This window comes from Myxine glutinosa, chromosome 13, assembly GCF_964187855.1.
Source record: "Myxine glutinosa chromosome 13, kmMyxGlut1.1, whole genome shotgun sequence".
Taxonomy (NCBI): domain Eukaryota; kingdom Metazoa; phylum Chordata; class Myxini; order Myxiniformes; family Myxinidae; genus Myxine; species Myxine glutinosa.
The window spans coordinates 29,831,382-29,944,687 of NC_136273.1; the positions used below are offsets into that span (position 1 = coordinate 29,831,382).

At 46.1% G+C, this 113,306-nt stretch overlaps 1 protein-coding gene across 2 annotated transcripts; it reads left to right on the forward strand.

Moving 5' to 3' along the window:
- The first annotated feature begins 910 nt into the window (after nucleotides 1-910).
- Nucleotides 911-85,961, forward strand: LOC137438777 (globoside alpha-1,3-N-acetylgalactosaminyltransferase 1-like). 2 transcript variants are annotated; one of them, XM_078767233.1, is made up of 10 exons: nucleotides 911-1,025; nucleotides 1,122-1,185; nucleotides 2,186-2,294; nucleotides 42,460-42,495; nucleotides 63,850-63,882; nucleotides 69,977-70,009; nucleotides 75,816-75,851; nucleotides 76,145-76,279; nucleotides 80,918-81,203; nucleotides 85,471-85,961. In XM_078767233.1, exons 3-10 carry the CDS (start codon nucleotides 2,221-2,223, stop codon nucleotides 85,885-85,887), a joined length of 1,050 nt encoding a protein of 349 aa, XP_078623359.1. In that variant the 5' UTR covers nucleotides 911-1,025; nucleotides 1,122-1,185; nucleotides 2,186-2,220; the 3' UTR covers nucleotides 85,888-85,961. The 2 variants fall into 2 exon arrangements, with proteins under 2 accessions (XP_078623359.1, XP_078623358.1); XM_078767232.1 differs by having other exon boundaries at nucleotides 921-1,025; nucleotides 1,103-1,185.
- Nucleotides 85,962-113,306: the final 27,345 nt, after the last annotated feature.

The following is a 113,306-nucleotide window of genomic DNA, read 5'->3' on the forward strand; positions in this document are numbered from 1 at the left end:
TGAGGCTCAAAAAGACCCTGAAGACCCAAAATGCCCCGAAAACCCAAAACACGCCGACGACCCAAAACACCCCGAAGACCCAAAAATACCAAAATACCCTTAAAGACCCAGAGGAACCAAAAGATCCTTCAGACCCAAAAGTTCCTGAAAACACTGAAGACCCAAAATACCCCAAAGACCAAAAATACCCTTAAAGGCCCAGAGGATCCAAAAGACCCTGAAGACTCAAAAGACCCAAAAGACAACGAAATAGTCAAAGATGCATATCCCTCTGAAACGACGTGGTGAAGCGCGTGGAGCGCACGGAGTCACGCTAGTATATATACATATATGTTTAGCCTCGTCGCCATGTAATTAATCTGGGATGTGTTCAGGTACCAATCTCATGTTACAGTTACATGGTCTCATGTCTCATGTTACTCCCTAATTCAGTAATTGCCCCTCTGCTCAGACATCGGTACCTCGTTCGTTTGAGCTCAAGGCCCTGGGCTGCCGGTCTAACGTTTCTAGTTCTCGTGGCTTACGCACTCGACAGCTTTTAATACAGTGTACATCGAAAACGCGGACGAAAGGACATTTAAAAAAATTAAAGACAAGTATCGCAGGTCTCAGTAGAGTGACACTCTATCCTATGGAGGTATGAATGAAGACGACAGTGCAGGAGGGACACACACAACCACTGAAATGAGAATACATCGAACCCTCATTGTGGAAATGAAACATGCCGAAGGACGACAATCGAGCCGGAAGGAACTGCGTATTGAGCCGGAAGCACACAAATAAACATAAATAGGCGATAAAACGCTATTTTGGAGCATCGTGTGGCTGAAATATTATTTTCCCACACACTCACCTAATTTTCCGGGTGTTTATCGTAAGTATTTATCGACGATTTCCTGGTTCAGAGTCCAGACTGAGGCAATTTTCGCGCGGTTCGGCGTCTTCAGAGAAATGCGCGATTACCACAGCTGGATCGAATATCCGTGGACACCACAGCGAGAAAGATTACATTTCATCAAATAAAGGTTGGTGTATAACATAGCCATTGTTTGAATCTCTATTTGATGAGGAAACTGATGCAATGTCTCACATGATACCTCAGTGTTGCTTTCACGGTTAAGGTGGATACCTGGAGATCGCAAGGTCCTGATTTCAAGCCCCTGTGACACGTTGAATTAACACCAGGTGGGTTCACTCAGTCTGTCATTCTTCATAGTCAAAAAAAATAACAAACAAGTACAGATACATTCGAAGTACACCGCCCCATGCCAAATAATTAAATACGCTCAACGCGGCATTGCCGGGCGCCATTTAATTGTATAAAAAATATTTGTGTGGAGCTCAAACTCAAGACACTGAGATCTTAAGCAAGTCACCTCGATCATTAAGCCAACACCAGGCTCACGATTACCAGGATAATGCGGAACAAATTACTTCACAGCCAACACCAAAATGGTCAAAATTGGGTTTTGGGTGTTAACTCCACATGTTGCACCACATACAGTGCATTCAGAAAGTATTCAGACCCCTTCACTTTTTCACATTTTGTTATGTTGCAGCCTTATGCTGAAATCGTTTAAATTCACTTTTTCCCTCATCAATCTACACTCAATACCCCATAATGACAAAGAGAAAACAGGATTTTAGAAAGTTTTGCAAATTTATTAAAAAGAAAAAACTGAAATATCACATTAACATAAGTATTCATACCCTTTGCTTAAGTATTCATTTGGACTCCAATCATGGTGTAGAAACATCTCAAAGATGATCAAGAGAAATGGGAGGCACCTGAGCTAAATTTCAAGTGTCATTGCAAAGGGTATGAATACTTATGTCAATTTGATATTTCAGTTTTTTCTTTTTAATAAATTTGCAAAACTTTCTAAAATCCTGTTTTCTCTTTGTCATTATGGGGTATTGAGTGTAGATTGATGAGGGAAAAAATGAATTTAAACGATTTCAGCATAAGGCTGCAACATAACAAAATGTGAAAAAGTGAAGGGGTCTGAATACTTTCTGAATGCACTGTACATGTTCACGCCAATTGCCGACATATGATCTTCAGTTTGACCACGCCTACATCAAGAAGGGTTTGTCTTTCACTGGCGTGACACAATATTTACAGACACACGACACCCCCTGTGTCTGCTGTTCATTACAGTTCCTTATGGCATTTTCCTTACAGGTAGCGATTCGTATCGACGAGGCGTGTGAAGAGCGATGGAGAACAAGAAATGTTTCTTGATTGTGGTTCTTATCACCTTGGTTCTGCTTCTGGCACATTTATTCCCAAAGTATGTCGTTTTTTTTTTCGAATGTCAATTCTTTTGTATATTATCTAGAAGGTTGATGAATTGCGAAAGATGATGGGAATAGAGCCTGTGATTGATGCTGTGAAGAGGAACAGGTTGAGATGGTTTGGTCATGTATTGAGGAAGGATGAAAGTGACTGGTTGAGAAGAGTGATGGAAATGAATGTAGAAGGAAGTAGAAGACGGGGAAGACCGAGAAAGACTTGGCTAAAGATGGTGGAAGAAGAAATGCGGGCAAGGGCGTTAACAAGGAGAGATGCAGAAAATAGGGCAAAATGGAGAAGATTGTCATGGGGACCGCAAGGCTAACCCCCGCTCTAGCAGGGAAAATGGCCTTAAAATGCATGTTGTTGTTGTTGTTGTTGTATTTTCTAGAAGGTGGGTTATCGATACTATAAGAGAGCCGTTTGTGTGTGAATGTGTGGGTCGCCATTTTTCTCAGAGATGGCTGAACAGATATTCATCAAACTTTCAGGGGTTCATTCGTGAATGCTGTCGAGTGTTTTAGGCAAAAAAAAGATTAAAAAGAAAAAGTAGAAGTTTTTGTGGATTTCTCTTTAATTTGTGATTTTTCTTTAATTTTGGTTTAGTTGAATTTTGTGCCTCAGCCTTTGTAGCTATGTGAAAGGTAATCCATAATAATAGATGTGAGTGTGGGTGTGTGTTGTTGGTTGTTACCTCCACATGCAGATTTCAGAAGGTGGAGCGTAGCCCCCCAGGTCTCAAAGTATCCACCTTCACGCACGTGTGTGTGTGTGTGTGTGTGTGTGTGTGTGTGTGTGTGTGTGTGAGATATATAAATATAAAACAAACAAGTACAGATACATTCAAAGTACACCGCCCCCATGCCAAATAATTAAATATCCTACAGCGCGGCATTGCCGGGGCGCCTCTGGCACCCGGCAATACCACAGTGCACCTCATAGAGGCTGCATTGGGAGGGAGAGGTGTACACTAATTAATTGATTAATTGTATAATTAAAATCAATAAAAGATTATCACAAAATATTTTCTTAATCAATTGGCTAATACCATCACAAAAACACTAGTGCTTCATCCGAAGATGTATCTTTTAGAAATTTAACTAAATAAGTCATTAATAAAAAACTAAATTATTAATTGATTAATCAATAAATAATTAATCGATTAATCAATAAATAATTAATCTATTAATCAATAAATCAAAAATATCCTTGATAGCCACATCACTTGGTCACTCATGTCCAAATATTAGCTTCCGAGCTCAAAAGGTGCCTGAGATATTGGCCAAATGAGAAAGAAAATAAATAAATGATTAATAATGAAAATAAATAAATAATAATCATTAAAAAATTAAATTATTAATCAATTCGGTCACATAACACATAAACCACCACCATTTCATCAGAATCTGCAACTGAATTTTTCTTTTTTTTTAGGAATTAATCGAATAATTAAATAATTAAATCGATTAATTGATTAATTGATTAATCAATAAATCAAAAATATCCTTGATAGCCACATCACTTGGTCACTGTCATGTCCAAATATTAGCTTCTGAGCTCAAAAGGTGCCTGAGATATTGGCCAAATGAGAAAGAAAATAAATAAATGATTAATAATGAAAATAAATAAATAATAATCTTAAAAAAATTAAATTATTAATCAATTCGGTAATAAAACGCGTAAACCACCACCATTTCATCAGAATCTGTAACTTAAAAAAAAAAAATTAGTCATTAATCGAATAATGAAATAATTAATCGATTAATTGATTAATTGATTAATCAATAAATCAAAAAATATCCTTGATAGCCACATCACTTGGTCACTCATGTCCAAATATTAGCCTCCGAGCTCAAAAGGTGCCTGAGATATTGGCCAAATGAGAAAGAAAATAAATAAATGATTAATAATGAAAATAAATAAATAATAATCATAAAAATATTAAATTGTTAATCAATTTGGTCAGAGAACACATAAACTACCACTATTTCATCAGAATCTGTAACTTAAAAAAAAATTTTTTTTTTGTCATTCATCGAATAATTAAATAATTCATCGATTAATTGATTAATTAATAAATCAAAAATATCCTTTGCAGCCAAATCACCTGGTCATTGGCATGTCCAAATATCAGCTTCCTAACTCAAAAGGTGCCTGAGTTAATGGTCAGAAGAGAAAGGAAATTTGATTAATTAAATAAGTACTTAATTAATCGCTAATAATTAAATAACTCCTCAATTTATTGATTAATCAAAAAAAAAAATACCGTTTTTGAGAAAGGACTTGCTCACTCTTGTGCCGAAATTTCAGCTTCCTAGCTCAAAGGATGGCTGAGATATCGTCCGGACAACCAAGAAAGAAAACAAGAAAGAAAACAAACAAGTACAAATACATTCAAAGTACACCGCCCCATGCCAAATAATTAAATATGCTGCAGCGCGGCATTGCCGGGGCGCCTCTGGCGCCCGGCAATACCGCAGTGCAGCTCATTGAGGCTGCATTGGGAGGGAGAGGTGTACACTAATTGATTGATTAATTGTATAATTAAAATCAATAAAAGATTATCACAAAATATTTTCATAATCAATTGGCTAATCGCATAACTAAACCACTAGTGCTTCATCCGAAGATGTATCTTTTAGAAATTTAATTAAATAAGTCATTTATAAAAAATTAAATAATTAATTGATTACTCAATAAATAATTAATCGATTAATCAATAAATAATTAATAGATGAAATGATTAATCAATAAATCAAAAATATCCTTGATAGCCACATCACTTGGTCACTCATGTCCAAATATTAGCTTCCCAGCTCAAAAGGTGCCTGAGATATTGGCCAAATGAGAAAGAAAATAAATAAATGATTAATAATGAAAATAAATAAATAATAATCATAAAAAAATTAAATTATTAATCAATTTGGTCAGAGAACACATAAACTACCACTATTTCATCAGAATCTGTAACTTTAAAAAAAAAATTTTTTTTGTCATTAATCGAATAATTAAATAATTAATCGATTAATTGATTAATTAATAAATCAAAAATATCCTTTGCAGCCAAATCACCTGGTCATTGGCATGTCCAAATATCAGCTTCCTAACTCAAAAGGTGCCTGAGTTAATAATGGTCAGAAGAGAAATGAAATTTAATTAATTAAATAAGTACTTAATTAAACGCTAATAATTAAATAACTCCTCAATTAATTGATTATTCAAAAAACAAAAAATACCGTATTTGACAAAGGACTTGCTCACTACTGTGCCGAAATTTCAGCTTCCTAGCTCAAAGGATGGCTGAGATATCGCCCGGACAACCAAGAAAACAAGAAAGAAAACAAACAAGAAAACAAACAAGTACACATACATTCAAAGTACACCGCCCCATGCCAAATAATTAAATATGCTGCAGCGCGGCATTGCCGGGGCGCCTCCGGCGCCCGGCAATACCGCAGTGCAGCTCATTGAGGCTGCATTGGGAGGGAGAGGTGTACACTAATTGATTGATTAATTGTATAATTAAAATCAATAAAAGATTATCACAAAATATTTTCATAATCAATTGGCTAATCGCATAACTAAACCAGTAGTGCTTCATCCGAAGATGTATCTTTTAGAAATTTAATTAAATAAGTCATTTATAAAAAATTAAATAATTAATTGATTACTCAATAAATAATTAATCGATTAATCAATAAATACTTAATAGATGAAATGATTAATCAATAAATCAAAAATATCCTTGATAGCCACATCACTTGGTCACTCATGTCCAAATATTAGCTTCCCAGCTCAAAAGGTGCCTGAGATATTGGCCAAATGAGAAAGAAAATAAATAAATGATTAATAATGAAAATAAATAAATAATAATCATAAAAAAATTAAATTATTAATCAATTTGGTCAGAGAACACATAAACTACCACTATTTCATCAGAATCTGTAACTTAAAAAAAAAAAATTTTTTTGTCATTAATCGAATAATTAAATAATTAATCGATTAATTGATTAATTAATAAATCAAAAATATCCTTTGCAGCCAAATCACCTGGTCATTGGCATGTCCAAATATCAGCTTCCTAACTCAAAAGGTGCCTGAGTTAATAATGGTCAGAAGATAAATGAAATTTAATTAATTAAATAAGTACTTAATTAAACGCTAATAATTAAATAACTCCTCAATTAATTGATTATTCAAAAAACAAAAAATACCGTATTTGACAAAGGACTTGCTCACTACTGTGCCGAAATTTCAGCTTCCTAGCTCAAAGGATGGCTGAGATATCGTCCGGACAACCAAGAAAACAAACAAGAAACCAGAGTGAAAACTGAGTACTCTCTTTCAGCGTGCGTCACTGCCGAGCCCCCTTCGGTGCCCGGCAATGACGATTTGCAATGCCTGGAGGTGGCATAGGAAAGGAGCGGTGTACAACAAGAAACCAGAGTGAAAACTGAGTACTCTCTTTCAGCGTGCGTCACTGCCGAGCCCCCTTCGGTGCCCGGCAATGACGATTTGCAATGCCTGGAGGTGGCATAGGAAAGGAGCGGTGTACAACAAGTACACATACATTCAAAGTACACCGCCCCATGCCAAATAATTAAATATGCTGCAGCGCGGCATTGCCGGGGCGCCTCTGGCGCCCGGCAATACCGCAGTGCAGCTCATTAAGGCTGCATTGGGAGGGAGGGGTGTACACTAATTGATTGATTAATTGTATAATTAAAATCAATAAAAGATTATCACAAAATATTTTCATAATCAATTGGCTAATCGCATAACTAAACCACTAGTGCTTCATCCGAAGATGTATCTTTTAGAAATTTAATTAAATAAGTCATTTATAAAAAATTAAATAATTAATTGATTACTCAATAAATAATTAATCGATTAATCAATAAATAATTAATAGATGAAATGATTAATCAATAAATCAAAAATATCCTTGATAGCCACATCACTTGGTCACTCATGTCCAAATATTAGCTTTCCAGCTCAAAAGGTGCCTGAGATATTGGCCAAATGAGAAAGAAAATAAATAAATGATTAATAATGAAAATAAATAAATAATAATCATAAAAAAATTAAATTATTAATCAATTTGGTCAGAGAACACATAAACTACCACTATTTCATCAGAATCTGTAACTTTAAAAAAAAATTTTTTTTTGTCATTAATCGAATAATTAAACAAGTACACATACATTCAAAGTACACCGCCCCCATGCCAAATAATGAAATATCCTACAGCGCGGCATTGCCGGGGCGCCTCCGGCGCCCGGCAATACCGCAGTGCAGCTCATTGAGGCTGCATTGGGAGGGAGAGGTGTACACTCATTGATTGATTAATTGTATAATTAAAATCAATAAAAGATTATCACAAAATATTTTCATAATCAATTGGCTAATCGCATAACTAAACCACTAGTGCTTCATCCGAAGATGTATCTTTTAGAAATTTAATTAAATAAGTCATTTATAAAAAATTAAATAATTAATTGATTACTCAATAAATAATTAATCGATTAATCAATAAATAATTAATAGATGAAATGATTAATCAATAAATCAAAAATATCCTTGATAGCCACATCACTTGGTCACTCATGTCCAAATATTAGCTTCCCAGCTCAAAAGGTGCCTGAGATATTGGCCAAATGAGAAAGAAAATAAATAAATGATTAATAATGAAAATAAATAAATAATAATCATAAAAAAATTAAATTATTAATCAATTTGGTCAGAGAACACATAAACTACCACGATTTCATCAGAATCTGTAACTTTAAAAAAAAAATTTTTTTTGTCATTAATCGAATAATTAAATAATCGATTCATTGATTAATTAATAAATCAAAAATATCCTTTGCAGCCAAATCACCTGGTCATTGGCATGTCCAAATATCAGCTTCCTAACTCAAAAGGTGCCTGAGTTAATGGTCAGAAGAGAAAGGAAATTTGATTAATTAAATAAGTACTTAATTAATCGCTAATAATTAAATAACTCCTCAATTTATTGATTAATCAAAAAAAAAAATACCGTTTTTGACAAAGGACTTGCTCACTCTTGTGCCGAAATTTCAGCTTCCTAGCTCAAAGGATGGCTGAGATATCGTCCGGACAACCAAGAAAGAAAACAAGAAAACAAACAAGAAAACAAACAAGTACACATACATTCAAAGTACACCGCCCCCATGCCAAATAATGAAATATCCTACAGCGCGGCATTGCCGGGGCGCCTCCGGCGCCCGGCAATACCGCAGTGCAGCTCATTGAGGCTGCATTGGGAGGGAGAGGTGTACACTCATTGATTGATTAATTGTATAATTAAAATCAATAAAAGATTATCACAAAATATTTTCATAATCAATTGGCTAATCGCATAACTAAACCACTAGTGCTTCATCCGAAGATGTATCTTTTAGAAATTTAATTAAATAAGTCATTTATAAAAAATTAAATAATTAATTGATTACTCAATAAATAATTAATCGATTAATCAATAAATAATTAATAGATGAAATGATTAATCAATAAATCAAAAATATCCTTGATAGCCACATCACTTGGTCACTCATGTCCAAATATTAGCTTCCCAGCTCAAAAGGTGCCTGAGATATTGGCCAAATGAGAAAGAAAATAAATAAATGATTAATAATGAAAATAAATAAATAATAATCATAAAAAAATTAAATTATTAATCAATTTGGTCAGAGAACACATAAACTACCACGATTTCATCAGAATCTGTAACTTTAAAAAAAAATTTTTTTTTGTCATTAATCGAATAATTAAATAATCGATTCATTGATTAATTAATAAATCAAAAATATCCTTTGCAGCCAAATCACCTGGTCATTGGCATGTCCAAATATCAGCTTCCTAACTCAAAAGGTGCCTGAGTTAATGGTCAGAAGAGAAAGGAAATTTGATTAATTAAATAAGTACTTAATTAATCGCTAATAATTAAATAACTCCTCAATTTATTGATTAATCAAAAAAAAAAATACCGTTTTTGACAAAGGACTTGCTCACTCTTGTGCCGAAATTTCAGCTTCCTAGCTCAAAGGATGGCTGAGATATCGTCCGGACAACCAAGAAAGAAAACAAGAAAACAAACAAGAAAACAAACAAGAAACCAGAGTGAAAACTGAGTACTCTCTTTCAGCGTGCGTCACTGCCGAGCCCCCTTCGGTGCCCGGCAATGACGATTTGCAATGCCTGGAGATGGCATAGGAAAGGAGCGGTGTACAACAAGTACACATACATTCAAAGTACACCGCCCCATGCCAAATAATTAAATATGCTGCAGCGCGGCATTGCCGGGGCGCCTCCGGCGCCCGGCAATACCGCAGTGCAGCTCATTGAGGCTGCATTGGGAGGGAGAGGTGTACACTAATTGATTGATTAATTGTATAATTAAAATCAATAAAAGATTATCACAAAATATTTTCATAATCAATTGGCTAATCGCATAACTAAACCAGTAGTGCTTCATCCGAAGATGTATCTTTTAGAAATTTAATTAAATAAGTCATTTATAAAAAATTAAATAATTAATTGATTACTCAATAAATAATTAATCGATTAATCAATAAATACTTAATAGATGAAATGATTAATCAATAAATCAAAAATATCCTTGATAGCCACATCACTTGGTCACTCATGTCCAAATATTAGCTTCCCAGCTCAAAAGGTGCCTGAGATATTGGCCAAATGAGAAAGAAAATAAATAAATGATTAATAATGAAAATAAATAAATAATAATCATAAAAAAATTAAATTATTAATCAATTTGGTCAGAGAACACATAAACTACCACTATTTCATCAGAATCTGTAACTTAAAAAAAAAAATTTTTTTTGTCATTAATCGAATAATTAAATAATTAATCGATTAATTGATTAATTAATAAATCAAAAATATCCTTTGCAGCCAAATCACCTGGTCATTGGCATGTCCAAATATCAGCTTCCTAACTCAAAAGGTGCCTGAGTTAATAATGGTCAGAAGATAAATGAAATTTAATTAATTAAATAAGTACTTAATTAAACGCTAATAATTAAATAACTCCTCAATTAATTGATTATTCAAAAAACAAAAAATACCGTATTTGACAAAGGACTTGCTCACTACTGTTCCGAAATTTCAGCTTCCTAGCTCAAAGGATGGCTGAGATATCGTCCGGACAACCAAGAAAACAAGAAAACAAACAAGAAACCAGAGTGAAAACTGAGTACTCTCTTTCAGCGTGCGTCACTGCCGAGCCCCCTTCGGTGCCCGGCAATGACGATTTGCAATGCCTGGAGGTGGCATAGGAAAGGAGCGGTGTACAACAAGAAAACAAGAAACCAGAGTGAAAACTGAGTACTCTCTTTCAGCGTGCGTCACTGCCGAGCCCCCTTTGGTGCCCGGCAATGACGATTTGCAATGCCTGGAGATGGCATAGGAAAGGAGCGGTGTACAATAAATAAATGATTAATAATGAAAATAAATAAATAATAATCATTAAAAAATTAAATTATTAATTAATTCGGTCAAAGAACACATAAACCACCAACATTTCATCAGAATCTGACTTAAAAAACATTGTCATTAATCAAATAATTAAATAATTAATCGATTAATTGATTAATTAATAAATCAAAAATAGCCTTTGCAGCCAAATCACCTGGTCATTGGCATGTCCAAATATCAGCTTCCTAACTCAAAAGGTGCCTGAGTTAATGGTCAGAAGAGAAAGGAAATTTGATTAATTAAATAAGTACTTAATTAATCGCTAATAATTAAATAACTCCTCAATTAATTGATTAATCAAAAAACAAAAAATACCGTTTTTGACAAAGGACTTGCTCACTATTGTGCCGAAATTTCAGCTTCCTAGCTCAAAGGATGGCTGAGATATCGTCCGGACAAACAAACAAACAAACAAACAAGAAAGCAAGAAAACAAACAACGAGAGTGAAAACTGAGTACTCCCTTTCAGCGTGTGTCACTGCCGAGCCCCCTTCGGTGCCCGGCAATGACGTTTTGCAATGCCTGGAGATGGCATAGGAAAGGTGCGGTGTACAACAAACAAGAAAGAAAACAAACAAACAGAGTGAAAACTGAGTACTCCCTTTCATCGTGCGTCACTGCCGAGCCCCCTTCGGTGCTCAGCAATGACGATTTGCAATGCCTGGAGATGGCATAGGAAAGGTGCGGTGTACAACAAACAAGAAAGAAAACAAACAAAGAGTGAAAACTGAGTACTCCCTTTCAGCGTGTGTCACTGCCGAGCCCCCTTCGGTGCCAGGCAATGACGTTTTGCAATGCCTGGAGATGGCATAGGAAAGGAGCGGCGTACAATATGGATGTTCATTCGCGGTTATGCTGATTGGCTGTGTGGTGTTAGGTGCAATGTGATTGCCTCCTGGCAAGATTGAATAATATGTTGTATCGGCTTATTAAAAGCTGACATTCAAAATCTGATTCCATATTTCACGATCGGAACTCATGGCCTCAATAATTATGCTGAAATCTAGAGTGAAATGGGAACAAAATTAGGAAAAAGCTAATCAGATAATTAAATAATAGGTTCCACAAGACGTGAGGTAAAATGACTCCGAAGTTCATTTTTTCACTCTTTCTAAGGTAATTATATGTTTGATTTGTTTCACACCGTCCAGGGACATCTGTTGTCGTCTCTTTGGCTTTTGGATTTACTTTTATTATACATTTTTAACGTATCGTAATACATACCGGTACAACATGGAATCAAAGTTTCTTTAATAACCGTGCATTAAGGTACGACGGGGAGTGGTGGGAGTGGAGAGAGGGGTGTGGAGAAAGACAGAGGGGTGTGGAGAGAGGGGTGTGGAAAAAGACAGAGGGGTGTGGAGAGAGGGGACAGAGGGGTGTGGAGAAAGGACAGGTGAGTGGGGAAGAGAGAGAGAGACTGTTTCTTCCTTTTATTACAAGAGCACAGAAAATCAGTTATGTTCAGTCATAAAGAAACAAAACACAATAAAAATGGTCTCAAGGAAAAGTTATTAATAATAATAATAATTCATTTATTTTGTATAGCGCTTTTCCAGAAGTCCAAAGGCGCTTAATTGTCAAATTGTTGTCAAATTGTTGTCAAATTATTGTCAAATCAATCATCATCAAGTGTGCATATGACATCATTAAAAACCCACTTTTCTTTAAAACATGTTAAATTCTTGTTCATTTTAAAAAACCGGTATTCTAGCTTTAGTCTTGCATTTACAAGAGCCTTAAGGGTGAGCAGTACATCATATGACGAGTCAGAAGCGTTTCCCATTTTTTTCTTCCTGGATTTATAAATTGCAAACTTGGCCTGGCCAATTAAAAAATTCATTAAAACCACATTTCTAAGGGAAGACGGTCCTAAAACACCATAAATAAAAACATTGTGATTGAAGAGGGAACCAAGCTTCACAAAGCGTTCCTGAAGGAATGTAAAAAGAGGTTGCAATCGTTCACACTCAAGGTATATATGCGGTAGGGTTTCAATGGATGCACAGAAAGGGCATAGATTAGAGTTAGCAGTAGAAAACCGGTTCAGTAAAAATTATAAGGTAAAATCCAGTGTACAAGTTTCCATTGAATATCTCCAACATACTTTGGAGTAGGCAAGAGATAAAAACTTCGCCAATTGCGGCAATTGGGGGGTATTGGGGGTAAAACATCCCGCCATCGAAGCCTCGGGTGCTCAGAAAATGTTTTTGCGTATAAAATTTTAACGTACGCGTTGTACAAAGTTTTCTTTGGAAAGGCGGGAAGGGATAATGCAGTATCATCAGGGCTGTTCAGGCCAGGGGACAGATTAAGTGGCGGGCTGAAGACTAGGAGTTTGGGGAAGTCACCCGCTGTTTCCTTGGGGGAAGGGCCAAGTTCCTCGCAGGTATTACGATACGTTGTGGATATCCCTTGAAGGAACCGAGAGATGATCCTGACAGATTTTATTCGGGTTTTTTTGTGCCACAGCGGCAGCACTCAGCCGGCAGCTCCCAGACTCTGTCATGAGGTCTTTCACTCGCAGCAGCTTGGCATCAACAAAACGTTGAACGAGTCCCCTATTATTCAAGCTGTTTTCCAGGAAGGGGTTGTAGCATAGGGGCTCATTCAACATTTCCATGTTGTATGTTGCCATTTCACGGGAAAAGGACAGGGCTTGCCAGGCGTTCATCACCCCTTGGTAAAAGGTGGGCAGCAAGGATGAATCGATTTGATGAGGGTTCATCAAGAAAAGTTCTCGGTCGTAACCCAGCTTGCATGTAAGCTGCAATATGCAGTTAGCCAGAGGCCTCCAGAGTAGGGCTTCATCTCCATATACAAGTTGGCGCACGATATGAAGCCGGAAGACCATAATCCGGCTGCGGATATCAATAAGACCTTGGCCACCTTCAGTGAGTGGTAAGTATGCCACGGGGGGTTGGAGCCAGTGTTTCCCGCTCCAGAAAAAGTCGACAATGCTCTTTTGCAGTGTAATAAGAAGGCTCCCGGGCAGTTGTAGGCATATCATCTTATGCCATAGCATAGAGGCGACAAGATTGTTAATGACGAGAGTTCTTCCACAGTACGAAAGTTGAGAAAGAAGTCCTTTCCAGCGGGCCAGTTTTGCCATTACCTTGTCCGGTAATCCCACCCAGTTCTGCTGCTCAAAGGTGTTGTCTCCTAGGAAAATACCGAGGTATTTAATGCCACTTTTCTGCCAGTTCACTCCTCCTGGTAGGACAATTGGCGGGCAATCTCCAGGTCCTATCCAAAGGGCTTCACTCTTCTTCCAGTTTACCTGGCCCGAACAAGCCTGACAATATGTCTTTAGTGCCTGAGCCACCGCAGTGACGTCAGCACTATTTTTTATATAAATACAGACATCATCTGCATAGGCAGAGACTTTTAGCGGTGTGGTAAGAATTGATCCAGTGAAGCCAGAAATGTGCGTACGTAATTGGAGCAGAAGAGGTTCGATGGCAAGAGAGTATAAAAGTCCAGATAGTGGGCAACCTTGCCGTACTCCCCGTTGTACAGCAATGGGGCTACACAATACTTGATTAATTTTAAGAACACTGGATATATTACAATACAAAAGTTTAACGTACGAGATAAAAATAGGTCCAAACCCAAAATTCTCTAAAACTCTAAAAAGGTACATGTGGTCAATACAGTCAAAGGCTTTTCCTTGGTCAATGAAAAACAGACCAACATTCATATTAAAATTGTTACAAAACCGAATGGTATCACGGATAAGAAAGATATTATTAAAAATAGTACGTCCAGGAATACAAAAGGATTGATGTTCTCCTATTAGTACATTCATAAAAGGTTTCATTCGATTAGACAAGGCTTTGGCTAAAATTTTATAATCCGTACATAAAACAGAAATAGGACGCCAGTTCTCTATAAGTTGAGTGTCCGCTTTCTTAGGAATTAAGGTGGTGACTGCTCTCCGGCAACTCCACGGCAGTTGTCCATCCTCTAAACATTCATTCAATACCCGCAGTAGGTGAGGTCCAATGGCGTCCCAAAAAAACTGGAAAATTCACTAGTCAGCCCATCCAGTCCAGGGGCTTTATCAGGTTCCAAGGCCTTCAAGGCAGCGGTGAGCTCAGGTAACCTAAGAGGATCCTCCAACTGCTGCTTCTGATCCTCCGCCAATGTTGGAAGGTTAGAAACAAGTTCCGATATTGCATCCTGGTTAATGTCATGCCGCATAAACCGTTGTTTAAAATGTTTCCGGGCACATTCCCTGATTCTGCCATCTTCATAAAGGAGTTCCCCATCATGGAGCAAGCGTGTAATCATTGACGAAGAGGCCCCCCTTTTAAGGCTGAAGAAGAATTTGGTTGGAGCATCAAGGTCGTGTATGTACCTCATCTTCAGGCGCAATAAAGCATTTTGTGCTCGCCTTTCGGATATGGAATTCAGTAAGGCCGTTTTTCCATGGATTTGTTGCCTCATTCCCTGGTAGCTCACACTTGCAGTTCCCTGAAGCTGTTCCTGTAATTCCAGGATTTCATCTTCAAGTAAGGTTGTGGTTTTTCTTTCCTCTTGAACACCATACGCACGACTTTGTTGGCAGAACAGTCTGATGTGCGTTTTGGCATTATCCCACCATTGTCTGAGGTTTGAGAAATTCCCTTGGGAGGCAACCAGAATATTCCAAATTTCCGGAAAAATGTCCTTAAAGGTACTATCATCAAGTAAGTTGTTATTAAATTTCCAAAAAGCACTCTTGTTTTTCGGGCAGGGGGCAGAAATTTTGAGAAATGTTGCGCTGTGGTCCGAGAATCCTGATGGGTAAATTTTGGATGACAGAACGAGGCGTTCAAGTGGAGGATTAATATAAAACTTGTCCAAGCGAGCAAGTACAATATTACCCTGAATGCATCGACACCATGTGTATTGCCTGATTGATGGGTGCTGTACCCGCCATATATCTGTCAAATTCATTTGTTTTAAAAATTTGGTGAGAGGGATTGTGGAGACAGGATGGGGCTCTGCACTGTTCCTGTCTAGTTGGGGTTGAAGGGTGCAATTAAAATCTCCACCAATACAAACATGATTGTCTTGGTTTTTTAGGGCGTTTTGGCTGTCGAGGGACGTTAGGTGTGTCCCAAGGTCATTAAAAAAAACTCGCCGAGCTACAGGCGTACTTGGGGCATAGATATTAAAAATAGTATAGAATTTTCCACAGTAGTGGAATTCTAGTGATGCTAGGGATCCCTTGTGTATTTCGTCGAATTTAAGCGATGAAGGCGAAAAGGAGGGGCTAATAATTATTGCGACACCGCCTTTGCGGGAGTCACCGTTACTAAAAAAGGACAGGCCGGGGAAGAGCCTACACCACTCTGCGACACAGCAGTCGTTGGCATGGGTCTCTTGTAAGAGGGCAATGTCAACTTTCTTCTGTAATAAAAAATCCCTTACTTGAACTTTACGGACAGAGCTACATCCTCCGTTAATATTCAAGCTACAAATGGAAAAACTCATTACAAATACAAGGAGGAGTGACCACCACTCAATTTTTTGATAGCAGTTCATTCTTAGCTTTTTGCAACCACTTCTTTAAACGGTGATGTTGGGAGGAATTGAAATTAAAAACGTGGGGCCATTTTACCATCAGTCTAGCGGAATGTATAAAATCAGGTAGCTCCGGAAAAAAGGTTTCTATAACAACATTCCTTTTTCGGAATGTGTCCTTAAGAAACCTTTTTATCTCGGAGGGAGGGATTGGAGGGGTTTCTTCTTCCTTAAGGCTACCACATTCACTAACAGAGTCATCCATATCAGATGGCTCAGATGGTGTGTCACACTGGTTTTCATCATTTATCTCCTCACCGTCATCACATCCCTCCACGTTATCGGATGGGGCATAGTCCATAGAGGGAGGGGACGGGGAGGGAGAGAAATGAGCCATCTTCAGGGGAGGGGGGGGGGGGGGGGGTACTAATTTTTGCGGTTCAACCATATCAGTTTCTAGGTCAGTAGACAAGGGCGAGGATTCATCCACATCTATGTCCTCCAATACCGAGAAACGATTTTCTGTGACGAGGGACAAATCTAGGCCAGAGAGGAGGGGCTGTCGGTTTTCAGTTGTAGGTTTTTAAAAGAGATGACCGTTTTCATCTGTTGTTTGCAGATGTCTTTTTCCTTTTGGGCAGACTAATTGAAACTCGTCCTGGTTAGTGGGAAGAGATTGCAAGGGTTTGGGGAGAGGGGGGGGGGGGGGGAGGGAGGACGTGATCATCGGGAGGGGATTCCCATCGGCTACCACAGCGAGAGAGGTAGGATCAGTTATAGCAGGCAACAAGCTGTGATTGGACGATGTCGCCTGGGGGGTGAGATCTATCGTTAACAGGAGGTGGCTGCAATTAGATCCTTCAGTAGAGGGAGGGGCCCCTGTTTCAAGGGGAGGGGAAGGGGGTACGGCGGGGGGGTTTGGATTGGGGGTAAGAGGGCTTGGGTCGGTGGTAGACAGATTGGGATCAGTGGTGGTAAGGCTTGGGTCGATGGTGGGAAGGTTCGGGTCGGTGGTGGGAGGGCTTGGTTCGGCAGCGGGAAGGCTTGGGTCGGTGGTGGGAAGGCTTGGGTCGGTGGTGGAAGGGTTTGGATCGGTGGTGGGAAGGTGGGGGGGTTGCTTATTCCCGGTTCGGAGGGGAGGTTGCACTTGTGGAGAATTCTCTTTTCGGGGGCAGTCATGCTTAACATGCCCAAATTGTCCGCAGCCAAAACATTTTAGAACGTTGGTGGACACGTACACTGTATATTCGTTCTGTTGATGTTTTAATTTTATTATAAGGTTTAAATCCTTCTGGGAATTTTTTAAAATCATAAACACTTGCCGCCGGAATGAAACCACGTGCGTTAAATCGTTGTTTCGTGACCCGAAGGGAATCATGGAGATACGAGACACGATGGTACCGTATCGGGACAATTCTTTAATTAGTACATCGTCGGATACAAATGGGGGGCAATTTGATATCACGACTTTTATCGCTGGGCTATCTAGTGGGGAAATCATTACAAATAAATCTGGATCGATTATCAAACCCTGTTCGACAATTTGTGGGACACAATCCACGTCGGACAAAAAAATAACGATCCGCTTGTTCATCTGCGAAGCGGCAACAACCTTGTCGATCCCGACAACACGACCGGTTGCGAGGACAACGTCCTCGACACTAACCTCACGTTCCGGAGGTACACAAAAGAACCCGTGCTTATGGGTCAGGCTCTGAAAGGCCGTAAATCGAGATAGTGCAGCTGCCATGCTGGAACAGCTGCACTTACAACCCCTCCCCAACTCGGGGAGGGTGAATATATAATACAATCTTCCCTACCCGAACTCCGGGAATGGGAAGCAATCAGACCTCTCCGATTTCCCTAACTTCGGAAAAGGGAGGCAACAAAACAAACTGAAGGAAGGATAAACGAAAGGAAAAAAAGGAAATAGATGTTTAAGATGAAGGAGCAAACACCGATCGGGTGACGCCCAAAAACGGCGAACCCTTACCAGCGATCACCCTGTGCTCTCCGGCTCTCTCTCCCGTCTCAACGTATATGGGAATCACCAGGAAGACTCCACGAACAGGCACAAGGACACAGAGGGGGGAAAACGGGGGGGGGGGGGGAATGGAGCAACAACACAGAGCACTCACAGGCCTCTACAAGCAGACGCCATGACAGTACAACCAGCATACAAACGGCCAGCAGGTGGTGACAGAGAGAGAGAGAGAGAGAGAGAGAGAGAGAGAGAGAGACTTTGAAGCTCTTTTATTATAAAGGTAAGAAACCCATACAAGTCATGCAAATAATAAAGTCACCACAATTCAAAACATGTGCAGCCAAACAACAACAATAAAAACACCAAACACTAAAATAAAAAACTTAACAAACCATGATCAAGTTTACAAAACCCACCCTTTGCACACCATTTTCCCACAAAGGTTTGTAAATCATCTTTCATTTGGAAAAAAGAAAATTCCATGCGTAACCTTGCCATGACTAGAGCCTTAAACACAATTACCACATCACATAAAATATCAGCATTTGCCAGGAGCTTTGCTTTTCTTGTTTTGTAGATTGCTAATTTTCCAATAGAAATTAAGAAATTAGCAAGAGCAGTCTCAGAGCGTTTTTTATAACTAAGTGGTGTTCCAAAGATAAAAACACGTGTAGAAAAAGAAAAGTTCATACGATTAAAAAAAGTTGATAAAAAACCAAAGAAGGGAAAGAGTCTTGCACAATCTACGTAAGCATGGAAAAGGTCTTCAGAAATCATACAAAAGGGGCATTCCACTGAATTATCCTCATTAAAACGATGTAATAAAACATTGGAGGGCAACACCATATGGGCGAGTCTCCAAGCAATATCACCAGTCCTTTTAACAATCGGTGAAACATACATTGCAGACCATTGCGGATGGGAGGGAGACCCAGAAGGCAGTTTCTCTTTCCATCGAGCCCCAAAAGAAAGAGGCTGTAACGAGGGAAACCGAACTGAGATACACAAACGATACAGTCTCTTTTTATCCTTGCTGGAAAGTGGTGATGAGGATAGCAAGATAGATGTTGTGGTGCTATCAGCTGGCAGGCTAGAGCTAGCACAGATCTGTGGTGGTGTACGGTGGTCACCAATGTTGGCGGTTGAGCTCAGGCCCAGGTGCCTAAAAACACACAGGATTTCCTGTAGGACCTTGGCTACGCTCCTCAAAGATCTGATGCCAGTTCTTACTTGAAGATGTCCTGCGGAGAACCAACTGTTCCTGTTACAGTCACGAAGGTCCCGAGTCGTTTTCACGCCAGCACTCACAAAACGTTGCACAAAGGCACGTGAGCGAGGAATAGCAGGAAAGAGGGCATTGTAGAAAAGGGGTTCCCGGAGGAACCTTTCACTGTTGTATGTCTCCATTTGGCGAGTTGTTGAAATGGACCGCCAGACGTTCAAGACATCTTGGTAAAAGTCAGGGAGCAGCGAAGCATCGACATGTTGCAGCTCCATGAAGAAGAGTTCACAATTGTACCCAAGCATGCCGGCTTGTTTTAGTATACAGTTTGCAGTCGATTTCCAGGGCAAGGCCTCCAGAAATATAAAACGACGAGCTGTGGAGACTCGGAAGGCCATCACCCGACAAAGAATGTCCACAAGCCCATGACCACCTTCTGCCAGTGGGAGGCAAATAGTCTCTGGCTTTAGCCAGTGTTTGCCATCCCAAAAGAAGTCAAGTAAACATTTTTGGATTGACGACACCAACGTTGCAGGTGGCTGCAAGGCAATCATTTTATGCCATAAGAGAGGGGCCACCAGGTTGTTAATGACCAGTGCACGACCTCGGAAAGACAAGGTCGACAAAATTCCTCTCCATCTGTTTAATTTGTTGCTGATTTTGTGGAGCAAACCATCCCAATTCCTTTTGACAAAGCCTGGGGTTCCAAGGTAAACACCGAGGTATTTCACACCTTCTTTTTCCCATGTCAAATTCATAGGGAGAATTGGAAGGGCAGAAGGTGGCGTACCGCCGACCCAAACTGCTTTGCATTTCGACCAATTAATTTGCGTTGTACATGCTTGAGAGTAAACCCGTAGGCACTCAAATAGCAGAGCAATGTCATTACTGCTGCGAACAGCAACACATACATCATCAGCATAGGCCGAAATTATAACGGGATTTTCTGAGGGAGTCACTGAAAATCCCATAAGAGAAGATCGTAAACGAATCAAAAGGGGCTCAATGCAAAGAGAGTACAATATTCCAGATAAGGGACAGCCTTGCCGAATTCCCCTCCCAATCCGCAAAGGTGAACAGAGACCATCATTGATTTTGATCAAGCTAAAAATGTGATTATACAATAAGGATACATATGAAATAAAGGATGCCCCAAAACCAAATTGCTTTAAAATGTGAAACAAATACTCATGATTAACAGAGTCAAAAGCCTTTTCTTGGTCAATAAAAAAGAGACCGGTATGTTGTTGTTGAAATGCACACACATCCCACAGGTCTCGTACCAAAAAAATGTTATCGTGCATAGATCTGTGCATAACACAGTACGATTGATCCTGATGTATAACTGTGCTTAGAACAGTCTTTACACGGTTAGCTAGCGTTTTGGCAAAAATCTTGTAATCTGTGCAGAGAAGAGAGATTGGACGCCAGTTCTGTATCAATTGCAGGTCGTTTTTCTTAGGGATAAGGCAAACAACTGCATGCCGACAACTAAGGGGTAACAATCCCTCACGCAGACTGTATAAAAACACTGAGTGCAAAGCAGGACCAAGCATGTCCCAAAAGGTTTTATAAAATTCAGCTGGTAGCCCATCAAAACCAGGAGCCTTATGATCAGCAAGGCCATCGAGCGCAGTTTTAAGTTCACCGAGAGTAATGTTCTCATCCAAGACATGCCGTTGATGCTCATCTATCTGCGGTAAATTGGTCATAATATTCTGCATTGCAGGCACATCATTGGGCTTAAAGGAAAACACATTCTCAAAATAAGACCGAACAAAGTGAACAATCTCCGTATTATCACTAAGAATATGCCCATCACTAGCCCGAAGACTAAGCATTTGCTGGCTCGCCTTCGTCGTCTTCTCAAACTTAAAGAAATCTTTACAACATGTGTCTGACGACAGTAAACTATTAACTCTCAGCCTGACTAAGGCACCAATACCATTTTCTTGAATTAATTCCTTAAGCAGAGTTTGTTTTTCAAAGAGGAGTTGACACCGTCTTTCATCACTGAGGACCTCAGCACCTTCCTGCAATCGTAGAATTTCTTGTTTCAAGGCATCAATACATAATTGTTTACTTTGAGAGCAATTGGTTTTGTATTGCTGACAGAAAACACGGATCTGCGCTTTAGCATAGTCCCACCACTGACAGAGATTTAGGAAACGATGTTGGAAATCCACAACCTTGTCCCAAAAAACCACAAAGGATGATTTAAAGAAAGGATCGCTCAGAAGTGAGGTGTTAAAAGACCAATACAGGGTGCGGCGTTTGAAGCGAGGAAAGGAAAAGCACAGTTTTACCAAAGAATGATCAGAGAAGCCTGAAGGGACAATAGCCGTATATGTCACAAGGTTGACAGCAGAGTTAGGAATATAAAATTTATCAAGACGAGCAAGTGAAAGATGATTTAGTAAAACCCGACACCAGCTAAATTGCTGCAGGTTTGGGTGTTGTTGCCGCCATACATCGTTGAGGTCATGCCGCGAAGTTATACTGGAAAGAGGCCTACTTGAAGCTGGATGTGGCTCTGCACTGTTCCTATCTAAAGTTGGGTTTAAAGTACAGTTAAAATCACCCCCCAAGCACAACAACGTATCAGAAGAGAGGTGTCTCAGGAAATTAAAGGACTGATTAAAAAAAGTTCCTCTATCTGTGCTATCACTTGGAGCATAGACGTTAACAAACATAAATCGTTGCTGATTGTATTCAAGCTCTACAGAGGCTAGATAGCCTGGTACGATTTCCTTAAAGATGGGGGGGGAGACAGACAAACGTGAACTGACAAAAAAAGCAATACCCGCACTCACAGAATCTGTATTACTAAAAAACCAAGTGCCAATCAGCTGTTGCTGCCAATCAGCCATGCAGTCTGCAGTGGCACGGGTTTCTTGCAATAAAAGTACATCAATCTTTTCCCTCCTGGCTAATTGCACAGTTTGGGACCGACGCAGCTGACTGCGCCCACCATTAATGTTCAAGCTTGCTATGTTCATAGAAACATAGGCAGCAACACAGCCATTACAGGTTTAATTCTTTCCTTGCTGTGACAAGGTACCTCTTCAGTCTTTTCAGTGATTGATCAGAAATATGAAGGGCCGCAGATTGTTGTACAACTTCCTGAGCCACACTAATGAAGGCGTGAGTATCAACGAAGAAATCGCAGATTTTCACGCGCTTTTTACGGTAAGTTTTTTGTAGGAAATCCACGATTTCAGCAGGAGGGACGGAGCCTCCAGAGACATGCTCCGATGAGAAGTCGGCCTCACCATCACTCAGTGAGGCAACGGAAGAACCCCCATCAGAGTCACAATCATTGCATTGAGAGTCCATTGCTGAGGCAACAGGCTCATCGACGTGAAAATCTGAGACTTCAGCACTATCGCCCTGCTGACCATGAGCTTGACAAGGCTCAGCTGCCTCAATGGAGGATTCCACAGACAGATCACTAGTTCCAACACACTCACCACTCCCCACAGAGGGAGGGGTGGCACAATCAACACAAGCTTCATCAGGGGACACACATGGAGGCTCAACCTCACATGGAGGTTTACCCTCAGAACACTGGAGAGACTCAGGTGCTGTCTGGCCAACACATACATTTTCAGCATTTATCACATTACCCTCAGAGTATTCTGAAGGCGGGGGAGGTTGAGCAATTTCCTCAACTGGAGGAAACTGCTGAGGAGGAGGTCGCGCTTCACCATAACCTTCACTAACCACTTGAGCGAAGGTTGGAGGACAGGCCAAGACCTTATTATCAGGCTCGTTGAGGTCGCTAGAAGGTGGGAGGGTTCTTTTCCTGGTTCTCTGTTTGTCTACAATGGGGTTTGCATCAGCACCACCCATACTGTTTACCTCATCGACAACGATCTCAGTAGAGCCCTGCTGTTCATCACCATTCAGGCTAGTGGCTCTATCTGCGGACTTTTTCGGGCACGAGTCTTTTAAATGACCATATTGACCACACTCAAAACAAACTAGAGACTCTGTGGAGACAAAGACCCGATAAGTGTGACCTTCGACCTTGAAGGGCAATACCGCATTTAAAGAGGTTACACCACGCGGTAAAATCATATAAACAAAACGACGAAAGGACATGACGTGTTTTAAACGGTTATTTTTCCCTCGTACAGGAACCAAAGTAACTGAAGAGACGACAGAACCAAGTTTGTTTAGTTCAGTAACCAGGTCTTTGTTCTTAAGGAACGGAGGAGCGTTAGAGAGAGAAATCCGAACTGCCGGCGTGTCGAGTGGACATACCTGAACAAACACGTCGGGAGCAAAGAATAGCCCGTGCTCGACTATTTGAGCAACCATGGGCACTGTGGAAACAAAGATTACCACACGTTTATTCATGCGAGAAGCCGCTTTTACATTATCCAAACCGATTAACTCTCCGACCGCAAGGATAATGGCCTCCACATCGATTCCCGACGGAGGTGAGCAAACTAACCCATGCTTCCGGGTTAGCGCTTCAAGAGACGTGTAACGAGAGCTATCCGCCATCGTTTGCACGTTTAAACAAAGGGTAAATGTATAAAGGTTAATGAAGCCAAAAAGCTCCAGTAAACAAACGAAAAATAAAAATATTTACGAAAAAAGAAACGGAAAAAGGATTATGATTTGTAACACGAGGCGAAAAAAACCCGAAGAGGGAACCGCCCTAAGGGGGAACCTTTACCGGTCTCACCACGTGTGCTCTCTCACTTTCTCACTCTCAAGAGGGGGGGGGGGGGGGTATGATAACGTGGAAGGGTGACACACAAAAGACGGAACAAAGGTGAGAAAAGGTAAGGGGAGGGTAAAGATACAAACCACGAGCACGGAGCTACAATGCCAAGACACGAACAGACGCCATGACACCGCACCCAACACACGAACGGCCAGCAGGGGGCGAGAGAGAGAGAGAGAGAGAGAGGGTGGGGGAGAGAGAGAGGGTGGGGGAGAGAGAGAGAGGGTGGGGGGGGGGGGGGAGAGAGAGAGAGGGTGGGGGAGAGAGAGAGAGGGTGGGGGGGGGGGGAGAGAGAGAGAGGGTGGGGGGGGGAGAGAGAGAGAGGGTGGGGGAGAGAGAGAGAGGGTGGGGGAGAGAGAGAGAGGGTGGGGGAGAGAGAGAGAGGGTGGGGGGGGGGGAGAGAGAGAGAGGGTGGGGGGGGGGAGAGAGAGAGAGGGTGGGGGAGAGAGAGAGAGGGTGGGGGAGAGAGAGAGAGGGTGGGGGAGAGAGAGAGAGGGTGGGGGAGAGAGAGAGAGGGTGGGGGAGAGAGGGAGAGGGTGGGGGAGAGAGAGAGAGGGCAGGGGAGAAAGAGAGAGAGAGAGACTTTGACTTTTGTATGTACCTTTATTTAAACAAGGTTAGAAAAAACCATTTAGACAACCAATGAACAACAATCATTAAAGGAAGGTAAAAGATGAAAAAAATAAAATAGTACAAGTGCAACTTTAAAATAAAAACGTGTGATCATTATAGACTACTTTACACAGTATGTTATTGTAACACCATTTTTGCTTTAAAATGTCTAAATTATTTAAGTTTTGGTGAAAATAAAACTCTGCACGTAGCCTGGCCATGGTAAGGGCCTTAAAAACTGTTAAAACTTTGTAGCCAGCCAGCATCAGGGCTGGCAAGAAGTTTAGCTTTCCTTGTTTTATAAAGTGCTAGCTTCCCTTGGGCTATTGAGTACCAGTTCACTGGTAATTCCCTGTGTGTCGCAAGAGGCGACTAAAAGGGTTGGTGGCAGGAAGGGCATCCGGCCATAAAACATTGCTTCAAAAAGGGGACCATGGTGCCTGAAAAAGGCCAACCCCTGCTCTGCGGGGAAAAATGGCCTCTAAAGGTGGTTCCTTGGGCTATAAAAAAATTGGTGAGTACAGATATGGCAGCATTTTTGGGATTTAACGGCAAACCAAAAATAAACATACGTAAAGAAAAAGACCCATTTATATAGCAGCACAATTGTGACAGCAAAGTAAAAAGTGGGGACAGCCTTGCACAGTCAACATAAGCGTGATGTAAATCTTCAGAGGCCGTACAAAAGGGGCATGAAACAGAATTTAAAACACTAAAACAGTGTAATAAAACATTGGTAGGTAAAATCATATGTACAATTCTCCAAGAGATATCACCAGTCCCTTTTACAATCGGCGGGGCATACATGGTGACCCATTGTGGGCAAGGGGGAGACCCCGGCGGTAGCATCCCTATCCATTGGGATCCAAACCTAACTTTGCACACATAAGGATGCCGAATGGTAAAACAGAGGTGGTACTTTTTTTGTAGCACTAGGAAGTGGAGAGGAAGAAAGGCACACAAATTCTGTTAATGCAGCTGATGATATTTGCACCTGATGAAGGGAGAGAACATGCATTGCAGGGTCATTGTTGTTGGCATCAAAATGGAGACCCAGTCCTCTAAATGTATGCAACACTTCTTGAATAAGCTGGGAGACAGCTCTTACAGAGTGCATTCCAACAGCTGTTGCAATATGCCCTGCTGAGTGCCAAGTTTCATTCTGGTTATTCCGCATGTCTCGTATGACATGCACACCAGAACTTGTGAAATATTGCACATCAGCACGTGATCGAGGTATGTTGGGAAAGAGTGCATTGTAAAAGATAGGCTCGTTGAGGAAGTTGTTGGTGTTGTAATGAACCATTTATCGGTGCATCACGAGAGGCTGCCAGGCTTGCAGCGGGTCTTGGTAAAACAGAGGGAATGGGGGAGATGTCAACATGTTGCAGGTCCATGAGAAAAAGTTCCTTGTTGAAATCAAGCATGCCAGCCCAGGCAACAATCAACAGGTAGTTGGCAGAGCCGCAACGGCAACTAAGTGAAAAAAAGAAAACGGTGAACAGTGGCGACTCGAAAAGCCATTAGTCGGCTGACAATGTCAATGAGACCATGGCCACCTTCTGCCAATGGAAGGTAAAGGACTTCAGGCTTGACCCAATGCTTGCCACCCCAGAATAAATCAAGCAGATGTTTCTGGATTGTCAGCAACAGTGCTTCAGGAGGGTGCAAAGCAAACATTTTGTGCCACAAGGAAGTCACTACATTATTAATTACTAAGGCACGACCTTTGTACGACAATGTAGATATTATTCCTCTCCACTTCTCTAGTCTGTTATAAATTTTATTAACTACATTAAACCAGTTCTTTGCCATGAAAACTGGGGTGCCAATGCACACACCTAGATAATGGATGCCTTCCTTCTCCCACTGCAACATCTGGGCAGAGAAGGCAAATCAATGGTGTGGGTATGGCCAATCTATAAAGCTTTACATTTATTCCAATTTATTGCATTTGTGCATGCCGAAGAAATTTTTTCCAAATTGTTTCGAAGCATAGTGACATCATCACTGCTACACACCACAACACACACATCATCAGCATATGCTGAGGTGACAATTGGCCTTTCGGTTGGGCATCACGTAGTGAATTAAAATGCATCAGACGTTTTCCACCTTTATTTACACATCGTAACCCCACAACTTCCAAGTTAAAAACAAATTCCACAAATTTCAGAAAACAGCTTTATAGATATTATAGTATAGATATAGATATTTATAGATAGATATAGTAACAAAGCTTTATAGATATTGTATATTTAAAGATATTAAGAGCGGGGGTTGACAAGGGGAGATGCATAAAATAGGGCAAGATGGAGAAGATTGTCATGGGGACCGCAAGGCTAACCCCCGCTCTAGCAGCGAAAATGGCCTTAAAATGCCTGTTGTTGTTGTTCTTGATCGGTACTTTAATTGTGTAAAATTATCCAAAGTACCAATCGGAACCGAGCATTGGTACTTCCATTGAGTAAAATGAACTAGGCCACAATATGAACTGAGGATCAGTACTTTGTGTAAAATTATCCAAAGTACCAATATGAACCGAGGATCAGTACAATCTGGGTCGATTACAAATATTACATTTACAAACGATTACATTACGATTACAAACGATTACAAACGATTACAAACGAATTAAAAATACAAAACGAGAATATCTGGGTTGGATAAGTGTCCACCCCCTTATAATACCAATTGTAAATTAGCTCAGGTGTAACCAATCATCTTCAAAATCACATACCAAGTTAATTGGCCTCCACATGTGTTAAATTGAAGTGATTCTGATTATTTCCGAATAAAATCAGCTGTTCCTGAAGGTTTCCTCTGCTGGGTAGCACTTTTTTTTTTTTTGTACACAAGATCGAGGCTCGTGTAAGAGCTAACATTGATCACAAAAAGACAAACTGACACATAAAACAAATGATAAAGGGAGCGGGAGACAAGATAGAGCAGGGACATCGGGAGATCTGTGTTAGGGAGAGCGCTTGGGGGGAGGAGGTATGGGAAGGAGAGGGATGGAGGGGGGAGAGGTAAAAAAAAAAAAACACATGGACACTGCTCAGTCTTCCAGGAAAGAAGTCGGTATTTCAAAAAAGTGGATCTGGGGTGAATTAACGGGGGTAGAAAAGATCAAGGTTTTGGATGGGGGAAGATAAGAGATGGTGGTGAACAGCTGTTTTAAAGACCTGGAGGGAGGAGTGGGATTGAAGAGAGTGAGGGAGTTTGTTCCAGAGGTGGGAGTAAAGAGGAATGAAAGAGTGAAGGTGAATAGAGAGTCTAGATTTTGGCAGTTTAGCCATAAGAGGGTTGCTGGCAGATCTTGTGCGACCTGTAGGAATATTTGGGGGACAAAGCACAGAGAGAGCTGGGGGAGCAAGGCCGGAGAGGAGTCTGTAAAAGACAGAAAGACCACCAAACTGCCTGTGGTGAGTGAGTGAAAGGCCCTCGGAGTTAGCTTCATCGCAGGAGATTCCAATGATTCCGAAAGCTTTGGTTTCAACAGCGTGAAGGCGAGCTAGGTGTGAGGCAGGAGCACCGGCCCAGAGGGGAGAATAGTATTCCATTGAGCTGCGGATGAAAGCCTTGTATGTAGTGAGGAGCTCAGGTGTACCAAGGAAGGACTTCGCACGACGGAGGATGCCCAGTCGGCGACTGGCTTTGGAGGCCAGCTTGGAAATGTGGTTTTCCCAGGAAAGATCATGGCAGATAGTGAGACCCAAAAGCTTGAACGACAGAACTTATTGGAGAGGATTGTTGAGAATGTACATGGGAAGGTTGTCCGGTCGGTCTTTTCGGAGAGACATAGTAAGAGTGTGAGATTTGTCAGGATTGAAAGTCATGTTCCACTTGTTTGACCAGTCTGTGATTTTGTAAAGGTCTGCAGAGAGTGAGGAGGCTGCAGACTGTCGATCTGAGGGATGAGGTATGGAGCAGCAGAGAGTGGAGTCATCAGCAAAGAAATAGAGAGGATTTTCCAGAGAGTCGGAGAGATCATTGATAAATAATAAAATAACCACATTTAGAGGCCATTTTTCCCCGCAAAGCGGGGGTTGGCCTTTTTCGGGGACCGTGGTTGTTGTTGTTTTTTGGGTCCCCTTTTTGAAGCAATGTTTTACGGCCGGATGCCCTTCCTGCCGCCAACCCTTTTTGTCGCCTTTTACGACAAGCAGGGAATTACCAGTGAACTGGTACTCAATTAGCCGACCTCAGAAGGACGACAGGCCGAGTCAACCCCCTCTGGCGTTAAATCAGCGATCAACCGGGATTCGAACCCAGGATCCTGGGATCCTAAGCTGGCACCCTAGCCGCTAGCCCAACACCAGGGTTTAGCTAGCCCAACACCCAACACCAACACCAGAGATCATTGATGAAGACCAGAAAAAGCACAGGGTCCAGAACACTGCCTTGGGGAACTCCAGCCTGAACAGGAAGGGGAGATGAGAGAAAACCATTCAGGGCCACACGTTGACTATGACCAGAGAGGAAGTCCGCAAGCCAGGCGTGGAGATTTCCATGGAAACTATAGGAGGAGAGTTTGGTGAGCAGAGCGGGGTGCCAGACCGTATCGAAGGCATGTGATATGTCGAGGGAGACACGTATGCAAAGGCTCAACCATGAGCAACCAAGGTCTGTTCCAGCTCATTTCGAAGCAAAGGCTCAACCATGAGCACCAAGGAGCTTCCAAAAGACCTCCGGGATAAAGTTGTGGAAAGGAACAGATTAGGGGATGGGTATAAAAAAAAATTCAAAGGCCTTGAATACCCCTTGGAGCACAGTCAAGACAATCATTAAGAAGTGGAAGGCGTATGGTACCACAAATAACATTCCTAGATCAGACCGTCCCTCCAAACTGGATGACCAAGCAAGGAGGAGACTGATCAGAGGCCACCAAGAGGCCAATGGCAACTTTGAAAGATTAGTGGTTGAATTCAATTAATTAGTGGTTGAATTCAATGATGCAAAATGCAAAGCCTCTGCTAATTTCAAGTCAATCGTATGAAAATTGATTATTTGGGAAATCTGACAAAGTTGTTGACCTTTAGCCTATGTTGACTTTGTAGCGGTTACCGCTGGATGCACACAATCGCCTTGCACCGGCCAGAACACGGCCAGACGCGCCTCTCCCGGGCATGCCCGGACTCACTGTTCCCGGGCACGCCCGAACCTCCCGGGCACGCCCGGTCTCGTCTTTCCCGGGCATGCCCGCTCTCGCATTTCCAGGGCTCGCCCGCTCTCGCCTTTCCAGGGCTCGCCCAGAGCGTCCGGGCATGCCCGCTATCGCCTTTCCAGGGCTCGCCGAGAGCGTCCGGGCATGCCCGCTATCGCCTTTCCAGGGCTCGCCCAGAGCGTCCAGGCATGCCCGCTATCGCCTTTCCAGGGCTCGCCCAGAGCGTCCGGGCATGCCCGCTATCGCCTTTCCAGTGCTCGTCCAGAGCGCCCGGGCACGCCCAGCCTCGACTTGCCAGGCCGCAGCCAAACACGCCCGGGCAGGTCCAGACTCGCCTTTCCAAGGCTCGCCCTTGATACCCGGGCATGCCCGGTATAGCTTTTGCCGGGCAAACTTCCCGACATAAATGTGTATATATATTGCTGCCCGATAAACGGGCTTTTCAGAGTATCCGAGTGTGATACATTTATTAAACCTGCTCGGACGAATTTCCATCTTTGGTCGCGTCAATTCTTTCAACTCGCGTTGGAGCCCAGCTCCTTCATTGGTGACCTACCGACATGGATACGGCAGTGACGCTTAAACTGCCTACCTTCTGGGAGGCTCACGGGGCTGTTTGTTTCGCTCAGGCGGACTCAGTTCGCCCTGCGAGGCATCACCGCGGACGACACCCGCTTCCACCATGTTGTGGCGGCGCTCGGTTCCGCCACCGCGGCCCGCGCCTTGAGCCTCCTCCAGCACCCGCCGGCTGCTGACAAATACGACGCGCTGAAGACACTCCTCCTCGATGCTTTCGCCCTCTCACCGGCAGCACGCGCACGGCGCCTGCTTGACCTGCCCGAGCTCGGCGACACACGCCCGTCCGAGCGCATGGACTATATGCTCTCGTTGCTCGGTGAGCACTCTCCGGATTTTCTGTTCCGCGAGCTGTTCCTTCGCCAGCTGCCTCACCCGGTACGCCTCGCCCTGGCTGGCACGTTGATCACGGATTCCCGCGCCCTCGCCAGGGAAGCCGATAAGATCGCCTCGGCGGGCCAGCACATCGGCGCGGTTACCTGGAGCCCACCGCCGTCCGAGGCGACGCCCACGACGCCCGAGCGCCCTGCGTGGTTGGAGGCCGAACTGCCGGTGCAACTGACGGCCACCACGCCGCACCGCCCGCTTCCGACACGACGGCCGGGGCCTCCACCTGACCGGGCATGGTGTTATTACCACGCCAGGTTCGGACACAAGGCTCGGACGTGCCGGCCCCCGTGCACTTTCGGCAGGTCGGGAAACGGCCGGGCCGGCGTTCATTCCCAGCCATGAGCGCCGGCCACTCGGGCAACTTGCTGTTTATTCGGGACAAAGCGTCTGGGCGGCGTTTCCTGTGCGACACCGGCGCCCAACTGAGCGTCATACCCGCCTCTGAGCAGGACAGGCTGGACGCAGTTTGCGGCCCCTCTTTGGTCGCTGCTAATGGCTCGGCCATACGCACTTTCGGCCCACGCGTCGTCACCCTCTGCTTCGGCAGCCAGCGCTTTCAATGGACTTTTGTTACCGCCAGCGTCCCCGTGGCTTTGCTGGGCGCCGACTTCCTCTGCGCGCACGGGCTGCTGGTCGACGTCAAACGACGTCGCCTTGTCCACGCCGAGACCTTCAGCTCCCTGGCGTGCACAATGAGCAGCTCCGCGTCGACCGAACTGGCGTGCGCCCTCCCGGCAACGAACGAGTTTGCTCGCCTGCTCGTGGAATTCCCGGCCCTCACGCGGCCGACGTTTTCGGCTGTTGCGGTGCGGCACGGGATCGAGCACCACATACCCACTACGGGCCCGCCGGTCTACGCCAGGGCCCGCCGCCTCGACCCAGCCAAGCTCGCCGTGGCGAAGGCCGAATTCGACGCGTTGGAGCACCTCGGCATCGTGCGGCGCTCCGATAGCACGTGGGCCTCGCCACTGCACATCGTGCCAAAGCCGGGGGGTGGATGGCGCCCGTGTGGCGACTACCGCCGTCTCAATGACGCTACCACCCCCGACAGGTACCCGATCCCGCATATTCAGGACTTTTCCGCCCGTTTGGCGGGACGGGTCATCTTTTCGAAAATTGACCTGATACGGGGCTACCACCAGGTACCTGTCCGGGCGGCCGACGTCCCGAAGACGGCCGTCATCACGCCGTTCGGCCTGTTCGAATTTTTGCGGATGCCGTTTAGCCTCAAGAACGCGGCCCAGGCGTTCCAGCGCTTGATGGACGGCGTGCTGCGCGACCTGCCGTTTCTTTTCGTCTATCTGGACGACATCCTCGTCACCAGCACGTCCCGCGCCGAGCACCTCCGCCACCTCCGAACACTGTTCGGTCGCCTCAGCGAGCACGGCTTAATTGTCAACCCGGTCAAATGCCACTTCGGCGCGACGACCGTTGACATTTTGGGCCACCGCATCACCAAGACCGGGGCCGTGTCGCTGCCGACCAAGGTCGAGGCCATCACCACGTTCCCGCGTCCCCGTTCCATCAAGGCCCTCCAAGAGTTCCTCGGCATGGTGAATTTTTATCACCGATTCGTGCCCCGCGCTGCTCAGCTCATGCGGCCCCTTTACGAGGCCCTCCGGGGCAAGCCGGCCAAGCATGACATTGTTTGGTCCGCGGCCATGGACGCGGCCTTCGCCAGCGCCAAACGGGCCCTCGCCGACGCAACGCTGCTGGCTCACCCGGTGCTCAACGCGCCCATCGCCCTCACTACGGACGCCTCCAACTACGCGGTGGGCGCCGTCCATGAGCAATGGGTGGACGGGGTTTGGCAGCCACTCGCTTTTTTCAGCCGGCAACTCCGGCCGAACGAGTTAAACTACAGCACGTTCGACCGCGAGCTGCTCGGGCTATTCCTGGCCGTTCGCCATTTCCTACACCTCCTGGAGGGCCGCCCGTTCACGGCTTTCGTCGACCACAAGCCATTGGTCTACGCAATGGCTAAGGTCACGGAGCCGTGGTCGGCCCGCCAGCAGCGCCACCTCTCCGCCGTGTCGGAGTTCACCACGGACATCCAGCACGTCGCCGGCAAAGACAACGCCGTGGCCGACTGCCTTTCGCGGGCCAGCGCGAACGCGGTCCACCTCGGCGTGGACTTCGCGCTCATGGCGGCCGACCAGACCATCGACGCCTCGGTGCAGGCACTCCGCGCGGCGGACACGGGCCTCCGCCTGGCCGACATCCCCTTCGCGGGCACCGTCCTGCTCTGCGACGTCTCCCAGGGCCAGCCTCGCCCCATCGTGCCCGTTTCCTGGCAGCGCCGCATCTTCGCCTCCATCCACGGCCTTTCTCACCCGGGCCGGAAAGCTTCTCAGAAGCTGGTGTCGGCGCGTTTCGTCTGGCACGGCCTTCGACGAAACATCCGCGACTGGGCCAACGCCTGCACGGCCTGCCAGCGAGCCAAGGTCCACCGCCACACCCAGGCCCCGCTGGCACCTTTCGCCGTGCCTGAACGGCGTTTCGACCACGTCCACGTGGACCTGGTGGGTCCCCTGCCCCCCTCTCGGGGGTTCACCCACCTGCTCACCATGGTGGACAGGACCACCAGGTGGCCGGAGGCCGTGCCCCTCACCTCCACCACCACCGCCGACATGGCGCAGGCGTTCATCGCCACCTGGGTCGCGCGCTTCGGCGCACCAGCGGACATCTCGTCCGACCGCGGCCCACAGTTCACGTCTGAGCTTTGGGGTGCGGTCGCCCATTCGTTGGGGGTCACGCTGCACCGCACCACGGCCTACCACCCCCGAGCCAATGGGTTGTGCGAGCGGTTTCACCGCTCCATGAAGGCCGCACTCATGGCCGGCCTTCAGGACGACGGTTGGGCCGACCGGCTGCCGTGGGTCCTTTTGGGCCTTCGCACGGCCCCCAAGGAAGACCTCCAGGCGTCCGCCGCCGAGCTCGTCTACGGCCAGCCACTCCGCGTCCCGGGCGAATTCGTGCCCGACGCTACCAGTCCCTGGTCCGCCGCTCGCCAGCGCTCGGACCTCCAGGAGGCCGCCCGACGATTTGCCCCCGTGCTGACGTCCCGCCACGGTGACCCCCAGTCCTACGTCCCCCCGGCGCTTCGCACAGCGGAGTACGTCTTTGTGCGTCATGAAGCGCACCGGGGGCCACTCCGGCCGCCGTACGACGGGCCCTTCCGGGTCCTGCGACGGGGCGACAAGTCTTTCATCGTCGACTTCAGCGGCCGGCCGGACCGGATTTCTGTGGACCGCCTCAAACCGGCGCACATGGACGTCGACCGACCACCACGGTTGGCCCTTCCTCCGCGGCGAGGCCGCCCCCCGTCCACAGTTCCCCCCGCTCGACCACCCACCACCACGTCGGACCCCTCCCCACGACCCTCCAGGGGTCACTTCGGCCGGGTCATCCGGACCCCCCTTAAATTGACCCTGCCGGTGCAGGTCGATTCTGGAGGGGCGTGTGTAGCGGTTACCGCTGGATGCACACAATCGCCTTGCACTGGCCAGAACACGGCCAGACGCGCCTCTCCCGGGCATGCCCGGACTCACTGTTCCCGGGCACGCCCGAACCTCCTGGGCACGCCCGGTCTCGTCTTTCCAGGGCTCGCCCAGAGCGTCCGGGCATGCCCGCTATCGCCTTTCCAGGGCTCGCCCAGAGCGTCCGGGCATGCCCGCTATCGCCTTTCCAGGGCTCGCCCAGAGCGTCCGGGCATGCCCGCTATCGCCTTTCCAGGGCTCGCCCAGAGCGTCCGGGCATGCCCGCTATCGCCTTTCCAGTGCTCGTCCAGAGCGCCCGGGCACGCCCAGCCTCGACTTGCCAGGCCGCAGCCAAACACGCCCGGGCAGGTCCAGACTCGCCTTTCCAAGGCTCGCCCTTGATACCCAGGCATGCCCGGTATAGCTTTTGCCGGGCAAACTTCCCGACATAAATGTGTATATATATTGCTGCCCGATAAATGGGCTTTTCAGAGTACCCGAGTGTGATACATTTATTAAACCTACTCGGACGAATTTCCATCTTTGGTCGCGTCAATTCTTTCAATTCGCGTTGGAGCCCAGCTCCTTCAACTTCTTGTTTATAATCAACTCTACTATTTCATGAAGTTTTGTAACGATTAGTTTAAAATTGTGAGCTGTAGGGAAGTATAGGTGAGCGGACAGACAAACACACACACAAACCGGAGTGATCAACATACTTGACAGAATAACAAACAGACAGAATCACAGACCAGAAAAACCAATATAATTGTGAATATTCCATTTAGCAAATAACAAGCGTCAGGGATGAAAACATAACCTCTGTCCACCTTCTATGGCAGAGGTAACTAGAACGGCACTCGGTAGAGCGCATATCTCCACAAGGCTGAACAGTTTAAGTATTCTATTCCACTGATAGGCCCAAAATCTAATGAATTCGTCGACACCCAACCTTTCCACCAAATTTCGTCCAAATCCATCCATAAATTTTTGAGATATCCTGCTTACGGACAGACAATCAAACAGACAGGGGTGAAAACGTAACCTCCATTCACTTTTGGTGCCAGAGATACAACAACAAACAACAACAACAGGCATTTAAAGTCCATTTCCCACACCTGCTAGAGCGGGGGTTAGTCTTGCGGTCCCCATGACAATCTTCTCCATTTTGCTCTATTTTCTGCATCTCCCCTTGTTAACCCCCTTTCCCGAATTTCTTCTTCCACCATTTTTAGCCATGTCTTTCTCGGTCTTCCCCGTCCTCTACTTCCTTCTACATTCATTTCCATCACTCTTCTCAACCAGTCACTTTCATCCTTCCTCAACACATGACCAAACCATCTCAACCTGTTCCTCTTCACAGCATCAATCACAGGCTCTATTCCCATCATCTTTCGCAATTCATCATTTGTCTTCCTCTCTCTCAACGATACTCCGCACATCCACCGAACCATTCGCATTTCCACCCTTTCCAGCCTTCGTTGCTGCTCTACCTTCATTACCCATGTCTCGCTCCCATAAATCATAACACTTCTCACACATGCAGCATACACCTTTCCCTTCAGCTTCAACGACACTCCCCTCATCAGCACGCCACTCAGTTCCCGAAACTTCTTCCATGCACATCTCACTCTAGCAACCGCTGCCGAGTCTGATCCACCTTCTCCATTCAGCATGTCTCCTAGGTAGCAAACCAAAGACTATTGTTGGTAGCAAACCAGAGACAAGGTAGAAAACTATTGCCAGAGATAACAACGAAAAATAAGCAATTGTCGTGTTCTGCCATAGGGAGCTCTGAAACATTCATGCGGAACCCTACAAAATCTCGTGAGGTCGACCATCCTTTCAGAGGTGCTTTCTTTTGAGGCCTCTAATGTATTATCACAGATTTTTCACGAGTTATTTTGATTTCAGAATATTGCTCGGTGTTTTGTTTCATATAATCATTCCCGCATGGCTTGTGTTTTATGGAGGTGAAGATGTATTTTCTCCAATGAACATTTATTAGGTTTCCTCTACATACAGTGCAGAGGAATACCTATTGTTTTTACTAGAATTTTTCTTCACCCCTACTTTTTTTTTCCGCCACTTTCTTCGTTCGAAAACTTTAAAATCAATGTTCTCAGCAACTGTTGGTCCGATTGGCACGAAATTTTCACCAAGTGATTGACTATACATGTAGAATTTGTTCTGCTAATTATGATGTCATAGGTCACGTGGTATGGGCGCCATCTTGGAAAAAACCCCTTCAACTTTGCCCCTCTATATCTCCGAAACGGCTCAATGGACAAAATTGAGTCATGGCTCGTTCTGAAGAACTCTGTATTGGGACCAAAAAATATGTTTATTTAGGATATTAAAAATGCTAACGTTACGAGGTTAGAATTCGACAAACAGAATCCTTGATGCCACGAATATGATATTTTTTTATGCATGACCGAAGTGAAATAAAATTTAGGGCCAAGAAAATTTTGACGTCAAGCATCACATGGTTCGCCCGCCATATTGTTTTTCGTGAAAAACACTAAAACCCCTTTTTCTCCGAAACGGCTAAACAAATTGAGACCAAAAACTTCACATGCGTGACCGCATACCCATGACGAACAAAAGGTTCAGCGATCATGACGTCATAGGTCACATGGTTTGGGAGCTATAGTTTTTTAAGCATAACCTTTAAAACCTACCTCCTCCCTCATTTTGATCATATTGAGTGGAAACTTCACACATGTTCCGCATGTCTGAGTGCTAAAAGGACCTTTTGGAATTTGCGATAGGTCACATGGTTTGGCAGTGATAAATAATTCAATGGATATCTTAAAAACCTTGTATCTACTGAACTGCTTCATTGATCGATGTGAAACTTTACAGTCATGTAGAAGGCGTCAAGTGGAATAAGTCTGTAAAATTTCAATATGATTGTTTGTTCGGTTTGGCAGCCATAGATAATTGAAAGGAAATATAATTTTATTTATTTATCTTGAACCGCTTGATTGATCAACATTTAACTTTAACTTCATGTAGTGTCATCAAGTGGAAGAAACAAGTGTTAAAAATTTCAGCATGATTGGTTGTACGGTCTGGAAGGTAGCAGTTGTTATTGTGTGAAGAAGAAGAAACTTTATTTTATCTTCTCCAGCCATGTGACTTTTCGGTGTAGGTTTACAATAAACAACACAACATGCATTTTAAGGCCATTTTCCCTGCTGGAGCGGGGGTTAGCCTTGCGGTCCCCATGACAATCTTCTCCATTTTGCCCTATTTTCTGCATCTCTCCTTGTTAACCCCCTTGCCCGCATTTCTTCTTCCACCATCTTCAGCCAAGTCTTTCTCGGTCTTCCCCGTCCTCTACTTCCTTCTACATTCATTTCCATCACTCTTCTCAACCAGTCACTTTCATCCTTCCTCAACACATGACCAAACCATCGCAACCTTCCTGTGCTGTCTTTCCCTCGCGGTCCCCCTGTGCTGTCTTTCCCTCGCAGTCCGCCTGTGCTGTCTTTCCCTCGCGGTCCCCCTGTGCTGTCTTTCCCTCGCGGTCCCCCTGTGCTGTCTTTCCCTCGCGGTCTGCCTGTGCTGTCTTTCCCTCGCGGTCCCCCTGTGCTGTCTTTCCCTCGCGGTCCCCCTGTGCTGTCTTTCCCTCGCGGTCCCCCTGTGCTGTCTTTCCCTCGCGGTCCCCCTGTGCTGTCTTTCCCTCACGGTCCGCCTGTGCTTTCTTTCCCTCACGGTCCCCTTGTGCTGTCTTTCCCTCGTGGTCCGCCTGTACTGTCTTTCCCTTGCGGTCCCCCTGTGCTGTCTTTCCCTCGTGATCCCCCTGTGCTGTCTTTCCCTCGCGGTCCCCCTGTACTGTCTTTCCCTCGTGGTCCCCCTGTGCTGTCTTTCCCTCGCGGTCCCCCTGTGCTGTCTTTCCCTCGCGGTCCGCCTGTGCTGTCTTTCCCTCGCGGTCCCCCTGTGCTGTCTTTCCCTCATGGTCCCCCTGTGCTGTCTTTCCCTCGTGGTCCCCCTGTGCTGTCTTTCCCTCGCGGTCCCCCTGTACTGTCTTTCCCTCGCGGTCCCCCTGTGCTGTCTTTCCCTCGCGGTCCCCCTGTGCTGTCTTTCCCTTGCAGCCCCCATGTGCTGTCTTTCCCTCGCGGTCCCCCTGTGCTGTCTTTCCCTCGCGGTCCCCCTCTGCTGTCTTTCCCTCGCGGTCCGCCTGTGCTGTCTTTCCCTCGCTGTCCCCCTGTGCTGTCTTTCCATCGCGGTCCCCCTGTACTGTCTTTCCTTCGTGGTCCCCCTGTACTGTCTTTCCCTCGCGGTCCCCCTGTACTGTCTTTCCCTCGCGGTCCCCCTGTGCTGTCTTTCCCTCGCGGTCCCCCTGTGCTGTCTTTCCCTCGCGGTCCCCCTGTGCTGTCTTTCCCTCGCGGTCCCCCTGTGCTGTCTTTCCCTCGCGGTCCCCCTGTACTGTCTTTCCCTCGCGGTCCCCCTGTGCTGTCTTTCCCTCGCGGTCCCACTGTGCTGTCTTTCCCTCGCGGTCCCCCTGTACTGTCTTTCCCTCACGGTCCCCCTGTGCTGTCTTTCCCTCGTGGTCCCCCTGTACTGTCTTTCCCTCGTGGTCCCCCTGTGCTGTCTTTCCCTCGCGGTCCCCCTGTGCTGTCTTTCCCTCGCGGTCCCCCTGTGCTGTCTTTCCCTCGTGGTCCCCCTGTGCTGTCTTTCCCTCGTGGTCCCCCTGTGCTGTCTTTCCCTCGTGGTCCCCCTGTGCTGTCTTTCCCTCGCGGTCCCCCTGGACTGTCTTTCCCTCACGGTCCCCCTGTGCTGTCTTTCCCTCGTGGTCCCCTTGTGCTGTCTTTCCCTCGTGGTCCCCCTGTACTGTCTTTCCCTCGCCGTCCCCCTGTGCTGTCTTTCCCTCGTGGTCCCCCTGTGCTGTCTTTCCCTCGTGGTCCCCCTGTACTGTCTTTCCCTCGTGGTCCCCCTGTACTGTCTTTCCCTCGTGGTCCCCCTGTGCTGTCTTTCCCTCGTGGTCCCCCTGTACTGGCTTTCCCTTGCGGTCCCCCTGTGCTGTCTTTCCCTCATGGTCCCCCTGTACTGTCTTTCCATCGTGGTCCCCCTGTACTGTCTTTCCCTCGCAGTCCCCCTGTACTGTCTTTCCCTCGCGGTCCCCCTGTACTGTCTTTCCCTCGTGGTCCCCCTGTGCTGTCTTTCCCTCGTGGTCCCACTGTACTGTCTTTCCCTCGCGGGCCCCCTGTATTGTCTTTCCCTCGCGGTCCCCCTGTGCTGTCTTTCCCTCGTGGTCCCCCTGTACTGTCTTTCCCTCATGGTCCCCCTGTACTGTCTTTCCCTCATGGTCCCCCTGTACTGTCTTTCCCTCGTGGTCCCCCTGTGCTGTCTTTCCCTCGCGGTTGTCAGCTCTTTCACGAGCCTTGATTCAGTATACAAAAAAAACCTGTTTCTCTTCACAGCATCAATCACAGGCTCTATTCCCATCATCTTTCACAATTCATCATTTGTCTTCCTCTCTCTCAACGATACTCCACACATCGACCGAACCATTCGCATTTCCACCCTTTCCAGCCTTCGTTGCTGCTCTACATTCATTACCCATGTCTCGCTCCCATAAATCATAACTTCTCACACATGCAGCATACACCTTTCCCTTCAGCTTCAACGACACTCCTCTCCTCGTCAGCACGCCACTCTGTTCCCAAAACTTCTTCCATGCACATCTCACTCTATCAACCGTTGCCGAGTCTGATCCACCTTCTCCATTCAGCATGTCTCCTAGGTAGCAAAATGTTTTCACACCTTCCAGCTTCACGCCGTCTCCAAGATCCAACTCAACATTTCCTCCATCTGCAGCTCCCTCTGTGCACGCCTTACATTTGAATGTAGCTGCCACACTGGTTAATGACCCTCTCAGACCACTGCATTTTTGATGATCCCACTCAGCGCACATTGTACATTGAATGAAGTTCACTCCGACACCCTTCCTGCACACAGCACATGGCCACTTCACAGTTCTTTGGGGTTGTATGAAAGCAAGGTTGTATCAATGTGGGGTTGTATCAAAGCGTATCCGATGAAAACGGGGTTGTATCAAAGCGAGAGTGTATCAAAGTGGGGTTGTATCAAAGCAAGGTTGTATCAAAGCGGGGTTGTATCAAAGCGTGTCCAAAGAAAGCGGGGTTATATCATAGCTTGTCCAATGAAAGCGGAAAGGCGAAAGAAACCGGTCATCACTGCCAGCAGTTATGTTAGCCTGCAAACTGTTAACAAGTCTCCTTTCACAACATATGTTGAGAAGTCCCTCACTCTTGATCTTGGACTTAGACAAGTATTTCACTGGATTTTCATTATCGCAGAGTTACATCCTGAATTTAAAATGGATTAATTCAAATTTTTTGTCACCGATCTACACAAAATATTCCATAATGGCATTGTGAAAACATGTTTTTATAATTGTTCACAAAAGAATAAAAAATGAAACACAGAAATATCTCATTTACATAAGTATTCAATCCCCTGAGTCGATACTTCGTAGAAGTGACTTTGGCAGTGGTTATAGCTTCGAGTCTTCTTGGGTATGTCGGTATCGGTTTTGCACATCTGGATTTGAGGAGTTCCTCCCATTGTTCCTTGCAGATTTGCTCAAGCTCTGTCAAGTTGGATGCTTGGGGTCATTGGCCTGTTGGAGCGTAAATCTTCGCCGCAGTCTAAGGTCTTTTGGAGGTTCTTCTCAAGGATTGGCTCCATTCATTTTTCCCTCTATCCTTACAAGTCTCCGGCCCCCGTCCCTGCTGCTGAAAAGCATAGCATCCCCATAGCAAGCTTCACGGTAGGGATGTTTGGTGTTCGATCGGTGATGAGCTGTGCTCGGTTTCCGCCAGACAAAGCACTTTGCATTCAGGCCAAAGAGTTCAATTTTCGTCTCATTAGACCACAGAATCTTTCGCCTCATGCTCTCTGAGTCTTTCACATGCCTTTTTGCAAAATCCACACGTGCGGTCATGTGCTTTTTCCTCAGGAATAGCTTCCGTCTGACAAATCTCCCATAAAGCCTAGATTTGTGAAGTGCTGCAGAGATCGTTGTCCTTCCAGCAGGCTCTCCCACCTCAGCCAAGGAACTCTGTAGTTCTGTCAGAATGGTCATTGAATTCTTAGTTACCTCCCTGATCAAGGTCCTTCTTGCCAGGTTGCGCAGTTTGGTCGGACGGCCAGCTCTAGAAAGAGTCTGGGTAGTTCCCTATGATCTCTATTTCCTAATGATGGAGCTCTCTGTGCTCTTCGGAACTTTCAACACTTTATAAATTGTTTTATACCCTTCCCCACATCTATGCCTCCTCACAATTATATCACGGAGTTCCACGGATAGTTCCTTGGACTTCATGGTAGAATTTCTGCTCTGACATGCACTGTCAACTGTGGCATCTTATTTTGAAAGGTGTGTTTCTTTCTAAATAGTGTCCAATCAATTTAATTCACCACAGGTGGACTCCAATCAAGTTGTGGAGACATCTCAAGGATGATCAAAGGAAATTGGATGCACTTGATCTCAATTTGGATTGGCATAGCAAAGGGGTTGAATACTTATTGACTCAAGACATTTAAACTTTTCACTTTTAATGAACTTGTAAAAATGTCCAAAAAAAATTCCATTTTTGACATTATGGGGTATTATTTGCAGATCAGTGACCAAAAAAATCTCAAATTAATCCATTTTAAATTCAGCCTGTAACACAACAAAATATGGAAAAAGTCAAAGGGTGTGAATACTTTCTGAAGCCACTGTACACAGTTGATTAAGGTGGGGAAAGATGTCAGCAAGTGTTATGGTGTAGATAGGGCAATGTGCGCAAGTGTTATGGTGTAGATAGGGCAAGATAACCAAGGGCAATGTGCACATATATTGAGGCTGTGGTGGGGGAAGGTGGGATTAACCAATGCTTTCCTTCAAGAAAAAAAGAAATAATCTGGGTTTTTTTCCCTCATTTCAGATACACATGCAAGGAAAATATTTTTCTGACACCTGGGTAAGTAAAATTTGTTCTCCTACTACTCTTTTCTTCCTACTCTAAAGCCCAACATTATTGCCACCTTCTTGTAGGGTCAGACAGGAAAAGTTTTTGGCCCAAGTCTTTCACGAACAAGGTGGCCAGGTTTGATGTTCGATTGAAGGTGATCTGGGCAGGAATTTGTAATTTATTCCAGGGTGCCACTGATAACTTAGCTACTCTTCAGGAAAGACACCGGAGGATCTTTACCATCCACCAACTAATGTGTTAGCAGTCAGGATACACAACTCGATGCACATCCGAGGGACCCAGAAAACATAGGATTAGCATATTTAATTAACTTTCTAGGTTGACTAGAAGCCGAGATAGCGCAAAATATGTATTTTATGGCGGCCATTTTGAAAATCCAAAATGGCGGCCATGCAGGTGTCTGTGCAAATGCCAACATTGATTTTCGGATTCTCCATGCTCTGATGATTCCAAAATTGTACAGATTTGCTAATCTCCCAAAATTTTGAACGAAATTATATTTGTTAACTTGGTGAACCTGACTACATCAACATTGTTCACTGTGACTGGGAATAACTGAGATTTAGATTTCCTGAAGTCAAAAATCATCTATTTAGTCTTTTGGGTGTTCAATTTAAAAGAGAATTTTCACGACACCATGTAACAAAATTTGGGATTGTGTTTCCATAATCCAGTTCACTATTTTTAAGAAAACCGACAATCACATTGTCATCTGCATATTTAAAGATGCTGACGTTGAGTGTGAAATAGAATAAAAAGCAGCGGGGAAAGAACACATCCTCGTGGGGCCCTTGTGTTCATCTGTTCTGATGGAGTATTCTTCACTTGTACCTGCTGAGTCCGATCCTGTAGGAAGTCGCTGATCCATAGCAGGAGAGATGGATTAACGTTCAGGTTTTTGCAGTTTATCGAATAACCTGTTTTGTTGAATGCAGATAGCAAGGTGTTGTTGCACTGCATTCTTCAGGCAAATGGATTCAGGACTAGGTCTTTCACAGATTTTCCTGGTTGATAGGCAAATTGAATTGTGTCTTTGTGATTCACTAGTAGACGAGTAAAAATTTGAGAATTTTCGAATAGTGTAGGCATTTTGTGTTAAAAGTGATTAAACAAGTTTTTTAGGATAATTCGAGGGTGCTGAATTCAAAAATGCTGTTTAACCGGTTCAATTTTGGAGTCTTAACCTTCAAATTGTAAAAAACAAAATGCCCGCCATTTTCAGCATATTTTTTGCCATAACTTGAATTTTAAGCAACATAGAAGGCTCAAAATAGTGGCAATACCCATGTTTGTGATAGAGGATTCCAAATTTACTGTTACCTAAGTTGTAACTGGTTTGGTTTCGCCGCCATGTTGAATTCCAAGATGGCCGCCATATTTTTGGTAATTTCTGGGGTGTATTTTTTTATGTACATCACTTTCACTGGTCAAATGCGCTTTTAATTTCTTTGGAACAAAAAAAATGATATTAAATCATTTCTAAAGTGCATTTTAAAAAGGGGTAAAGTTCCAAAATGGCTGCCTTTTAGTAATTATACTTTATAAATACCGTATAGCTCAATATTGGCATTCTCAAATGTTTACCTGTCTATCTTAGTCTGTTCTGTTTCTGCATTCTAGTTGTCTGTTGTATGCACATGCACATCCTCCTGTGCATGTTAGCCCAGCTTTTCTGCAGCTGCAACGGCCATTTATACATCCTTTGGTACATCCGCATGTTACTATCTCGCGACACGCCTTAGGAATTGGAGATAGCGTCATCAACTTCGGCACCAAGTTCCCATCGATGTATGTCCATCCCATGTCTGTTACTTGGGGGAGTACTAGAGTAGCGATGGTTGCGCGCTTCCAAATAAAAGCCTGGTAATGTGCGCGCCTTATGTGTAGTCTCACTGCATCTGATGTTGGTAGCAGAGTCTCCTGTGGACAACCCTTAGAGAAGAGTATTACACGTGCCTTGTCGCATCTGTCCACATCATCGGGTACCTTGTAAAGACGGCATATGAACTTTTCTGCATCGTTGATTACTTCTTCAGTGATATCTTCTGTGCCTAGATCTGTCAACAATTGGCTGTGTGTTTGAAACACCTTCCAGGCTGTCTTTTTGCCGTGGCCAGCAAGCTGTGACACACTGTCACAACCAGTAATTGCATGGAATGGCAGCAACGCTTCCACTTGGCAAGGTGGCAGTTTCTGGTGGAGTTTGTGGATGGGAATGTATTTTGGCTTCTTAAGAGTTCCTGCCTTCATCCACAGCTGAGTGCATGGCATCTTATCAAAATGAGCAGCTAACAAGACCAGCACGTCAGTGTCACGCACTAAAACCACCACTGTTTCAGCATTTGTGTCGACGCAATGAAGAACAAGTCGTGTGTCCGCCTCCTCATGATTGGCCTGTAGGGATGATGTGTCCATCTCTGGATCTGAAGATTTCACGTCTGTGATCTGTGCAAATCCTCCAGCCACTACAAGTGTTGTGGGTGCAATAGACACCGCATTTGTCATGAGCTGCTGAGAAAGAAACTCTGCTAGATTTGCCTTATTCTCTCCAAGTGAGAGAAAGTTGGTCCATTTGTCTGGTAGAGGAACGTTTTGGTTTTCTATTACCCGACGTATTGGTCGAGAGGCCCGGGTACGTTTCATTCTGGTTCCAGTCTTGATGGAATCCTGCTGGTATCGGTCGAAAGTTACGTCAACTCTCTCAAATTTTTTTCCCCATGGCAAACACTGAATTCACAAACGCATCTGCATATTCACCAAATGTGGTTATTCCGCTGGGCTTTCCAAGAGCCATCACCAGTGCTTGACCATCAATTACTAAGCAAGTACTTCCAGTTAATGTCACTTGTTCTGGGGTTGAGACATCTTGAATCAACCCATTTGCCAGTCGAGATTTACCGCTACTGCCTGTATGTAGACTCCCATTCATGGCTGCAAGTGAAATTGGCACAGGCATAAGCCTGTGGACCCACGGTAGTAGCGTCGTTGAGACGGCGGTAGTCGCCACACGGGCGCCATCCACCCCCCGGCTTTGGCACGATGTGCAGTGGCGAGGCCCACGTGCTATCGGAGCGCCGCACGATGCCGAGGTGCTCCAACGCGTCGAACTCGGCCTTCGCCACGGCGAGCTTGGCCGGGTCGAGGCGGCGGGCCCTGGCATAGACCGGCGGGCCCGTAGTGGGTATGTGGTGCTCGATCCCGTGCTGCACCGCGACAGCCGAAAACGTCGGCCGCGTGAGGGCCGGGAATTCCGCGAGCAGGCGAGCGAACGCGTTCGCTGCCGGTAGGGCGCACGCCAGTTCGGTCGGCGCGAAGCTGCTCATTGTGCACGCCAGGGAGCTGAAGGTCTCGGCGTGGACAAGGCGATGTCGTTTGACGTCGACCAGCAGCCCGTGCGCGCAGAGGAAGTCGGCGCCCAGCAAAGCCACGGGGACGCTGGCAGTAACAAAAGTCCATTGAAAACGCTGGCTGCCGAAGCAGAGGGTGACGACGCCTGGGCCGAAAGTGCGTATGGCCGAGCCATTAGCAGCGACCAAAGAGGGGCCGCAAACGGCGTCCCGCCTGTCCTGCTCGGAGGCGGGTATGACGCTCAGTTGGGCGCCGGTGTCACACAGGAAACGCCGCCCAGACGCTTTGTCCCGAAATGAAGGAGCTGGGCTCCAACGCGAGTTGAAAGAATTGACGCGACCAAAGATGGAAATTCGTCCGAGTAGGTTTAATAAATGTATCACACTCGGGTACTCTGAAAAGCCCGTTTATCGGGCAGCAATATATATACACATTTATGTCGGGAAGTTTGCCCGGCAAAAGCTCTACCGGGCATGCCCGGGTATCAAGGGCGAGCCTTGGAAAGGCGAGTCTGGACCTGCCCGGGCGTGTTTGGCTGCGGCCTGGCAAGTCGAGGCTGGGCGTGCCCGGGCGCTCTGGACGAGCACTGGAAAGGCGATAGCGGGCATGCCCGGACGCTCTGGGCGAGCCCTGGAAAGGCGATAGCGGGCATGCCCGGACGCTCTGGGCGAGCCCTGGAAAGGCGATAGCGGGCATGCCCGGATGCTCTGGGCGAGCCCTGGAAAGGCGAGAGCGGGCATGCCCGGGAAAGACGAGACCGGGCGTGCCCGGGAGGTTCGGGCGTGCCCGGGAACAGTGAGTCCGGGCATGCCCGGGAGAGGCGCGTCTGGCCGTGTTCTGGCCGGTGCAAGGCGATTGTGTGCATCCAGCGGTAACCGCTACACACGCCCCTCCAGAATCGACCTGCACCGGCAGGGTCAATTTAAGGGGGGTCCGGATGACCCGGCCGAAGCGACCCCTGGAGGGTCGTGGGGAGGGGTCCGACGTGGTGGTGGGTGGTCGAGCGGGGGGAACTGTGGATGGGGGGCGGCCTCGCCACGGAGGAAGGGCCAACCGTGGTGGTCGGTCGACGTCCATGTGCGCCGGTTTGAGGCGGTCCACAGAAATCCGGTCCGGCCGGCCGCCGAAGTCGACGATGAAAGACTTGTCGCCCCGTCGCAGGACCCGGAAGGGCCCATCGTACGGCGGCCGGAGTGGCCCCCGGTGCGCGTCATGACGCACAAAGACGTACTCCGCTGTGCGAAGCGCCGGGGGGACGTAGGACTGGGGGCCACCGTGGCGGGACGTCGGCACGGGGGCAAATCGTCGGGCGGCCTCCTGGAGGTCCGAGCGCTGGCGAGCGGCGGACCAGGGACTGGTAGCGTCGGGCACGAATTCGCCCGGGACGCGGAGTGGCTGGCCGTAGACGAGCTCGGCGGCGGACGCCTGGAGGTCTTCCTTGGGGGCCGTGCGAAGGCCCAAAAGGACCCACGGCAGCCGGTCGGCCCAACCGTCGTCCTGAAGGCCGGCCATGAGTGCGGCCTTCATGGAGCGGTGAAACCGCTCGCACAACCCATTGGCTTGGGGGTGGTAGGCCGTGGTGCGGTGCAGCGTGACCCCCAACGAATGGGCGACCGCGCCCCAAAGCTCAGACGTGAACTGTGGGCCACGGTCGGACGAGATGTCCGCTGGTGCGCCGAAGCACGCGACCCAGGTGGCGATGAACGCTTGCGCCACGTCGGCGGTGGTGGTGGAGGTGAGGGGCACGGCCTCCGGCCACCTGGTGGTCCTGTCCACCATGGTGAGCAGGTGGGTGAACCCCCGCGAGGGGGGCAGGGGACCCACCAGGTCCACGTGGACATGGTTGAAACGCCGTTCAGGCATGGCGAAAGGTGCCAGCGGGGCCTGGGTGTGGCGGTGGACCTTGGCTCGCTGGCAGGCCGTGCAGGCGTTGGCCCAGTCGCGGATGTTTCGTCGAAGGCCGTGCCAGACGAAATGCGCCGACACCAGCTTCTGAGAAGCTTTCCGGCCCGGGTGAGAAAGGCCGTGGATGGAGGCGAAGATGCGGCGCTGCCAGGAAACGGGCACGATGGGGCGAGGCTGGCCCTGGGAGACGTCGCAGAGCAGGACGGTGCCCGCGAAGGGGATGTCGGCCAGGCGGAGGCCCGTGTCCGCCGCGCGGAGTGCCTGCACCGAGGCGTCGGTGGTCTGGTCGGCCGCCATGAGCGCGAAGTCCACGCCGAGGTGGACCGCGTTCGCGCTGGCTCGCGAAAGGCAGTCGGCCACGGTGTTGTCTTTGCCGGCGACGTGCTGGATGTCCGTGGTGAACTCCGACACGGCGGAGAGGTGGCGCTGCTGGCGGGCCGACCACAGCTCCGTGACCTTAGCCATTGCGTAGACCAACGGCTTGTGGTCGACGAAAGCCGTGAACGGGCGGCCCTCCAGGAGGTGTCGGAAATGGCGAACGGCCAGGAATAGCCCGAGCAGCTCGCGGTCGAACATGCTGTAGTTTAACTCGTTCGGCCGGAGTTGCCGGCTGAAAAAAGCGAGTGGCTGCCAAACCCCGTCCACCCATTGCTCATGGACGGCGCCCACCGCGTAGTTGGAGGCGTCCGTAGTGAGGGCGATAGGCGCGTTGAGCACCGGGTGAGCCAGCAGCGTTGCGTCGGCGAGGGCCCGTTTGGTGCTGGCGAAGGCCGCGTCCATGGCCGCGGACCAAACAATGTCATGCTTGGCCGGCTTGCCTCGGAGGGCCTCGTAAAGGGGCCGCATGAGCTGAGCAGCGCGGGGCACGAATCGGTGATAAAAATTCACCATGCCGAGGAACTCTTGGAGGGCCTTGATGGAACGGGGACGCGGGAACGTGGTGATGGCCTCGACCTTTGTCGGCAGCGGCACGGCCCCGGTCTTGGTGATGCGGTGGCCCAAAAAGTCAACGGTCGTCGCGCCGAAGTGGCATTTGACCGGGTTGACAATTAAGCCGTGCTCGCTGAGGCGACCGAACAGTGTTCGGAGGTGGAGGAGGTGCTCGGCGCGGGACGTGCTGGCGACGAGGATGTCGTCCAGATAGACGAAAAGAAACGGCAGGTCGCGCAGCACACCGTCCATCAAGCGCTGGAACGCCTGGGCCGCGTTCTTGAGGCCAAACGGCATCCGCAAAAATTCGAACAGGCCGAACGGCGTGATGACGGCCATCTTCGGGACGTCGGCCGCCCGGACAGGTACCTGGTGGTAGCCCCGTATCAGGTCAATTTTCGAAAAGATGACCCGTCCCGCCAAACGGGCGGAAAAGTCCTGAATATGCGGGATCGGGTACCTGTCGGGGGTGGTAGCGTCATTGAGACGGCGGTAGTCGCCACACGGGCGCCATCCACCCCCCGGCTTTGGCACGATGTGCAGTGGCGAGGCCCACGCGCTATCGGAGCGCCGCACGATGCCGAGGTGCTCCAACGCATCGAATTCGGCCTTCGCCACGGCGAGCTTGGCTGGGTCGAGGCGGCGGGCCCTGGCGTAGCCTGGCGGGCCCGTAGTGGGTATGTGGTGCTCGATCTCGTGCCGCAATGCGACGGCCGAAAACGTCGGCCACGTGAGGGACGGGAATTCCACGAGCAGGCGAGTGAACTCGTTCGTTGCCGGGAGGGCGCACGCCAGTTCGGTCGGCGCGGAGCTGCTCATTGTGCACGCCAGGGAGCTGAAGGTCTCGGCGTGGACAAGGCGACGTCGTTTGACGTCGACCAGCAGCCCGTGCGCGCAGAGGAAGTCGGCGCCCAGCAAAGCCACGGGGACGCTGGCGGTAACAAAAGTCCATTGAAAGCGCTGGCTGCCGAAGCAGAGGGTGACGACGCGTGGGCCGAAAGTGCGTATGGCCGAGCCATTAGCAGCGACCAAAGAGGGGCCGCAAACTGCGTCCAGCCTGTCCTGCTCAGAGGCGGGTATGACGCTCAGTTGGGCGCCTGTGTCGCACAGGAAACGCCGCCCAGACGCTTTGTCCCGAATAAACAGCAAGTTGCCCGAGTGGCCGGCGCTCATGGCTGAGAATGAACGCCGGCCCGGCCGTTTCCCGACCTGCCAAAAGTGCACGGGGGCCGGCACGTCCGAGCCTTGTGTCCGAACCTGGCGTGGTAATAACACCATGCCCGGTCAGGTGGAGGCCCCGGCCGTCATGTCGGAAGTGGGCGGTGCGGCATGGTGGCCGCCAGTTGCACCGGCAGTTCGGCCTCCAACCGCGCAGGGCGCTCGGGCGTCATGGGCGTCGCCTCGGACGGCGGCGGGCTCCAGGTAACCGCGCCGATGTGCTGGCCCGCCGAGGAGATCTTATCGGCTTCCCTGGCGAGGGAGCGGGAATCCGTGATCAACGTGCCAGCCAGGGCGAGGCGTACCGGGTGAGGCAGCTGGCGAAGGAACAGCTCGCGGAACAGAAAATCCGGAGAGTGCTCACCGAGCAACGAGAGCATATAGTCCATGCGCTCGGACGGGCGCGTGTTGCCGAGCTCGGGCAGGTCAAGCAGGCGCCGTGCGCATGCTGCCGGTGAGAGGGCGAAAGCGTCGAGGAGGAGTGTCTTCAGCGCGTCGTATTTGTCAGCAGCCGGCGGGTGCTGGAGGAGGCTCAAGGCGCGGGCCGCGGTGGCGGAACCGAGCGCCGCCTCAACATGATGGAAGCGGGTGTCGTCCGCGGTGATGCCTCGCAGGGCGAACTGAGAGTCCGCCTGAGCGAACCAAACAGCCGCGTGAGCCTCCCAGAAGGTAGGCAGTTTAAGCGTCACTGCCGTATCCATGTCGGTAGGTCACCAATGAAGGAGCTGGGCTCCAACGCGAGTTGAAAGAATTGACGCGACCAAAGATGGAAATTCGTCCGAGTAGGTTTAATAAATGTATCACACTCGGGTACTCTGAAAAGCCCGTTTATCGGGCAGCAATATATATACACATTTATGTCGGGAAGTTTGCCCGGCAAAAGCTATACTGGGCATGCCCGGGTATCAAGGGCGAGCCTTGGAAAGGCGAGTCTGGACCTGCCCGGGCGTGTTTGGCTGCGGCCTGGCAAGTCGAGGCTGGGCGTGCCCGGGCGCTCTGGACGAGCACTGGAAAGGCGATAGCGGGCATGCCCGGACGCTCTGGGCGAGCCCTGGAAAGGTGATAGCGGGCATGCCCGGATGCTCTGGGCGAGCCCTGGAAAGGCGATAGCGGGCATGCCCGGACGCTCTGGGCGAGCCCTGGAAAGGCGATAGCGGGCATGCCCGGACGCTCTGGGTGAGCCCTGGAAAGGCGAGAGCGGGCATGCCCGGGAAAGACGAGACCGGGCGTGCCCGGGAGGTTCGGGCGTGCCCGGGAACAGTGAGTCCGGGCATGCCCGGGAGAGGCGCGTCTGGCCGTGTTCTGGCCGGTGCAAGGCGATTGTGTGCATCCAGCGGTAACCGCTACAACTTGTTCTGGGGTTGAGACATCTTGAATCAACCCATTTGCCAGTCGAGATTTACCGCTACTGCCTGTATGTAGACTCCCATTCATGGCAGCAAGTGAAATTGGCACAGGCATAAGCTCATACTGCAGAATCAGGTCCAGGTTTATCACACGCCCTGCTTTGGAAGCTGTCACAAGTCGCTGTAGAATGTTTCTATCTGCCTTGATGGTCGTTTCTTTGCCTTTGCTTTCTTTGCAGTCTACAGCATACAGAGACGAGAAAGTCTGTGCTTTGTTCCTATGTAAAGCGGCATTGAAATTGATATGGCATGTGCCATCAGGAGGCTGAAGAAGGCGCTGATCAACAAACTCATCCAGCTGCACCTGTCCAAGTTTTTCTGCATTAAGCAAAGAATGTTGAATGCTCTCCGATGCCAAATCCTTGGTAGCAATATTCTGCAGTACAGAAGATGACATTCCCTCGCTGAATACATCGAATCGTCGGAAAGCTGAGACGACTTTCTCCTCATCAAGGTTGTCACGCCCTTTCCTGGAAGGTGTAAGCTCGTTGTACACATACTCACTTTCCTCCCCTTCGATCATCAGCATTTGTCTAGTTTTACTCGATATGCAAGTTCTCAAGTTATATGATAGTGCCCATCTGCCTAATGCAGAGATACTTCTTGTGATGCCCACAATGCCACCGCTCTTCTTTCCAGTGCCATTCAGCCATTCTTGGCTATGATCAGGTGATACTTGATTGAATTTCCGGCTGGACTCCTTTACAACAAAATTTCCTGCCTGGAATTCCTGAAGGACTTCTGGTGGAAGGCAGTTCATTTCTGCCAGGTAAATGGTTCCCCATCTAGCATAATGAGTGTGGTCATTGTAGTGAAATCGTATTCGTACTGAACCCGGGGTGATGCTCGCTGCTCGTTGACACCGCTAGGGGCATGACTATAAGACCCGCTGCTGCGAACGGTGCTCCGAGACTTCTCCTGTGACACGTTACATCTAGTAGACTCGCTAACGGTACGTCTGCATAGAATATCCAGCTTGCTTGCATTGAATGATATGAATGGACCCATGTGATGTCACATCGTATACTTATTGTATTTTCTACTTTACAGGATGATGTTATGATCTAAATGCAATTAAACCAACCCGTTGGACTAAAGTTGTGTGGACCTAATTGGTTTTACACAACACTTAATTGCATTTAAGATCTACCGACATGGCTGGCAACAAGACGCTGACGGTGTCCGTATTCAGCGCCGACCCGCAAGCCCCGGATGGTGGCTTGCAGCTGAAGCACTGGCTCAGAACATTGGAGAATCTTTTTGATGAGCCTGAGACCGCGCCGACGGCTGCCGCGAAGCTAGCAACTCTCCATGCAAAAATCGACTACCGGGTGTACAACTCTATCGCTCAATGCGCGACGTATGACCTCTCCATCGCGGAGCTCAAACGGCTGTACATAAAGGAAAAAAGCCCGGTGTATGCACGATATTTGCTGCAAACGCGACGTCAGCAACCCAACGAGGCGATGGACCACTACGCCCAGGAGCTCCGGCAGCTCTTGCTGGACAGCGTCAGGGAGCCACGGACTCCCGCGCAGGCTCAGGATGATCGTCTTTTAGATGCCTTCATTGCAGGGGTCTCCTCCCAGGAACTAAGGCTCAAACTCTTAGAGAAGACCGACCTGACCTTCGCTACGGCGCTCGAGCAAGGGACAGTATACACCGAAGCGCGGATGCAATCGAACACCTATGATCGCACGCGCCTCTTGGCGGGCACCACACTACACGCCCGGCCAGAGAGTGCTACCGCCGAGGACGCGGATCCGCTCGCTGAACTCCGGGATGCTCCGGAGGAAGACCCAGCCCTGACGGCTGCCGTTACGACCAGACCCAAGGCCTTACGCGGGGCCGCATGCTTTTTCTGTGGGGGGCCACGTCATGCCCGGGTCGTGTGTCCGGCACGAGACGCTATATGCCATTTGTGCTCGCAAAAGGGACATTACGCGAAAGTGTGCAGGAAAACGGCACGCGGCTCGCGGCTCATTGACTCGCGCGGTCACGGCGACCTTGAATGGGCTCATTGCGGAGCCCGCGAGCCGAGCCCGACACCCGGCGCCTTACCCGACTTCGAAGGGGAGGGCCCCTCTCTGCGGGCCCCTGGGCGCTCAGACGTCCTTGGCGGGCGTCACCGGACAGCCACCACCGTCTCATCCTCCATTGGGCACAAAGGACGTGTCCTTGACCAAACTCCGGGCCACGCAAGGGGCTTTGAAGCCTCGCCAAGCCCCAGCGGAACATTCTCCTCGAGTCGTCCATGAGTTAACGGCAGCCCACGCCCCGACAAAGGCGATTTCTAATACTACGGAGGCCTTTTGCTGCCAAAAGTGTCAAAAGGCGATTTCGAATACTACGGAGGCCTTTTTCTGCCTCTGCTGCCAAAAGTGTCAAAAGGCGATTTCGAATACTACGGAGGCCTTTTTCTGCCAAAAGTGTCAAAAGGCGATTGCAAATACTACGGAGGCCTTTTCCCGTCAGAATTGTCAGAATTTGAATCGCGAAACACCAGAATGCTTGGGAAAGCCCTCTGATGGCGTTAATGGATTCCCCATGGTCAACGCAGACTCCGGCCATGACCGCAAAACTGCTGCTGGCGTAGGATCCACCCGCGAGGCTGGTCCGACCCATTCGGGGGGCTCAGTCCCGCTCCCAGCAGCCTCGTCTGGCCTGGCTCAAGCCCTTATTCCCCTCATGGTCGAAGGCCATTGTGTTCGGGCCTTGGTGGATACAGGATCTACGGATAGTTTTATCGACCAGCGGCTTGTGCTCAGGCATGGATGGCGGATCTGGAGGTCTACGAGACGGATCTTCATGGCTTCCCAGGGGCTTCGACTCAGCACGAAGGGGGAATGCTGATTGAAACTCGTGCTAAAGGGATGGGTTTTCCCTGATGTACACCTTATGGTTTTACCCGCATTATGTGCTGATATTCTGTTAGGACACGATTTTCTTAAGCTGCATGGACGTCTGGTAATGGAGTTTGGTGGGCCTGACACGCTTGTTGTGGGGGCGGACGACGCGCTTGCGGTGTGCGCCCTAGCGCAAATGGACGTCCAGCCGCTTTCGCTGTTCCCCAATCTAACCTCCGACTGCACCCCTGTCGCGGTGAAATCACGGCGCTACTCTCGCGCAGACATGCAATTCATTGCGGACGAAACGGCTCAGCTCTTGAAAGACGGCATCATAGAACCTAGTAGGTCGCCGTGGCGCGCCCAGGTCTTGGTGGTGCACAGCGAGGCCCATCGCAGACGCATGGTAATCGACTATTCCCAAACGATTAACCGCTTTACACAGCTGGATGCCTACCCCCTTCCGGGGATGGACGCGCTAGTGCAACAGGTGTCCCAGTATTCGGTCTATAGCACTCTCGATCTCCGTAGTGCGTACCACCAGATCCCTATCTCTAGGGCGGATCGTATCTATACCGCATTTGAGTCGGGGCAGCGGTTGTACCAATTTACGCGATTGCCTTTTGGGGTAACGAACGGGGTCACTTGTTTCCAGAGGGCCATGGATGACCTCGTTGCGCGGGAGCACTTAACCGATGTTTTCGTCTACCTCGATAATCTTACGGTTTGTGGATATGACCAAGGGCACCATGATGCTAATCTGAAGCGCTTCCTTGAGGTCGCGCAGCGGTATCACTTAACTATGAACGAGGATAAGTGCCAATACTCCCTACGCACGATAGATCTTCTGGGGTACACCGTGACCCATGGCTCTGTCGCTCCGGATAAGGAGCGTCTGCGACCTTTGCTCGACATGGCCCCTCCCTGTGATCGGGCGTCCCTGAAGCGCGTCCTTGGGCTGTTCGCCCATTACTCCAAATGGGTGCAAAGTTTATCTGCGAAACTTCGCCCCCTCGTGGCCTGCGACACCTTCCCCCTGAGTCCGGCCGCATTGGCGGCCTTTGAAGGCCTTAAGGCCGACATCGCCCGAGCCGCCGTGGCGACAATCGACGAGAGCGGCTCGTTCGTCCTCGAAAGTGACGCCTCGGATCAGGCCATCGCGGCGACCCTCTCACAAGGGGGGCGTCCCGTGGCTTTCTTTTCACGGACTCTTACCACCGCTGAGCGGAGACACTCGTCCATTGAAAAGGAAGCGTATGCGATCGTCGAGTCTATTCGGCGATGGCGCCCGTACTTACTCGGGCGGAGCTTCCAAATCATCACGGACCAGCAAAGCGTTGCGTTCATGTACGACACCTTACACGCCCAGCGCATTAAGAACGAGAAAATCACTCGCTGGCGTATCGAACTTGCCGACTTCTGTTACACCATCAAATATCGCCCAGGGAAGGATAACCAGGCCGCCGATGCCTTATCTCGACTGGCTACATGTGCCGGTATCACCTCTTTGGAGGGCCTACGGGTGCTGCATGCCACTGCGGGACATCCCGGCGTAACGCGTTTCGCTCATTTTGTGCGGAGTGGGAATCTCCCATACTCGATTGACGATATCCGCCGTATCTGTCGCGACTGCGCTATCTGCGCGGAAATCAAACCGCGTTTCTATAACCCTCCCATGGGGACTCTGGTGAAGGCTACACGCCCGTGGGAACGCTTGGCGATGGATTTCAAGGGCCCATTGCCGGTGTCGAGCGGCTCTCGCTATCTGCTCACTATCGTTGATGAGTACTCGCGATTCCCCTTTGCTTATACGTGCGCGGACATGACTGCTGCCAAGGTGATGCGATGCTTACAGAACTTGTTCTCAATGTTCGGTTACCCGGCCTATGTCCATACCGACCGGGGTGCGGTCTTCTTGTCTCAGGAGGTGCGCGGCTATCTGCTCCAAAATAACATTGCTTCTAGTTACACCACGCCGTACAGACCCCAGGCTAATGGGCAGATCGAATGCTTCAACGGGATTATCTGGAGGGCCATCATGCTCAACCTCCGGACCCTCGGCCGGGGCCTCGATAAATGGGCTTGGTCGCTACCTGCGGTGTTGAACTCGATCAGGGCTCTCCTAAGTACGGCAACCAACCAAACTCCCCACGAGCGACTTTTCCACCTCCCCAGGAGCTCGGGGTGTATACGGTCTTTGCCCAGTTGGCTCGCTGGGCCCGGGCCGGCCTACCTTAAACGGGCGGTTCGCGCGAGCAAGTACGACCCCCTAGTGGACAAAGTGCAGATTCTCCAGGCTAATCCTGAGCATGCTCGTGTGATGACGACTGATGGCCGTGAGGCTACTGTCTCCGTCCGTCACCTTGCCCCTTGCGGGGTCGCCGACCTAAGTAGGGAATCGGACGAACCGATCGAACCCATCTATGAGACTATGGCCTCTCCCGACGCTCCCATTGCCGAAAGTCTACCGACCCTCCCCTCGCCGAGACTACCTGGGCCCGACGACTTGGAGTTACCCCCTTCGTCACCCGACCCTGTTGGCACCTCCGACGCCGGGGACACAGGGATACGTGATGCCGTACCCGGGGAATTTCGGACGCGTGCTGGCAGAGAAATTCGCCGCCCGGCCCGATACGGTTGGGTCGACTGATGTTCCACCCTGTTCGTGCTGACGCTCACTCGCTTCTAGCCGCACTGCCGTATAATTCTGACGGGGGGAGAATGTAATGAAATCGTATTCGTACTGAACCCGGGGTGATGCTCGCTGCTCGTTGACACCGCTAGGGGCGTGACTATAAGACCCGCTGCTGCGAACGGTGCTCCGAGACTTCTCCTGTGACACGTTACATCTAGTAGACTCGCTAACGGTACATCTGCATAGAATATCCAGCTTGCTTGCATTGAATGATATGAATGGACCCATGTGATGTCACATCGTATACTTATTGTATTTTCTACTTTACAGGATGATGTTATGATCTAAATGCAATTAAACCAACCCGTTGGACTAAAGTTGTGTGGGCCTAATTGGTTTTACACAACAGTCATACCTAAAGAAGAAAGGTAGCATCCTCCTGAAGGCATACATGTGGAGGTCCCAGACACCATCACGCTGTGCTCTGATGAAAAGCAAATCAATGCTGACCATTGTCGTGAAAATCAAGCTCAGACACGACTTGACCTCTGGGTAGGTTTCATATCATTTTAGATCGGTAATACATCCTGTGAAAATACATACATGGAACAGGTATTAAATCAGAGCATTCATGAGCAGCAATGGTAGTTTCCATTTAACAATGGTTAGCGCAGCGCAGCATTTGGGGGCGTACATACCATTCAAACTACTGGATAATGTCACAGTGAGTCCCGCTGAAGTGTCCGCACGCCCCGGTTGTCCCGGGTCTTATAGACGGCCCCTTCCGTAGCGAGCACCCCTGGGTTCACCTTGGTATAATTTCACTACATTCTCCCCGCCGTTAGAACTATACTGCCGCTCGGCAGGTTGCCCAAGCATCAGCAATAAACGAATGGGTCACGTCAATCCATGTCGATGGCAGGGTTACTGCATTTCAACCTGTAAGCCTGGATAGCATCAATCCCCAGATATAGAAGTATTGAGGAGGAAATCCCAGTCAAGAAGATATCGAACCGAGCAAGCAGTGGTCATCCCAGGGAGAAGACGATGAGCCCGTGGGTAGCAGGAGTCTTACTGTGGGGCAGTCGGCACAGCAGCTAGATGGATAAGGTGTACCTTAGCGTTACGCAACTCATTGCATAAGGTGCGCCTTGACGAAGAGCGACTGTCCATTCGTCGCAAGGCAACATGTCAGGAAGATGTGTCAATGTGGAAGATGTGTAAACGTGGAAGATGTGTAAAGCAGTAAGCCCCCTTTACAGTAAGTAAGAGTACATGACAGGAGGGCACTACAGTAAGTCCATTACAGTAAGCACTACAGTAAGTCTGTACCTGCCTTGGCTCCCAAGGGTCCATACGCATTACAAACACTCGTTCCGGCACGCGAATCTACCGTTGGCAGCGATCGCACGAGACATGAGCGGCCTCTGAAGGCTGTCTGGACGACCGGCATGGCTGTTTACGACGACGCCCAAAACGACCGAAGCGACAGCGAAGCGTGCAGAACCCCCGGGATGCATATGGCATCCTGTCCAGCTGTACAGCGCGCGCGGAGGATCGGAGAAGATCGGCAGACCGAGAGAGACTCCCGGCTGGACAAACCATGTTTGTCCCAGCGTCGTCCCGGATGGATGGATAGTCTAGATGTCGAGATGATTGTCATGCTAGATGACCCGGATGGATAGGCCATCCCCAGATGTCCGACCGATCCATCCATACAATGCCATCATTGCATGGCATGGAGCCAGCCGGACCGCGGATGGATCGACCATCATGGAATGGCTCGGACCGACCATCCATGGACACAAAGTGCCCATCCAGGGCCCCACAAGGGGCGAGGTGGGAGGCGATATACCGGACGGCACCCGGGCGAGCATCAATTAACCACCCGGGCCCCCCCACAAGGGGCGAGGTGGCTCGATCACAGGGAGGGGCCATGTCGAGCAAAGGCCGCAGACGCTCTCAAGGGGCGAGGTGGCCCGATCACAGGGAGGGGCCATGCCGAGCAAAGATCGCAGACGCTCCCAAGGGGCGAGGTGGCCCGATCTCAGGGAGGGGCCATGTCGAGCAAAGGCCGCAGACGCTCTCAAGGGGCGAGGTGGCCCGATCACAGGGAGGGGCCATGCCGAGCAAAGATCGCAGACGCTCCCAAGGGGCGAGGTGGCCCGATCTCAGGGAGGGGCCATGCCGAGCAAAGATCGCAGACGCTCCCTTACCCGGAGCGACAGAGCCATGGGTCACGGTGTACCCCAGAAATATATCCATCGTGCGAAGGGAGTTGCACGTGCGTAGGGAGTATTTGCACGTATCCTCGCGCATAGTTAAGTAATACCAGCGCGACAGCGCGACAAGCAAATGAGCATCATGGTCATATCCCTTGGACATATCCACACATGCAAATTAGCATCATGGTCATATCCCTTGGACATATCCACAAACCGTAAGATCGCGTGCTAATGCACGAGGTCACCGATCCTTCCCTCCATAATGGATGCCGGCCCATAACATCACTGAGCCGCCACCGGGGGTGCAGCAGTGCGCTGCATACCGAAGACAGACGACCTTCACAGTCTGGGTCAGGCTGAGTCACAGGCAGTCCGGGCAGAGGGAAAATGGAATCAGACGAGGCGTCTCGCAGGCTCGAAATGTACGAGCCAAGAGCTCTGTCCGATAAACAACGAGCCCAGAGTAAACAACGAGCCCAAGGTCGAGGGCGAGCAGGTGGTACGGTGCCCCGTTACATGCGCAGGTGACAAGGGAGTCGGGCGCGACGCTCAACGTCACCATTGCACGAGGTCACCGTGTACTCCCTAAACGACGCTGACGCGCGACCCTGACATTTGGTACGTAGTCTACCAAGGTACAGGGAAATGTAAACGTATCCCCCCCCCCCGATGAGTACGCGGGTAGCACGCGATTACGTTAATGACGCTGTAAAGCCAACGCGTGATATAGTCGATGACGTCATCAATTAGTTCGGGCGCGTGCGTGCGGGCGGGTGTGACGGCGAGTTCTAGCTGAGCGGCATCCCCAGACGGAGTAAAGTAGCACTCCAAAACTAAAGTCTCGCGTTCGAGCGTGCTCGAGATCGGTATACGGAATACGAACCTGGCCGACGGGCGAAAGTAATATCTAGGGCGCACCGCGTACGAGGGGAACCGAAAGTTGAGCTCGGCCTGTTGATCCAGTGCAGGTGAGCCCGCCGAGTCGAGGTGGCGAGCATGCTTGGCAGCGATAGACTACACGACCTGAAGTAGCGTCTCGTTTCGGGTCAGAGCATGAAGGATGAAGAGGAGGCCATTTGGTCCGTCAAGCCTGCTCTACACCAACACCACGTAATGCAATCCAACGTTATCATATTAAATTAATTTGGGGATCCGTTTGAGGATCGGGAACAACAGTAAAACCCAGGACGAAGAAGAACGATCATCTTATAGGATACACATGGTATAAGCATAAGCCCGAGTGCCGTGAAAGGCTATGAAGGTCCCGCTCGACGTCCTTAGAAACGCATCCGTGCTGCGACGAGTCGTCGCATGGTGCCAAGCGAGCCTCCATGGAGGCGATTCCGGGCAGCGGAGTTCGCCGGCCTCGGGGAGTAGCCACATGCGGGTGGGATTGCGACGGCCGCGATCAGAATCGCCGGCCTCACAGAGTGCCCGCGAGAGGAACCGCATGCAAAGGGGTCCATCCAGCGAAGATGCGGCGCGCGCAACTGGCGCGTCGTGCATTGTAGTGATTCCATCCAGCGACGGTGCGGTGCCACGCGATGGGTGCCACGTGTTGGAGGTGATCGGAATCAGGATGGGTTCGTGGGCCTCCCAGAGTATTAGCACGCGATGGGTGCAGTGCACGACGATTCGCGTGGAGGAGGTGGTTCCACCGAGTATCGGGTGGTCGGAGTGAGCCGGTCGTGAGAGGCACGGCGTGCTTCCGACGAGCAGTGCATGATTCGCGCGGAGGAGATGGGCCACAGAGTAGCGAGTGGTCGGAGTGGAGCCGGTCGAGAGAGAGAGAGAGACACGGCGTGATTCCGACGAGCAGTGCGCGATTCACGCGGAGGAGATGGGCCACAGAGTAGCGAGTGGTCGGAGTGGAGCCGGTCGTGAGAGAGAGACACGGCGTGATTCCGACGAGCAGTGCGCGTTTCACGCGGAGGAGATGGTTCCACCGAGTAGCTCTATGTTCCGCTGATCTCCGCTCGTCACGGAATCACGATCAGCGGAATGCGTGCCCCGAGCGGCCTTTCTGCAGACCTTTGCAAAAGGGCCCTTAGTGGAGCACAGGTGACACGTCGCCTCTCGGGCCGGCCATGGAGCACAGGCGACCCGTCGCCTCTCGGGCCGGGCATTCAGAGCGAGGATGCTGCCGATGTCCACACAAGTAACGTTTTGCATACCGGGCAGGCCGTGGCCGGGCAGCGGCGGCTGCAGTGAGGCCGGAAGCGGAATCCGCTTCCGGAGCTCCCAGAGCCTCGGCCGTCGTGGTGGTCGGGTCCTCGGCGGTAGCCCTCACAGGTCGCGTGTGTCGCGAGGACCCTGCCATGACTCGTGGGCGATGATATGCGGTCAATTTTTCTCGGGCATCTGTGTATACGTGTGCCAGCCGTAGTGCTTCTGTAAATGTCAGCTCCGCGACCTCCAAGAGACGGAGCCGCAAGACCCCTGCGCGAAGCGATCGATCGATTCAGACGGTTGGCAGTCTCCGCTGCGAGAGTTGATGCCGGCCGTGCACAGCGCTCCGTGTCGTTATGTAGAGGCGCTTCAGCTCGGCTAGGGCCGTAGCGTACGTCCCAAATCGAGAAATGGTCTTGAAAACAGTGTGATGGACCTTGGACTGTGTAACACGGACAGCTTCATCGCAGCGGTTGGCTCGGGCCCGTGAGCCGCAAAGTAATTCTGCAGCGTGTAGAGCCAATGAGCAAACGCCGATGCAGATCCTTCAGCGTGTGGGTCGGCTCCGAGAATCGGCACCACGATCATCCGGTGGTCAGCCATTCGGCGAAATAAAATGATATTAAGTGTCGTGAAAATCAAGCTCAGACACGACTTGACCTCTGGGTAGGTTTAATATCATTTTAGATCGGTAATACATCCTGTGAAAATACATACATGGAACAGGTATTAAATCAGAGCATTCATGAGCAGCAATGGTAGTTTCCATTTAACAATGGTTAGCGCAGCGCAGCATTTGGGGGCGTACATACCATTCAAACTACTGGATAATGTCACAGTGAGTCCCGCTGAAGTGTCCGCATGCCCCGGTTGTCCCGGGTCTTATAGACGGCCCCTTCCGTAGCGAGCACCCCTGGGTTCACCTTGGTATAATTTCACTACAACCATGTCCATATATTGCCACCAGAACTGAGAATTTGGATTGTCTTCCTGTAGTTTGTGACTAAAGGTATCCATGTGATTACGGAAGTCCTCTGTAGAGAATGTATCCAGCAGCTCTGCAAAATCATAGTCGTTGGATTGCAAAGTGCTCTGCAGTTGTTCCTTCAACTCTTTATCATGCTCGTCTAAGTAACTGTAGAGTCTTGATGATCTTGATGATCAATATGGCGGCCATCTTGGAATTCAACATGGCGGCGAAACCAAACTAGTTACAACTTAGGTAACAGTAAATTTGGAACCCTCAGTATCACAAACATGGGTATTGCCACTATTTTGAGCCTTCTATGTTGCTTAAAAGCAAGTTATGGCAAAAAATATGCTGAAAATGGCGGGCATTTTGTTTTTTACAATTTGAAGGTTAAGACTCCAAAATTGAACCGGTTAAACAGCATTTTTGAATTCAACACCCTCGAATTATCCTAAAAAACTTGTTTAACCACTTTTAACACGAAATGCTTCCAACATTTTATATAAGCACAAATTCTCAAATTTTTACTTGTATATAGTGAGAAGAAATCTCGTGATAATTCACCACGAGCACTTCATTATCAATGAGGTTAATGCAATCGACCAGAAGTCATTGAATTGAGAGGGCCGTGCTCGCTTGGGGGCCATGACAACAATAGCAGATATCCAGCTCCATGGGATTGAATGTAAATCCACTGACTGCTGGAAGAGAACAGAGTAGGGCACTGCCAGCTGTTTGGAGCATACTTTAAGGATCCGGCCGCATATCTGATCTGGATCGACTGCTTTGCGAAGATTTAAATTATTAAACAGTTTTTACCCTGAGTTGACTTGGATGACTAAACACTGGCCTTCTGTTTCATATAGAGTTATAGACCATAACACTGTGCTGAGACCAAATCATTAAAATCATTCGAGTCAAAGAGGCTGTAAAATTGATTAAATCAATTTATCAACATTGCGTTTCTTAAATGAAGGAAAGAATCGTGTTTTGTCGGTGTGAATTTGGGCAAGGCTGCAGGTATATGTGCTTAGATGTTACCGGATCAGCAAGCAGATGGAGAAAATGCAGATCGTATGTAATCGGCAGCGATGAGTCACTCAGACGATCAAAACTCCAGCAAACCAGTAGGAGCACGAACATTGCAGCACACCATATTACAAATGATGCTGGGAGATTTAAGAATCATGTTGAACAAACTGACTCTGATTTGTGCAATTTCAAACAAACAGCATAACGAAAAATAAACATACGTCTACGAGCTTTGAGTAATGTCGACTGGTCTCTGCAGAAGAGCACCCCATAGTGAGTGGTGAGTTGTGGATATAAGTGAGCTGTGTCTGTCTCTGTTTATCACGTTGCTCTCTCCGCTCTTCCTGCTCCATGATTAGTCACAAAACATAGTTGGCATAATTATTCATCTCCTCAATATTCCATGTTGTATCTAAATTTACTTCCAACTACTCTATTTATTCCGTTCATCATAGACAAAAGTAGATGCTTGTAAAAGTACTCACCATGCCGGATGATGTCATGGCATTCCATACTTGCATGCATCTTTCTGCTGAAGAAGACTGTTCTAGCTTTTCTATCTCTTCCAGTCTGTATCCAAAAAAAGAGACAACAGAACTTTATACATGACGAACATCCTGTGAAGCAAAGTAATGAAAGAACATTGTTTCTGTTTCAGATTTGGTGTTGAGATCAAATCGCTGAAACCTGTGTAAGTGAAACTTCTATGATCGATCATTTTGCAAGTGAAATTGTAACAAATTGACGAAATGTTCGTTATGCTTTGACGGGTCATCTTACTGGTTTTCATATTATGTTTACAAGATTAAGTGTGACGAAGTAGATCGCAAATATTAAGATTTTGTGAAGGAAGGGTGGAGGGAGGGTAGTTATGAGTGGCTCATGGAATCTAGCGAAGGGCCAAGACAACTTTAATGTCGTCAGTTTTATTCCACTCGGTCTCAGTCACAAGTATCTGTAGTGTTACGGATTCGTCACTTCCGTCTTTGTGGTTGTCATCCACTGGGAGCATTTTTAGTTTCATACACTATTATTGTTATAGTTTGAGTGTGAAATGGAGATAACTGTCTTCAAAGGTATAAATTCGTGTTTTAAAAGAAAAACGAAATGGATCGGGAGAAACCAGAAGAGGTGGAAGAAGAGGCGGATCAAGTGAGATCGGGAAAGAAAGGCCGATCAGCTTCGAGGTGTCGAGCAGACGCTGGTCACGAGCGAATATTGGTTTCCCCGGGAAAGGGGTGCCTCTGACAGTGTTGTTATCGCTATGGCAGATAAACCTGCATGACGGGTTTTGCGGTTTGTTCCGAAAGTGAATCATCGCGGGATAGCCAGTACGCCTCCATTACGGGCCCATCCGCCATTTCGCCTCGCACCAGCCATTGCACCTCGCGCCAGCCGTTAGCCTGGTTTTCTCGTGTATGTCGTGGATTTCGCTTGGGAATTTGTGGTTTTCCGCTTTGGAGCCGCTGCTCGTTCATGTCAGTGTCGTTGTCTGGGGAACCGAAGGTGTGAATTCCCAGTCGCCTTTTGGATGAACTTTTGCCTGACCGATGTCGGCCCGACACCTCACCAAGCAGCTCTTCGGCAGCATCGACTGTCGGCCGTCCTGTGTTCAGGTCTCAATACGACCTTTTCTTGTGATCACCGGAGCGTGGATCGACTTTGGCCTGGTGTCGTGACAGTGACTTAGGGGGTGTTACATTTCGCTCACGTGGAGTACCGTGAGTTATTGAGTTAAGAAACTGGTGGGACCATCATAGGATTATATGGTGTTTGTTGTGCAATTGAGGTTTATTGTGTTTGTGCAAGTTGTTATTATTGTGTGATATTAATACAATACTTGGTTTTTTGTAACAACTGATTGGTGTGGTTTCACCATTGGTCATTGGCACACATAATAGCACATCTTTCTGCCGTGACTCCTTTCGGGGCTCGGAGGTACACCGTGACCGGGGTTTAGGGAGGAGCACGTAACAGTAGTACCTCCCACAACACAGTCTCCTTGCCCCATTTATGTATGACACTGGGGCTTTCATATGTTTCCTCGGAATAATGTCCTTTTCACACTGCGATAGTGTCTCTTCCAGGTTTTGTTAGTTGTTCATGTGAGTGTCTATTCATTACCCTGTAGGAAGACAAAAGAGGCAGTTACACCATTGCTGATGTGTTTGCGATTGTTCCTTCCCTTCCACCTACTTTGCACATGCTCATGGCCACTTGGCAGCTGGACCTCGAACCAAACGGTGTAACCTCAATAAACCTCCGTGTGAGAACCGAACCTCTTCATTTATTATTGGCGTTAGGGTTTTGTAATTCCACGTGAGATTTTAAAACAAATCATGTCACAGTGTAAAGGGGATATGTATTAGTACAGAAAGTGGTCGGATTTTCTTAACGACAAAAAAATTAACAAATTAGAGCATAAATAAGGAGCGAAATTGAAGATTTTAATAACTATTTATGGATTAAATTAGCTACCAAATCGTTTAAATATGGTCAGAATCGGTTTCCTCGACAGAAAGTAACCCAGAAATGTCTATTAAAATACAAATCAATCTTGAAGAACATTCTTTTTCAAATTTGCCCCTGGTACAAACACTTCATCACCAATGAGGTTAATGCAATCGACCAGAAGTCATTGAATTGAGAGGGCCGTGCTCGCTTGGGGGCCATGACAACAATAGCAGATATCCAGCTCCATGGGATTGAATGTAAATCCACTGACTGCTGGAAGAGAACAGAGTAGGGCACTGCCAGCTGTTTGGAGCATACTTTAAGGATCCGGCCGCATATCTGATCTGGATCGACTGCTTTGCGAAGATTTAAATTATTAAACAGTTTTTACACTGAGTTGACTTGGATGACTAAACACTGGCCTTCTGTTTCATATAGAGTTATAGACCATAACACTGTGCTGAGACCAGATCATTAAAATCATTCGAGTCAAAGCGGCTGTAAAATTGATTAAACCAATTTATCAACATTGCGTTTCTTAAATGAAGGAAAGAATCGTGTTTTTCCTTTTTGGAGAAACCTGTGATATTTTGGAGACCCTGCCAGGCTTCTCGTGGGTTGTTTGTCCTGAAGCAGTTTTCCATTCTTTTTTTGTCGTTTACGTTGGCGTTTTTCAATGTTAACGATAGTTTTAATTTTGGCATTTTAAGTTTCTTTTTGTCCTTCATTGGAAAAGCCTGGTTCCTTACAAAGAGGATCTCTTTTAAATCCTTCAACACCCAGGGCTTGTCGTTGAGATATATTTTTACATTATGTACTAGGATATGAAGGTCCAAACAAAAATTCACATATTTATTGATTATATTGATGGCCTCGTCGATATTTTGTTTTATTCAAAAGCACTTCCTAATCAGTGATTTCAAAACACGTTCTCAAGTTATCGATTGAGGACTTCTCCACACCCTGATGTCCTTTTTCTGTGGTTACATTTTTAAGTACTTAGGCAGAAGATGAACAATGCTATGGTCAGAACGACCAATACCTGGTCTTACTATGGGTTTGTAAAGGTCCTTCACTGAACCGCAACAGCGGTCAAGGACATTATTTCCCAGCGTAGCCTCGTCTACACATTGAAAATAGTGGGGCAAGATCCCATTCAATTTGTAGTGGTTGAAGTCACCCAGTATGAACTTTGGTGAGTCTAGTGATGAATCCTTCATGGCCCGTGTCATAGATCACACCAGGTACCTTGTTGGCATCAGCATCGGGTGAAATTTACACAATACGTGCACTTGGTTACATTATCTGGGCAAGTAATAAGGTCTGAAGGGCACACAAAGTAATTCAAAGCTCGAATTGCAGATTTCTGCCCTTGCTTTGAAGTTATTGCACCAACATTCCACCCCCACGGCTTTTATCTGTATTTTTGGACGAGCGATCAAGTGGGATGCATTGATATCTACAGTTTTGTTGGGGGGATGTAACCATGCCTGGATGTAACCATGTTTCGATGAAACACAGAAGGCTGGAGTTCCTAAAGTCATTGAGATATCTAACGTGTGCTTGGATTTCATCAATTTTGTTAAGGAACAAACATTTCCAAGGGTAAGGCATGGAAGAGGAGGTCTGTTTTCTTTCCTTCTTACCCATTGTTTGACTCATGCATGCTTGCCACACCATCAGCAAAGCACTGTAGGATCCAGTGTTGATTTGCCTCTTGTCATTGTGAATTTGGGCAAGGTGGGGTGCCAGACCTTCGATACCGTCTGGCACCCCGCCCTGCTCACCAAACTCTCCTCCTATGGTATCCATGGAAACCTCCACGCATGGCTTGCGGACTTCCTCTCTGGTCGCAATCAAAGTGTGGTCTTGAATGGAATTCTCTCATCTCCCCTTCCTCTTCAGGCTGGAGTTCCCCAAGGCAGTGTTCTGGGCCCTGTGCTTTTTCTGGTCTTCATCAATGATCTCTCTGACTCTCTGGAAAATCCTCTCTATCTCTTTGCTGATGACTCCACTCTATGCCACTCATATCTCAACCCTCAGATCGACAGTCTGCAGCCTCCTCATTCTCTGCAGACCTGGACAACATCACAAACTGGTAAAACAAGTGGGACATGTCTTTCAATCCTGACAAATCTCACACTCTCACTTTGTCTCTCTGTAAAGACCGTCTGAACGACCCTCCCATAGACTTTCTGAACAATCCTTTTGAAGAAGTTCTGTCACTAAAGATTTTGGGTCTCACTATCTGCCATGATCTTTCCTGGGAAAACCACATTTCCAATCTGGCCTCCAAAGCCAGTTGCCGTCTGGGCATCCTCCGTCGTGCGAAGTCCTTCCTTAGCACACCTGAACTCCTCACCACATACAAAGCTTTCATCCACAGCTCAATGGAATACTGCTCTCCCCTCTGGGCCTGTGCTCCTGCCTCACACCTAGTTCAGCTTCACACTGTTGAAACCAAAGCATTCAGAATCATTGGAATCTCCCGTGATGAAGCTGATTCTAAGGGCCTTTCACTCTCTCACCGCAGGCAGGTTGGTGGTCTTCTGTCTTCTACCGACTCCTCTCGGCCTAGCTCCCCATGCTCTGTCTGTGCTCTGTCCGCCAAATTTTCCTGCAGGATGCACAAGATCTACCAGCAACCATCTTCTGGTGAAACCGCCAAAATCAAGACTCTCTGCTCACCTTCACTCTTTCATTCCTCTTTTTCCCCACCTCTGGTACAAGCTCCCACAATCTCTTCAATCCTCTCCTCCCTCCAGATCTTCAAAACAGCTGTTCACCACAATCTCTTATCTTCCCCCACCCAAAACCTTGATCTTTTCTAACCCCGTTAAAACACCCCAAATCCACCTCTTTCAATCTCCAACTTCTCTCCTGAAATTCCAAGTTGTGTCAATTTGTTTTATACCGTGTACCCCTAACCCAAAGGATGCTGGGAGATTTAAGTTTCATGTTGAACAAACTGACTCTCATAATGTGCAGTTTCAAAGAAACAGAAAAACGAAAAATAAACAGACGTCTACGAGCTTTGAGTAATGTCGACTGGTCTCTGCAGAAGAGCACCCCATAGTGAGTGGTGAGTGGTGGATATAAGTGAGCTGTGTCTGTCTCTGTTTATCACGTTGCTCTCTCCGCTGTTCCTGCTCCATGATTAGTCACAAAACATAGTTGGCATAATTATTCATCTCCTCAATATTCCATGTTGTATTGGTTCAAGAGTTATCAAACAGAGTGACCACTATATTCGTCATGGGTGTCTGTCTGTGTGTCTGTCTGTCTGTCCGCAGCATAACTACCCGATGATATCATCCGATCTTGATGAAACTTGGGTGGGAGGTTGATATTATGATCTAGTTGTGTCCTGCCTAGAGTGGGCGATTTGCGCCCATTGTGGGCGGAGCCACGCCCGAAAAAGATGTCTTTTCAGGGGGTAATCGAGTTGAAGCCACATCTTCTCCGAGGGAGTTGGTGGAATCTGACAGGGGTTTCGGTATTTGGTTAGGCCAATGTCATGTGTCTAGCCCCACAGAGCTCGATTTTTCATTTTCGCCCCAAGGTCAAGGTCACAAGGTCACCAAATTTAGAAAAGTCGATTTTTGATGGTTTTATTACATTGTTCGCTTCCTGATAGGTTGAAATGTCGTACATGATCTTATATTATCACATACATCATGAAATACAAGTTTTCCAACAAATTTCAGAATGTTCGAGATTTGACCTTTGAAGGTCACAAATGTCAAATTTTAAAAGTTGTTGGAATCGAACCGAATTTTCGGTATTGTGTAGCTAACTAACCTCATAACTGATTATGCATTATTTTCTATCTCATTTCGAGGTCAGTAACCTTCGTTTTGACATTTCCAGGCCAGCACCACACACAATTACGTCCAGCTGGCTCTTAAAGGCCTGCGCACGCAGCGCATTGGGGCCCTTTGTAAATAGGCATGTACACCGCATGTCGGGGGCCGACACCTGCGACCTGGGCCCCCGACCCCCCAGTCCAGGCCTGTTTCGGTTATAGTCCGTCCTTTGTCATTGAATTCCGCTCGCTCGTGAACCATCGTCGTCTCCTGACTTGTCTAAATTTACTTCCAACTACTCTATTTATTCCGTCCATCATAGTCAGAAGTAGATGCTTGTAAAAGTACTCACCATGCCGGATGATGTCATGGCATTCCATACTTGCATGCATCTTTCTGCTGAAGAAGACTGTTCTAGCTTTTCTAACTCTTCCAGTCTGTATCCAAAAAAAGAGACAACAGAACTTTATACATGACGAACATCCTGTGAAGCCAAGTAATGAAAGAACATTGTTTCTGTTTCAGATTTGGTGACGAGATCAAATCGCTGAAACCTGTGTAAGTGAAACTTCTATGATCGATCCTTTTGCAAGTGAAATTGTAACGAATTGACGAAATGCTCGTTATGCTTTGACTGGTCATCTTACTGGTTTTCATATACAAGATTAATTGTGACGAAGTAGATTGCAAAGAGTAAGATTTTGTGAAGGAAGGGTGGAGGGAGTGTAGTTACCGATGAAGGAAGCTTCGGGATTAAAAAAAAAAAAAACCCACCGTTTAGAGGCCATTTTTTCCTCGCAAAGTGGGGATTGGCCTTTTCGGGGACCGTGGTAGTTGTTGTTTTTTTGGTCCCCTTTTTGAAGCAATGTTTTACGGCCGGATGCCCTTCCTGACGCCAACCCTTTTTGCCGCCTTCAACGACAAACAAGGAATTACCAGTGAACTGGTACTCAATTAGCCGACCTCGGAAGGATGACAGGCTGAGTCCCCCTGGCATTAATTCGGCGATCGACCGAGATTCGAACCCAGGATCCTATAAATAAATATACAGGATAAATTATATATACAGGATAATACAGGAACCCAGGATAAATAAATATATAAAAAATACAAGGACTGAGGACTTAAGAGTAGTTGGATGAGTTGGAATCACAAATTCTGCAACATCATGCATGCACTACTGTATATGATCTGACACAACAAATCTAGTCTGAACTTGCTCGAAATATTTTTTGAGATATCACGGGATGGGGGGTGGGGAGGGGATTGGTAGAGGTATAAAACACATGGACACTGCGAGGACTTCAAGGCAAAAAGTGGATCTGCGGTGAAATTAACGGGGGTAGAAAAGATCAAGGTTTTGAATGGGGGAAGATAAGAGATTGTGCTGAACAACTGTTTTAAAGACCTGGAGGGAGGAGTGGGATTGAAGAGAGTGAGGGAGTTTGTTCCAGAGGCGGGAGAAAAGAGGTGTGAAGGAGTGAAGATGAGCAGAGAGTCTTGATTTTGGCAATTTCACCATAAGAGTGTTGCTGGCAGATCTTGTGCGACCTGTAGGAATATTTGGGGTACAGAGCACAGATAGAGCTGGAGGAGCTAGGCCGGATAGGAGTCGGTAGAAGACAGAAAGACCACCTACCTGCCTGCGGTGAGTGAGTGAAAGGCCCTCGGAGTTAGCTTCATCGCGGGAGATTCCAATGATTCTGAAAGCGTTGGTTTCATCAGCGTGAAGACGAGCTAGGTGTGAGGCAGGAGCACCAGCCCAGAGGGGAGAGCAGTATTCCATTGAGCTGCGGATGAAAGCCTTGTATGTGGTGAGGAGCTCAGGTGTGCCAAGGAAGGACCTCACACGACGGAGGATGCCCAGTCGGCGACTGGCTTTGGAGGCCAGCTTGGAAATGTGGTTTTCCCAGGAAAGATCATGGCAGATAGTGAGACCCAAAGCTTGAGTGACAGAACTTATTGGAGAGGATTGCTGAGAAAGTAGATGTGAGGGTTGTCCAGACGGTCTTTTCGGAGAGACATAGTGATAGTGTGAGATTTGTCAGGATTGAAAGTCATGTTCCACTTGCTTGACCAGTCTGTGATTTTGTCCAGGTCTGCAGAGAGTGAGGAGGCTGCAGACTGCCGATCTGAGGGATGAGGTATGAAGCAGCAGAGAGTGCAGTTATCAGGAAAGAGATAGGATTTTCCAGAGAGTCAGAGAGATCATTGATGAAGACCAGAAAAAAAGCACAGCGCCCAGAACACTTGGGGAACTCCAGCCTTACAGGGAAGGGGAGATGAGAGAAATCCATTCAGGGCCACACGTTGACTACGACCAGAGAGGAAGTCCGCAAGCCATGCGTGGAGATTTCCATGGATACCATAGGAGGAGAGTTTGGTGAGCAGAGCGGAGGTGCCAGACCATATCGAAGGCACGTGATATGTCAAGGGAGTCAGCTCTAATTTCCTGTTTGACATTGAGGACCTCCATCCAATGTCCAGAGTAGAGTGACCTGGTCTAAATCCAAATTGATGATCAGAGATCAAGCCATTGGAGAAGAGGAAGGATTTGATATCCGAAGCAATGATGGATTTCATGACTTTGCTGTTAATTGGGAGCAGGCTGATTGTTCTGTAATTGCCAGGATGTGTTTTTGCACCTTTTTGTGTAAAGTGGTAATGTTGGCTGATTGCCAAGCTGATGGTAGATGACCTTGAGCAAAAGAGAGGGCGAAGAGAGCAGAGAGGGTGAGATAGAGCGGCAGAGCAGGATTTTAGGACCCGTGGGCTGATGCCGTCTGGTCCAGTTGCAGAATCAGAGTCGAGGTTTGACAAAAACTTCTCCACCTTGTCAGGAGAGAAGGACACAGAGTCCAGGTCTCCTTGCCCCATTTATGTATGACACTGGGGCTTTAAAATGTTTCCTCGGAATAATGTCCTTTTCGCACTGCGATACTGTGACCCTTCAAGGTTTTGTTAATTACCTCCGCCACCAAAGGTGGATGGAGATTAAGTTTTCACCTCTGTCTGTTTGTCAGTTTTTCTGTCCGTTTGTCTGTGAACAAAATATCTCAAAAAGTTGTGGACGGATTCGGTCGAGATTTGGCAGAGATGTAGCATATGTGACAAGGACGAAATGATTAGATTTTGGTGAAGATCTGGATTAGGATCCGGCTACTAGAATTTAAAAGTGATTCTTCACCATTGGGAGATTGGAACAAAAAGGATACATAGCAGGATATCTCAAAAAGTTGTGGACGGATTTGGACGAAACTTGGTGGACCGGTTGTGTGTGTGACAAGGAAGAATCGGTTCAATTTTGGTGAAGATCCGGATCTGGCTCGTAGAATATTTAAAGTGATTCTTCACCATTGAGTGATATGTCCAACCAGGTGGAGGTATATGCTCCCTACTGAGTGCCGTTCTAGTTGTTCATGTGAGTGTCTATTCATTACCATGTAGGAAGACAAAAGAGGCAGTTATGCCATTGCTGATGTGTTTGCGTTTGTTCCTTCCCTTCCACCTACTTTGCACATGCTCATGGCCAATTGGCAGCTGGACCTCGAACCGAATGGTGTAACCTCAATAAACCTCCGTGTGAGAACCGAACCTCTTCATTTATTATTGGCGTTAGGGTTTTGTAATACCACGTGAGATTTTAAAACAAATCATGTCACAGTGTAAAGGGGATTTGTATTAGTACAGAAAGTGGTCGGATTTTCTTTACGACAAAAAAATTAACAAATTAGAGCATAACTAAGGAGCGAAATTGAAGATTTTAATAACTATTTATGGAGTTATGGCAAAATTGTACACTTTTTGATCGAAGCATAAAATCATGTCCGAAATTTTAAGAAATCAGTAATTATTATAACTGAGTGTATTTGTTTATCTATATCCAAGAAAGGCTGACATTCCTCCTCCATATTTACACAAGAAAATACAAAAAGGGAATTAATTAGTTGGCAGTCTGAGGAAATTCCCAAGAGATATTTTTTTACTTCTTTTAGATGGTATTTGAACAACAAAACGTATATATAGAGCAATACATGTGGTATATGTGGATAGTACATGTGGATGTTTTGTCAAGTTGCAAAATGCTTCAGCTTTGTTCCCATTTGTCATTTCATTGTTGTGATTGCAAACAAACAGAATTGGGAGAAACAGCGTGAATAAAGTACAGACTTGGCATTTAATATGGAATTTTTTTTTGTGGGGGTGAACTTACTTTTCAAGATGTCTTAGAACCAAAAGTTCATTGGAATTATGTTGAAATTATTCTAGATTTTGTTAATGTGACCTTTAAAAGAAACAAAAACCACATTTGACATTTCGAAACAATAAATTGATCCTTGAAAGTGATGTAAACTGATATCGAACTCAATTCATGGACAGTACTGTGTTAAACTTCTGTACGTTTTCCAGAAGTATCTCTTTATTTTGCACATTCGCCAAAAATTTTTTTAACAAAAACAAAAGTTAAATTACGACTGGGATTACGGACAGTAAAATTACAGTTCAGTACTTCGTGTAACCCCCACGAGCATTCAGGAGAGCACGTACACGTTGAGGCATGCTGTTCACGAGATTTGCCAAGGTTTGGACAGGAATCGCTTGCCATGCAGTGACAATAGCCTGCTGCAATTCACGCACAGAGGTCGGCTGCTGGTCCAAGTGGTCGATTTGACGCGTTAATTCTGCCCACAAGTTCTCTATCGGATTCGTATCCGGGGACATGGCAGGCCACTCCATATGCTCTACACCACGGTCAGCAAGAAAGTGTTGGATCATGCGAGCACGATGAGGCCGTGCATTGTCATCTTGGAAGACAAAGTTTCCTCGAAAGGCTGCACGAGCAAATGGAAGCAATGTTTCTTCCAGAATGGCCCTGTACTTGAACTGGTTCAGGTTTCCATTCAGAACAACCAGGTCAGTTTTTCCCCCTGCATGAAAAGCAGCCCAAACGGTCACCCCACCACCTCCAGCTTGGACTCTTGGCACTATACAATCTTTGTTGTAGGCTTCATGCACTTGCCTGCGCACTCGGACACGGCCATCTTGACGATAGACCAGAAATCTAGACTCGTCACTGAAGATCACGTGATTCCAGTGTCCTGGCTGCCATTGACGGCGCTCTCTGGCCCACTGCAATTGGCGCTGGCGGTGTTGTCTGGTCAGGCGTGGCTTTCTCAGGGAATGCCTGGCACGATAGCCTCTTTGAACCAGTCGTTTGTTGACTAGCCTTCTGGATACAGGCACATTTGTCAGTTGCTGCCACTCAGCCCTAAGCCGATTAGCTGACTTGGTACGGCCATTGCAGACTAACCGGTGCAGCTGGCGATCATCTCTCCTTGTGGTTCTGCGTGGACGTCCTGGCCTCGGTATTGGAGTAGGGACACCCCTCTGAGCATTTCGTTTCAGGATCTTTGACACCTGACCTTGAGTGATGCCATACTGCTGAGCAATAGCACGCTGTTTCATGCCAGAATTTCGTAAAGCCACCACTCCATGACAAACAGCATTGTCGAGTTGACGGACCATCTCCAGAGGAAGCGGCAATAACTTTTGGAGACGTGCAGCAGTTGTTTTCCACTAATACAGAACGCAACAACCCTTGTATACCCGACTGTGAAGCCAATCATCAAATGCACCTGTCCGCACATTTTGCCACGCCACCTGTGATATAATCCTGTTGTTGACTTCTTGCTGCGACAGACAATCAGTGACATGGTTCTTTTAACAAATAAATCACCAAAGTGTAAAAGAAACTCACCCGATTGATATACTGAGTTAAGAAAGTAAACCCAAGTCAAGAAAAAAAAAAATTCCATATTAAATGCCAAGTCTGTATTAGCGCTGCTTTTACTTGTTCTTATACTTATACTTATACTGTTCTTATACTCTTCTTCTTCTTCAAAACATGATAGGAGAAACTTAGCTACTGATGAGATTGGCAAAAGAACATCAACATAACGATCTGCTGATCTCGTTTTTCTCTGTGTTCTAGCCACAATCATCCCCTTGATTATGTTTTTCTGAATCCATCATGAAATGTCCAAATGTTTTATTTCGGGTGCAGAATGTTTTCTGGATCGATTTTGATAAACACTGCTGCTGCTGCTTTATTAGTATGGATATCACTTTGACATTGTGTATTCTGCAAAAAAAAATCACTGCCGTGTTTTTTATTACCTCCAAAAACACAAAGGAGAAAAAAACAACTAAACACTTCATCCGTCAAACATGGAAAAATAGCACAATTTAATAATTTATTGATTGCTTGAGGGGCATCTACAGTACATACTATGTGAGTCGAATTACAAGTTTGCTGTGAAATCAAGATATAAGCCTCAGTTGTTTTTCCTTTTTATTCCTGTAGGTTCAACATGGACGAATTTACAGCAGCTAAACCAAAGTAGGTGAAGGTTATTTTGGCGCATCACTAATTTTATTAAGAGTGACATTAATTTCATTTTGTGTTTAAGGGAATGTTTCATTCATTTTGAGTTTTTCTCTTTCTAACAACAATGTTGATGAATCAAATATCTCTCGTGTAACTTATAAACACATTTAGAGCCCACAAGTTTAAAATGCTGCTTACCAAAGTTAAAAAAACAAACCCTTCACTGTGCTGTTGTAATCCAAACTGTGGGTTGTCATCTCATGGGTGGAAATGGCTATCCAAGTCTGTCTTGTTTTTCCTGGCAGTCGAATGGATGTTCTTACACTGACTCCTTGGATGGCTCCCATTGTGTGGGATGGCACGTTTGATCCCGCTGTTGTTCACGCCCTTCACTCTCCGGACAATCTCACCATAGTCCTCGCTGTGTTCGTCGTCGGAGAGTAAGATTACCAGTGCACCCGAAAGTAGCACTCGGTTGTTATCTTATTTTATATAAATATAATATGCTTATGAGGGTACCAAGCCTTATAGGCAGGTGCCCTATTGATTTTATTCTCTTTGTTATTAGTGTACCAAGCCTAAGCAGCCTGGTAACCATTTCTTTTTCCGGGTTCCAAGCATTCCATGCTGGGAAAGTTATGGTTTTTATTCACATTATTTTCTTTCACGCTTTACATTCATTTTCTCGGCAAACGTTGGTCCGATTGCAACAAATGTTTCACCATTCTATATGTCGACTCACGTAGGTTTTTTTTAGTGATAGTTATGATGTCAGAGGTGTTGGGCTAGCGTGTTGGGCTAGCGTAGAGGTGTTGGGCTAGCCTGGTGTTGGGCTAGCGGTTAGGGTGCCAGCTTGGGATCCTAGGATCCTGGGTTCGAATCCCCGCCGATCGCTGAATTAACGCCAGGGGGGTTGACTCAGCCTGTCATACCTTCCGAGGTCGGCTAATTGAGTACCAGTTCACTGGTAATTCCCTGTGTGTCGTAAAAAAGGCGACAAACAGGGTTGGCGGCAGGAAGGGCAACCGGCTGTAAAACATTGCTTCAAAAAGGGGACCAAAAAACAACAACAACCACGGTCCCCGAAAAAGGCCAACCCCCGCTTTGCGGGGAAAAATGGCCTCTAAACGGTGGTTATGATGTCAGAGGTCACATGGTACGGTGCCATCTTGGAAAAAATGAAAAACTTTGGACCTCTATATTTCCAAAACTACCCCCATGGAAAAAATTGAAACATGGCTCATTGTCAAGTACTCTGAATGGGGAATACGTGTTGTTAACCACGACGTCATTGGTGCCTTCATTATGACGTCATAATTCGACAAGCACAATGCTTAATCTGATCAGTTCGAAATTTCTTGAGCATGATCTATGCAACAATTATATTGGAGAATGTAAATTTATGACATCATAGGTCACGTGGTTCGGCTGCCATGTTGGATTGAAAACTAAAACGTTTAAAATCTTCTTCTCCAGAACGGCTGACCAAATCAATGCAAAACTTCATGCACATGATCTTTTCGACTTGGGGAATATAGGCTGGAAATTTTAACCTCATAGGTCACATGGTCTGACAGGTATGATTTTTTTGAAGGCAACCTTTAAAAATCCTCTTCTCCAGAACAGCCGGATCAATCGAGTGGAAACCTCACACACATGTTCCCCAAATCTTGGGGATACCAGAGTTCACAAATAAATCATAGGTCACATGGTCTGGCAGCCATGCTAGATCAAAGGAAAATACATAAATATTGCCCTGAAACCACCAAAGCTATTCAAGTCAAACTTTGCAAGTATGATCTAGTTGTCAAGGGGAAAACATGTTAAAATTTTCAACGTGATCGGTCGCACGGTCTGGCAGGCAGAATATTTTAAAGCATTTTAAGAAGAAGAGCACATCATTGGTGACGTAGATGATCAAAGCAGGGTTGTATCAAAGCTGGGCAGCTGGGAACCTGGTCATAATGGCCCATTGTAGGTAGCCTGTCTGGTTCTTTTCGTTTTTCTGTCTTTCTGATGATTTTCTCTTAAACTACTCGACCAGGGACCATAAAAGCCAGATCATTTTCAAGGTCTTTGTCTGAGGAGTTCCGGTTGTATATTACTTTTTCTTTTTTCATTGTGAATGACCTTTTGTGGTTATTTTTTTTCACCTTTTTTTTGTGTACATGATCGAGGCTCGTGAAAGAGCGAACATTTATCACACAAAAAAAATCAAACAGCCACATAAAACAAATATAATAAGGGGAGCGGTAGAAAAGATGGGGAGAGGAGGGGAAGCACACAAACACAGCATTTGAGAGCAGGGACATCTGGAGATCTGTGGGAGGGAGAGGGCTTGGGGGGAGGAGGCGTGGGAAGGTGGGGGGGGGGGGGGGGTGGGAGAAGTGTAAAACACAAGAACACTGCAAGGACTTCCAGGAAAATAGTTGTTATTTCTAAAAAGTGGATCTGGGGTGAAATTAGTGGGGGTAGAAAAGATCAAGGTTTTGGATGGGGGAAGATAAGAGATGGTGGTGAACAGCTGTTTTAAAGACCTGGAGGGAGGAGTGGGATTGAAGGGAGTGGGGGAGTTTGTTCCAGAGGCGGGAGAAAAGAGGAATAAGGACTAAAAGTGAGCAGAGAGTCCCCTCACTCTCTGCAGACCTGGACAAAATCACAGACTGGTCAAACAAGTGGAACATGTCTTTCAAGCCTGACAAATCTCACGCTCACGATGTCTCTCCGAAAAGACCATCTGGACAACCCTCCCATCTACTTTGTCAACAATCCTCTCCAAGACGTTCTGTCACTCAAGCTTTTGGGTCTCACTATCTGCCATGATCTTTCCTGGGAAAACTACATTTCCAATCTGGCCTCCAAAGCTAGTCGCTGACTGGGCATCCTTCGTCGTGTGAAGTCCTTCCTTAGCACACCTGATCTCCTCACCACATAAAAAGCTTTCATCCACAGTTTGATGGAATACTGCACTCCCCTCTGGCCTGGTAATGCTGCCTCACATCTAGCTCGGCTTCACGCTCTAGAAACCAAAGCTTTCAGAATCATTGGAATCTCCCGCGATGAAGCTGCTTCTGAGGGCTTTTCACTCGCTCACGGCAGGCAGGTTGGTGGTCTTTCTGTCTTCTACCAACTCTTCTCCAGTCTAGCTCCCCCAGCTCTGTCTGTGCTTTGTCACCCAAATATTCCTACAGGTCGCACAATATCTGCCTGCAACCCTCTTAAGGTTAAACTGCCAAAATCAAGACTCCCTATTCACCCCCACTCTTTCATTCCTCTTTTCTCCCGCCTCTGGAACAAACTCCCTCACTCTCTTCAATCCCACTCCTCCCTCCAGGTCTTTAAAACAGCTGTTCACCACCATCTTTTATCTTCCCCCATCCAAAACCTTGATCTTTTCTACCCCCATTAATTCACCCCAGATTCCCCTTTTTGAAATCCAGACCTCTTCCCTGGAAGTCAAAGCAGTGTCCATTTGATGTATGCCTTTCCCAACCCCACCCTCCACCCTTCCTCTGCCCCCTCCCCCAAACCCTCTCCCTCCCACAGATCTCCCAATGTCCCTGTTCACTACCGTTGCTGTGCTTGTGTGCTTCCCTCTCCCCATTTGTCTCCCGCTCCCTTTATTATCTGGTTTATATATTATCCGTTTATGTTTTTTGTGATTAATGTTAGCTCTTACACGAGCCTCGATCTTACATACAAAAAATAATAATATTAAGCTGTATGCGCTCCACCAAGTGCCATTCTAGTTACCCTGCGCTCACGAAGCGAAGAGCTGGGTTAAGCATTCAGGTGTGTACGTGTGCCGTGTGCCGTACGTGTCTGCATTTTAAAAATTCATTTTCTCGGTAACTCTTGGTCCGATTGACACGATTGTTTACCCGAGAAGTGCCTCCGCCCTTAGAATTTTTTTATTCATAATTATGACGCCATAGGTCACGTGGTGTGGACGCCATCTTTGAAAAACCTTATACCTCTATATCTCCCAAACTGCTCGATTGAAAAAATTGAAACATAGCTCATTGTCAAGTACTCACCATGGGGAATAAGATATGTTGATGGTGATGTCATCGGCGCCTTAATTATGACGTCATAATTCGACAAGTACAACGCTTGATCTGATCAGTATGAATAAAACAAAAATTCCTCTGCAACTGTTAGGCCGATGGATACGAAATTTTCAGAATATGTGCGGCTCCTCCTGTATAATTTTTTAATGATAATTATAACGTCATAGGTCATGTGGTACAGATGCCATCTTGGGAAAAATCGAAAAAAGTTGCACCTCTATATCTCTGAAACTGCTCCATGGAAAAAATTGAAACATGGCTCATTGTCAAGTACTCCCCTTGAGGAATAAGATATGTTGATGATGATGTCATCGGTGCCTTCGTTATGACGTCATAATTCGACAAGTACAACACTTATCTGATCATTGTGAATTTTTTTTCTCACCAACTGTTGGTCTGATGGGCACAAAATTTTCACCATAGGAACGCCTCCTCATGTAGAATATTTTAATGATAATCATGACGTCATAGGTCATGTGGTACAGGCGCCATCTTGGAAAAACTGAAAAATGTTGCACCTCTATATCTCCCAAACCGCTGCATGGAAAAAATTGAAACATGGCTCATTGTAAGGAACTCCATATGGGAAATAGATGTTGTTAATGATGACATCATTTTTGCCATAATTATGATGTCATAATTCGACAGGGACAATGCTTAGTCTGATTAGTTTGATAGGTATTGAGCGTGATCTATGCAACAATTATATTAGAGAATATAAATTTAATGAGTCATCGCTCACGTGGTCTGGCAGCCATATTGGATCAAAGAAAAAAATGTTCAAAAACAGAAGAGTTGGCTCACAATAAGTTGACTGCGCAGGGTAAGTATTCTATGAATACCATCGAGTTTGTCGTGTTTTCGATGTTTTTTTTTTCTACATCTTAAAAAAATGGAGATGATGATGCATGTCTGTGACACAAATTAAAATTTGAGTTGTCTGCCTCATGGGACAGACATTTGGATTGCAAAATCTTGATTAATGCTACTTTTCTTAAATACCTGCAGCTATTGGTCATTTCTGCTGCCGTTTATGGAAAATGCTGGGAAGTACTTCATGCCCGGCTATAACGTGACTTTTGTGGTGCTGACGGATCGTGTGGGTGAGAAAGCACCAAATGTGACCCTCGGTGGCGCTGGGCGTACAGTGAAAATGATGAAGGCGGAGAAGTTTAATAAATGGAGCGAAAATGCTCTCCATCGTATGCCACGGCTGCTGCAGATACTTGACGACAATGAGTTGGACTTTAAGCCAGATTATTTCTTCACCATCGATGTCGATATGCTATTCAAGGTGTGTGGCACTACTCATGATACATCCTCGAGTTACTTTACATAAATATATTTTACTTAGTACTTTTGGGCTTGAATGCATCCAATCCTGGCTTATCTGAAAATGTAGGCAGAGTTGGACCCACACCTCCATGACACTCGATTACAACAAACACTCCCGTTCTCACGTATTAGTCGTAAAGGTGCTGCATTTAGCAGCAAGCTGTCCTTGGTGAAGAGGTTGATAAACAATACAGACAGAGTGGCAGACAATAATGATACAGCACGGTGTGGGTTGATGTCTCTACAATGATGACCGATACAATAAGCGAAGAAAATATGATGTTATAGGATTGCTGAATCAAAGCAGCTGAACAACTTGGACCGCAATTCAACATCTAATCTGATTTTTTTAAAAGGAGAGTAGATGTTTGCTGAAGTAGTTTGCAGAGGAAAGAATATGCCACATAAATGTCCTATTTCCTTCCAATCAATACTTCAAGACAGGAATTTCGAAATTGGTTACAATTCCAACACACAATAATCCTGTCTTTTTTGAAAAGTAATGTGGGATGTTCAATGTATTGAAGAGAGGTCAGCCAGTTTATTTACAAAATTGAGGCATAGTCTGTTATTTAAGCTGCAGCCCACAAATTGCCAAGAGATGACACCTTTTATTCAGAATTCAGCATTTCAACAAACTGCAGCTAAATTGAGATGTTTGCCTTTTCATTTGATTTTTGTGTACATTCTGTCACCACCATAGTTATTTTCTTTGAATGCTTTTATTTGAGACTAATCTCATTTATAGCCCCACAATTTACCCTTCCCAAATCATTATCTATATCCCTCGTTTGAATATCCATATAATTAATATCCCGTTTGAATATCCCAGATTTTAAGAGTGCCTTCTCCCAACTGCTGTTTTCAGATCTCCCCACAGGTGTTCAATGGGATTTAGATCTGGACTCATTGCTGGCCACTTCAGAACAGTCCAGCATTTTGTCTTGAACCATTCCTGGGTGCTTTTTGAAGTGTGTTTGGGGTCATTGTCCTGCTGCAAGACCCATGACCTTCGATGGAGACCCAGCTTTCTGACACTGGGTTGAACATTGCGCTCCAAAATGCCTTGGTAATCTTCTGATTTCATGATGCCATGCACACATTCAAGGCACAAAGTGCCAGAGGCAGCACAGCAACCCCAAAACATCACTGAACCTCCTCCATGTTTGACTGTAGAGAAGGTGTTCTTCTCTTTGAAGGCTTCATTTTGTTTTCTGTAAACATAGAGATGATGTGCTTTACCAAAAAGCTCTAATTTGGTCTCATCTGTCCACAGGACAATCTCCTAGAAGGATTTTGGCTTGTTCAGGTGTGTTTTGGAAAACTCCAGTCAGGCTTTTTATGTCTCTCTCTCTCTCTCAGCAGTGGGGTCTTCCTGGGTCTCCTACCATAGAACTCCCTTTCATCGAGTTGGCGCCGGATGGTATGAGTTGAAACTGTCGTACCTTGTGTCTGAAGGTCGGCTTGAATCTGTTTGGCAATTGATCGAGGTCCTTTCTCCACCATTCGAACAATCATTCGAACAATTTTCTGTAATCTTCGATCAAGTTTTCTCTTGCGGTCACGTCCAAGGCGGTTGGCTACAGTCCCATGGGCCTTAAACTTCCTGATAACATTGCGTACGGTGGACAAAGTAACACCAAGGTCTCTGGAGATGGACTTGTAGCCTTGAGATTGTCCATGCTTGGCTGCAATCTCGTGTCTGACCTCCTCAGACAATTCTCTGGTTTTCTTTCTTTTCTCCATGCTCATTGAGGTGCACACAGTGACACAAAACTGCACAGTGACTCCTTTTCTCTATTCAAACTGGTTGAACGAGTGATTTTTATATTGCAGGCACCACAGGTGAGCTCAAATCCAATCTAAAGGCGAATCACCTGCTTAAAATCGAAGTATTTCGAACAACTTTTAAAAGGTGCCAATAATATTGTCCGGGCCATTTTAGGATGTCTGTGTGGAATACGCTGCGATTTAGTAATTATTTCAGATTTTTTTGTTTTGTTCCACTGCAAACCAAAGAAATACTGTACATATGTGGATACCAAAATATTTTTTTATTTCAACAATTTTCTGGAATAAATGGTGCATTATTTGAAAAAAGTGCAAGGGTGCCAATATTTCTGGCCACGACTGTACCTCAGAGTTACTTCGTCCCCAAGACCAAACCACCATTCTCGGTTTTTATACATATATATACAGTATATATATATATATATATATATATATATATATATATATATATATATATACAGTATATATATATATATATATATATATATATATATATACAGTATATATATATATATATATATATATATATATATACAGTATATATATATATATATATATATATATATATATATATATATATATATATATATATATATATATATATATATATATATATATATATATATATATATATATATATATACAGTATATATATATATATATATATATATATATATATATATATATATATATATATATATATATATATATATATATATACAGTATATATATATATATATATATATATATATATATATAGTGCGTTGCGACGAAGTCGCTGGAGGCATTATGTTTTTGGTTTGTCCGTCCGTGATGATGTAAAGATGATGATGTAAAGATATGATGGAAAGATAAACTACTAGGATCATGGGGTCAAGATGTCAACGGTAATACGTCCTGCTGGGATAAAAAATCATGTTACGACGCTAAATTGTGAACCAGTGATCGGATTTTGACCAAATTTTGTATAAGTATTTATTTTAATGCAAAGATGAACTGATTAGATTTCAGCATCAAGGTCAAAGGTCAAAGGTAGTATACTTGAGACAAGCTGAAGGGATTTTAATCAAACTTGGTACAAATAGTAAAAACCTCCATCAGCGCATCCATCCATGATAGTGAAGGAGCTGGGGCTCCCACGTCGATCGGAAGAATGGACGCGACAAAAAGCTGGAATTCATCCGAGTTGCTTTAATCAAACCAAACACTCAGGCACTCTCAAAAGCCCGTTTATCGGGCAGCAATATATATACATATTATCCCGGAGCGTTTGCCCAGGAAAGGCGAGAGGGGGCGTGGCCCAGCGTCCTGGCTGCGGCCTGGCAAGTTGAGGGCGAGCCTGCCCGGGCATGCCCGGGCATGCCCGGGCGTCCCGACCGAGGCCTGGCAAGTTGAGCGCGGGCCTGCCCGGGCGTCCTGGACGAGCCCGGCATGGTGATCGCTCCGCGTCCTTGATAGGTGCAAGGCGATTGTGAAAACCCAGCGGTAGCCGCTACAATAGATTATTTGTTACTAAAAGGTGAAGGGTCAGAGGTCACATTAAAATTCCTGTTTATGTGATACCATTGGCTATGGGATTTGAACTAAACTAAGAACATGTACCGTGATACATATGTACAGATTAGATATTGAGGCCAAACAGTCTTGAGGTTTTCGGTCAAAGTTGGAGTAAGCAAAGACTTAATGAGGATGGAGGCATAATCGGTCGACGGCCAATTATGTCTAATTTTTTATTTTTTTTCTGCCAATGTTTGAGCTGTATCTCGGAGCCGGTTGGGACTTTCAGAATGAAAATTGCATAAATAAATGGGAATAAAAAGTAAGCGTGGTTGACAATTTTTTGACCTTGACCTAATTTTAAGGTCATTACCTAATTATAGACATTTTAACATTTTTCACCATAACTCTTCTAAGGTTTGTCCGACAGGAACAAAGGTACCCTCTATAGATATCCTGGAGCAAGGTGCATTTACGCTCAATTTGCATCATTCTTCTCTGAGTTTATCATACCCCTCGGTCTGAAAAAAAATAACGACTTTGTCATCGCTCAATTTTGCCAATGCGGATTGTCAGGCCACTTGGCAATCCAAGAGGTTCTTTCATCGTAGTGTAACTGCATTAAAGTTATGCACCTGATGTTTGATGAGTGTCCTTGACCTACTTTTTTCGGATTGTAACATAATTAACAAAAAGCACCTTTTTGATCATAACTTGATTAATTTTGCTCTGATTTTCATGATGTTGCGTTTCATGGATAGATTGGAGATGTGGACATGTTTTCTTAATTTACACTCTATCCCTAGATGATGAAGGTCAGTCATATGTCCATTATTCCATTATTTTTAATTCCATTTGACCAGCATCGATTATTGTGTCTTCCGCTGTTGTTTCACCCTTAATTTTCTTTCTCTGTTCCCTCATACCTCAAAATCCAGGCTGAAGTCGGCCCAGAGATCCTCTCAGATCTTGTGTCGTTCATGCACCCAGGTTACTTTCAAACTTCCCGTTCCCACCTCCCATACGAGCGACGGAAGGCTTCACTTGCCTACCTTTCACAAACACAGGGAACGTTCTACTTCGGTGGTGCACTTTACGGGGGACACCCAGAGTCTGTCATTGCAATGCTCCGTCATTGCTGGGCAAACTTGCAGGATGACGCCTCTCGTGGCATAACCGCCGTCTGGAATGAGGAATCTCATATGAACTACTATTTTGCATTGAAACGTCCACCCACACTTGTGCTGTCCCCCGAGTACTGCTGGGCATCTGATTGGGCCTTACCTTCACAGGTGCACTTTGCACGTGTGTTTTCTGTCGCTAAAAACAACGCAAAACTGCATGGAAAACGCTAACGGTTCTTGAAGTTCATCCATTAATATAAATCATGAATGTAAATAAATCTTGACCTCCTCCTGCCTCACCAAAATCTTCATCAAAATCTTCACCAAAATCCCTTGCTCCCCACTCACCCCTCCTCCTGCTCTCTGATCACTCCTCCTACTGATCCCTGCTCACCCCTCCTCCTGTCCCCTCTCACTCCTGCTCACCCCTCTTCGTGCTCCCTGCTCACTCCTGCTCTCGCTCATCCCTCTTTGTGCTCCATGCTCACTCCTGCTCTCGCTCATCCCTCTTCGTGCTCCCTGCTCACTCCTGCTCTCGCTCATCCCTCTTTGTGCTCCCTGCTCACTCCTGCTCTCGCTCATTCCTCTTCGTGCTCCCTGCTCACTCCTGCTCTCGCTTATCCCTCTTTGTGCTCCCTGCTCACTCCTGCTCTCGCTCATCCCTCTTTGTGCTCCCTGCTCACTCCTGCTCTCGCTCATTCCTCTTCGTGCTCCCTGCTCACTCCTGCTCTCGCTTACCCCTCTTTGTGCTCCCTGCTCACTCCTGCTCTCGCTCACTCCTCTTCGTGCTCCCTGCTCACTCCTCCTACTGATATTCTCTCACCCCTCATCCTGTTCCCCTCTCAGTCTCTTCCTGTTGCCCTCTCCCTCCTCTTGCTCTCCGCTCACCCCTCTTCCTGACCCATGCTCACCCCTCCTCCTGATTCATGCTCACCCCTCCTCCTGCTTTCCACTCACCCCTCCTACTGTTTCCCACTCAGCTCTCCTCCTGTTTCCCTGCTCACTCCACCTGCTCCCCACCCTCCCCCCTCCTGATCTCCACTCATCTCCCCTCATACTCCCCCGCTCACCATCCTCCTGCTCCCGCCTCCTCCTTCCCCATCTCTTCTCTTCCCCCTTCTTCAGTTCCTCCTAAGTCTGCTACTATCAGCACTCTACAAGCACAGTCACCCCTTTTGCGATGCGATGCTCGCATGCGTTAGGCAACTAAGCGGTTGAACTTGTAGTGATTGTGCCGCGAGCAGAGATGTCAACAAGTCACTTGAGCCAAGTCTCAAATTAGTCTCAAGTCCAGTCTCAAGGTCTTGAGGGCAAGTCTCAAGTCAAGTGTCACGTCATAATGTCATATGTCATGGACGTTGGTTAAATGTAAGCCTTTAATCTCAAAAGGTTTACACGAGTCATGAGCTGGTTGTTTATATGAGCTTGATGATTTTTTTGGGCATGTGTACTCTGTAAAATAAATGGGTAATATAATGGTAATAAATTACATAAATGGGTGATATAATGGTAATAAATTACATAAATGGGTAATATAATGGTAATACATTACATAAATGGGTGATATAATGGTAAATGAGGGAATAAATGACATGGAAAAAACTAGAAGGGGACTCGGTAGAGCGCATACCTCCGCCAGGCTGAATAGTTTATGGTTTGTATCCCAATGATAGGCCGGATCTGGATTCGGACCTGAACCAAAATCGAATTGGCTTGTTCTTGTCACCTAACCAACTCATCCACCAAGTTTAGTCATAACTCATCGACAACTTTTTCAAATATCATGTTATATAATCGCTTTTCGCCCGATCTCTCAATGGTGAAGAATCACTTAATATTAAATAATACTCGTATCCGAATCCATAAAGTCAAAAACAGATCTTCACCAAAATTGAATCTATTTGTCCTTGTCAAACACCCAACCGGTCCACCAAGGTTCGTCCAAATCCATCCATAACTTTTTGAGATATCCTGCTATGTATCGTTTTTGGCCCTATCTCCCAATGGTGAAGAATCACTTTTAAAATTCTAGTAGCCGGATCCGAATCTTCACCAAAATTGAACCATTTCTTCCTTTTCACATACACTACATCTCTGACAAATTTCGTCCAAATCAGCCCACAACTTTTTGAGATATCTTGTTCACAGACAGACAGGGATGAAAACATAACCTGCATCCACCTTCGATGGCGGAGGTAATGAAAATGTCAGAAAGTTCGACATGAAACGTGTTAGAACGTCTAATAATGGAAGAGAAAACTTACTTCTGCAGGTGGGTTTTTAGGTGATGAATGACATTTGATGTTGTGGACGGGCCATCTGAAATGTTTATACCACACGTTTGACATAATATACAACACTCCTTTCATTCAATGCGCCTTCAAAATGTTAATAAGCAAAGAAGATCACACTAGGAATCTCTGCAATGCTACCGTGGGCGAAGTGAAGCGCGCATGCGCAGAAAGTAGCAACAAGCTACGCATTACAACTCAATCTCAACGGTGGAATGGTAAGAGCGTCCATCAAAGCTAAAACCATTACGTGCGTGTGTGTATTTATATTGTTTATTTTAGTTCCATTATGAGCCATAAAGCACGTCGACAAAAACAACACGGAAGAAGCTAAATCGGGATGAAATGGACCGAGCAGCAGCAATAACAATTCCACATGTACGCCGTCGGGCATGCATTGCCTTCAGAAAGTATTCACACCCCTTGACTTTTTCACATTTTGTTGTGTTACAGCTTGAATTTAAAATGGATTAAATTGAGATTTTCTTTCCCTGCTCTAAACGTAATACCCCATCATGTCAAAGTGGAATTTTTTTTTTCGAAATTTTTACAAAACAATTCAATATGAAATACAGAAATATCTAATATACACAAGTATTCAAACCCCCTGAATCAATACTTCATTGAAGTGCCTTTGGCAGTGATTACAACTTCTAGTCTTCTTGGGTATCTGGATTTGGGGAGTTTCTCCCATTCTTCCTTGCAGATTTACTCAAACTCTGTCAAGTTGGACGGGGAGCATTGGTGAACAGCAATCTTCAAGTCTTTCCACAGATTCTCAATGGGATTCAAGTTTGGGGTTTGGCGGGGCCACTCAAACACTTTCAGGTTCTTGTTCTGAAGTCATTCCAGTGTTGCTTTGGCTATACACTTGGGGTCATTGTTCTGTTGGAAGGTAAATCTTCACCACACTTTTGATGCAGCTTCTCAAGGATTTTCCTATATTTGGCTCCATTCATTGTTTCCTCGATCCTTACAAGTCTCCCAGTCCCTGCTGCTGAAAAACATCCCCATGGCATGATGCTGCCACCACCATGCTTCAAGCTAGGGATGGTGTTAGATCGGTAATGAGCTGTGCTCAGTTTCCACCAGACAAAGCACTTTTCATTCAGGCCAAAGAGTTCAATTTTCGTCTCATCAGACCACATAATCTTTTGCCTCATGCTCTCAGAATCTTTCATGTGCCTTTTTGCAAACTCTAGGCATGCTGTCATGTTCCTTTTTCTCAGGAGTGGCTTCCATCTGGCCAATCTCCCATAAAGCCTGGATTTGTGAAGTGCTGCAGAGATTGTTGTCCTTCCGCCAGGTTGTCCCATCTCAGCCAAGGAACTATGTAGTTTTGTCTGAGTGGTTATTGGTTTCCTGGTCACCTCCCTGACGAAGGTTCTTCTTGCCAGGTTGCTCAGTTTGGTCTGGGTAGTTCCATAGTCTTTCCATTTCTTAATGATGGAGCTCTCTGTGCTCTTGGGAACTTTAAATACTCTAGAAATTGTTTATACCCTTCCCCAGATCTATGCCTCCTCACAATTCTATCTCGGCGTTCCACGGACAGTTCCTTGGACTTCATGGTAGAGTTTCTGCTCTGACATGCACTGTCAACTGTGGGACCTTATATAGAAAGGTGTGTTTCTTTCTAAGTCATGTCCAATCAATTGAATTGGCCACAGGTGGACTCCAATCAAGTTGTAGAGACATCTCAAGGATCATCAAAGGAAATTGGATGCACCTGAGCTCAACTTGGAGTGGCATAGCAAAGGTGTTGAATACTTATTGACTCAAGACATTTCAGCTTTTCGTTTTTAATTATTTTGTGAACATAAAGAAAAAATAAAATCCACTTTTACATTATGGGGTATCACGTGCAGATCAGTGACCAAAAAAAGTCTCAATTTAAACCATTTTAAATTCAGACTATAACACAAGAAAATGTAAAAAATGTCAAGGGGTGTGAATACTTTATGAAGGCACTCACTGTAAGCCTACCTAGTACTGCATCGTGTTTCAAAAATTGAAACGTAAAATCTGCAACGATTACCTTTAAGAAAATTATTTCAGGGTACTTTTTTAAGTGTACTTATTCATTGTACTAAAAATAAGAGTCTGTTAGTTACTAAACGTTGGTGAAAAATTTGAATAGGTATTTTAGGTGTAGTTTCTGTTATTGTCATTTAAATTACAACAACAATAGCCGACTCAATGCTTTGGTGTTGTTGTATGTGCACAAAGATATCGAGTTAGACATCGAGATGGTAGTGGACATGTATGCAAGAAAACATACCTGAAAGATGTTATTCATGAATCCTCTGTCAAAAGAAATATTTTTTCGGGGGTGGGAGATATTTTGACATGTTCTGTGAAAGTTACTGTGATGCGCATGCGCAGTATCACTCTGAAATAAATGTGGTGCTCCAACTTGGGTTGTGTATGTGTATTGCCTTTCACCTCTTAATCCGGTGGATACCTCACGGATAGCCCAACAAGTGTTTTTTTGCATCATTGAGAAACAAATGTATATTTTGATCAACTTCAGCTTGGAAAATATTTGCTCACCATTGGCCACAGAAGGAGGGAGGGAGGGTAAAGAGGATGCGGAGAGTAATAAATGTGTTGGAGACATTATCTGTGAGCTTATTTTTACAAACAAAGTACAAAACATCTTGTGGTCGTGCCAAAATTCACTCCACATCCCCAACAAATTATTACACTGAATGTGCTGACGGCCTAATGGTTAGGGCGGTGAGCTTGGGATGACCTAAAGTCCTGAGTTCGAATCCTGTTCAGCGGTGGAAATTAATACCAGGTGGGGTTGACTCAGCCTGTTAATCCTTCCGAGGTCGGCGAAATGAGTATAAAACCAAGGTACTGGGTCCTCTCTCAAGGAGGTTGGTGGCAGGATTTGCACTCCGGCCGCTGTAAAAACACCTCATTCTGTAGCACACACAGTGGTGTGTCGGGATGGTGTTCCGTCCAAGGATGCAGCGACGTGCTGGGCCAGCATTGAGGAGTCTTCTAAGGATGCAGCGACGTGCTGGTCCAGTGTTGAGTCGTCCAAAGATGCAACGACGTGCTGGTCCAGTGTTGAGTCGTCCAAGGATGCAACGACGTGCTGGTCCAGTGTTGTCGTCCAAGGATGCAACGACGTGCTGGTCCAGTGTTGTCGTCCAAGGATGCAACGACGTGCTGGTCCAGTGTTGAGTCGTCCAAGGATGCAACGACGTGCTGGTCCAGTTGTCGTCCAAGGATGCAACGACGTGCTGGTCCAGTGTTGAGTCGTCCAAGGATGCAACGACGTGCTGGTCCAGTGTTGTCGTCCAAGGATGCTAACGACGTGCTGGTCCAGTGTTGAGTCGTCCAAGGATGCAACGACGTGCTGGTCCAGTGTTGAGTCGTCCAAGGATGCAACGACGTGCTGGTCCAGTGTTGTCGTCCAAGGATGCAATGACGTGCTGGTCCAGTGTTGAGTCGTCCAAGGATGCAACGACGTGCTGGTCCAGTGTTGTCGTCCAAGGATGCTAACGACGTGCTGGTCCAGTGTCGAGTCGTCCAAGGATGCAACGACGTGCTGGTCCAGTGTTGAGTCGTCCAAGGATGCAACGACGTGCTGGTCCAGTGTTGAGTCGTCCAAGGATGCAACGACGTGCTGGTCCAGTGTTGAGTCGTCCAAGGATGCAACGACGTGCTGGTCCAGTGTTGTCGCCCAAGGATGCAGCGACGTGCTGGTCCAGCATTGAGGAGTCGTCGGCCGATTCTTACTTCTCGGCAGGGGCTGACAAGACCTAGACATACGCACGTTTGACACGAAACTGTCTAGCCTGAATCCCAACCCAGCTATAAACTGCCATCCTGATGTTTCACAGGTCGTCATTGCGTGTCGTCCCTCAGATGGGTGTGAAACAAGTGTCGTTTCATTTCGGTTTATTGAAATAAACACTGGACAAGGCAGTTCGAAGACTGAAATTTGTCAAGTTTACAATAATAAAAGTATTTTATAAAACTTACAAATATATATTGTCACGTGACTCCCCTTGGTTAATACCGGGAAATCACGGATAGCCAAAGCCAGCTTTAACTCAAAAGGCATTCAGTTCAAATAGTGGATTTCACTATATATGCGTGGAGGCAGAAAGAAGAAGAGGAGGCTGAAGCTTACCTGTCGCGATTGCCGGCAGTCCCAACCTGCAGGAAATAAACTCACACGAAAAACGGATTTAGAATGCACAGAAAAAGAATGAAAGGATTTATTAAAAGAAATGCCAATAACAAGAAACGCGACGGTAAAACTAAATTTCCTAATCGGGATGTCCCGACACCAGACTTATAACACAGACAAAGGGAAAGGATAAACTGGATAAAATAAATTATGTGCATTTTATCGTGGCACTTAGCTCAAATCAGTGCCTCGTCGGCAATCGTCCAGGCCCCAGCGTGCAGTCTTGACGCGGCTCCGGTGTTGGCGGGAAACCTGAGGGCAAGAGGGAAGAGAGCGAAAATGTCGGCCAGGGAGTTCTTTTATCGGCCGTCTCGTGACATCACCAGCACTTCTCCTCCACTCAGCGCAGTCCAACACTACCTTGTCCAGTTCTCCACCTATCAGCGTGCAGCCTGCCTCTGACGTCAGCGGTGGTCTTTGCCAATTGGCACGCTGCTTATTGCTCCTCCTCTTACCCCAATCGGTGAGTCCTTTTTGCTCCGCCCTGGCCAATCAGCGAGTCCCTCTTTAACCTGGCCTTCCGGTTAGTCGACTCCCGCCCAATAGCGAGTCACTTCTTGCTCCGCCCTGGCCAATCACGAGTCTCCGGGGCGTGTCTTCGGCCTGCTTGAGCTATGTGTGCTTGCCAGGCGGGATTGTTAGCCCTGGTGCTTGAGGCCTGGCTTCCGGTTGGGTTTTATTGTTATTTATGTTGTAATGGCCATTCTCACTCGTGTCTATTGTGGTGCCATAAAGGACAAAGGATAAATCACATAGGGCAAGACTTACAAGGGATAATTTACCCTTTTGCCATAATCTAGTTAACATGCCCCACCCCCTCATGACGGGGACGAATATACAACTTAATCCAACATTCGGCGAAACAGGATCTCCACTTATTACATGGGGTGGTTCTACTTCTTCACGACAGTCGAGCATGACACCAACACAAATCTACTTGACTCTACATATCACTACCCCCACAACATAACAATATTAAAATAATAACAATCATATAAAATTACATTAATCAAAAAATATCAACAGCTCTCCCTACCTCCCCCTCTCACTCATCATCTTACCCGATCCCTCCCCTCCCCTGTCATGTACCCGATGCTCCCCCTCTCTCCTCCTTAACGGTATGGACCTCAAACATCCAGGGCCTTCGCTCTAATCTGACTCATCTCTCCATACAGGTTGCTTCTGACAAACCAGACGTAATCTGCTTAACATAAACTTTCCTCCTTCAAGATGTCTCCAATTCCTTAATATCTCTTCCTGGTTACTCCCTCCTCCGGTATGACAGACCTGAGCCTCGTCCTGGTGGTGGGGTTGCTATCTTTATCAAAAACTCTCTTCCTCACTCTCCTTGCACTGCCCTCTCTCCACCCCACCCCCAGGAGTACCTCTGGCTACGGCGTCCTCTCTGCTCCCACCTTTTGTTCATGTGTTCTGTACCGTCCTCCAAACAGTGATGACTCCATTTACATCTCCCTGTCTGACAACATGGACCAACTTCTATCCCCTCATCCCAACTCTCTCTTCCTCATATGTGGCGACTTCAACTGTCATCATGCCAGCTGGCTCGGTGTGGCTTCCTCTCACAGCAGCCATGGCACCTCAGGAAAGGACTTTTGTGACTCACTGGGACTGACACAATCTGTCAATTTCCCAGCCCGGATCTCAGTCAATGGAGTATCTTCTCTTCTAGACTTGGTTATGACTAACTTCCCTGCAAATGTCTGCTGTTCTCCTGCTCCAATCGGTTCTTCTGATCATTTCCTTGTTAAAGTGGATATCTCACTGGCCATTCTCAGAGAGCCTCCTCAGTGCCGACGAATCTGGCATTTCACTCAGGCCGACTGGCACGGTCTTCCAGCAACCATCAATCATCTGGACTGGTCTCCCATCTCAACTGCCTCTGACATCAACTCATCCTGGGAATTCTTCCAAAACAAACTGCTATCTCTCATGCACAGATTTATCCCATCTCGTCTTCAGTTGTCATACCCTCCCTCCCGTCCATGGTACACTGAAGCTTGTGGTGAGGCAGTTGCCATGAAGCAACTTGCCTTCACCTCATGGAAGGCTAATCAACTGAAGGAAATCTCAGTTCCTTTCTCAAAGCTCGGAACAAGTGTCTGTCTACCCTCAGGAGAGCCAGGAAACAATATCTCTCTACTCTTAAGACTGAACTCTCAAACCTGTCTCGCTCCTCCAAATCTTGATGGCGCCTGGTCAAATCTGTTTCTGGTGTTTGTTGCCCTTCCATCCCCTCCATTACCTCAAAAGGCTACATAGCTGACTCCGTACGTGAAAAAGTATTGCACTGAATAGTATTGCACTGAACAAAAAGTATTGCACCACCGAGGCTGAATGCCTCAACTCTGTGTTTGCCTCAAAATCTTGTGTCCCAAACCCGTCCCTCTCTGTAGTATTGCACTGAAAGTATTGTAAAAGTATTGCAGTATTGTAGTATTGCACTGTAGTATTGTAAAAGTATTGCACTGAAAAGTATTGCACTGAACAAAAAGTATTGCACCACCGAGGCTGAATGCCTCAACTCTGTGTTTGCCTCAAAATCTTGTGTCCCAAACCCGTCCCTCTCTGTATCCACCATACCCAGTCATACCCAGCTGCTCCTGGACTCTGTGTCCTTTTCTCCTGACAAGGTGAAGAAGTTTCTGTCAATCCTCGACTCTGATTCTGCAACTGGACCAGACAGCACAAGCCCACAGGTCCTAAAATCCTGCTCTGCCTCACGATCTCACCTTCTCTCTGTTCTCTACACCCTCTCTTTTGCTCAAGGCCATCTGCCATCAGCTTGGAAATCAGCCAACATTACCGCTTTACACAAAAAAGGTGCAAAAACAGATCCTTGCAACGACAGACCAATCAGCCTTCTCCCAATTATCAGCAAAGTCATGGAATCCATCATTGCTTTGGATATCAAATCTTTCCTCTTCTCCAATGACTTGATCTCTGATCATCAATTTGGTTTCAGACCAGGTCACTCTACTCTGGACATGCTGCTTCTGCTGTCTAAACAATGGATGGAGGTCCTCAATGCCAAACAGGAAATCAGAGCTGTCTCCCTTGACATATCACGTGCCTTTGATACGGTCTGGCACCCTGCTCTGCTCACCAAACTCTCCTCCTATGGTATCCATGGAAATCTCCACGCATGGTTTGCAGACTTCCTCTCTGGTCATATTCAACGTGTGGCCCTGAATTTTTTTTTTTCTCTCGTGGTGAGGTTTCTCTCATCTCCTCTTCCTGTTCAGGCTGGAGTTCCTCAAGGCAGTGTTCGTGGCCCTTTGCTTTCTCTGATCTTCATCAATGATCTCTCTGACTCTTGAAAACCCTCTCTATCTCTTTGCTGATGACTCCACACTCTGCCGCTCCATTGCTCATTTCTCAGATCGGCAGTCTGCAGCCTCCTCACTCTCTGCAGACCTGGACAAAATCACAGACTGGTCAAACAAGTGGAACATGTCTTTCAATCCTGACAAATCTCACACTCTTACTATGTCTCTCTGAAAAGACCGACTGGACAACCCTCCCATCTACTTTCTGAACAATCCTCTCCAAGAAGTTCTGTCACTCAATATCTGCCATGATCTTTCCTGGGAAAACCACATTTCCAAGCTGGCCTGCAAAGCCAGTCGCCGACTGGGCATCCTCCATCGTGCGAGGTCCTTCCTTGGCACACTGCTCTCCCCTCTGGGCCGGTGCTCCTGCCTCACACCTAGCTCGTTTTCACACTGTTGAAACCAAAGCTTTCAGAATCATTGGAATCTCCCGCGATGAAGCTAACTCCGAGGGCCTTTCACTCACTCACCGCAGGCAGGTTGGTGGTCTTTCTGTCTTCTATCGACTACTCTCTGGCCTTGCTCCCCCAGCTCTGTCTGTGCTCTGTCCCCCAAATATTCCTGCAGGTCGCACAAGATCTGCCAGCAACCCTCTTATGGTTAAACTGCCAAAATCAAGACTCTCTGCTCACCTTCACTCTTTCATTCGTCTTTTCTCCCGCCTCTGGAACAAACTCCCTCACTCTCTTCAACCCCACTCCTCTCTCCAGGTCATTAAAACAGCTGTTTACCACCATCTCTTATCTTCCCCCAACCAAAACCTTGAGCTTTTCTACCCCGGTTAATTCACCCCAGATCTACTTTTTTGAAATACCGGCTTCTTTCCTGGAATTCCTAGCTCTGTCCATGTGTTTTTTTTTTTTTACCTCTCCCACCCTCCATCCCCCCTTCCCATGCCTCCTCCCCCCAAGCCCTCTCCCTCCCACAGATCTCCCGATGTCCCTGCTCTCAAATGTTGTACTTGTGTGCTTCCTTCTCTCTCCCCATATTGTCTCCCGCTTCATTTATCATATGTTTTATGTGTCAGTTTGTCTTTTTGTGATCAATGTTACCTCTTGCACGAGCCTCGATCTTGTATACAAAAAAAAGCAGAAAACGCAAGAAGATCAACAAACATATTATACATGTAATTGATTTTATTCATCTGCAATTATACATGACAGATTTAGCATTTCAGTCAAAAAAGGAATTGTTGAATTCTTGTGTATCTGAGTCTTCCACCGAGGTCGGTGAAGATGTTGAGCATTCTGGAGTTGCATATTATATCGAGACACAGAATGTCGGGTCGTAGGAAGAATGTCACGGTGACGATCACATTTTAAAAGACCAAGACCAAAACGCAAGTGAAGCTCATTTCTGTGTTCACTCGAGCACCCGAGCTGAAACACAGGTAATTGAGATAGGGAGTAGCTGATCAAATTCATTAACATGAGTAGTCTTAGGAATTGCACACACTGAAGCACATTTCCACTTGACAGGGAAGTAACCATTCTGTAAGCATTTGTTAAATATCTTTGTAACAGGGCCTGAGGTTTCCAGTGCAAACTCTTTGAAAAGACGAGCGGGTACATCACTGGGATGAGGTGCCTTAGATGCGTTGAGACGTCTAAGACGAAAGTAAACCTCGTGGTGCTGGATTGTTGGTGGAGGCACAGCAGCCGGATGATATGCTGGAAAGAGTTGCCAGGTACAGCGCAGGCAACATAGTACAGATGAGGGAAAAATGCTTGTTAACATCATTAGCCAGCTGGTGAGGAGATTGGTCAAGAAAAGCAAGATTATAGGATTGCTTCTTCATTCCGGTCAAAAAAAGCAAGATTATAGGATTGCTTCTTCATTCCGGTCAAGAAAAGCAAGATTATAGGATTGCTTCTTCATTCCGGTCAATAAAAGCAAGATTATAGTAAGATGCTTCTTCATTCCGGTCAATAAAAGCAAGATTATAGGATTGCTTCTTCATTCCGGTCAAGAAAAGCAAGATTATAGGATTGCTTCTTCATTCCGGTCAATAAAAGCAAGATTATAGTAAGATGCTTCTTCATTCCGGTCAATAAAAGCAAGATTATAGTAAGATGCTTCTTCATTCCGGTCAAGAAAAGCAAGATTATAGGATTGCTTCTTCATTCCGGTCAAGAAAAGCAAGATTATAGGATTGCTTCTTCATTCCGGTCAAGAAAAGCAAGATTATAGGATTGCTTCTTCATTCCGGTCAAGAAAAGCAAGATTATAGGATTGCTTCTTCATTCCGGTCAATAAAAGCAAGATTATAGGATTGCTTCTTCATTCCGGTCAATAAAAGCAAGATTATAGTAAGATGCTTCTTCATTCCGGTCAATAAAAGCAAGATTATAGTAAGATGCTTCTTCATTCCGGTGAATAATCTGATCTGTCTTTGCCATGTTGCAGGCTCTGATATTTTAAGGTGTTCGACTTTGTTCTGAAAGTTAAGATTCCTTGGCTTTTCTGATATGATGCCGAACTGTATTCCTTAGTTGACGATATCGAACAAAATCACCGATATCATGTGCAGCGTCCTGTTGTCCTATTAAACGACAAAGATTGTGTCCTTGAACCCTGGTTTGTCCCTCGGTTTCCGCTACTTCACCATCTCTTGAAAGCATCGTTTGTGTTGCACCAAAGAGTAGTTTGTAAAATTTCTACCATCTCTTCAGGATTATCGGTCGAGTTAACATCAGCGTATAAAGAAATGTGGTGTGGAGGTCCAGAGATGGGGGTCTTGTAAATGCTTTCTCTAATACAACATTGACCGCGAAAACCAAACAAGCAAAACCAAGTTTTCCAGGCCGCAATCACAATCCAGAACAGAGAAAAGAACAATTCACATCGTAAAACAATGGGAAACGCGACATCATGAAATCTGTTATGAACATCAAAATGCACAGATCGCCCAGAATATAGAGCAGCAAAGATGCTCACGCACGGCGCAACAGAACTCTGGTGGCTCGTAAATAAACCTCTCCCCATAAAATAGCAGAATGAGAAGGGGAAGGGGTGAGAGGAAGGGGAGGGGTCAGAGTAGGGGAAGGGGTGAGAGGAAGGGGAGGGGTCAGAGTAGGGGAAGGGGTGAGAGGAAGGGGAGGTGTCAGAGTAGGGGAAGGGGTGAGAGGAAGGGAAGGGGTGAGAGGAAGGGAAGGGGTGAGAGGCAGGGAAGGGGTGAGAGGTAGGGAAGGGGTGAGAGGAAGGGGATGGGTCAGAGTAGGGGAAGGGGTGAGAGGAAGGGGTGAGAGGAAGGGAAGGGGTGAGAGGAAGGGGTGAGAGGAAGGGAAGGGGTGAGAGGAAGGGAAGGGGTGAGAGGAAGGGAAGGGGTGAGAGGAGGGGAAGGGGTGAGAGGAAGGGAAGGGGTGAGAGGAGGGGAAGGGGTGAGAGGAAGGGAAGGGGTGAGAGGAGGGGAAGGGGTGAGAGGAAGGGGATGGGTCAGAGTAGGGGAAGGGGTGAGAGGAGGGGAAGGGGTGAGAGGAAGGGGATGGGTCAGAGTAGGGGAAGGGGTGAGAGGAAGGGGTGAGAGGAAGGGAAGGGGTGAGAGGAAGGGGTGAGAGGAAGGGAAGGGGTGAGAGGAAGAGAAGGGGTGAGAGGAAGGGAAGGGGTGAGAGGAGGGGAAGGGGTGAGAGGAAGGGAAGGGGTGAGAGGAGGGGAAGGGGTGAGAGGAAGGGAAGGGGTGAGAGGAAGGGAAGGGGTGAGAGGAGGGGAAGGGGTGAGAGGAGGGGAAGGGGTGAGAGGAAGGGAAGTGGTGAGAGGAAGGGGAGGGGTGAGAGGAAGGGGAGGGGTGAGAGGAGGGTAAGGGGTGAGAGGAAGTGAAGGGGTGAGAGGAAAGGGAGGGGTGAGAGGAAGGGAAGGGGTCAGAGGAGGGGAAGGGGTCAGAGGAGGGGAAGGGGTCAGAGGAGGTGAAGGAGTGAGAGGAAGGGAAGGGGTGAGAGGAAGGGAAGGGGAGGGGTGAGAGTAAGGGGAGGGGTGAGAGGAAGGGGAGGTGTGAGAGTAAGGGGAGGGGTGAGAGGAAGGGAAGGGGTGAGAGGAAGGGAAGGGGTGAGAGGAAGGGGAGGGGTGAGAGGAAGGGGAGGGGTGAGAGGAAGGGAAGGGGTGAGAGGAAGGGAAGGGGTGAGAGGAATGGAAGGGGTGAGAGGAAGGGAAGGGGTGAGAGGAAGGGAAGGGGTGAGAGGAAGGGGAGGGGTGAGAGGAAGGGAAGGGGTGAGAGGAAGGGAAGGGGTGAGAGGAATGGAAGGGATGAGAGGAAAGGGAGGGGTGAGAGCAAGGGAAGGGGTCAGAGGAGGGGAAGGGGTGAGAGGAGGGGAAGGGGTCAGATTAGGGGAAGGAGTGAGAGGCAGGGAAGGGGTGAGAGGAAGGGAAGGGGTGAGAGGAAGGGAAGGGGTGAGAGGAAGGGAAGGGGTGAGAGGAGGGGAAGGGGTGAGAGGAGGGGAAGGGGTGAGAGGATGGGAAGGGGTGAGAGGAAGGGGAGGGGTGAGAGGAAGGGGAGGGGTGAGAGGAGGGTAAGGGGTGAGAGGAAGGGAAGGGGCGAGAGGAAAGGGAGGGGTGAGAGGAAGGGAAGGGGTCAGAGGAGGGGAAGGGGTCAGAGGAGGGGAAGGGGTCAGTGGAGGTGAAGGGGTCAGAGGAGGTGAAGGAGTGAGAGGAAGGGAAGGGGTAAGAGGAAGGGAAGGGGGTGAGAGGAAGGGAAGGGGTGAGAGTAAGGGGAGGGGTGAGAGGAAGGGGAGGGGTGAGAGGAAGGGAAGGGGTGAGAGGAAGGGGAGGGGTGAGAGGAAGGGAAGGGATGAGAGGAAGGGAAGGGGTGAGAGGAGGGGAAGGAGTGAGAGGAAGGGGTGAGAGGAAGGGAAGGGGTGAGAGGAAGGGTAGGGGTGAGAGGAAGGGAAGGGGTGAGAGGAAGGGGTGAGAGGAAGGGGTGAGAGGAAGGTGTCAGGGAATAAATATTCATATTGACAATATTGCTAGAATATATATCAATGTAATCTTGTTTAAAGTGGAATTATGTTTTACTTTACGAATGAGCAAAGGAGCATAGAACTAGAATTAACATGTGGTCAGGAGAGTTAATTTAAGGAAACAGAATGTGTAATGCTCGTGGACTGCCATCTGTGTCTTTCAATATTTAGCCTGTGTTCCATAGATGGAACACAGGCTGCAAACAGCTTCAGCAGGTCAGAGTATTTGACCTCTTGAACAGAAATAAAGTGGTGCTCTCAGTCTCCCAAAATAGAGGGATGGCCAAAAGAGCCAAATAAAGGCTTTTGGATGAAGGAGTCTGGGCCTTTAAAACCAAGAGAAAGTTGCATTGGAAGAGAAGAGTGGACTGGGAGAATGAACTGAAGAGGAGTGAAAACTGAAGACCAGTTGAACTGATCAACCAACTGGAGACTGGTCAACAACAGACCGAGCTTCAACCAAGACCGACCAAACAAGCGTCAACAAACTCTGGAACAGACTCATTAAAGATCTCGGCTTAGTATACAACAAATTCTCTAAAGTGAATAAACCATTGATTTTGCTAAACCGAGTCTCTTGAAGTTTTACTAACATAACACCAGTAATTGTTAATAATTCTCCAACAAGTGGTGGCCCGTAGGGACTCAACTGCCCAGGTAAGCTTTTGTTTGTTATCTGTGTAGTCTGATGTTAATCTGTGAAAATAGTTCAGTGTTTGAGTTTTGTGTACGTTTGTTGATGTGTGGAAGGAAAAAACACGAGGCCTTTAACAGGTTTCAGAAATCATGCCAATTTTTTTTCTTCCAAAATTTATGTATACGCATTTTTGAGGGATGGTGCCATGAACTGTCACAAATATCCACTAAAGCTTGGTGTCTTTAGAAAAGGTGCTGTGCTTTCATGAAGGATTTGTTTTAAAATTTCAGAAGTCATGACGATAAAAAAATTTTTTTAAAAATTAATAATCAATTATTTTTTTGTTTTTTCTGTAATTTGAATTTTTTTTTCGGTACATTTTACGAGTTTAATGAGACGATTGCAAAGAACCACTAACGAACCCCGGGCGTTAGCCAACAGGTGCTGCATTCGTCTTGTCATGTACAACTGAAATATGGATTTTGTATATTTCTTGCTCATTTCATGAATGTCATGAATTCATGAAATAGAACGTCAATTTTGTAAATATCTTTAAAATGATTTCCAGCAATGGTCTGCATTCAAATCTCTGCTCGTTTTCGTGATTAAATGACTTATAAGTGTGTCGATTTTCCCGTTAAAATAATGGTTGAGATCCTGCTTGGGTTGTGACCACAGGCACGAGCAGATTGCAGAATGGACACTATTTGATTTATAATCATATTCGCGGTTTTTGTAAAAAGCGATTTTATACAGCGCCTGTACAGTAAGCCAAATAATGGTAAAATCGACTGGCTCGATTTTAAGTCATAAAAAAAAAATTTCATTGTGGCACAAATATGGGTTTTTGTACCTTCATAAGAGTTAATTCGAAGCGGTTTGGACGCACGTCTGCATTTTATGCACATTTATGTGTGTGATTGGCCAAATGTGCTCTTACGAACACAAGAAATTGTAATCTTATGAATTATGATGTTCTGACAGGGATGACTTGATGAAGTGCACCATCAATTCATTTTTCCCATGTAGGACAGTAATGTAATTTTTAATTTCTACTGTAATGTAATGTAATGTAATGTTTGCAATGCAATGTAATTTAAAAGAAAAAAGTTTTCCGTGTCATCTCCAAGTAAGATTGGCACACACTGATGCCGGTAATTGTATCCTGCCAGTGGAATGCGTGCAGGCAGGTTGCCCATGGCAACCGTTTGATGTTGTTGGCCCTAGCCCAAACTTCTACATATAGGATGAGAAGCGATTTTTTAAATGTAACCTTTTTCACTTTTCTTGCCCTACACCCCCCAACCTTCCCTCGCCCTTTCCCCCTCCCTCCTTCCGTCCCCCCCCCTATCCAAACCCCCCATTTTTTCTTCCCTTCTGTATCCCTTCCCCCTTCCTGTTTTCTCTCCAAACTTACTTTTATCTGTATATTTACATCCTGATTAGAAAAAATATATATATTTTTAGGATTTTTTATGGCGGCGGCCATCTTGGACCACAGCTAAAAATCCTTCAATCAAGATGAAATTTAATGAGAGCCAATCCCATGCTACTGTGATCCGTAATCTCTACAAAATAGAACCATCCAATGTACCTTTGATCACTTTATATTTCATCTGTCTTTTAAGATTTTAAAAAGGGAATTTATTGATATAAGATCCTATGACATTTGCCAAGGCAATTAAATGGAGGGAAACCAATGATGAAATATATTGTGATCTGTTTATACATGAATGAATTTACATGTACATTAATTTGTTGACCCCAACCCAATCTTAACCCTAACTTCATTCTACCATTATCCATCCCCTCCAAATCATGTTATATTACTGATTGAATGAGGCATGTATAGGATTGTTGATCCCATATCCCATTGGATCCCATGTTGATTTTAGCATATCACCTCATTATGTGGCTTGCTGTGTTTTTGTGTGTATGGGTGTGGGTATGTATGTGTGGGTATGCATGTGTTTTTGCACCCCTCTCTCCCCCCCCCCCTCCTCCAACCATGGCCCCAATACTGCTACAATAATTTGTGAAATGGTACGACACAGTTTAAATGGTTAAATAATACACAGATGAGTGTAATGGCTCGCACAGAAGTTCGAGAGGGAGACAGTATTTACCATATAATCTCACAGCCTTGTAAGGGAGCCATGAGTGCGGCCAATGATACACAGCTATCTTTAGGTTAAAATACAATGAGTGTCGTATTTCGCATAGTATTAATTCCCCATTCCTCCCTTGGCATTCTGCCACTTCTCCCCCTCCCTTCCCCACCCTTTTCCTCCCCTCGTTCCTCCTCCTTTCCTCCTCTTTTGCTTCTTCTTTTACCTGTTTTCACCTTTCATAGTTCTCATTGTTTTCTCATTTCTCTCATTGTTTCTCATTCTCATTGTTTTCTCTCATTATTGATGAGCTTCATCATTGTCATCATGATTGTCATATGCTGATTATTATTGATGTTCATTCTCAAATTTTGTACAATTATGGTAAGTTTACATTTACAATTTATAATTACAATGATTTACAATGGTCATGATTTTACAATCATGAAAATTGCTATGATTATCAGGCATGTCATCATTGGGTTTTGATGTAAATCGATTGCATGGACTTTAAGGATAGCTTTATAGCCCTGCAGGATTAATGATGTATTACAAGTTACAAAGTTTATTGGAGTGTCGAAATTTCGGTATGATTGGATTCCATTGATAAATATTATGAATTAATTGCCATTCATTGGTATACATTTCAGGAATATTACACCATTTTAATTGTCAAGAACTTTGAGTGTCTTTCAAAGTGAGACATGGTGGGTGACACATGACATGACATGTGACATCACATGACGTGTGACATGTGACACGTGACATGTGACATGAGTGACATGTGAGACATTGCCCAAATGGACTGGCTCATATCTGTCGGAGCAATTTTCGCTGATTATCTCACAAATGAAGGGTTGAGTTGCCTTCAGTGGTTGTTCAACTTTAATTTGTGATATAATGACCACACAGGATTGAACAAATATGTCAGATATGATCCAGAGGCAGAACGGTGATTTGTCAACTGATGGCAGATATGGGTCAAACGGTGACGACCGATGCTCATATTCCCCGTCAGTAGATGGAACTGTTTTGGCAACATTGGGAAAAGGTTTAGGTATAGAGTAATGTTGATCCCATATCATAGTTCAGTATCAGACATTGGTTTCAATTCGGTATCAGACTGATAAATGTAAATTTGGATATTATCATTTATATTATTTTATTATATATTATTATTAGAATTTTATTGATGAATATTGATAAATTGATTAAAATTGCATAATTGAATTGATTCTGATCCGATTGATCTGATTGATTTTGATCTGATTAATTTAATCTGATCTGCTTTTATTTAAATTTAATTTAAACAAGTCAATTGATGGATGAATAAAAAGTGCGGTCTCAAGAAAGAAGCTTTGAGACATTTGCAAAACATCAATGTGCAGACAACCTGGGACGATGAGCGAGGTGGTGAGTCTAGTGGTTATTTGTTATATTATGTGGTTATTTTTGTTTGACCCCCCTTGACAGGACTTACTGATCCAGACTCATCTGCAACGCTGATCAGTGAGATTGGGGTGTGGGAAAAGCCACAGGGCAGGGGGACTCTCTGGAAATCACCTGCAGTCATCAAGTGGACAGGTGGAGAGATACTTCCTGGAAGACCACAGAGTAGAGCTTATCGGAATAAGCTAGACAACAACGCATTCAACGCTACTTTGTATAAAGTGGAACAAACTTCTGCGATTTTTGCAGTACACACATTTGATAGTGGATACAGGTGTAGTCCGATGTGTAGTCCTTGTAGTTATTTGATATATTGAGTGAGTATAAAGAGGTACTCACACACAGGCAAAATGGGACATTGGATAAGGCGATGCCCATATCAAAGACAATTTCGGAAGAACAACCAAGAACAGGGATACTACCAGTTACCACCGCCTCCATCAACAAATAGGGTTCTATTGAGGAATGCCCCAAATTCAGGGAGGACCTCAGCAGACTAAATGGTCTGCCACACCCTGTTGACTAGACCAAAATGACCAAGTGGCAGCGCTTCCTTTAATCTCAGGGTCGGCTGCACAGGAACCAAGTGTTAATTTGACAGTAGGTGGACGCAAGGCACCCTTTCTCGTCGATACGGGAGCTACGCGTTCCACGTTACGACAAGCAGATTTTCCCGATATACCATTGTCAAAATACTATACAAAGGTGGTCGGAGTGTCAGGAGTTCCCATACACACGCCAGTCACGGAAGAATTGCGTGTCCAATTTGGTCCATTGACTGCACAACATGCCTTTCTTGTGGCATCTGGCGTTCCAGTAAATTTGATGGGAAGAGATTTATTGTGTAAATTGAATTGCACTGTCATCTGTAATGAAAACGGAGTGTATCTAGAAATGCCAGAACACTCCCACGACTTTATTTCTAAGGTACTAGATGGCCTGACAAGACCAACAACACATCGATGGGATATCGATGATACAATCATGGCGGAACTTTTGTGTGTTAGTTTTATGACACTGAAGGATGAAATGCCCGAAGTACAGGAATGGTTAGATAATTTTTTGATGGACTTTCTGACACGGCAGACTGATCTTCACTGTACAACATGTTATGATGCTACAGGAGAAGAGGGGTCCTATGCAGAGCGGGGTTTTAAATACCTGCACACCAAGTATGATATACATCTGACGTCATTGTGGGTGGGACGACAGGGAGTTGGGATGTCAGTGTCTTTGACGCCAGACCAACAACTCCTGTGGAATCAACCCGAAACAACAACCCCACACGTCACCTTAGCGGTGGCACAAGGGTACGAAGCAAAAGATGTTGGAATAATGATTGCAACTCTGAAAGAGTGTAACAACAGGGGATACATGGGAGAAATTCAAAGCGCCCCACTCTATGACTTAGATGGAGATGGATTTTGTTGGCAGCTCGGACAGCAGGTGCTTTCTACAACCTTCAACATGATTGTTGAATCGAATGATACTGACGATATTGGGGTATACCTACTCAGCTCTGACGCTGACGGTGACCAGGACCCACTCGATCAAATACCAATATGCTTGTGGACAACGCATCCAAATGATGTGGGACGAATCAAGAGTATTGCACCTGTAAGGATCACAGTAGATGATTCTAAGCCATTGCCTAGAAAGCGCCAATATCCATTGAGACCAGAGGCAAAAGCTGGTATTGCACCAGTGATTCGATCATTGGTGGAACAGGGAGTTATAGTTCGCACTGTGAGCATGTGCAACACTCCTATTTTACCTGTGAAGAAGCCAGGCAAGACTACTTGGAGATTTGTTCAAGATCTTCGAGCAATTAATGATTGTGTCATCCCAGCCTATCCAGTGGTCCCTAACCCGATCACTGTACTGTCAAGTATTCCATGCAACACGAAGTTTTATTCTGTGGTGGACTTATGTTCAGCGTTCTTCAGTGTACCCATTCATGTGGATTCGCGTTAACTTTTCGCATTCACGTACGAAAATTTACAGTTTACCTGGACTGTGTTACCACAAGGGTACACGGAGAGCCCAACTTTGTTTTCACGTGCTCTACATGAAGACCTCAGCGATGTTGAATTTCCTGGGGGTTCAGTGATGGTACAATATGTTGATGACCTTCTCATATGCTCAACTTCAAAGGAAGCATGTGAGCAGGACACTGTTGTGCTACTGACAGCGTTGGCAGACAAAGGCCACAAGGCCTCGAGAGATAAGTTGCAGTTCTGTAAGGAAGAGGTGAAATATTTAGGACATATTTCGAAAGGCGACACGAGACGATTGTGCCCTGAACGTGTAAAAGTGATCAGGACACTTCCAAAACCTAAAACTGTCAAGCAGATGAAATCTTTTCTAGGGACGGGGAGACCAAAGCAAAGATGGGGGGCTTGAAGAAAGAGGTGATACAGATACAGCATAGGTTGTGTAAGGTAGCAAATCAGATGCCTCTTCAAGTCAGTTATGGAGAGCAATCCCAACCCAAATTGTATCCAGAAGCCAGATCATACGAGACAAATGAACTGGAAGATGAAACTCCTCCACCTTATCGGAGACATATTGTATATCAGCCACAGGTAGTGCCTGTACCTGTACCTGCCGAAAGACCAGAACAGAGTGCAGCGATTGGTTCTAGTCAACAGAGGACAGGTGAAAGACGTGACCCATTTGAGGTAACTACCCAAGAGGGTGCAATTGGGGCACAGGAACCGACTCAAAGTGGGCAAACGATGCAACCAGCTGTTATACCCTTATCATGCTCTCCATTTCACCATACAAGGAGTAAGGGTCGTGTGATAAATGCCAATCAATCTAACGATCAATGTGATTGGCTAATGAATGATCAAAAGTTGACTCTCTCACAAGGAGGGTTTGAGCAATGTGGTGTTATGAATTTTCCTCAGCGGCAATTTCCAGGGGCAAATCAGCAACATCCAGATCTGATGTATAGACCATGGCAGGTACATCAATTGAAGGCATTGCAGAGTAGTATGCCATCAATCAAAACAGATCCACTTCAATTTGCGGAGGAACTGCGGTTAATTGTGGAAACTCAGTTGCCCACTGCAAGAGACATGGAAATACTTTTAAAATGGTTAATTCCTAATACCACCACTTTGAGGAACTTAATGCGTGAGGCCAACTGGGTAAATACGGAAGATGGACAGGTGGACATGCCCACGGAGGCTAGAACGGCACAGATCAATAACTTGATAGAGGCCATAAAAAAATTGCCACCAGTGACGGATTGGAACAAAGTGGTTACATGCAAGCAGAAAACAGGCGAAGATGCTAGCGATTATTTGGACAGATTGCGAGATGTTTTCCGACTATATTCAGGCATAGACCGGGCACAAATTGACAATGCCTTAAAACCCCTTTTTATTAATGGTCTATTGCCCAAATTGAAGAGTGAAGTGGAAAGACAATGTATTGCTTGGGAAGGCAAGCCAATGCAAGAAATATTGAATTACGCCTTGCATCATCAGCGGATTCAAGCCAGGTATAGTGCTGTAAATGCCGAGAAATTGATGCAACTACAGACTCAAGCCCTGATGACTACGAATCAACGCAATAGGTTTTCTGGGCAACAACGCAACAATGCAGTAGGAGATAACCAGGGAGTGGGGTGGCAACTCAGGGATCTGGAGAGGCAGCCCAGCGATACAAGTGAACAGGTGGACAAACCAGCCAATGACAGACATCGATGTTTTAATTGTGGAAATATTGGACACTGGAAACGATGTTGTCCATATTCAAATAGGAAGACGAGTTCATAGGACGAACCAAGATCAAGGGTACCAGTGCTTACCGGTACCTCAGATAACGATTAGGCCTTCATTGCTGCAGATCCCAAATGCCAAAAGACCAACATGAATAATTGTTCATGCTTCTTGTCTCAAACATTTTTGGAGCAAGAATGAATTTTACTTTTGCTTATTAGCAAATTAATAATTAGTTGATTAAATGCCAAAATTGGATTTTTTTTGGAACATGAATTAAAAGATCCAGAATTAGAGTTCATTCTGGAAGCCTCATATTTGCCAATTATAAATGTGGTTTTAGGGAGTATTTTGGGCGAAACAATTTTTTACAACAAAACAATTACCAAAGTGTGGAACATTGCTTTGCAAAATTTTTTGGAAACCAAGTGACGAGCATCACATGATCAGCAGGTGGGCATTTTGGACTATTTTTTGCATGCTCATAGGTCAGTGGTCGACTGACATGTAAATAGAGGTGTTGTAAAATTTGTACAATTTGTAAATTTGTAAAATTTGGATAAATTATTGTAGGACCAAAAAGGGTAATTTCAAGGTGACATTAGGGGTTTTCTAAAAAATAAACTTTTTGTCTATTTGTGTATTAGCGTTTCTAACATTAAAGGATAAATTTTACGAAATTGAAATGAAATTGACACCCATCTTGATCTGTTAATGATGGTTCAAATGCAAACAAATATACATAATGCTTGGGTTTGTGTATGTTTGTGTGTCAATGTTTTTGTTTTGTGTGTCAACCTTACAAGAATATCCAGAAAATTCGTAAAATAAAATAGGAATATAATTTGATTATGAACATTATCTCTTTTGTCAAGGGCGATGGAATATACGGATTTGATGTGCTAGGTTATGAGCAGCCATTAATTAATAGTAAAATTGTGAGTAATCTTGGGATTCCATTTTTGATAGAATTCATATGAGAATAACAGCTATTTATGGATATGAGTTTCATTAAAAAAATGAGAGAGTACAAAATTAGTCAAATTTGGAAAAGGTCTTACACTGACTTCCCAGAGTACTCTGCTCACAGATTTTTACATATATAAACTTGACCTTTATCAGCATATAAATTGTGCTGTATGTATGGATGTGTCTTAAGCATAGACGATATGGGCAGATATGGGCAGATAGTAAAGACAATTTTGTTGAATTGAACTATTGTGAGTTTTACAACGAAATGCATTGTGAATCTTAAAACCAAGGGGCAGACGTGAACGCGCTGTTATGTTTTTACACTCAGATGTTTTTTTGGGTTTTTATGGGTTTTTACACTCAGAACACGATGTTACGTATACCTGCAACATATTTTGTTAATCTGCCACACCTATATTGGCATACTGGTGTCAGTAGTCTTCACTAAGTTGCATAGAAAAATGGAGGAACAACTTTTAAGGGAGTATACAACCACGTATTTGGATATTTTCTACAAAAGTAGGGGTTTCAATAAGTGGTAGCTGTACACATGGGATTTATCAAATTAAGTTATGCAGTTTAAACAAAGTTACTGGTAAACAGAAGGGAAATGGATAGTAAATAAATTCTTCAATGCTGGGTAAATTTAATGAGATATTACAAAGACTTATAAGAGCTACTGTTCTTCCTTATAGCAGTGGGAAAAGAGTGAATTAGAACCAAATGAATCTATAAATGAATGTGATAGGGATAATATCCTCAATTTGTGTTACTTATTTGATTGTAGGTAAAGAAATTATTTTATCGGAATGGATTGATAACAGCAGCCTGCAATGTCCTGAGAGTGTGCATCCATGTAATTAGAAATCCCAGATTTGTTTCTACAACCAACATTTGGTAGAGGTCTTATGTCGATGAGCACTTACTTGGTAGATAAAAATGGTACTGCATGTTGGCAGCCACTTTTGCGGCCATTTAGGCCAAACACATTGAGAGGAAAATTGTCGTTCAATACGTAATTTACACATGGCTATTTGTAAAAGGGAAGTTGTTGCGATGGGCAACATTTCTAAAGGTTTATTAAAATGTTATAATATGACATGTGTCAAGGCAAACTATTGGATGGGAATATTAGATCTGGTTATAGAATGAATTTGCTGACCCTTTGAGTTTAATTTTTTGAAATTGATTGTTTTATTAGTATTTTGAGTTCACATTGGAAATAGTTTGGTAGAGCTTTGTTAAAACCTATAGTTGTGGTATCTTGGAACGAATTCACAGATCATAGGAAGTTGATAACAATAGAAATGAATATGGACCCCGGGAAATAGGGGCATCAGAATAAGGCAAATAATCAGATTTATGTTACATATTAAGGGATTTTTCTTTAGTCACATTTTAAGAAGTTTGTTAGTTTGGTATATAATGTTGAATGTCATTGACATAAATGAGGGCATAACAACTTGTTGTGCACTATGTCTGTTTTACACGATCGATGAACTCATATCACCACAAGTAACACTGTTAAAGAAAAACAAAAAGCGGGGAGGACTATGCTAATAACATATTAGGCATAGTTTGCTTGTTTGCAAGAATTGTTGGGAATTAGATATTCCTGTTTGTGATTTAAATCATATATAATCATTATTAATGCATTTATTTTCTTTGAGTTGAGTTACAACACCTGCATGTGTTTAATTTTTTGAATTATATGAACCGGAAAGTAATTGTGGATGCTATTCTTAGTTTTAGTAGTGTAAAACACATGTCTGATTTGAATATTATTCGTGTGAAGTTGTTATAAAATATAGTGATTTCATGTTACAATGTACCCCATCTGATTCAATCTGTGTGGAGAGCAGATATAAATGTGGCTAAGTAAAGGAAAGACAAGACCACATCCCAAATGGAGTGATAACGACATCTGGGAAGAAGTTTGAAAAAAGGAAAATTTGTGAAAATGAAGTTAATCTTGGCATACACCCTCTTTCTCAAAGAATGATGAAGAAATGCTCCTTTGGAGGATGGATGTTTACCTTCACCAAGGGAAAATTATGTGACCATTTGTCTGGGTCACACTGCAACATATGGAAAAGGGCGATCACTTACTTGTGTTCAAATACCTCGAACAGTCATCACATCAGCAATTGCAGGACGACGATATTTTACCTGCAACGTTTACGGGATACGGTGACGTGTGTCATTACTTCACCAACTTCCGGGGAGCCAGCATGGAGCTGCAAGCGAACGACTGCCTTTTCCTTCACAACAGCTGTGCACGATTCTGCTGTGTGCTCCTGGTATGGACCATGGACAACTGAGTACCATGGTCCCAACATCATCATTGCGGATGCATCCGGCATCCCTGCTCCACATCTTGTTGACAAATCAACATCACATCAATACTTGCTCCATGCTCACGATTAGTGAGGAGGCAAGTCAACTACAACTGGATGGAGGCCTTGTTCAAATCTACTATGGCTCACAGCAAGAGTGGCAAGGATGCTGCATGGAGAGCAGGGTCAGTCTTTGACTCTGCCCAGCTATCACAACAGCAGAAAATCCTATGCAAATAGTGAAGGTGTGATGAAGACAACAGGAGAAAATGTTTTATGCTGAAATTCCAAACACAAGTGATCCGCCCCTTTTTCAAACAAAGAAAGTCAATATTTGATTAAAGGCAAATATTTTGCCAAATGTTGCAGATGCTTTATTATTTTGATGAACTGAAATTATTGCGTTTTGGTAAAGGTGAAATGTTTTGTGATCTTTATGCAAATGAGTTGAATTGAATTATCAACATAGAAAGAGTCAATGAACAAGGAAATGTATTGTGATCAAAATTCTTCCAGAATGACGGTGTATGCCTTAGGAAATTGAATTACCAGATTAGTGGTATGAATATTTAATGTGGTAATGTTTAGATTAATGGTTAATATAAACATAAAAGAAAAACTGGGGATTGTCAGGGAATAAATATTCATATTGACAATATTGCTAGAATATATATCAATGTAATCTTGTTTAAAGTGGAATTATGTTTTACTTTACGAATGAGCAAAGGAGCATAGAACTAGAATTAACATGTGGTCAGGAGAGTTAATTTAAGGAAACAGAATGTGTAATGCTCGTGGACTGCCATCTGTGTCTTTCAATATTTAGCCTGTGTTCCATAGATGGAACACAGGCTGCAAACAGCTTCAGCAGGTCAGAGTATTTGACCTCTTGAACAGAAATAAAGTGGTGCTCTCAGTCTCCCAAAATAGAGGGATGGCCAAAAGAGCCAAATAAAGGCTTTTGGATGAAGGAGTCTGGGCCTTTAAAACCAAGAGAAAGTTGCATTGGAAGAGAAGAGTGGACTGGGAGAATGAACTGAAGAGGAGTGAAAACTGAAGACCAGTTGAACTGATCAACCAACTGGAGACTGGTCAACAACAGACCGAGCTTCAACCAAGACCGACCAAACAAGCGTCAACAAACTCTGGAACAGACTCATTAAAGATCTCGGCTTAGTATACAACAAATTCTCTAAAGTGAATAAACCATTGATTTTGCTAAACCGAGTCTCTTGAAGTTTTACTAACATAACACCAGTAATTGTTAATAATTCTCCAACAAAGGGAAGGGGTGAGAGGAAGGGAAGGGGTGAGAGGAAGGGAAGGGGTGAGAGGAGGGGAAGGGGTGAGAAGAAGGGAAGGGGTGAGAGGAGGGGAAGGGGTGAGAGGAAGGGAAGGGGTGAGAGGAAGGGAAGGGGTGAGAGGAGGGGAAGGGGTGAGAGGAAGGGAAGGGGTGAGAGGAAGGGGAGGGGTGAGAGGAAGGGGAGGGGTGAGAGGAGGGTAAGGGGTGAGAGGAAGGGAAGGGGTGAGAGGAAAGGGAGGGGTGAGAGGAAGGGAAGGGGTCAGAGGAGGGGAAGGGGTCAGAGGAGGGGAAGGGGTCAGAGGAGGTGAAGGAGT

What these genes read in the sequence shown, in the direction of transcription:
- LOC137438777 (XM_078767233.1), top strand. Translation starts at nt 2,221, where the DNA reads ATGGAGAACAAGAAATGTTTCTTGATTGTGGTTCTTATCACCTTGGTT. An exon ending in ATCAAATCGCTGAAACCTGT is followed by an intron (nt 63,883 to 69,976) that starts GTAAGTGAAACT and finishes TTTCTGTTTCAG; the next exon opens with ATTTGGTGACGAGATCAAAT. An exon ending in ATGTCGATATGCTATTCAAG is followed by an intron (nt 81,204 to 85,470) that starts GTGTGTGGCACT and finishes CTCAAAATCCAG; the next exon opens with GCTGAAGTCGGCCCAGAGAT.